At 46.2% G+C, this 144,179-nt stretch overlaps 1 protein-coding gene across 3 annotated transcripts; it reads left to right on the top strand.

Moving 5' to 3' along the window:
- Positions 1-39,016: 39,016 nt before the first annotated feature.
- On the top strand, positions 39,017-126,478 carry YPEL1 (yippee like 1). Of its 3 annotated transcripts, XR_003859192.1 has the most exons (6): positions 39,017-39,423; positions 69,337-69,619; positions 94,281-94,324; positions 110,151-110,259; positions 121,790-122,037; positions 124,454-126,478. XR_003859192.1 is itself a non-coding variant. In XM_029619724.1 (5 exons), exons 2-5 carry the CDS (start codon positions 69,503-69,505, stop codon positions 121,877-121,879), a joined length of 360 nt encoding a protein of 119 aa, XP_029475584.1. In that variant the 5' UTR covers positions 39,017-39,423; positions 69,337-69,502; the 3' UTR covers positions 121,880-126,478. The 3 variants fall into 3 exon arrangements, 2 of the variants coding, with proteins under 2 accessions (XP_029475584.1, XP_029475585.1); XM_029619724.1 differs by having other exon boundaries at positions 121,790-126,478; XM_029619725.1 differs by lacking the exon at positions 39,017-39,423 and adding an exon at positions 40,748-40,833 and having other exon boundaries at positions 121,790-126,478.
- Positions 126,479-144,179: the final 17,701 nt, after the last annotated feature.

The raw sequence follows: 144,179 nt of genomic DNA, 5'->3' as shown, positions 1-144,179 counted from the left end.
TCTTTGGAAAAATCCTGCCTTATCAATCCGCTCATTTAGTCAGGCTGCTAAACAATGGTGGGGGGGGGGCAGACTTATGTTGCCTGGGCCATCTTTATGAAGGGAATGGGCTGATGTCTTTCTCTGAACTTCGGGATGAATTTTAAATTTTGTTCCTTATTCAGCCTTACTATAACTTCTGAAGCAGGAGCTAGCCAGGAAGGGAACAAGAGTGTTGGCGTTGGGCCATTCCCATGTCCTTGGAGCTCGTTTTCACTAAGGGCTTTGCATGGAGGAAGACTAGTTCTCTTCTATATCAAGCTACCATTCGGACATGTATTGACAAGGAGCCCGCTCTGAGGGTGGAGAAGCAGTGGTGTACTGACCTGAGGATCCAAATTAGCTCGAAAGAGTGTAGAGGAATCTGGCGCAGAGCACATAAATCCTCTCTTTGTGCTAAGAGGGCAGAATTACTGGTCAGACTGATAATGTGTTCTTATGGATTTCTGATGTTCTTTTCCCGGCTTTCCGCTACTTCCTCTCCACTTTTCTGGTGCAGCTGTGGCTAGCCTGGGTCTTATTTGCATGTTTGGTGGGACTGCTCTATCATATCTGCTTTTTGGTTGCTGGTGGGGAGACTTATCGAGCAGGTAGTTTGCTGTTCCCTATCTCTGAGCCCGGGTCTCTGTCTTCTTATGTTGTGGAGTTCTCAAGATAGACAAATATAAAAGGTTACTGATCTAGCAGCTGTTGCATGCTGCCCATTTTGTTATTGCCTGGAAATGGAAGACTATCCCAACCTTGGAGGACTGGAGAACTCAGGTCCACTCTGCGGCTTTTCTCGAGAAATTAACTTTTATGCTGCGGGGCAATGTACCCTACTATGAGATACGAGAACTGTATTGGAAACTTTTCAATTTGCTCTAAGTTATCCTGTGTACTATGGGGTTGTTATTTGATACCCTGTTTTCTTTTCTTATCATGTATTGCTTGCCAGTGCTCTGTGTATGTTCTGACTCTGTGATTAAAAATAAAAAGTTATTTAAAAAAAAAAATGAAAACATTTCAGGGAAATGGGTGGAAACCCTGTAACTTGAGCAGCTCCTCATTGGATATTGATGTTTATATGGCTGGTTTCTTTTTTTTTTTTTTAATTAAATATTCTTTGCAAAGAGAATTCCACAGCTTGTGCATGCTTCACTGTAATGTTCAACCATATGTCTCCAAATGCTTAAGCAAGATGCACTTTGTGACTTTTATTTTTTGTGCTTTTCAGCTCATGTAAAAAAAAAAAAAAATTGCTTTGGGACTTGGTCCAATTAATCCATCTCTCTGCAGCCATGATAACTTCACCTGGACGGAAGGTGACACACAGGCCCAGTATCTACCCTACTGAAAATGGCCTTGATCGAGAAGGGTGGGGTCATTTTCAATTGAATCAAAGTTAAGAACTAAAAAAAAAAAAATTAAAATCCCTGCATAAAATCCCTTGTTTCCTTTTATAGAGAAGCTAAAAGGAGGCTCCATGGATGACTTTTCCCAAAGAAAAGTCTCTTTGATGTTATGAAACATTGGTATTACCTCAAATGATCAAATTGCCTGTTTCTTGATGGGGTTTTTTTCTCTTTGCTGTTATTCATAGGATTCCTTATTTGTTTTTATTTTCTCCAATGATTTACATTTTTCATTCTCTTAGAATAAGTGATGTATACCTTTTATTAGAACATATCCTTGCCTGACAAATTCCCTTCTCCTTTAATCTTCCCTGGTCAGGGGTACTTACAAGCCGATGCAATACAGTGCGCTCAACCTAGCGAACTGGTTAACCCATGGTTGGAAGCGCATTTTGGACGCACGTCAACAACTCCTTATGCTATAAGGGAATTAGCGTATCCAAAACGTGTCTTCCCCCCCCCCCCCCCCCCCAATGAAGCTAATAGCGTTCATCACATGCAAACGAATGTTGATGAGGCTATTAGCTATTCTCCCTCGATGGGGAAAAAAATGTGCGCCTGACGTGTACATTTTTACCCTCAGAAATGAATGCCTGCCCGGAGCAGGTGTTAATTTTTGAGCAGCCCAAAAAGTGTACAGAAAAGCAGAAAATACTGCTTTTCTATACTTCCTCTGATTTAATATCATGGTGATATTAAGTTGGAGGAACAAAAAGGAGGAGAATCTTTAAAAAAAAAAAAAGTGCCAGCGGTCAGGTTAAGAAAAGGGATGCTCAATTAACGAGCATCCATTTTCCTAGCCCGCTGACAGCCACCTCTCCTGGGCACCTGCTGTCGAGGTGCTAGAGGAGCACAATTTCCCCTAGCACCTTCTTTTTACCACAGCTGCTGATTTAAATATTAAATCGGGTGCCCTGAAGAGGTCGATCGGTACTGATTAGGAAAGCGGGCTCTCAATCATGAGTGCCCATTTTCCTTGCACCGATATTTCATCAGCCTGTTAGAGCACTTCTGTCCTGCCAGCTGATATCTGTGGGCAGGACTCCACTAAGAGCTGACCTTGGTCCTTAGGAATGCTACAGATTGTCAGTCGCCTCTTGTATGCAATTCAAGATCTTATTAGCTTTTAAAGAAATCCATGATTTTGGATCTTTGGTATCTTAAGGAGAGAGTGTTTATATCCTACTCACTCTTTCCATTTGGGGACGGAGGTTTTTCTTTAAACCCCACATTTGAAGGAGGCATATTACATGCTTATAAATAAATAAAATAAAACAGTAACATGCACATGGGCATTGTTAGCATTGCCCCACATTATAGAATAAGCTACCAAGATGATTCTCACATCTAAAAAAAAATATATATTTTTTATATATATATATATATATATATATATATATATATATATATATATATATAGTTGTATTGGAAAACGTGCAGAGAAGGGTGATCAAAATGATAAAGGGGATGGAACGATTCCCCTATGAGGAAAGGCTAAAGAGGTTAGAGCTGTTCAGCTTGGAGAAAAGATAGCTGAGGGGAAAAGAATGAGTAAATGTGAATCAGATGATGAGAGGACATTCCATGAAGTTGATAAGCAGCACATTCAAAACAAAATTATTTTTCACTCAATGCACAATTATGCTCAGGAATTCATTACTAGAGGATGTGGTTAATGCAGTTAGCATAACTTGGTTTAAAAAAAGGATTGGACAAGTTTCTGAAGGAGAAATGCATAAACTATTGTTAACCACTACTTATAACTGTGCAATAGCATCTATTTACTGTTTGGGATCTTACTAGGTACTTATGACCTGGAAACAGGATATTGAGTTTGGACCCATGGACTGACATGGTATGAAGTATGGCAATTTTTATGTTCTTAGAGCTTTGTTTAATCTTGATCTATTATCTTTTAAATGCCTTAAAACTTACTTAGTGCAGTAGGCTTTTTTTGTTCCCCAATTGTCCATTACAAGTTTTATTGTGATTTAATTGATTTTACTTGATGCTGTTTTAGATGAATTTATCTAAGATTTGTTGTTTATATTTTTATGGTTACCTGTATTTCTTTATATTTTTAGTTTGGGTATGTGATTGTTTATTTGAATGTTTAAGGCTATGAATTTTAATTGTATATTCTTTGTTGTCCCTTGCCTTAGAAAGATGGATGATAATTTAAACAAACTAAAAGAAGCAATGTCTTCTACAGCCTAAAAATATTTATCCTTATTTCTTTTCCATCTCCTTGTTTTATGCTAGAGCTTGTTTTGTGGTTGCCTGTGTCTGTTGTCATGCTTTCCAGTTTGCACAGCCAGAAATATCCTCTTCTGTCTCCTTTCTATACTGAGAAATGAAACAGAAGGCATCATGTGGAAACTGAGAAATGACCATGCAGGGTGTGAACCTAGCTGGACCAGTTTGTCTCGGGGACAGCTTGAGGCTGTGGAATTGTTTTGATTTGTTTTAAAGAAGGTTTCATCCTCCTGTTTTGGCATTGCTAGCATCAAGATATCCCCAAAGGCATCAGGCGCCAGGGCATTGAACCCCATATTGTACAAGTTTTCAGTTTGAATCACAGGGCCCTTAAAGAAGTGTTTTGTTCTGCAGGTTTGTCTACAAATGCTGAATACAGCTGGAAGCATTAGGAAAGTCTTCAGCCCACATCCCTGCTCCATGAAGCAGGTAATGCGTTTTTACCAGCAGCTGCCTGTTCCAAAAGTGAACTACAGTATTCTGCAATCAGCAGTAGCTACAGTGGTGCCAGATTGTTACTGTATTAGGATGGACATGGTGGGCATTCAGTCTTTGGGGCAGTTGTATTATTTTTCAAGTCAAATTTTATTACGCTTGGGGAAGTAGTAGACAAATTACTCAAAAGCACTTTGCAAGAAGTCCTTGAAAGGACAGATTTATCAGAGTCCTGCTCCCTAGGCATTGCCACTTTGAAATGCTTCCCAGCCAGGAAGATATGGGGATTTTATAACAGGTTTCTAGGCCACATTAAAGAACATTACTTATATGACATGTTGTTGGTATGGTAAGCCTGGGCATGAAAAGAGAAACATCTTTCAAATGGGTGAATGAAAAGAGGGGAACTAGAGTGAGGTCAAACAGATTTGGTGCTGGAACTTGGAAGCTGCTTGCTCCTGCCTCATACCCAGGTGAAGCAAGACAAAGGGCTCTGCTATCGAAGGAGAGTGGCAAAATAAAACATTTATTTATTTAAAACTTTTCTATACCGACATTCATATAGCATATCACATCAGTTTACATGGAACTGGAATAATGTAACTTGGAAAAAGGAAGGCAAAGTTACATGGAACAGGGAGTTAAGGAACTTGGATGTTGGAGACAGCAGAATTGAGAGGACAGTAGAGAAGTGGTAATAGATAAACTTAAGGCATAATTAAGTTAATTGGGTAGGCAAAAGGATGTTAACAGATAAACGTAAGGTTTATACAGAGTAGAAGGAAATGGGCTGGGGTGGGAGGAGATTATGGGAGGATAAAATTAATGTAAGTAAAATTGGTTCTTACTAGCTTGTGAGAGGATAATAGAGATACTGTGGTAATTACAATTGGGGGGAGGGACGGGGAACCAGCACTGGAAGTACGGGAATGAAGGATGTTATTATGAAAAGGCTTGTTTGAGCAGCCAGGTTTTTAGTTTTGTTATTTTTTAAAGGTTTGGGTGCAGTGTTCCTGGCGTAGGTCTGTGGGCATAGAGTTCCATAATGATGGTCCCGCTAGGGAGAATGCATGTTCTTTTGTGGAAACGTGGTGGATAGGTTTGGGGGAGGGTGTGGGGAGGGATCCTTTGTAAGCGGATCTGACGGGTCTGTTCGATGTATAGTAGTGCAAGGAATCATTTAGCCAATGGGTATGCTGGTTGTGAAGTGTCTTGGGGATGATAGTAAGGCTCTTACGGAGTAATCTAAAGCGCATTGGAAGCCAGTGGAGATCTTTGAGTATAGGTGTGATGTGCTCTTTTCTGCGGGCATTAGTGAGGATTCTGGCATAAAACAATTACTAAAAGCAAGCAAATATCCAAGCTGGGCTTTGCTGGGTCTTGGTGCTGATGGGAGCACTAATAAAACAGAAAAGGGCATAAGCAAGTGACAGAAGAAATATCCTTGACAATATTCCTCCAAGGTGCTGAAATATTTGCCCTCTACAAGTATAATAAGCAAAGTCTGATGGAAAGGAGCCCATCAGATAAACTTGTCTTTAATAAAGTGCAAACACATCTGCCACTGTCAGTCCTTTCTTTGGTGAGTTTTTAAACATTGCACCAGGGATCTTTTTCTACACATAATATTCCACTTCCTCCTCTTTGCCCAGCAAAATGAGTTGTGAAACTGTATTTTAATTTTGGAAATGATCTCCAACAGAGGAGGATAGGTGACACTATCTGCAAAGCTGTCAGGAGAGCAAAGATGCAAATGGAAGAAAAAGTAGTTAATATGCTAAAATGGGGGGGTGGGTGTGCAAGATTGATTTATTGGATTTCTAGTCCTCCTTTCAATCACTTATGTTCAGGTACTGGATGTATTTTCCTGTCCCCAGAGGGCTCTCAATCTTAAATTTGTACTTGATCAAGGCAAGAATTTTTTTTTTTTTAAAGATATGTAAGTGCTAGGAGGAAGCGCAAAAAGGGCATTGTGAAGGGGAAGAATAAGTAGAGGCTGACGAGGAAAAGGCAGAATTAACAAATATTTCTCTTCAGTGTTCACTGAGGAAGGAGAAGAAGTAGGACCACAGAAACTGGACACCTAGTAAGCCTACAACAGAGCCTGTGAAAGTAAAGCTGGCTGGGATGCACATGCCTGGTGCTTCTCTGGATTTGTAGAGCTGAGTAGGTGGTGTGAATGGGCAGATGAGACAGGTGCTAGAGTCTCTCTGCCTCTGTGTTTCTGTGATCAGGAAATGGTATCACTGCCACTGTTCCCTCAGCTATGAGCATTCAGTGGGTAATGTAAAAGTTTTGAATCTAAATGGATGAAAATGAACATGGAGAAATGATATCATCTAGGACTTATGCTTCATTCCTTATAATAATCAATTTTACCCATCTAGCTAACGCTTTAATGCCATCAGAGTAAAAGAAACACATATCGTTTGCTTACCGCTAACCAAGGCTTTGAATACTGCAGTGAAATTTTGAAGATTTTTTTTTTCGCTTCCAACACTTGAAAACCTTTGCAAAAAGGGTGAAATTAGTTGCTTTCGTCCAATATGGTGTGTGTGGGAGAGGAGTAATCTGAGATTTTTTGAAGGTTCTGATTTTGGAACTGTAAGGCAGATGGAAATCTTAGAGCCAGAAGAGGGGCCTAAGAAGCATCAGATGGGACTTGTGAAGCAGACAAGTTTCTGTGCCAGCCTGCCGCACATTGGCTTCTGCAGGACTCTGCACTGGATACAGCAGAAGATATTATGTTATGTGCACTGAGATCCTATAGGACTTCAATGTATCTACATTATACACTGTATTGTATTATTATTTTTGTGCTGTATTTAATTACTATCTTTTTTGCTAAGTGCTTTAGGTCAAACTTTTGCTTTTAAGGGTCAATATACAAGTGTAACATACTGTAATACATTGTTTCCTATAGGGTGAGATCCTTAGACCTAAAACTCTGCATCAAGTCCACTTTAATTTATTTTATTTAAAAAGCTTATCTGCTTAGGGTGGGTTACATAAAAAGCATCCATAAAATGCCAACAAACAAACACATCAGCAATGATCACATTCCCCTTATGTCTTGTTTGAGGTAAAAATTAAAATTTCTGTTTCACTGCTCTTGCTCTTCCCAATAAAATATGAATAGGACCTTCTCCCTATTATCTCTCCTAGTTTACTCCCTATACATCTACCTGAACAAATACACCTACAGCTGTTTTTTTTTTTTTTTTAAAGCATTTGTGCCACTACGTAATCTATAATGTCTTCTGCAGGAAGCCCTGGAAACCTGCACTAGATTCAAACACGGTCTCCTGTGCTGTGACAGCTAGCAGGACCTCTTAGAAACTGGTATTAGATACAACAAAGGTATTTCACTTTCACTGTTACCTCCTTCAGGTAAATTCATAAGTCGGGATCGGAGACAGGTTCAGCTTCTGAAAGTAGCAATAGTAATCCTGCAGTGAAATCTGTAATAGAGTGGAGGAGTATCAGTTTAATTGAAAACTTTAGCTGTAGAGCATTCTAGACTGGTCCATAAGGGTGAACATGTGTGAAAGTTAAAAATAATTTAATTTGCATATATTAGCATATATGCAGATCATACAACACAGACCTCTTGCACACAAAATATGTTTGCTTGCTTTCTTTTATACTGAAGAAAATTTTGTGAGTTTTCACCTGGCTGCAGAGAGTTTGCATGTTCTGAGAGAAGGCAGGGGAGGTTCACATGGGACCTTTGCTTGAAGAGTTGCTGGCCCAGTGCCTCAGTAATAGCACTGTCATGTGCATGGACCTGGGTTTGATTCTCAGCTCAGACAGTCTATTCCCCAGCTTAGCCAGGGCTGGGGATCAGTGTTCCCTCAAAGGAGTGACTAGGTGTGCACAAACCTTTTTTGGTGCGAGCAACAATTTTTTTTTAAACCAACAATTTTTGAGCGCCAGTATTAGCATTGTATTTCTGGATATAGCACAAAGAAAGTAAGCATGTGCACAACCATGTAAAACCTTTGAACAATGCTCCAAAATGTATAAGCGATCGCTCATGTGGTCAGCTCAGAGGGATCTATGCTAGGGCTGTCACAGAGGTAGCTTCCACAGTCTTGTGCAGGTAAGAAGTCAATCACTGCACAATCTGGTGGACAGCTGCTGACTAGACTTGGGACCCATCATAAAATGAGCGCTGGCCGAGGACTTGCAGAGCAGTTGGAAGAGATGGACAATTGCCTTTAGTAATATAGTTCATGATGCAGATACAAATCAAGAGTTCATCCAGCCTGCCCAGCAAGTTGTTTAGAGCAACAACTGCTCTTCCATGCACGTTACTCCTATGCTTTATGTTCATTCAGGCACTCTCATGCAGAAATGTTACCCATTTCTTCATTTCCATTCTCTAGCTAGCAGTGATCCTCTGTGTTTATCCTATGTCCATTTGAATTCTGTTACTTTTCTTGTCTTCCCCACCTCTTCTGTGAGGGTATTCCATGCATCCACCACCCTTCCCATGAAGACATATTTCCTGACATTGTTTCTGAATCTTCTCCTTTGGAGTTTCTTAGCATGACACCTAGTTTTACAACTTCCTTTCCATCTGAAAACTTTTGATTTTTCTACATCATTAATTCTTTTCAGATCTTCAGAGGGATAGCCGTGTTAATCTGGTGTAGCAGAAATGACAGGAGTGGGGTGGCACCTATAGATGAATCCATTTGTTGAGGCATGAGTTTTTGAGGACAGAGTCCAGTTTGTTAGATGCATGAGGTGGGTAAAATATATAGGGATGGGGGAAGGGAGGATGCAGAACATAGAGAAGGCACTGACGGGCCAATACAGTAAAAGTTGTGGGAGAGCGGGCGAGCGATTTAGTATCTGCCCACATGCAAATGAGGGCCCGCGGTAAAAAGAGGCACTAGGGACGCTAGCTCATCCCTAGCACCTCTTTTTTGACAGAAGCAGCTGCTGTCAGCGAGTTTGACAACAGACGCTCAATTTTGCTGGCGATGGTTCTCAAATCCGCTGACAGCCACGGGTTTGGAAACCGGACGCTGGCAAAATTGAGCATCTGGTTTTCAAGCCCTGGGCCGATTTTAAATTTTTTTTTTAATTATTTTTAATTTTTGGGACCTCTGACTTAATATCGCCATGTTATTAAGTTGGAGGGTGTACAGAAAAGCAGTTTTTACTGCTTTTCTGTGCACTCCCGGTGCTGGCTGAAATTAACGCCTACCTTTGCGTAGGCGCTAATTTCTGAAAGTAAAATGTGCGGCTTGGCAGCACATTTTACTTACTGAATCGCACAGGAATAACTAATAGGCCCATCAACATGCATTTGCATGTTGTGGGTGCTATTAGTTTTGGGAGGGTTGGATGTGCATTTTCGACGCGCTATTACCCCTTACTAAATAAGGAGTAAAGCTAGCGCGTCAAACATGCGACCAAACGCGGGTTAACAGTGCGCTCCGCCGGAGCACACTGTACTGTATCTGCCTGTGAATTAGGCAGGCAGGATGTGGAAACAAAGTGATAACAGCATGACAACTGAGGTAAGTGTGAAAAGACTCCAGCATTGGCAAATATCAAAATTAAACATACGAACGGGGATGCATGGAACTAGGGCAATACCATCTCTGAATTAGAGTATAGCTTTTAAAATAATTGTTAGCAGAAGACTACAGGGCGCTATAGCAGGATGGGACCCCTGTGGTCTCCTGTGCAAGTACCAGTGCTTGCCTCAATACTTGTGCCAGAGAGAGCATCTCCCCTTCCCCTACACCAGCTATGTCCTCCTGATAACATGCAAACACCATGAATGCCGGTCCCAATGTCTTCTGTAAGAAAAGAAGGACTGGCTCCAGGTCTGCGCTGTAGTGTTAGCTTGACTCATGTTATATGGACTGTGAGCCCAGTCTTTCTTTTCCTGAGGAATGCATTGGGAGGGGAGCAGTGGTGGCCTTTGGGGGTTTTGCGTGCCTGGGTAAGAAAGTCATTTGAAGCCCCTTAGAGACTTAAATCTGTTGACTTACAAGCAAGGCCAGCAATTTATATGTCAGTTGCGCTTTGCTATCCGAAAAACCGCAACAGTGGCAGTGCAGTAGGGTAATAATTAAAAACAATAGAAAACATCACAGAGCAAACATGGACCTGAGTATAATATCCTGTAAAGTCATCCATCGCTCCCTATTTCTAAGTAAGCACCGGAATTCTATTGGTGGGAATTTGTGTGGAAGATCTTCCAATAGTGGTTTTTCTTGCCATAACATTACCATAAATGGAAACAAATTAAAGATTTTTTAAAAATGTTTACATCATATTTTACAAGACATTAGCAAATAGCAGAGAAATTCACACAGTTATTAAAGAGTGCAGAATTGGAAGAAAGGTGCATATACTCAGCTAAATATTAACCTACTATAGTGTTATTGTAGCTCTTTTTGATATTTGTGTATGTGGGAGGGGGAGAAAGGGATTACATATATAACTGAGAGTTAAAATGAAATTAGAGCTATTTCCTTGCAAAAACATTCACACACCCACCCTACCCACAAAATCTGAAACAAAATTCTGGGGTCTGTATGTGATCCTAGGTAGTTAACTGAAGCCACCACTAGTGGGAGCTAAAAGGGCTGAATATTACCTGATGATGACATGGAGGCAGTTTACCAGTTCTAGATTTCTCATTTAAATGAATTCACACAAAAGGTGCTTCCTCTTTTTTTTTTTTTTGCTGTAGAATTATTTCTAAAAATGAGAGATACATTTATTTTTATTTATTTAAGCATTTTTGTATCCCACAAATCCAATTTAGAGATTGCCCAGTGTGGCTTACAACAAAGCAATCGTAAAACCCACAAACATTAAACATAACACATAACAGACATTTAAATATCTGAAAGGTAGTAGTAGTGCACAAGGAGCAAATTTCTTTCAACAGAAAGAAAGTTGTAGAACTAGGGCATCAGGATGTGTAGCTCTAAGGGGGAATAACCTTCAGGACATTTTTTTTTCACAGAAAGAGTGATGGATGCCTGAAATGCCCTTACAGAGAAGGCAAAAATGGAATTAAAAAATGCATGGGATAAGCACAGAAGATTCATAGTGGCCTGGATTTAGGCACTTGCAAATGCAGAGGGTGCCAAATATCCAGGCCATGCCCTGAGAGCTTCAAAGAGCTGCTGCTATGACACTCTGCCTATGGGCAGAGAATGGAAATGAAGCATATTGGCAAAATCTGCACAGAGTGGCAATTTCAACCCAAAACAGCAGTGGTACACTTGCAAGGGGGAAATCTGCATGGAACAGCATTGTGAATTCAAAAACAGCTGTGATGTGACTTCATTAGGGCTCAAAGAAAAAATGTGGATGCCAACAATGTGATCACTGTGATGGATGGGGCCATAACTGGGACAGGTCCAAGAGGAGAGTTAAGAGATCAGGTGGAAGACCCAAGGGGAGAACTGGTATTGGGTTGCACTTGGGAATTTTAAATGCACATTTCCTAAAAGAAGATGAATCTCAACCAGGCAGACTACATGGGCCGTTTTGGTCATTATCTATGGGAAACAAGATACTAGGCTAATCCAGTGCAGAACTTGTGTTCTCATATACAGGATGCTGGGCTTGATCCACCATTGGTCTGACTCGGGCATTGCACTTCTTGTTTTCTTATGTACAGGATGCTGGGCTCCATGTACCATCAGTCTGACCCAATGTGGCACTTCTTATGTTATGTGCAAGATGCTGGGCTCAATGCACCATTGGTCTGAACCAGCACGGCACTTCTTATGTTCTTATGTACAGGATGCTGGGCTCGATGCACCACTGGTCTGAACCAGCGTGGCACTTCTTATGTTCTTATCTACAGGATGCTGGGCTCGATGCACCATTGGTATGATCAAACATGGCACTTATGTTCTTATGTACAGGATTCTGCAGGGGTGGCTCAAGGCAATCTGCCACCTAAGATGAGGGATGAGATGACGCTCCACTTGCCCTGCCCCCAGTCCCTCCTCTTTTCAGCCGGCCTGGCCTTTGGCGGCAGTCTGCAGCTGCATCCCTCCTCGCTTTAGCTGCCACCAGCCTGGCCTCCAGCGATGGCCCATGGCAGCGTCCCTCCTCTATTCAGCTGCCATGGGCCACGGCAGCCTGCAGTATCACTCCTCTCTTCTGCTGCCGCCAGCCTGGGTTGGCAGATGTGGTAGGGACAGGCAGTATGAGGCGGATATCACAGCGGCGTTCCCCGAAGGGCATTTTTTTGCAACCTCAAAATTCTCTCAACTGAAGTGGCTGCCTCACCCTGCCTCATTATAGAACCGCCCCTGGCTCCATGCATAATTGGTCTGACCCAGCATGGCACTTCTTGTGTTCTTACGGCATATAAAGAGAATATCAGCTTGCAGGAGCAAGTGCTGGATGAGCATCTAGAATTGGCCACATGATGGCGCTATTATCCTGCAGACAGGTCATTACATTGAGAAGTTCTGCTATTATAAAGTTTGAACATAAACAGGTCGATACAGTTATGCCGCGTTTGAAAGAGCGCGGCATTGCCAGGCTCACCCTCGTTCCCTGCACGCACAGTTCTCTTCACCTAGCGCTCGATACTCTCTTCTAATTGCATGCAAATGCATGCCGCGTCTGTGAAGGGTTAGGCCCGCGCAACCCATTTTACTGTATAGGCGCTTAATACAGCGCCTATACAGTAACCTGGGTGCGCTGGTACCTGTCATTTCAACTGACAATTGAAATGACAGGCACCAGGAAGTGTAAAAAACCAAAAACATGTATAAATACCTGTCACTTTCCGAATCCCCCAGGCGTGCGGTCATCCAGGCGGCGGCGGGCGGGCGGGTGGGCGCGCGTTGGGTCCAGGCGGCGGCGGGAGCCGGGGGCGGGTGGGCGCACGTTGGTTTCAGGCGGGCGGGTGGGCGCGCGTTCGATCAAGGCGGTGGTGGGGGCCGGCGGGCGGGTGGGCACGTGTTCGATCCAGGCCGCGGGCGGGTGGGCGCGCATTCATCCAGGCGGAGGGAGCTGGCGGCGAAAGCGGCCTCCGGCAGCCCCCGCCGGCAGTGAATGAATGCGCGCCTGTGCGACCCGTGCGATTTCGGCGCTCAAGGCGTGACGTCACGACGCCCGACGTGTGACTGCCTTGAGCGCCGAATCGCACGGGTCGCACAGGCGCGCATTCATTCACTGCCGGCGGGGGCTGCCGGAGGCCGCTTTCGCCGCCGGCTCCCTCCGCCTGGATGAATGCGCGCCCACCCGCCCGCGGCCTGGATCGAACACCCGCCCGCCGGCCCACACCGCCAGCCCACCCGCCCGCCGGCTCCCGCCGCCACCGCCACCCGGATGAACGGGCGCCCACCCGCCCGCCGGCCGCCTGAACCAACGTGCGCCCACCCGCCCCCCACCGCCGCCTGGATGAACGGGCGCCCACCCGCCTGCGGTCTGGATCGAACACGCGCCCGCCCGCCAGCCCACACCGCCGCCTTGTTCGAACGCGCGCCCACCCGCCCGCTGGCTCCCACCGCCGCCTTGATCGAACGCACGCCCACCCGCCCCCCGGCTCCCGCCGCCGCCTGGATGAACGGGCGCCCGCCGGCCGCCTGGACCCAATGCGCACCCGCCCGCCGGCTCCCGCCACCGCCTGGATGAACGGGCGCCCACCAGCCCGCCGGCCGCCTGGACCCAACGCGCGCCCACCCGCCCGCCGGCTCCCGCCACCGCCTGGATGACCGCACGCCTGGGGGATTCGGAAAGTGACAGGAAAGTGACAGGTATTTATACATATTTTTGTTTTTTTACACTTTACGCTGCAAATATATATATATAGAGGTCGTCCATGGTACATTCCGCTATGTAGCTGTTCGAACACCACACTAACACCTAGTAGAGGGTAGGCGGTAAACTAACACGTTAAGGCCACGGCAAAATAGCGGGTTACTAAGGAGATAATCTGAGCGCGCGTCACAGTATCGGAGGGGAATAGCTAATTCCTTCATTAAACAGCTAATTTGTTCATTTACATATCATATACATGCTGCGTGCGGAAAGGGTTATGCGTCTGTTTTAAGAAGCACTAAAGACGAGTGAAACTGGAGATTGTATCGCAGGATCGCCTTACGCGTCCGAATTGTGCGCCCACAGCGTGTTACGGACGGGAAATCTTCAACCACACGTTACAGTATCGATCTGAAAGTTAGAAAAGCTGATGCAGTAAGATGGGTGCAGGAAACAGGTGCTCGTATTGAGCACCTGTTTATCTAGCAAGCATGCACTCACATCCCTTGGGCATTCGATGCAGTATTTAAATGAGAGGTTATGTAAAAGGTGTGCTAGGGGAGAGCTGTGCGTCCGTAGTACTCAAATTGCATAGGGCACCCACAATTGCAACGGGCGCTCCATACAAGCATCCGTTTTTATCTTGCTTTTTCTGGTGGATTTTTTTTATTTTGCTGAGGTTGCTGAAGTGTCTTATATTAAGCGTCCCTTGCTATGGGCATCTAAATTGTGTGGGCATAAGAAGTTTTTTGGTTTTTTTTTTTAAATCAAGCCCATATACCTTTGTTTTTAAACATCGCAAGCAGTAAATTTAAGTGTCACAATGATACTGAGGACACATAAAGGACCGTATTTTTAAATTTCTCACCAATCTTTCTTGTGAATTGACTTTACCTTCGGGGCTGGAGTTAAATTTGCTGTGTTAAAAAGTGTGCATTGGGCACCCGATTTTCTGCATGGGGGGGGGGGGTGTTTAATAGCTAATTGCTTCATCTACATAGAATTTATATGTGACGGGTGCTATTGGATACACATTTGTATCGGCGCCCTGTTTTGAATGCACTAATCTCCTTATTGCATTGGGTGCTAATGTAGTGCAAATTGGAAGCCTCCGGTAAAGATTTTTTGTTTTATGAACTTCTGCCTGTCTAGACTAGGGGTTTTCTATAGCCTTTCTGATCAGCTGGTAAGAATCACAGTGTGCTAGAAACAGCTGAGCACACAGTGAAAAAGGATCCTAAAGAGGGAAGGTTTTATTTGAATAAGAATTATGAAGTAGGCCAGCTACCTGTGAAGGAGCTTAGAAAGGCCAGAGCAGTACTGTATGTAAGGGCTGAGAAGCCAGTGGGCATTCAGGGTCTGACCCCAGAGGTCACTGAAAATGTAAAAGCAAAAGAAGTCTTGAAAGTTTCTCAGAAAATGGTTTTCAAACTGTCGTGATCGGTATTCTGCCTGCACCTGACTGTGAAATAATAAGAACAAAAGAAGCAGAAGCCCCATCTGGGCTGTGAGGGTGAGCAGAACGTCGAGCATGCATGGGACTGAGCTGTGGTTTCCAGTGCAATGCACAACTCACTGCTCACTCCCCTGCTGCTGTTCAGATTCTTCCTGGGTAAAAGAGGAGGCTAGAAAGCGGCAGGCTGCAGTTTGCTCTGTTTTGTGCCCATCCCTGGCCCCATGTCCCTGCTTCCATGAGCCAGTGTGGCATATAGCCAGACCTTGCATTAGATAGGTTTGATCTGAACAAACAATATGTGCTAAAAGGCAGTCTTGTCATATGATTCAGCGTGGGCCATCTCTCAAGTCTGACTTCTAGAAAAGCTTTGTGGGCAGTCGGCAATGAATGAGATTATCAGAAGTACAACATTAACCGTATGCCTATTGCCCCTGCATTGTAATCCTGGCTGGAGATCCTGGTATCTGCCTCTGACCTTTACAGTTTCAATGTATTTTCTGCCCTCCGCCAAGGAGGACCCAGGGAAGCTTTCAATATAGCAGTAAAAATACAGTAACAGAATGAAATACAAAGCACAGTTATCCCTTCCCCACCCTCCCCCAACTCACAAGAGCAAGAACAATAAAACCAACTACCATTCCTCCCCTATCAACCTCCAGCAACCTACATCAATCCTTCTAGGAAGGATACACCCCCCCAGCAGAACAGTAGCAGGAGAAGGGACCAGGACTAAAACAGGAGCAGGAACAGCCTGAAAAATAGCAGCGGCAATTGGCCAAAGCAGCAGATGTTTCCCAACATCAGGGAATCTCTGTTAGCAAAAATGTCATCTCCTGCTGCATCTACAAATCACATCAAAGCCTGGACCATCCTGATCACTCCCAAAGGGGAAGGATTAGTTTTACAAGTCCTTAATACTGGACTTCTCTAACTGTTCAGATGACATGCTTCTACCAAAACAAACTAGAAATTTCTGATTTAAAAGGGTAAAAAATCATAGAATCAGCAGAAGATAGGCCCTCTTCCGGAGCACAACTCAACTTTTCGCTGGTCAGTTTTCTGTACTTGCTCCAAAACTCTTGGACTACCTTCAGACATAAAGGTTTCCTAATAGGCAGTCTGCTTGTGCAATGCTAGAGCCTTGCATATGATCCAAACTGGAAAATCCCTTTCAGACATAGGAGTCTTGGGTTCAGAGATACAACAAAATATTAGATGTTGAATTCTGAAAGAAAAAGTCCATTTGGCCAAAAAAAAAAAAGGGCAGCTCACAGATAATGCAATGAAATTCATTCGCTCATCAAATCCTGAATTCAAAATACTATGATGAACTTTAATGACAGTTGAACGCCAAGTCTTAACATCTCTGTAACCTGCAGATGTATCTAAATACTTAATTTGTTTGAATATTCTTGTTTACTGATTATTATTGGGTTATGTCCCCCGAGGCAGCCCTTTGTAGGTTCTCTTCAGCATTGGAGTTTAGTGTTCATTGGAGCAGTTTTTTTTCAGCATTTGAGTTCATCATGATTTAAGATTTGACATTCAACGGTCAGTGTCTCATCAAAGTTTTATTATAGGTTTTTTTAAATTTAGGATTTGATAAACGGATTAATTTCATTGCATTATCTGTGAGCTATTTTGGCCAAATAGGCTTGTCTGATAATAGACTTTTTATTTGACATTGGATCTCTAATTGTGTCATATTGGAAGGTTTTCTCTTGAGGATTTTTTTTTTTTAATCATGTATTGTTTTATCAATGTTTGTATGTTCTTTGCATGAGAAGATTTTGTGTTTTGTTGAAAATGCTGCATTAATAAAAAGTGTTAAATAAAAATCATGTTAACTCAAGCTATATATGTAAAAATGTAAAACATTTAAAGTTATTTAGCCATTTATGTGTCTTTTCTATAGACATTTAATTCTACCATTCTGTCTGACCAGCTTCTACTGTCACCTGGCTCTGGAATCAAAATAGCCACAGCAGACCGAAGCTGATAAAGTGAAGAGACCCGAGAAACTCATTCGGATGTGCGGGATGGTCAGACTAGCCGTAGGCACATTGGTTCGGGAACAAGCTGGATCCTCTGTAGGCTGTGAGGACTTTTATGGGACCACTATTGGAATTGCTCAGATATCCTTGTATCCCTTCTTCAGCTGTTAATGACTGATTCTGTTCATGTCTGTGAATCCACAGAAACGTGGCTGCCACCCTCTAGCGAGGGGTAAGGTGGAAGGCAGGCAGCCCCATAGAAGACTTTTCTAGCTTTTCCTGGATACAACTGAATCTTTTGTTTCTGTTTTGAATCAGGTCGAAAGGAAGGTCAACAAACAGATCTGTAGGCGTTTCTGGACTGATGCAGGGAATGGCTGGGTGGCGCAAACGACTTTCATGAAAGGAAGGGCGGGAAAAGAGCAACAGAATTTTCCACTCCGGCCCCCCCCCCCCCTCTTTCTTTCCTTTGACTGAGTGCCTAGGAGTGTGAAGGAACCCCTCCCCCAAATAACGAGAGCGATAATTGCACAGTCACATCAAAAAGTGGGTTTTATGACTCCATCAGCTGGATGTGTACATTCCCAGGGTCTGGTACATGCTCTGTTGGGGGTGGAGGAATGGGGCTAGGTGTGTGTTGGGGGGGAGGGGAGGAGGAGGAGGAAGAGGGTGGTGTCTGTTCAGTGGGGAAAGATATAGGTCAGAAGGCTTGCAGAGGGTGTGTGAGGGTGGGGGGTATATGGTGATGGTTGTGCGTATGTGGTATGTGTTGTTGGGTTGCTGTGTGTATTTTTATTTCCCCTTTGCACTCTCTACATTCTCCCATACCCCTCTCCTCCCTAGGTGTATGGGAATAAGGTGTATGTGTTGTGAATATGAGTGGTGGATGTGAAAATGATTATCATAAGGAGAATGGAGTGTGTGTATGTTTGGGGGGTGGCCCACCCCCACTGCATTCCCCCTCCACCCCATGTGTAAGTGTGCAGCAGGGGATATGTGTGTGTGTGTGTGTGTATGTGGGGAGGTGAGAATGTGTGTGTTGGGGGATGGAGATTCCACAGAATCCCTCTCCCTCTATGGGAGGGGGGAGAAAGGTGAGCGCGTGTGTGTGTGTGTGTGTGTGTTTTATAGGGCTGCTGAGCCTGGAATTAGGGGTGAGTTGGGGGGGGGTGCATTCTCCCTCTACCCCTCTCCTTGCCCTGGGTGCGTGCGTGCTGGGTGGGGGGCATGGCCCCGGGAGTTGGTTGTGTGTATGTGTTATGGGATTGGTGTGACTGGTGTGTGTGTGTTAGGGAAGGACTGAGGATGGCTGGGGGGTGTCTAGTGCTGTGTGAGAGGGTTGGGGACTGACTGGTAGGATGTCAGTGGGTGACTGGGTGAGCGAGTTGTGGAAGAATGACTTAGGGTGGGAGCTTACCCCCTTACACTCTCCACTTTTTCCCTTCTCCTCCTGTGGTAGGCGCAGGGTGTGTATGTGTTGTGAGGCTGAAGTAAGGGGGTATGTGTTGGGGAAGGAGTGCTTTTTATTTGTTTGTTTGTTTTATGCTAGTGAGGCCTAGGGAAACACCTCCACCTTTCTGCTGTGCACTCGCTGCCCCTTGATGCAGATATCTGTGCTCCTCCCTCCCTGCCTTTAGTCCCCTCTCTTCCCCAGCTTCAGGTAAAGTCATTATGTCTCGCATGAGCAGACAGGATGCAGTGATTACCCAGATCCCCTAGAAGTTGTAGCTGAAACCATTTAATTTCCATGTTGTTGACAAGCTTTCCAGTGCTCGATTCCATTCATCAGGTCACTGTAGAATGAGCTAGATTGGGAAGTGAGAAGACCTGATGAGCCTTTGTGGATGCAGTAAAAGATCTTCACCCTCCATGAGTCTGGTCAAACCTTGTTTATATTCAGATAACAACCAACAAGGACTGAATTGTACAGGCTGGGTAAACAAATAAGCGTGGGAGTAGCTTGCTTATTATGCCGGTTACCACCCCTAACCAATTAACAGCCCGATACTGTAAAACCGCGGGAGAGCGGACGAACGCCCGCTCTCCCGGCGCACGCACCGGCCCTTCGCCGGTGCGAGCTATCCAGTATGCAAATTAGGCGACGCGGTGCAAACGAGGGAAAGGAGGCGCTAGGGACACTAGCGCGTCCCTAGCGCCTCCTTTTGGCCTGGAGCGGCAGCTGTCAGCAGGTTTGACAGCCGACGCTCAATTTTGCCGGCGTCTGTTCTCGAGCCCGCTGACAGCCACGGGCTCGGAAACCGGACGCCGGCAAAATTGAGCGTCCGGTTTTCGGCCCGACAGCCGCGGGCCGAATTCAAATTTTTTTTTTTTTAACTTTTTTTTACTTTTGGGGACCTCCGACTTAATATCGCTATGATATTAAGTCGGAGGGTGCACAGAAAAGCAGTTTTTACTGCTTTTCTGTGCATTTTCCTGGCGCCGGAAGAAATTAGCGCCGACCTTTGGGTCGGCGCTAATTTCTTAGAGTAAAATGTGCGGCTTGGCTGCACATTTTACTTACTGGATCCCGTGCGCATACCTAATAGGGCCATCAACATGCATTTGCATGTTGAGGGCGCTATTAGGTGCCGCGGGTGGGCCGCGTGTTTTCCTCCCCTTACTGAATAAGGGGTAAGGGAAAACACGCGTCCAGAGCAGGCTGACAGTGCGCTCCGACGGAGCACACTTTACTGTATCGACCTGTAAGCTAGATACTTCACTTAGATGCAGCTCCAGCACTGCTCTCTACGTTAATGGCGGCGGTGGAAGGGAAATAGAACCCAAAGATTACACTAATGGTGGGGGTGGAAGGGAAATAGAACCCAAAAGTTACACTAATGGCGGGGGTGGAAGGGAAATAGAACCCAAAGGTTACACTAATGGTGGGGGTGGAAGGGAAATAGAACCCAAAGATTACACTAATGGTGGGGGTGGAAGAGATATAGAACCAAAAACTTACATTAATAGCAGGGGTGGAAGGGAAATAGAACCAAAAAGTTAATAAAGACCAAGAGTAACAGATAAGTATGAGAAAAAAAAACAAGTGTGAAAGCTTGCTGGGCAGACTGGATGGGCCATTTGCTGTCATTTCTATGTTTCTATGTTTCTAAGGGAGAGAAGCCCCTAAACTTCCTTTGCTAGGGTTATGGTCCCACCTTTCCTGCTCCCCTATTCTTTTCTTTTCTTTTTTTTTTTTCAAAGCTTTGTCAAACTCTAGTTAAAGTTGGGTTTTTGTGGGGCCCCCTTAGGATGAAGGGGCAAGGAGAAATTACTACTTTTCTTTAGTAAAGACAGGTGAATCCAGAACAAGTGGGTTACGCACCTCTACCAGCAGATTGAGATGGAGCAATCTGACGTCATGGTATATATACTCCTGCAGTGATATCAGCCTGCCAGTATTCTCTGCAAAAGCCAACTGTGGACAGACTAGCAAAACTTAATTAACAGACAACCACTCCAGCACTCAGCTAACAGGAAACAATAACACTAGTCTAGGGACTGGATTGACACTTACTAGTACTCCTTAGAACACGCAGCCACGCAGGAGGACCAAAGCATAATCATTCGGCAGCCAAGGGCGGGAAGGTGGATTCACCTGTCTATACTAAAGAAAAAGAAATTATCAGGTAAGTAGTAATTTTTCCTTTCTTAGCGTTCAAACAGGTGAATCCAGAAGTAGTGGTATGAACCAAAGTTATTCCCGAACAGAGCAGGAGGCTGCCCACAGTTCAGTCAAAACTGCACATGCGAAAGCCGTTTCCTCCCAGGCCTGCACATCCAAGCCATAAAGCCTGGTAAAGGTATGTAAGGAGGACCACATCGCAACTTGGCAAATGTTGATGGGAGACAACAATCTAATCTTCACCCATGACACTGCCTGAGCCCTAGTGGAATGAGCCCTAACCTGACTAGGCAACGGCAACTCAGCAACCACATTCGCAGCTGTAACTACTTCCTTAATCCAGCTGGCTACTGTAGCCCGCGGCATCGGTTTGCCCTGTTTACTTCCACCATGGACATCAAACAGGCAATCCATCTTCCTGAGAGGTCTAGAGACCTAAATACCTTAAGTATGTCTCTTGACATCCAAGGGCTATAACGGGTGATATTCTTCCTCATTTCTTTCCCTGTCCAATGATGGCAGGGAAATGGACTGATTCAAGTGAAAATCCGAGACCGCTTTTGGCAAAAAGGAAGGAACAGTACGCAGACATATTGCCCCTGGAGTCACTCATAAAAATGGCCCCCGGCAAGATAAGGCCTGCAATTTGGACACTACGCACCGAACAAATTGCCACAAGAAAAGCTGTTTTCAGGTTCAGTAACTTCAAGGAAAGGTTATACATTGGTCAAAAAGTAGAGCCCGCTAAAAACTCCAAAACTAGACTGACTCCAAAAGGGTATCAGTAACCGAAAAGGAGGAAAAAGATGCTTCATTCCTTTCAAGTAACAGGTTACATCTGGATGAGCCAACAAGAGTCCACCATTCACTAGACCTTGGAAACAGGCAAGAGCCACCACCGCCACCTTTAAAGAATTAAGGGCCAACCCTAGGGATGTGAATCAGGCTTTGGACGATTGAAAATATCATACGATATTTTCAAAATCGTCAGAAATCGGGGGCTCCCCCAAAACGTTAGGAAAACCCCATGAAATTGTTCGTGGGGGTTCTCTTATCGTTTTGGGGGCGGGCGGGAAAAACGGCACACAAAAACCCCTAAACCCACCCGACCCTTTAAAACTAATCCCTTAGCTTCCCCCACCCTCCCGACTCCCCCAAAAACTTTTTACAGGTACCTGGTGGTCCAGTGGCAGTCCTGGGAGCGATCTCCCGCTCTCGGGCCGTCGGCTGCCACTAATAAAAATGGCGCATATGGCCTTTGCCCTTACCATGTGACAGGGTATCCGTGCCATTGGCCGGCCCCTGTCACATGGTAGAGCACTGGATGGCCCGCGCCATTTTTAAAGATTATATGTAATGACGGTTGGCCCCTTTGAGATCCAGGATGGGGCAAAAAGAGCCCTCCTTCCTAGGCACAACGAAATAAATTAAATATCGGTATTTTCTTGAGACGTGGGCATTGGAACCATAGCCTGCAGACTGAGGAGTCTTAACAAAGTACATTCCACTGCCTGTCTCTTCTGCGGAGAGTTGCAGGGAGACACCATGAATACGTCCCGAGGAACATTGTGAAACTCCAGCACATAGCCATCTTGTATCACCTCCAGAAGCTACTGGTCTGGCACAATGTCAACCCACCTCTGATAAAAAAAGAGTGGCGACCCCCCTATCACCCTATCACCTGTTCCTTAGGGTGGGTCGGCACACCTTCATTGGGAGGCTTGGGGGGCTCCACTAACCGAGCCTGCGCCCTGTCTGGGCTGTGTGGGATGAAAAGACTGAGACCTACCCTAAGGTCGAACTTTCTGAAAAGTCATTCCTCTATCGGATCGAAAAAATTTGGATCCCCTAGTACGACTTCTCAAGCCGAAGGAGTGCGATGTCTGTTTTTTATCATCTAGCAACCGAGGAACATGGGATTCACCCCACTTATTAGCCATTTTCTCTAGCTCGCTCCCAAACAAGAGTGAGTCTTTAAAGGGCATCTTCATAAGGTTAGACTTGGAGGTTGCTTTGCCCGACCAATTTCTCAGCTTTAACAGATGCCTGGCCACTATTACCAAAGCCACCCCTCTGGCTGAAGTGTAGACCAAATTGCAGCCCACATCTACCAAAAAGGCAGCTGCTGGTTCCATCACTGCCCTGGAATTCACACCAGATTCATCAACCTCCTGAGAGAGAAGCAACAAGAGCGAGCCACCAGGGAACACAAGAAGCTATCTGCAAATTCATTGCCATTGCTTCAAAGGATGGCCTCAATTCTCCTATCCTGTGCATCCTTCAAGGCCGCTCCCCCTTCTACGGAAATAATTGTCCGCTTGGTAAACGCACACATAAGCGCATCCACTTTCGGAAAGTGCAATTACACTCGCGCAGCTGGGTCCAGGGGGTACAGTCCTTCTAAGACTCTTCCCCCTTTGAAATTAGCTTCCAGGGTGCCCCATCCAAGATCAATTAATTCTTGAATGGCCTCCATAATAATGAAGAAACATGAGGCTTTTTGCAAATAAATCAAAATGGGATCTTTCTTTGGCTCAGATATGGATCCAGCCCCAGATACCCCCAGTATCTTCATGTCTGGGAACATAAGAACATAAGAAAATGCCATACTGGGTCAGACCAAGGGTCCATCAAGCCCAGCATCCTGTTTCCAACAGTGGCCAATCCAGGCCATAAGAACCTGGCAAGTACCCAAAAACTAAGTCTATTCCATGTAACCATTGCTAATGGCAGTGGCTATTCTCTAAGTGAACTTAATAGCAGGTAATGGACTTCTCCTCCAAGAACTTATCCAATCCTTTTTTAAACACAGCTATACTAACTGCACTAACCACATCCTCTGGCAACAAATTCCAGAGTTTAATTGTGCGATGAGTAAAAAAAAACTTTCTCCGATTAGTTTTAAATGTGCCCCATGCTAACTTCATGGAGTGCCCCCTAGTCTTTCTACTATCCGAAAGAGTAAATAATCGATTCACATCTACCCGTTCTAGACCTCTCATGATTTTAAACACCTCTATCATATCCCCCCTCAGTCGTCTCTTCTCCAAGCTGAAAAGTCCTAACCTCTTTAGTCTTTCCTCATAGAAATCAGAACCAGTAATTCATCTCTATGAAAGAACTACAACATAGTTCTATATGGCTCTAGTCCCGGAGGAATTTCCCCATCCTCCAGGGAGTAAGGATTTGCTTCATCATCCATGGCATCTGGATCCCTATCAGGAAAACCAGCAGCTGATCTAGGCATACTCCAATGCTTACCCGCAGCCCCTGGTGTGTGGGATTTCACTGCCTGCAACCCTGACCTGTTAAGATTGGCTGGGGTCGAGGTCTGCAACTGAAGAAAAGACTGCAGACCTTGAAAGAATTCTACCCAAAAAAAGGCAGTGGGATCCATGCCAAAACCAGGGGGCACCTGTCCTGTGCTCACTGAACTACCTTCCCCTGCTGACGAACCAGTTAGGGGAGCCCCAAAGTCAGGCGACTCTTCTGGCAGCTCTTTTCACAGCCCCATATTAGGCTGGGAAGAACCGAAGGCAATTTCCCCTTGAGTCTCCAAGCAACGCTGACACAAGTTAGAGGGAACACCAGGCTGAGATTCCCGAATATAACAAGCAGCACAGTGGGTAAGGTGCTTAGGTTTCTTTGCTTTAGGCGCCATCAGTCTCTCAGTATGCTGTAATAAATGTCTAAGGAGTATGCGTCCAGCTGTATTTATGCTGCAAAAAACTAGACGCCAAAATTTAGGCGCTCAACACCGTGCCTCAATGGGCATCCATGAGTCTGCTCAGATTGGGCACACAGATATGTGTGCGAATAAACACTCAGACAGATGCCCCTAACCAACTGGACGTCCAACCAGGCACCTAACTAAGCGTTCAACTAGGCACCCAACTAGCACACAAAATGGATGCATAGATGGAAGCACTCACACGAACCGACAGAACTGAAGAGGACAGCCTAGTGCGCATGAAAAACGTGCAGCGAACAGGAAAAGCCTGACAGCGAGGCTTAGTCAAAAAGCTGCTCAACTTGCCAAGCTGCCCATGTCCCCCAAGCTCCCCCTGAGGTGGGAATGAGTGTCAGATTGACACGTCAAGCACGGAAACCAGAGGAGAGAGGAATCTCTACAAAAACTCCCCATCTCCTCTATATATATGTATATTTTTTACTCTTTACCTGAGCTCAGCCTGTCCCGGCTGAGTATAGAATTGGTCTCTGGCTGCGGGGAAGAGGGCATATACCTTCACCCTCCCTGCTCGGCTTTCTGCACCTGCTGCTTTCAGCTGTCTTTTTTTTTTTTTTTTAACAGCTGTGTCCACATTGGCAGAAAACCAGCTACTGGACCAAGGCACTCATCCGAGGGAGGGACCATAGGGTATCACCACAGGAGAGTGGGGCAATGGAGAAATTACTTACCGGATAATTGTGTTTTCCTTAGTGTAGACAGATGGACTCAGGACCAGTGGGTTTATGCTCCCCTGCCAGCAGATGGAGACAGAGCAAGCTGATGTCAGAGTATATATTATCTCCTGCAATGACCCCAGCCTGCCAGTATTCTCTTCAAAAGCAACTGTGGACAAACTAGCAAAAAAACTTGTTTAAAATATGATTTAAAATGGGCAACCCTAACTGTACTCAACCAACAAGAAACACTGAACTCACATAAGATTCTAGGTACCCCAAGCTAGGGACTGGATGAACACTTACCAGTAAGCCCTTGGGATCTGGATCCACACAGGAGGACTATTGACAATACGGCAACTGAGGGCGGGAAGCTGAGTCCATGTGTCTAAGGAAAACAAAATTATCAGGTAAGTAATTTCTCCATTTCCTAGCGTGTAGACAGATGGATCCAGGACCAGTGGGATGTACCAAAGCTACTCCCCAACAGGGTGGGAGGCTGCCCAAAGTCCAGTCAACACCACATGTGCAAAGGCTGCATCCTCCCGGGCCTGCACATCCAGACGATAAAACCTGGAAAAAGTGATATCTGCAGCTTGGCAGATATTGACAGAAGACAACAAACTAGCCTCCGCCCATGACACTGCCTGAGCCTTAGTGGAATGAGCCCTAAGCTGAGTAGACAAATGCTTTTCAGCCTCCACATACGTGGCTTGTGACTACCTCCTTAATCCAGTGAGCTACGGCAGCTTGCAAAGCCAGGGTGCCTTGCTTACTTCTTCCATGGAAAACAAACAGGTGATCTGTCTTTTGAAAAGATTCAGAAACTTCCAGATACCACACAACAAATCTCTTGACATCCAAGAAGCGCAATAGGTGATACTCCTCCGCATCCCTGACCTTATCCAGGGACTGCAAGGAGATGGACTGATTCAAAAAGAAAGTCCGAGATTACCTTGGGCAAGAAGGATGGGACAATATGCAGCTTTAATGCCCCCGGAGTCACCTGAAGGAATGGCTCCTGGCAAGACAAGGCCTGGAGCTCAGATATTCGACATGCTGAACATTTAGCAACCAGGAACACAGTTTTTCAAGGTCAACAACTGCAAGGAAAGGCTATACAGCGGTCAGAACGTAGGGCCCCCCAAAAATCCAGCACCAAGAAGACTCCACAGTGGAACCGGTAACCTCAAGGGAGGCCTAAATCGCTTCACTCCCTTCAAAAAATGAATCACATCAGGGAGAGTCAACAATGAACCATCATTCACCTGGCCCCTTCAAAGAATTAAGGGCCAATCCTTTATTCAACCCATCCTGCAAAACGTCCAGAATGAGTTGGATCTTAACTGAACGAGGAAGAACACCATGCTCCTCACACCAGGCCTCAAGAACTCTCCAAACCCGTACATAAGCCAAGGAAGTGGAGAACTTGCGAGCGCGGAATACGGTGGCAATCACCGCAGAGGAATAACCATGCTTCAACAGACTAGCCCCCTCAAGGGCCAAACCGTAAGACAGAACCAAATCAGATCCTTGTGAGGAACTGGTCCCTGCTGTAACAGATCCATGTGCAGTGAAAGGCAAAGAGGGGGGGGGGCGGGGTGTCTCCACCAGAAGTCTTCACAAATCCGCATACCACGGATGCCTGGGCCAGTCCGGCACCACCAGAAGTACTAGTCCCTGTGGCCTTCAATCTTGCGAATTATCCTGCCCAGCAAGTGCCACGGAGGAAAGGCAAAAGCAATCTGTCTTCCGGCCAGACCTGTATGAGAAAGTCTATTCCCAGGGACCACGGATTTCTCCTGTGACTGTAGAATCGAGGAACCTTCACATTGCAAGAAATCACCAGCAGGTCTAGAAACGGAAGGCCCCAATGATCCACAATCAGCTGAAATGCCTCAGCTGACAACATCCACTCTCCTGGATCCAGACTCCCTGCTTAGAAAGTGTGCTCCCACGTTGTCTTTTCCTGCAGTGTGAGAGGCCGAGATCATCTGCAGATGACTTTCCACCCATACCATAAGATGGTCTATTTCCTGCGACACTGGCTGGCTCTTGGTTCCTCCCTGTCGATTGATGTAGGCCACCATCATCGTGCTGTCCAACATCACGCAAACCGCTGGATCCCACAGCCTGTGGCTGAACTGCAGCCATGCTAGCTGTACTGCCCGGGCTTCCAGGCGATTGATGTTCCAGCGGGACTCTTTGGCACTCCAACGCCCTTGGGCCATTAATTCCAGACAGTGAGCCTCCCAACCATGGAGACTCGCATCTGTCATGAGTACCAACCAGGTCAGAGAGGACAAGGGAACTCCCTTCCTCAGATGATCCTCCTGCAACCACCCCTGGAGGCAGGAGCAGATTTCCATCAGCAAGTGCAGCTGAACTGAGACTGTGGGTTCCAATGAGACAGCAGAGAGTGCTGAAGAGAACGCATTATGCACTTCCAGGTTTGCCACCATCAAGCTGAGTACCTGAAGGTAGGACCACACTGTTGGGCGCATGGTGTTCACCAACTGATGCACTTGAGACATCAATTTCTGAATTCGAACTTCCCGTAGGAAAACTTTGTCCTGCCCCATGTCGAATCGGACCCCCAGACAGTTGAACGACTAGCATGACTGAAGATTACTCTTGGTCAGGTTCACCACCCAACCGAGCTCCCGCAATAAGGAGATCACCTTGTGCATTACAAGGCAGCCCTCTTCCTGAGACTTGGCTCGAATTAGCCAATTGCCCAGATATGGGTGCACCAGGATCCCTTCTCTTTGCAAGGCCACCGCTACAACCACCATAACCTTGGAAAATGTTCTGGGAGCAGTGGCAAGACCAAAGGGCAGCACTTGAAACTGATAATGGCGCCCCAACACAGCAGAGCGTAGAAAGTGGAGAGGCCCGACGAGAAGTAGTAGCAGGACTGGGAACGCCGGGTACTGTGGCAGAGCCGAAGGCACCGGAGAAGGCCCGAGAATGGAGCTGACAGCCCACCGCCACCAGCGAGGAGGAATCAGAAGCTGGAGTCACTGTAGAAAGGGGAGGGGGCCTTACCACGGGTCTACCGCAGACGGCACGTGTAACACAGCCCTCAGCCTGAGGAGCCTTTGAAGCATGAACTCCACTGCCTGCTTCTTCTGTGGGGAGTGGCAAGGGGCACCATGAACATGTCCAGAGGAATACTGAAAAATTCCAATGCATATCCTTCTCGTACCACCTCCAGGAACCACCAGTCTAATGTGATCTCAACCCCTCCCCCCTCTCATTCCTGAAGGTGGGTTAGCAATCCTGCATTGGGAGGTATGGGAGGGTCCACAACCTGACCCTGCGCCTCATCTGTCACAAATGCCTGGATCCTGCAGCACGACCTCTCATGATAAGGAGGCGCTGTACCTGTCTCTTATCCTCCGGCAAACGAGGAACTGGAGATTCGCTCCACTTACTGGCCAGGTTCTCCAACTCATTGTCAAATAAGAGCGAGCCGTTAAAAGGCTATTTGGTGAGATTAGCCTTGGAGGTCGCATCGGCCAACCAATTTCTCAACCATAACTAGCACCTGGCCATCACAAGTGAAGTCACCCCTCTGGACAAGGTGCAGACCAAGCACAGCCCACATCAGCCAAAAAGGCAGCAGCTGGTACCATAACAGTGTTAGGATTTATGCCAGAGTCAGCAATCTTCTGGGACAGAAGCAAACAAGAGCATGTCCCCATGGAACAACATGAAGCAATGCAAGTCACTGCCACAGCTTCAAACGCCTGCTCAAGGAGAGTCTCAATTTGGCTAACATGAGCATCCTTCAAGGCCTTTCCCCCTTTCACGGGAATAGTGGTCCGCTTGGAGACTGCACACACAAGTACATCTACCTTCTGAAAATAGAAGCACTCTCTCACCACTGAATCCAGAGGGTACAGACCTTCCAAAATCCAAACCCTTTGGAAATAGCCTCTGGGGCACTGCACTCAAACTCAATCAGTTCTAGAATGGTTTTCATCATGGGTTAAGAAACCAAGAGGCTTTACCAGCCACAGCTTCAAATTCAAGGAAACCAAACTAGGATTTCTCCTTGGCTCAGAAACAGAATTTTCCCCAGGAACTCCAAGCATTGTCAAAGTCTTGGAAAAACAGAGCTGGCACTTCATCTCTTATGAAAGAACCGTCACATAGTTCTATATAGCTCCAATCCAGGGTGTGTGTGTGTGGGGGGGGTGGGGTGGGGGGTGGGAAGTGTTCCCCATCCTCAAGAGAGGCAGGTCCGGCGCCAACCTCTGAGCCAGCCTGAGCTCCATCCAGAGGACCCGCTGATGCTCGAGGGGCACTGCGGTGCTGAAACAAAAAGGGAGATCCGGTGCTTAGGCTTCTGAGGCACAGGCGCTATCATGGCTGACAATGCACTGAGCGGCGGCCGGAGGTATGCGTCTAGCCTTTTTTTTTTTTTTAATATAAGCTCCACTAGGCGCCCAAAGATTATGTGTCCAATACTTGTGCGTGCATACCTCGGCGCTCAACTATGCGCCTAAAAATTATTTGGCCAAGACTTATGCACGCACACCTAGGCGCTCAACCAGGTGACCAAAATGAGAGCGCATAAAACCACTTGAGCACAGACGGAAGCACATGGCCACTAGGCGGCACTTAACGTGGGCACTCAAAATTCAAGGCTTTACTATGCGCCCAAAAACTGGATGCACAACGAGACGCATATGCTGGACTGACAAGCCAGTAGGGTAGCCCACATGAAAAGCCATTGCGGCCTACTACACTGCATGCAGTGAAAAGCCTTGGAGCGAGGCTTAGCCTACAGAGGCTGCTCAACCTGCCAGGCTGCCCACATCCCTCAACCTCCCATGGAGCGGGACGAATGCCGGAACGGCACACCAAGCTCGGAGAAGGAAGCACTGTACAGTAAAACCTCCTGCTAAGACTCTGATTATATCTTTCTTTTTTTTTTTAAACTTACCAGTGCTCAGCCTTACGTGGCTGAGCACAGAGACTGTCTCCGGCTGCGGGGGAAGAAGGCAATTGCTGTCACTGCTGCACTTGGCTTCCTGCACCCGCTGCCTTTCAGCCGCTCAAACAGCTAAGTTCATGCCAGCAAAACCGGCTACCAGATTAAGGCACACTTCTGAGGGACCACTGAACTCACCTCAGGAATTTTCAACTGGGGGAGGTACCTTTAGGTATCACTGCAGGATAGTGGGGCTTTCTTTTTCTTAATTTAGATTTCAAATTTCTCCTTCCAAAAAACTCAAAGCAATTCCCATAGGGAGATGCATGTCCACCATCTGTTGGAGACAGAGAATACTGGCAGGCTGGGGTCACTGCAGGGGTATATATACTGTGATGTCAGTTTTGCTCCATCTCCATCTGCTAGCAGGGGTGCATAAACCCACTGGTCCTGAGTCCATCTGTCTACACACTAGGAAAATTAAATTTCCTTCTTTTCTCCTTCTAAAATTTAAAACAATCGCCAGTAGGGAGATGCATGTCCACCATCTGCTGGAGATGGAGAATACTGGCAGGGTGTCACTGCAGGGATATATATCTACTACTGTGAAGTCAGCTTTGCTCCGTCTCCATCTGCTGGTAGAGGTGCATAGCCCACTGGTTCTGGATTCACCTGTCTGAACGCTAACAAATAATGGTTTTCCTTTGCAGAAGCCCCCTCTAGCACAGCGAGCTAGGTTCGGTGAGGGGGAAGCTTACTAGGTGAAGTGAGACAATCCTGACCTCCACAAGTCTTGGGGGGGGGGGGGGGGGGTAACAGTTTGATAAGTGGGAACAAATCCTTATCAGGGTTACAGAACTCATCGCTCATTCAGTCCCACCCCCACTTTAATTTTGTCTGTGTACTCTCTTTTCTACTTTCACATTCCTTTTTTTCTAACTTTGTATTTATATCTGAAATTTCATTCTGCTACAAAAAAAAGAGCTTTTTAGGCAATGTTGCTTTCCTTTGCCTTTGCTTTTTTCCAAGGTTAGTGACTCCAGCCTGTCTCATTGTGCTGCAGGGATGCCAGCTTATAGGATCACATCACCCCCATAACAGAAAACTGTGGCGACGTGCCTTTCTAGGCATATAATGGAACCTTAACTCCTTGTCTGAGCAAGTTCCTGTGTTATTCCCCTCTTCGTGCACTCCGTTCATCAGACAAGTCACTTCTATCTATGCCCTTCTTCTCTACTGCCTGCTCTTGACTCTCAGCTTTCTATCTGCCTGCACCATGTACTTGGAATAGATTTCCTGAGTTGGTGCATCATGCTCCCTCTCTCAACTTGCTTCAATCCAATCTATAAGCCTATTCTCTTGAGGCTGCTTTTAAATTTTAAACCTGTTGGTTCACCTTCAGCTTCATTAATTTTAACAATTGTTTGTCTTGATTAGTATGTATGATCTGTTGAGTAAGGGAGTGTCTCATTTGTTGTTGGTTATACAGTGCTGTGCATATAGAGTAGTGTTATGGAAATGATAAATAGTAGTAATAGGAGAGAGACCATAGATAAGTTCATGTGGCAGGCAGGGCTGTCCTTAGGGTGGAGAGGTGAATAGGCTGCACTACCATGGTAGTCTCATCTCTAACACTATAATTTCAGCAGTAAAGGGCCCTGCTCTGGTTCATTCACCCTGAGTCCCTCCTAAGATCAGTCCTGTTAACAGGAGATGATTTGGCAGCCCCCACCATCCATCACTTGCTCCAAATAGACCAGCACTTGCTAGGTTGGGCAGAGTTGATGGGCATGATGTAAGATATGTCCTTCCTCTATGAGGGGGAAGGGGGGAAGCAGGGATCCTCACATTACATATCCCCTTCCAGGGTTATGGTGTCTCTTTCTCTTCCTCTTCCCCCTCCTTTGTTCTCATCTCCACTCATATCTTCTTGGCTATTCTTGTCCTAATTCATTGCATCATCTACCTCAGGAAAAAGAACTCCTGCAGTGGAATTTATGAATTCCATCTAAAGTGCCTCCCATCAACCTGGGACTTTATCATCTGGCGTCCACCACCATTTCGACCCTGTTTTCAGGTGCTAGAGACCCATTTTGCTGTGCGAAGCTCCGCCCCGATTGTGACATCATCAGGGGTGCCTGCCTTTAAAATCAAGGCAGAGATGCCGGAGGTGCTCACGCCGCAGGCGGGCATGCCATCGTCGCGAGCACGAAGGAGAATGCGCCCCTTCTTGTGCGTCTGCTTGTGTGTTTTCCCATTGGGTTTGGATGCTTTGTCTCATTTTTTGCATCTTCAAAATGCTTGAGTTTTAGTACAGAGTTTTGTTATTTTAAATTTTTCATTTATTTGTTATTTCTTATTGTCGTACCTTGTTGAATTCAAAATGTCCTTTCCTATTCCTGTTATATTAGGTAGATGGAGATATGCAGGAATTTCTTCCTTTCACCCATGTAGACCCAATAGAGCATTAATTGAACCAAAAAGAGAGCCTTTTTGCTATAGTATGCATTCCACCTATAATGATCTTAGTATTTTTCTTATTAATAATCAATCCATAGGCAAACAAATTCCTATTGTATTGGATTTACTTGAATCCAGACAGCCAGATATCATTTGTATTACTTAATCCTGGGGGAATTCTGCGCTACTGTGGTGCACAGAATTTGCGCAGAATTCCCCCCTGCGCAGAATTGCCATTTTCTGCGCAAAATTGCCAAATTCTGTGCAGAAAAAAGCAGAGGCGACCCCGGCATGCCGTGGAGCACGTCCTGCATGTGTTGCGGGATGCGCTCAATTTGCAGTGAAGATGAAGGCCCCGGCATGCCGTTCACGTTGAAGATAGAAGGCACCCATGTGCCACGAATGGAGTGTGCTCCGCTCGCGGCGAAGATGGAAGGCCCCCGTGTGCCGCGAATGGAGTGTGCTCCGCTTATGGCGAAGATGGAAGGCCCCGGTGAGAGAATATGTGTATGTGTGTGAGAGAGCAGAGGGGGAGAGGAGGGTGAGAGAGAGCAGGAGGGTGTGAGAGAGCATGGGCGGTAAGAGAGGGAGGATGCTTGAGTGTGGGTTTCAGAGAGGGAGCCTACACACAGGGAGTGTGTATGTGTGAGAGATTGGGAGCTCGTGTGTATGAAAAAGGGATCATGTGTATGTAAGGGTGCTAGCCTGTGTGAAGGGATTGTGTATATGTGAGACAGTGCCTGTGTGCGGGAGAGACATAGGTAGCCTGTGTGAGGATGTATGTGTGAGAGAGAAAGGGAGCTTGTGTGGGTGTGTATGCAAGAGGGCCCTGTATGAGGGGATGTGTGTGTGCGAGAGAGTGAGGGAGCCTGAATGAGGGTGTGTGTATGTGTATTAGAGAGAGGGAGCATGTGTGTGAGAGAGGGAGGAACAGAGGGAGCCTGTTAAGCTCTGGAATTTGTTGCCAGAGGATGTGGTTAATGCACACCCGGGCCGATACAGAAAAACCTGCGGGAGAGCCGGCGAGCGCCCAGGCCACTCTCCTGGGCGTGCAATTCAGTATCGGCCCATATGCAAATGAGGGCCCGTGGTATAAGGAGGCGCTAGGGACACTAGCGCGTCCCTAGCGCCTCCTTTTTGACAGAAGGGGCAGCTGTCAGCGGGTTTGACAGCCAACGCTCAATTTTACCGGCGTCAGTTCTCGAACCTGCTGACAGCCACGGGTTTGAAAAACAGACGCCGGCAAAATTGAGCGCCCGTCTTCCAACCTGCGAGCCGCGGGCAGATTTTTTATGATATTAAGTCGGAGGGTGTACAGAAAAGCAGTTTTTTCTGCTTTCTGTACACTTTCCTGGTGCTGGCCGAAATTAAAATGTACGGCTTTCCTGCACATTTTGTTTTCTGTATTGCGTGGGAATAACTAATAGGGCCATCTACATGCATGTGCATGTTGCGGGCGCTATTAGTTTTGGGGGGGTTGGCCGCACGTTTTCCACGCGCTATTACAGCTTACTGTATAAGGGGAAAAATAGCGTGTCGAAAACACACGGCCAAACATGGACTAACTGCGCTCAGCCTGAGCGCAGTTTACTGCATCGGCCCGTTAGTGTAGCTGGGTTCAAAAAAGGTTTGGATAAGTTCTTGGAAGAGAAGTCCATTAGGCTGCTATTAATCAAGTTTACTTAGGGAATAGCCACTGCTATTAATTGCATCAGTAGCATGGGATCTTCTTAGTGTTTGGGTAATTGCCAAATTCTTGTGGCCTGGTTTGGCCTCTGTTGGAAATAGGATGCTGGGCTTGATGGACCCTTAGTCTGACCAGCATGGCAATTTCTTATGCTCTTATGTGTGAGGGGCAATACTGCGAACAGAGTCAAACTCTGGGACTGGCAATAGAGTGGAAAGGGTTGAGCCTAGAGGTGGAGGGGTGAGATACTGGCAGGTGGAGGAGTTGGGGCCTGAGAGGGCAAAGTGGCCAGGGCAGTAGGGAGAGCGAGTGGAAAGGACACTCTTACAGTGAATTTCTAGGGAAATTCTGCTCAAAATATTTAAAATTCTGCATCTATAAGTAGTAACATTTTTCTGTATTAATTTAAAATGTAATTACTTAAGGACTGTCATGTAAATTGTGTTATTTTGACCAATATAAAGTTTGCAGAATTTTAAGTTTTTGTGCGCAGAATTTTAAATATTTTTGCGCAGAATTCTCCCAGGAATAATTATTGAATCTTGGCTTCTGGAGACAGATGCTGTGCTTCTGAAACAACATAAATTGAGTGATTACTGTATTTTTTCTCAGCTGGGATTCTATAAAAGAGGTGGTGGGTTACTAGTGATTGCTAAATCTAAACTTGCTTTAAAGGTCCTCGATTGTAGCTCAACTCTTGAGTTAGAGGTACTTGTCTTACACAACTCTTTATGAGGAGTCTGTCTTATCTACTCTCCTCCCAAATTTTTGGAACAGAATCCAGCAGTCTTAATTGACACCCTAAATTGTATTAGTGCTGATACTAAAGAATATATTATTCTAGGAGACTTTAATGTACACCCTAATATCAGTCCCATAACTGATAGTTGTGAATTTATTTTGGAAACTCTGAATTCTTTAGGATGGCAACAATTAATAACTGAGCCTACTTATTCACAAGGTAAACTCTAAATTTAGTTTTTTTTTAGATACGGTTCCTCTCATTTTAGTATGCCTACGATTACTTGTAAGGCTGTTCCTTGGTCAGATCACTTTCTAATTGAAATAATATCAAAGTCGGAAAAACCTGTTAAAAAACATAAAACTTTCCCCCAGGTTGTCACCAAAAGAAAAAAATTCGAAGTTGATTCTTTAAAGGAATCTTGGATTCCAAAATTAACAAAAAAAATCTCAAATGTACATGATGCAGTAACCCTTTGGGTTAACTCTTTAAGTTCTGTCTTAGATAAAATTGCTCCTATGACACATTTAACTAGTAAAAGAACCTACATTGCCCCAAGGTTCGGAAAAGAATTGACTTTAAATAAAAGACAATTAAGAATTGCTGAAAGGCGCTGGAGGAAATGTAAATCTCAATCTAATCTACAGAATTATCTGAACGAATTAGGAAATTACAAAACAAGTCCAATTGTCTAAAAAGACAATTCTTTACTCACCAAATTCAATCAGCCCCTAACAAGCCTCGTGAACTTTTCTTTATTGTAGAAAATGTAATCTCTAATCCACAATCAAACATGATTATGGATTAGAGCTCAAGATTTTGGGTTGTTTTTTTTGGAAAAAAAATGAGTGAGCTAACTTCATGTTTTGCTAATGACATGATTCTAGTGGAAGATCGAGAGAAGGTCATTTGGGAATCTTTCCATCAGTTGGATCTAAATGATATAACCAATATAATCAACTAAACCACTTTTCTAAAAATTTTTGCTTGTGTTTGATCCAATAACAGGTAGTTTGCAGGTGTTTCATTACACTTTGCAGCTTTTCTTTTTCAAAAAAAAATTTTCCTCCATTTAAATGGTGACTTGCTTGTGAGCAGAGTAATGTTATTAAATATTTGCAAAAATTAATTTTATTGGGGGATTAATAAATATACTTGATTTATCACATTGTCAATTCCCCAGAAGATATTGGTGCTGTTTTTGAGGTTTTGGTACCAATATAATCAATGCATTGAAATCTAATTTTTGTCCACTATCTAATATCTCAAACACATCTTTTAAATGCCTTAAAAATGAGCTTACTCCCTTTTTGACAGTTAATTAATTTTTCACTCCAACAAGGCTGCATTCCTGGAATTCTAAAAAAAAGCTACTGTCAAACCTGTATTAAAAAAAACCTACCTTAGATCCTAATACTCTTTCAGGATATAGGCCTATTAGCAATCTCTCATTTTGTGCGAAACTTTTAGAAAAAACAGTATTAAAACAACTTCAAGACTTTCTAGACACTCTTTGGATGATTTCCAATCTAGTTTTCGACCAAATTTTAACACAAACTTTATTAATGTCGTTATTTGACATCTTAGACAAAGTTTTGATATTGGCACAGGCTTCTTTCTGGTCCTTTTGGATTTAAGTGCAGCTTTCGACATAATTGATCATACCATATTACTTAACAGTTTGTTGAATATTGGAATTGGAAATACTGTTCTAAAATGGTTTTCTTCCTTTGTGTCTGAAAGAACACAATCTGTGTATTTTGCTGGTCAATATTCAGAAGATTTCAAACTTGTTAGGGGTGTTCCACAAGGGTCAGCTCTCTCCGCCATTCTTTTTAATATTTATATTGCCCCTATCTGCCAAGTTCTGTCGGATATAGACTTTATGCCGACGATATTCAGTATTTTATTCCAATCTCAGAATCAATAGAGTGTTCTTTAAACAAGATTTCTTCTTGTTTAATTGTTCTCAAGAAATGGTTATCTGAAAACAGGTTAATTTTGAATATGACTAAAACCAAAATATTGTATCTTGCAAGATTTCCAGATTCCAAAGTTCCAAAATCTCTTTTGATTGAAGGTGCTGAAATCCCTATAGTAAATGAAGATAGAAACCTTGGTTTCATAATGGATACCACTTTATCGTTAAAACCACAGATATCAAAAGTTACAAAAAGCGCTTTTTATAAACTTCCTTTAATGTGCAGACTTCGACCATTCCTATGTGATTCTGACTTGAGAACTACTATTCATTCTTTGGTGTTATCACCACTGGATTACTGAAATGCCCTTTATTTACGACTTCCCCAAAAAACAATACGTGCCTTACAACTAGTGCAGAACTCGGCAGCTAGGGTCATATCAGGTTTATCTCCACGTGAGCATATTTCTCCCACTTTGGTTAATTTACATCTTCTACCAAGCAAGAGTACTTCAAAATAATTGTTAGTATTCAAAGGTCTAAAAGGAATTACTCCACCTAGTGTGAATGCAGCCTTGAAGCTTTATTGCCTTTCACATTGTTTAAGATCCTCGAGTCAGGCTTTACTTACTCTACCTTCTCCAAAAATTTTTCATTTGGATGAATCACGTGAAAGATTATTTTACGTTCAGGGCACTCTCCTCTAGAATGCTCTTCTGCTCATATTAAAAAAGATTTGTGTTAAAATTCAGGAAATTGTTGAAAACTTTCTTGTTTTTACTCAAGCATTTGGAGGTGTATGATATTGAGTGAGCACTTGAATCCTTCAGGTTTTATAATTTTATTTTTGTCATTGCTATTTTGTTAATATTTATTTGATTTATGTCTGTTATATTAAATTTTATGAATGTTTCTTGTACACTGCTTAGAAATTCTTGATTTGCGATAGACATTTTTAAATAAAATAAACAAATAAATACAATTTAGTAGTTAAAACAGGGTTTTTTTGGCCCCCTCGGCAGGAGGGCTTTATTTTTTGGCACCTGCTTTAAAAAGAGCAGAGTTAAGTTAGGTATGGTTATTTTACATTACTGACCTCTCAACAGCTGATTAGAAATATATTAAATTAATCCAATAAAAAGGTATCACATCACAGTTGTTGGTTGACTTTATTTCTAATGCTTCAAAGTTAACTAACCACATAATTGTATTCATGCGTTGTTTTAGCACTGGGAACGAGTATTAACTGCGCTGAAAGTGGAGGGTATGAGCTCTTGGGGCGATGACTCATACTGCTGGAGGCCAGGGACCCCTCTTCCCTTTACATGTTGGAGGTATAGCGGTCATGCTGGGTGCCTGAAATCATCTCCTTCCTTGGAGCAAGGAGACAGTGATGCCTTCAGCCATGAGCTGGTCCCAGATCCGTCAGGCCCTACCTGTCTAGTACTAACCCAGCGCAGGCGTGGAGGAGAGGGGCCACTACAACCCAGAATGCAGAGGTGCAGGTGGAAGGATGAACACGAGGCGTACCCGAGCATTATGGGGCCAATCCTCACACGCACGCATTGCACACTGTCTGCACTCGAGCGCCTGGCACCTCTTTGTCACGCGCCTGTTGTTTATTCAATCCTCCCGCGCACGCGGCCAGGCGCGCGCCTCTTCTTGTGCCCACAAAGGAAACAAAAAGCTAAGGCAATACAAGGCCCCGCCTCTTTCCCCCTTTGCTCCCACCCAGCACAACGCCTGCAATTGGTAGTCTATCCAGTTTTCAGTAGTTGGCAGCAGGATTTACCAATCAGAACCGGAGTTGGTAAACGTCCTTTTTTTTTTTTTTTTTTGTTATGACACGTGCTCTCCCCCCTCCCCCTTAGCGTCTCGCGCGCTGTCTAGAGCCAGCGCTTCGCTTTCCCCGGCCGCTCTCTACCCGTTCTCCCCACCTCCTCAGCTAAACAACATCCTTTGTCTCGAGGCGCGGGAGGTCCAGGATTGGTTCCGGCTGTCTCGCGCTCACCGTCCATTGGCTGCGGCGGAGCTCTGACGGCAGCAGCGGCGCCCGGTCATTGGTCCGGCTGCCTCGGCCGTAAAAGTTGTCCAGTAACCGCCGTTGCCCCCCTACCCTCCTAGAGCCGCCGCAGCAGCAGCAGACGGAGAGCGGTGTAAGGGAAGCGGGAGAAAGCGAGCTGAGTGCGGGGAGAATGCAGCGCCCCGCACCGTCCCCTGAGGGAAGGGACGGCCTGCGGAACCCGGCGGCCCGTGTATGACGGCGGAGAAGCAGCGCAGTGCCGGGGACGTGACGGGCACAGGTTGGGGCTTTCTTTTCTCCTGAGCCGGAGGGTTTCGGCGAGGCCCTGCTCTGCTTTGTCTATTGCTTGTGGTTGCTCAGCTGAATTTGCTGCCGAGGAGGCCGGTGGGGGCCGTAGTGGGTGCCGAGCTTTACCACAGCCACGTCTAGGGGAAGGTTTGTTATACCGGGGAAAGAATAAGGATGGGGTTACTCTATACTGACAGGTGCTGAGATATGGGGGGTGGATGCTATACTCGGGACGAGGTAGGGGGGCGTGCTGTACTGGGGAAGGGGCAAGGTTATAGGGACTGCTGTCCTTGGGGCAGGGGCATAGGGGTGCTATATTTGGGGGCAGGCATAGGAATAGGAGTGCTTTACCCTGGAATGGGGGCAGAGGCTGACATGGGGGAGATGCCCTTTATCCGGAAGAGGGGAGGAGCTTCCCCTTGAGAAGGGGGCAGATGCTGGGGGGGAGGAGCTTCCCCTTGGGGAGGGGGAGGAGCATCCCCTTGGGAAGGGGCAGATGCTGGGGGGGAGAGCTTCCCCTTGAGAAGGGGCAGATGCTGGGGGGGGGGGGGAGAAGGGGCTTCCCCTTGAGAAGGGGCAGGGCAGATGCTGAGAGTGGGGTGAGAAGGGGCAGATGCTGAGAGTGGGGGGCTTCCCCTTGAGAAGGGGCAGATGCTGGGGGGGGGGAGGACGAAGGGGCTTCCCCTTGAGAAGGGGCAGATGCTGAGAGTGGGGGGGGGGAAGGGGCAGATGCTGAGAGAGTGGGGGGGGGGAGAAGGGGCTTCCCCCCGAGAAGGGGCAGATGCTGGGATTGCGAGCAGGTGCCTTATCGAGGGAAGGGGGCAGATGGTGGGATTTGGAGGCGGTGCTGTTTACCCCAGGGAAGGCGGGTAGAAGGTTGAGGGGACATGCTTTAGCTGGGGGAAGGGACAGGTGCCGAGTGCATCAGGTTCGTTATAGACTTTGTGCGCATTATTCTCAGGGAAGAGATGATTGTAATTAGTGCTGGTGTTTTGTTGTTGTTGTGTTTTTTTTTTTTAAGTGGGAAACCATACAGGGGCAAAAGAGAGCGAATAAATGTGTAAAAATATGTAAACCACGATTAAATGAAAAACAAAATAATCTCCTTGTCTACTGCAATACTAAGATGGGCAACGCGCCATTCCTGCTACGGTATGCAGCGCGTGACTGTACAGTGCTCTCCGGGCACTATGAGGCACGTACAGACCCACACCGAGCGGCCATTCCATGCTGCTGTGACAGCACAGTGCAGTGCGGTTGTTGGGTTCCACTCGGAGTCCTAATATCATTCAAACCAGAGTGTGTAGAGTCTCTTCATCCTTTACCGATTACGAGTAGTCTACAGAAGGTTTTAGTAAAATTTCCAGCGTTGGATGTTTATCTTCCTAGGAGATTTTTTCGGGTAGGATCTTCTGTCCTGATCATAGACTTTGCTATGAAGGGGATGTAGATCTTTGGTGAAGACTGCAGGGTTAACCTCATGCTGAATGATTCTGTCTGTACTGTGTGGGCTGATTATTGAATCAGTCTATTTTTAGACCAGAACAGTGTACATAATCTGAAAAAGTCTTGGTTTTTAAACTTTGCTATTTTTGGCAGGATTATTGGGTAAGAAGCAGAGTTTTGATTCGTTCTACTTTGATTGTTGCGATCACAGCCTTTGAAATAGTTTTCCCCCCTGTAATTCATAATAAATCTGTTTTGAATCGGATTTCCCTCGGAGAATAAACAGTATTCTGAAGAATGTTTGTCCTTGAAGTTTCTCAACAGTGTAACTGAGGTGGTTCTTTGCAGATAACAATATATTACAGTAAATCTCCCTTTTCAGTTAATTTTAATTTGTCATTACTGCCAAAAGATGGTCTGTTGAACACGAATGGTTGTTACCAATTTACTAAGTTGATGCTTGATGTTGTAGTTTGTTCTGTCCTGATATTATGCTTATTTTTGCAGGTATCAATGCAAATGAAATGGTGTTTTGAGGCAGCCAGTTGTAGTTGTTAAACATATCTCTGTATTAATAAAAATGCATTGAGCTTCTTGTCAAGAATTGTCTACTCGCATTGTCAAAAAAATAAACAAAGTTCAGACGCGTTAATTGGAGCCAGGTGTTTTTTGTTATCTTTTATGTGATGGAAAAGTTACAGGCGTTATCCTTACAAAAGCACCGCAAGAATAAAATTGCCTGAGTCCTTGTTTAGTGGGGTATACTTATTGTTTGTAATTTATCTTTGCATCTTGTGAATTTATCAGATATGATATCGAGGAAGATGGATAATATAAACAGTATGCATTGGTATGAATGTAACGTGTATTGTTAATGTTGAGAAGCATGCAGTTGCCTATAAAGATATCTTACTGTAGCAAAACCTAGAAAAACATTTACCTAGAAGACTGCCCATGAAAAGAATAGACCCTGGACTAAGTGCAGCAAGTGACAAAATTGGAAAGTAGAAGCATGATGCTAGATAATTGCAGATATTTTGGGGGCACTGTGCTAGATGTAGTGTGGCTCTCAGCACGATAATCGAATGGATAGCTTTTAAATATGCTGTTTCTGTTCTGCACATGCTCAACGTGCTTCAGAGCAGTGTTTGTTTACACATCCGGGAGCAATGTTAGATCCGCCCAGTCTGCTTTCTGATTGGCCAACAAGTTCAGCCCGCCCTTCAAGTAGCGTCAAGTAAACCTGGCAAGATGGTGAGTTCGTGGACCAATTTAGGAAAAAATTCTAAATCCAGTCTAGTGTTTGCGCATAAAAGATCAGGGTATGGTATTTCTTTGCTTCCGGTGAGGCATGCTTAATAAGCGTCTGATGTGCAAGTAAAGTTAATATTTTCTTTGCGCATAGAACGAAGATTAAACATTGATTTTAGGTAAATTACGAAAAGGTTATTAAGGCTCGGTTTTACCAGAGTAATATAATCTGTGTGATTGACGAAATTGATCTATTAAAGAACCATAATCACTCTCAAAATGCGGACAGCCTTTTTACATTTAATTTATATTTGAGAACCTGCTTTATCATAAACTTTGAAGCAGAGAACAGTCAACATAGTATCATAACCGAGGCAATATAGAAAGTAAGCATAAGAACAAAAAATACATTTGTATAAGAAAGCTCAGATCCAGTGCTTGTTTGACTGTTAAATGTGGTAAACCTTGGCATATTATAAGGCTTATAAACAGTATGTTCAAAGATCATTTAAATTACCATATGGCCCATCCAGTGTGCTCAGCTATCCCTGTCCACATTGTAGGGAGCTATTCCAGTTTTAGAAGCTTGACCGTTTGCTGAATATCATTGCTTTGCTAAGTCAGCTGTTTGCTTACTCATAAAGTTCTCCACTGTGGATAGATAACACACAAGATCCCAGCCTCTACCCACACCCCATGCCTTACTACCAAGCTTCATAATAATCTAGAGCAGTGATTCCCAACCTTTTTTGTTTGGTGTCACATCTAGAACATCAACTATTTCCTCTCTTCTTCCTTCGTCCCCATCCCATTGGCATCATCATCACCTTCTCCTTTCCTCCCCGTCCCTTGGTATTATCACCTTCTCCCTTCCCCCATCATAATCACTCTTCTCCCCTGGCATTATCATCATCTTCCTGTCTCTCTCCACCACCACCTGGAATCATCATCTTCCCTCTCCCACCATTTCTTTCCCTCCCCTCGCATTATCATCACCATCCTTCTCCTTCTACCCTCCCTCACCCCTGGAAGACCCTTTGCTCTCTACCTTCTCACCCTTGGCATCATACGATATGAAATTGCTGTGTTTTAGATATGATACTGTGAATCGTTGTGATGTAACTATGAACGACGGTATACAAAAACCTTTTAAATAAATAATTAAATCATCATCACCATCCTCCCTTTCCTTCTACCTCTCTCTCCTACCCCCCTGGTATTATCATCACATTCCTTCTCTCCCTCCATCACTTCTCCTAGCCCCTGGCATCATCATTACCACCTTCCTTATCCCTCTACCCCTCTCTCTCACTCCCTGGAATCATCACCACCTCTCCCTCCCCATCTTCTGCACTTCTCCCGCTATCAACATAATGCTTTTCCCTCTGCCCCTCTTCCCCAACTCTCTGCCATCAACTTACCTTTCTCTCCATCTCTCTCCCCCATCTCTCTCCCCCCATCCCCAGGCATCCTCATCACCTTTCCCCTCCACTCCTCTCCCTTACCTCCTGGCATCATTGCCTTCTCTCTCCACGTCCTCACCCCCGGAATCACCACCTTCCCTTCTATCCCTCCCCTTTTCTCTCACCCCTGGCATAATCGCTTTCCCTGTCCCTCCATCCCTCTCTCCCACCCTCAGGTGGCATCATCACCTTCTACCACCTCTTCCCCCTCTCATTTGCGTCATCATGACCTTCTCTATCTCTTTACCCCCTCACATCATCCTTACCTTCCATTTCCCTCCACCTGGCATCATCTCCTTCCCTGTGCCTCCACCCCTCTCCCTCACCTCTTGGCATCATGATCAACTTCCCTCTGTTTCCAGCTCCTGGCATCAACACCATCCTTCTCCCTCTTCTGTCCCTCACCCCTGGCGCATCATCATTAACTTCCCTCTCTCTCCACTCCCCATGCCAATCACCTTCTTTTCCCTTTCACTCCACCACTTGGAACTGCTTCTTATCTGCCCTCTCCTTCACCCCCTGGCATTATCACTTCTTTCTCCACTCCTCTCCCGCATCACCATCATCATCATCTTTCATCTCCCCCACCCCCTGTTGTCTCCTTCTCTTCCGTTTCCTCCCCCCCCCCCCCCCCCCCCCGGCATCACCATCCCTCAACCTCACTCAATGGCATCATCTTCTCTTTCCTCACCTCTTTTTGAAGTATCATCATCTTCCATGTCCCCCATTTCCTGGCATCATCAGCTTCCCTTCTCTCTCCCCCATACCCTGTGGCACATTCAGCTGACCCTTTCTCCACCCCCAATATTTGAGCAGCAAAGGAGCAGGCTTACCCCACTGCTGCTGCTTCCACCTTTGCCAGCTTTCCTCTGCAACCTGAACTGCACAGGGCCAGCAAGTCTCTCAAGCCTACAGAGCCCTGTGCAGTTTCCATTGCAGAGAGCCAGCAGAGGGAAAACAGGAGTAGCTGCTGGTGGGAGGACATCCTTTATGCCCAGAAGGAAAGGCAAAATAAAGACTCCATCCACGGCACAGTAGTGTGTCGCATTCACCATTTGAAAATGCTGATCTAGAAAGCAACAAACCTAAACAACTGACCTTCTAGTTCTGTGTGGCCTTGCTGGATAGTACCCAGCCACAGCAACTTGTTGGCACCAACATTGTTGTTTCCTAGGGAGTTGTAGTCTGCTTGTATGAACCTGGCTACTTCATGGCCTGCAGTAACTCTAGGCTTGGCTTCCTTTCTCCAACTTTTCTTTTGTCTTTACTTTGCTCATTGTCTCTGCAGTGAGAGAGTGAAAGGTGGTATGTTAGCATTACTGCAATCTCCCATCCCCATTCCTACTACTGTTTTAGACTATAATTGTAGAAAGGATCATTAGGTCTAATTAATTTGCTTACTCACGCTCCTGTTGATACACCACAGGGCCTGGTAAATCTCTAGCTCTCCCACCACTTCTTCATCACCAGTGATTCTCTGTGCATATGCCATGCTTTACTTTTTATTCTAACTGACACAGGCCAATACAGTACAGTGCACTCTTAACCCGCATTTGGCTGCACGTTTTCGACACGCTATTTTTACCCCTTATACAGTAAGGGGTAATAGCGCATCAAAAACGCGCGGCCAACCCCCTCGAAACTAATAGCGCCCGCAACATGCAAATGCATGTTGATGGCTCTATTAGTTATTCCCGTGCGATTCAGAAAGTAAAATGTGTAGCCAAGCCGCACTTCCTGTACGTATCCGGATCAGTCCAGACAGTGGGTTGAGCCTCCTTTCCAGCAGGTGGAGACAGACTAAAACTTGAAGGATGCCCTATATCAGGACAGAGCCTATCCTCTAACTCATCAGTATTCGTCTGTCTCCAGCAGGTGTAGCATCTCCCCTTCGGTTCTCTGCTGTAGGCTAGTCAGCCTTTTTCTTCTGTCTTTTTGTAGGCTCAAGCAAGTATTTCTTTCGGTTCTCGCTTGTTTTAAAAAAAAAAAAAAAAAGGGAAAGTTTGCCTTTTTTCTTAGTGATTTTTCCTTTTTCTCTGTGGGAGACGGCTCCGTCTCCCAGCTCTTGCCCTGCTCAGGGGGGTTTTGCCCCTTTTGCACCGCATAGCCTGAGTCCGTGGACGCTTCCAGGTGTGGGGACCGAGTCTCTCCGGGTCTCGTTCCCCCCCCATCTGGCTGCCGAGAGGGTTTTTGGAACCCGCTGCTGCGCTCAGTAACACAAAAAAAAAAAAGTTTTAAACTTTAAATAAGTTGCAGGTACTCACCTACCTCTAACTTATTAGCAGCAGTTGACCAGCATTTTTTCTTTTTCTGGTCAGAGCAGGCCTTGAACCGGCAGCCAGACAAGCAAGAGGCAGCAGGTTTCCCTCCTGCTCTCTCCTGCTATGCAGGCTGCCAATCAAAGCATTTTTTTTTTCTACTTTTTTTTCTTCACCCGCAGCTCGGCTATGTCCTGGCAGGCAGCCTGCCTCTCTTGTGGGCTGCCCTCCTCGCGTTTTTCGCAGCAGGGACTTTGTACTGCTTGCCTGCCGGGTGGGGAAGGTCCCTCCTCGGCAGGACAAGCAAATTTAGCCTGGGGCTCCACTCCTCCCGGTATGGCCAGGCCTTTCCCGGGAGGAGTGGAGCCGGGAACGGCCCGGGAACGGCGGCCATGTTGGATTTTTCATCGGGCCCAATTTCAGTGCTCCCTGGGGCTGGGGGGGCCAGAATTTTTTTTATTTAACCCCCGATTTGGCCCCCGCGGGTCCCCAGGAGGGGGGGGTCCTGACCCCTCTTCGCCCCGCCCCTCCCCCCCCCCCCCCCGGCAAATCCAGGGTCCCTTTTTCGGCGGATTTCGTCCTCCTCATGCATAAATCTTATTTAGCTAGCTTGCATGAGCAGGACAAAAGCCCCCCCTTGCCCCCCCCCCTGCCAAAAATCCCTCTCTCAGCGCCGTTGACCGCTGGACCGGCTGCGGAGCCCCAGGGGCCAGTTCGGGTGTGGGTGGTCCAGGGGGTTCCCCCCAACCCCCCCCCCGGTGTCTCCCGGGCCCTTGGACCCCGCCGCTTCCTCGGATTCGGCGGATGCCCCCACCTTAGAGGGGGCATCCACCCCCTCTAAGGAGGGGGCAATTGGAGCCCCTCCTCCCCTTTGTTCTGCAGGAGCTGGGTCTGGAAAGTCCTTCCGTGGATAATCTCATGGCCTTGCTGCCCAAGGATATGAATCTGGTCCTGGGGGGGCTCTGGACTCCGGCCTCGGCCTTTCCCTTCCACCCCATGCTCAAGCTCCTAATCCTGCGGGAATGGGAGGCCCCTGAGGGTGCGCTCTGGGTGGGGCGTGCGATGGATAAGCTCTATCCCCTCCCGGAGGAAGGTTTGGAGCTGCTGCGATATCCCGCTGTGGATTCGTATGTCTCTGCGGTGGCCAAACACACCAGATTCCGGTAGAAGGTTCCACGGCTCTGAAGGATCCACAGGATCGGAAGTTAGAGGCTCACTTGAAGCGCATCTTCGACGTTCTGGCCCTCGGGGTCCGGGCATCTTGTTGTAGCAGCCTCATGATGCGGGCAGGCCTTCAGTGGGTCCAACAGTTGCTCTCCGCCCGGGATCTTCCGCCAGGAGAGGCAGAGCAAGCCGAACGTCTGGAGGCCGTAACCGCCTACGTATCGGACGCCGTCTATGATCTGGTCAGTGTGCAGGCGAAGGCGATGGTTTCGGCGGTGGCTGCCCGGAGGCTCCTTTGGCTACGCCATTGGTCAGCTGATCAGTCGTCGAAGGCTCTGCTGGGCATGCTGCCCTTCAAAGGTAAGATGCTCTTTGGAGAGGATCTCGAGAAGATTATGGATTCCTTGGCTGATAACAAGGTCCATAAGCTTCGAGAGGACCGTCCTAAGTCTTCACGGTCCTTCGCGCCATCCCATTCTCGTTTCCGGGGCCAGCGTCTCTTCGCTTCTCGGGGGCGGGGCGGTTCAGCGAGAGGTTCTTCTCGTGCTCAGTCCTGGTCGCAGTCCTTTCGTGGCAGGCGGCCCTTTCGTGAGGGCCAGCCCGCGCGTGCCACCTCCAAACCTGCCACGCAATGAAGTTCAGCCGACTCATTCCTCGGTTCCTTACCTCGGCGGTCGCCTTTCCCTGTTCTTCGAGGAATGGGTCAAAATCACATCGGATCAGTGGGTCCTCGACATTATCAAAGACGGGTACGCTTTCGAGATTGTCAGGGAACTGCCGGATCTCTTTCTCTTCTTGCCTTGCGGATGGGCCAAGAGGGACGCGGTGGTCCAGACTCTCTCCAAACGTCTGGATTTGGGGGCGGTGGTCCCAGTTCCGGAAAGGGAGATTGGCGCCGGCCAGTATTCTATCTACTTCACCGTGCCCAAAAAGGATGGGTCCTTCCGCCCAATCCTGGACCTCAAGAGGGTCAATCGGGCCCTCAAGATTCCCCACTTCCACATGGAAACCCTGCGTGCGGTCATTGCGGCGGTCCGTCCAGGAGAGTTCCTTGCTTCCCTAGATCTCGCAGAAGCGTACTTCCATATTCCTATCCACCACGACTACCAGAAATATCTCCGATTCCACATCCTCAATCAGGACTTCCAATTTCGAGCTCTCCCCTTCGGCCTTGCGACCGCTCCCCGCACTTTCACAAAGGTCATGGTAGTGGTAGCGGCAGCTCTGCGCCGGGAGGGGATTCTCGTCCACCCCTATCTGGACGATTGGCTCAACAGGGCCAAGTCGGCGACTTCCTGTCAACGGGCGGTGGATCGCGTCCTGGAGCTCCTTGCCTCCCTCGGGTGGATAGTGAACTTTTCCAAGAGCAAGCTTCAGCCCTCCCAGGAGTTGGAATTCCTGGGAGCCCACTTCGACACCTGAGTAGGCAAGGTCTTCTTACCACGGGCGCGCGCCCTCAAGCTGATCGATCAGGTCCGGAATCTGATTGCACTACCTTCTCTGACAGCCTGGGATTATCTACAAGTCCTGGGATCCATGGCTTCCACCATCGACCTCGTCCCCTGGGCCTTTGCTCATATGTGTCCATTGCAGAAAGCTTTGCTATCCCGTTGGCAGCCAGTGTCGGAGCAGTTTCACATAGTTCTTCTGTTCTTGGACTCTACTGTCGACGAATTACAGTGATGGCTGTCTCTTCCTCATCTTCTGCAAGGGATGCCTCTGCGAGCTCCACAGTGGACAATAGTGACCACGGACGCCAGCCTGTTGGGCTGGGGTGCGGTCTGCCTTTCTCAAGCCACCCAGGGAACCTGGTCGCAGACTCAGTCTCGCTGGCACATCAATCGACTGGAAACCTTGGCGGTACACCTGGCTCTTCAGGAGTTCCTTCCCCTGATCCGCGGCAAGGCGGTGAGAGTCCTGTCCGACAACTCCACCACAGTGGCTAACATCAATCGCCAAGGGGGCACTCGCAGTCCCGTGGTAGCCTTAGAAGCCAGCCGTCTCCTCTCTTGGGCGGAGCGGCACTTACAGTGCCTTGCGGCCTCTCACATCGCGGGCAAGGAAAATGTTCAAGCCGACTTCCTCAGCCGTCAGTTGCTCGATCCGGGAGAGTGGGAGCTCTCGGACGCGGCCATGGCTCTGATAGTGGACAGGTGGGGTCCTCCTCACCTCGACCTCATGGCGACTCTGCACAACGCCAAGGCCAATCGGTTCTTCAGCCGCTGGAGGGAGCACGGCGCAGAGGGCGTGGATGCTCTGGCTCTACCTTGGCCAGCGGACGTCCTTCTGTACGTGTTTCCCCCGTGGCCACTGGTGGGGAAAGTTCTCAGGAGAATCGAACTCCACCGGGGACCGGTGATTCTTGTCGCTACCGAGTGGCCGCGAAGACCGTGGTTCGCGGATCTCATCAATCTAGCAGTGGATGGGCCCCTGCGCCTCGGTCATCTTCCTTGTCTCCTTCGACAGGGACCTGTATTTTTCGACCAGGCCGATCGCTTCTGTCTAGCGGCCTGGCTTTTGAACGGCGTCATCTGAGGCATAAGGGTTATAGGGAGGAGGTCATCTCCACCCTACTGTGAGCCCGAAAGCAGTCGACTTCTTTGGCATATGTGCGTATCTGGAAAGTTTTTGAGTCCGTGTGTGCGGAATCGGGTGTTCCGGCATGCTCCGCCTCGATCCCTCTGGTTCTTTCTTTTCTTCAGAAGGGTCTCTCCAAGGGCCTCTCCTTCAGTTCTCTACGCGTTCAAGTCTCTGCGCTCGGCTCTCTTCTGGGTCGGGTGGACGGTCATTCCTTAGCTGCTCACCTGGACGTGATTCGTTTCCTGAGATGTGATAGGCACCTTCCCCCCCCCCCCCCTCTCGTGCCACGTGTCCGTCGTGGAGTCTCAACCTGGTCCTTTGTGCTCTCTGTGCGGCTCCCTTTGAGCCTCTTCGCCACGCTACGCTAAAGGATCTAACTCTCAAGACTCTTTTTCTGGTTTCTATCTCCTCCGCTCACCGGATTTCCGAGCTCCAGGCACTGTCCTGTCGGGAGCCCTTTTTGCGCTTTTCTGATTCCGGGGTCTCTCTCAGGACGGTTCCTTCCTTCTTGCCTAAGGTTGTCTCCGCCTTCTATGTCAACCAGTCGGTAGAACTACCCGCGTTCTCTCCGGAGGAGGTTGCGGGTACGGCTGGTGGCGACCTTCGTCGGCTAGATGTCAAACGAGTCTTGCTCTGCCAATGACTTCCGCATATCGGACCATCTCTTCGTCCTCTGGAGTGGTCCCAACCGGGGTAAACAGGCTTCTAAGACCACGATTGCGTGCTGGTTGAAAGAAGCCATTTCCTCGGCATACCTTTGTCAAGGTCGTCTGCTGCTTGAGGGTCTGAAGGCCCATTCTCTACGTTCTCAGGCTACTTCGTGGGCGGAGAGTCAATTGATCTCTCCGCAGGAGATTTGCAGGGCCGCCACTTGGACGCCTCTGCATACTTTTGCTCGGCACTACCGTCTAGATGTGCACGCTCCGGTCTTCGGTTCCTTTGGGCGGCAAGTGCTTTGAGCGGGACTGTCTCGTTCCCACCCAGTTTAGGGAAGCTTTGGTACATCCCACTGTCTAGACTGATCCGGGTACGTACAGGAAAGGAAAATTAGTTCTTACCTGTTAATTTTCGTTCCTGTAGTACCACGGATCAGTCCAGACGCCCTTCCCTGTCTGTCCTTCTGTCCTCTTGAAGCTTGTTTTCTTGCAGGTTCGCAGATTTTCATATTTCACTCTGGGCAAGATTACTGAGCAATTACACCGGAAGCCTTGGTCGTTTTTTTATACCAAGTTTATGCAAGAGCGTATAGGTATACCATGTTTTCTACATTATTCTATATTTGCTCCGTTGAGCTTTATGGTTACTTGCTTGATCCTATTCTTGGGTTTGTTGTTTTCTGCTTTGACATACGTTATACTGAAGGGTTAGAGGATAGACTCTGTCCTGATATAGGGCATCCTTCAAGTTTTAGTCTGTCTACACCTGCTGGAAAGGAGGCTCAACCCACTGTCTGGACTGATCCGTGGTACTACAGGAACGAAAATTAACAGGTAAGAACTCATTTTCCTATTTTACTTTCAGAAATTAACGCCTGCCCAAAGGCTGGCGTTAATTTCTGCCGGCATCAGGAAAGTGTACAGAAAAGCAGAAAAAACTGCTTTTCTGTAGCGATATTAAGTCGGAGGCCCCAAAATAAAAAAAAATCAAAATTTAAAACAAAAAATTTAAATCGGCCGGCAGCCTGCGGGTTGAAAGATGGACACTCAATTATGCTGGCTTCCGTTTTACGAACCTGTGGCTGTCAGCGGGTTCGAGAACCGAAGCCAGTAAAATTTAGCGCCGGCTGTCAAACCCGCTGACAGTCGCCGCTCCTGTCAAAAAGGAGGCGCTAGGGACGCGCTAGTGTCCCTAGCACCTCTTTTTACCGTGGGCTCTCATTTGCATACTGGATTGCGCACCCAGGAGAGTGGGTGCTCGCCTTGGAGCACCGGCTCTCCCGTGAATTTTACTGTATCGGCCCGAGTGTTTGTTTCCACTACCTCTGGTGGAAGTCCACTCCATGCATCAACCACCCTTTCAGTACAGAAAGATTTTATGATGATGTTCCTGAGTCTATCATTGGAGTCTCATCCCTTGTCCTTTGATACTAGATTCTTTCTTCTGAAAAATATTTACAAGGGTTTATTTTTAATAATATTATGTGAGGCAGTATACTTTAAATTTACACTTATAAAAAGAGAAGAATAAGAGTGCCAATTTGGTAGATGCTAAAAGTCCTAATGAGGTTTCCCTTTTCACTGTTGATATGGAGCAAATAAATGCAGCGTAGCAGTGCTGTGGTATATCATTACAGATACAATTCAAACTGACTGGAATTTAGCTGATGTGAATATTCTAAAGGTTAATGACATGCAGAATATTTTTTGTATTCCAGCTTTGTGTCTCACATTTTAAATATTTTCAAATGTTTTCTGTAAACATCTTTGCAGTGTTCATCTATTTGTACATGTTGAAATGAGATCATATGACTAACAATTATAAGAGGCAGCATATTCGGTTATTTCTAGAAAATATGAATCTATTTTAGGGTTTGCTAAACCAAAATTATTATTATTTTTTTTTTATGTGGTATGGATAAAATTATGATATTTATAGGATAAGAAAAGTCTTGTTTGAGCTGTAAAGGAAACACATTGTTCTATTTTTCATAGGTTGTGATCCACATACTCATATTTATTATTGCAGGATATATTTTTTCTTTCTGAATATGAAGGTGTGTAAAAGGTTGGCCTTGTATTTTCAGTACAGTAGTATGAAACACATTTGGGATAAAGTACTGTAGGAATTTCCTGATTAAAAAATCTTTTGTTCCATATTTAGTCTTGCACCATTATAGGTATTGCAAGGATTTCAGTTACTGGTTCCTCTGTTGGCTAAGAGCAGGTCTTCTCCCATTCCTCCTATTGATTGTGTGAGAAGGTCTAAACTGGGTATTCCTGTTCATATTCTAGATCAGTCCAAACTCCTGGGTGGCTGCAGTCACCATCACCATGAATTTAGTGAATGTGCGTGGTGCTCCAAGAATTATGAACTTCTGGTGATCCTGCCTGATTGGGATATGCATATAAGCCTCTGTGAGGTCTAGGGACGCCAGGAACTCTGCCCTGCAAACTGCTGCAATGACAGAATGCAGCATTTCCATATGAAACCATGGCATCCTAAGGGCCGCATTCACCACCTTTAAATTCACAATGGGTCTGAATGGCCTCTCCTTTTTTGGGTCCATGAAATAAATAGAATACCGACCTTTCCCCCATTTCTCCCGGGGAACCAGCACTATCACCTCTAACTGCTGCAAGCGGTCCACCATGTCACAAAACGCCACTTAGCACGGGGAGCTCCAGGAGAGACTATGTAGGCTTCCCCCATCAAACAAGCAAATTCCAATGTGTAGCTGTCTCTTTTATCACTTCTAAGACTCCCTGGTCCATTGTGATTCTGGTCTATTCCTTATAAAAGTGGGCTAATCGCCCCCTGACAGCCGGAAGAGAAGAGCAGACTGGCCTCGCTTCATTGAGAAGACTTGGCCCTCCCTGGTTCCCTGACCAGAGGTATCTCAGATTGGTTTCCACCCACCTCGAAAGGACTGGGTCCTGTCTGCCGAAGGGCCTCTGTTTGGCCGATTTATCTTCTAAAGTCTCTCAAATGCAAATGGGCCATAAAGGATTTCTTTTCCCCCTTCGGCTTGTTCTCCGGCACCTTGTGCCCTTTGGACTCTCCCATATGCTTCACCAGCTGCTTTTAATCCTCCCCGAACAACAGTTTGCCATTGAACGGAAGGGCCCCTAAGTGGGACTTTTGAGCAAACATCTTAACCGTATCAGCCATCTGGCCAAAACCACTGACATAATTCTGAATGACATCCTAATCAAGCCATATAACACATCCTTCACATAGGCTACTGCTGCGTCTAAGTGCTCTGCCTGCTTTGTGGAGGATGATGAAGGCGTCTCCTTCTCCTGCAATTGCTGAACCCTGTGCAAATAAGCTCTTTGCATAAAACTGCTGCATACAGCAGCCTGTATACACAAGGCAAAAACCTAAAAAATCCTCTTGAGGTAAACTTCCAGCTTTTGTACTGGCAGATCCTACCACCGGAATGGTGGTTTTCTTGGGTACCACCGAGACTGAAGCATCAACCTTTGGAATCAACAGCTAGGGTGTCTCCTCTGGCAACAGGTACAACCTCGCCATTGCCCTTCCAACTTTCAGACCGGTCTCCTGGGTGTCCCACTCCCTGATGAACTTCTTTACCGACTTGTGTAAGGGAGAAGCCTTAGCTGGATCTCTCAAGCCATCCATGACTGGGTTCACTCCGTCCTGGTCATCCTTCCTGCAGAGGTTTTATACCTAACTGATTAAGCATGTGTGGAATCGAGGGCCACGACCCTTGCAAAATAAACTGACCACATTAGGGTCATCTTCTTCGGCCACTGGCACCTCCTCAGGATTCAGATCAAACAAGTCCTGTGTGGACTACGCCCCCTGGGGGACCCATCTTGAAGGACCAGTCTCGTCTTTGGAGCCCTCAGATTCCTTGATGGAGCCCTGTGCTGCCCAGCCAAACTGAGCACCTTCCGGATATTAGCCGATGCCTTCTTGCTGGTCACCTTCGGCCATTTTGCAGGCCATGAGCCACTTTGCAGTTGACCCTGGGTAAAAGAGCACTTCTCCTTGCTGTCTTTCTAGCCAGATAGGCTCTGTAGAGAAGTAACAAAAAATCAAAGGAAAAGGCCTGAGAATCCTCCCGCATCAAGGCTTCTGTTCTCAGAGGCTTCCTGCCTCTCCGGGGGACTCTGCAAGGCCAGTGCTAAGGAAGAACGGCAATCCCTTGCCTTCCTGGAACTTCATGTGCTGCAGCAAATGCACCCAAGATAGCTGCTGTTCCCATGCTCACAAGAAAAAAACCTGCGGCAGCTCCCAATGAGCATGATGGTCTCTTACACGCCAAATCAGAGTGTGCACTATTATATGCAGAAACTGTACGCGCCAAAATGGAGTATGCACCATCTGAGCTGCCTTCTTCCCCAGAGATACAGCACATGCACAAATCCACGCGGCTAGTTTCTAGTTTATTAGGTTTTATATACCGTTGTATTGAAAAGTCCATCACGACGGTTTACAATAATAAGAAATAAAATACAATAGATTGTCAATAAGAACACAATAGTAAAAGAAACATAGTTCTAAAATTAAAAAGTTAAAATAGCTAGCACAAGTAGAATATAAAATTTAAAAAACTTCAAGATAAAATTAAGTACATTAAGATAATTAAAAATATGTATCCCTGCACAAGCAGCAGGCCTTGCCTCGATCCTTGGCCAGTATCATGTGTGTCCCACAAGCCTGCCTCCTTGCTGTGGCAATTTTATCAATGATGGGACCCCCAGTTACTGCCAGCTCTCACCTTTTGTCTGGTGTGATCACCGATCACTCACAGGGCCCCTCCGGAGTCTAAAATCCCTCTTCAAGCCTCCTGACAGGCTTTTTTTTTTTTTTTTTAATTTTACAGATAAAAATAAATTAGAGTACTTTCCTGAGTGCTGTAGAGTGGCTGCTGGTTTCCAGGGAATTGAGGGAACTGAACCACCAGCTAATTTAAACCTCCTCAGTGTTCAGGGACAAGACAAACCAAGGGTCACCAACTCCCTGCTCGTCCACCTCAACCAGGAAGGATGGCTCCCATCAGGGACCTAACAAACCCCTAGGAGGAAGCTACTATTGATCTCTTTATTCATTTTTTTTTTTTTGTTCACGCTAGACTGCAAGTTCTACACCTCTACCATCTGCAGGAGACCGAGAAATACTGAGGAACTGCAGGTGGCATATAAGTTATGGCAGTGTCAGAGAAACTTTTCTGTCTCCATCTGCTTTGAGGGAGGCAAAACCCAGGAGTCTGGACTGATCTGTGGTATTCCAGGAACAAAAATTAGCAGGTAAGAACCAGTTTTCCTTTATTGTTGTATGAAGTAAATTTGAAACACAGGTCAAAACATGCCGAACAAAGAGCTGCCAAAAGAGCTGTGTAATAAGGTTATTCAAATCTACAGATTGGAGGAAGGATGTAAGAAAATTTCAATGTGTTTGAATATCCCTTGAGGGGCAGTTAGGTTCATCATTGTAAACTGGAAACAGTTTGCGGCAGTGTCTCTGTGGTGCCAATCAGGCCATCCCTCCAAAGCTGTGGGTTAAGGAAACTACTGCAGAAGGTTACCATGAAGTCTAAGATTACTTTAAGTGAACTACAGAAGTGTCTGGCTGAGACTGGGGAAAATGTTGAATGTTAAACAATTTCAAGATTTCTCCATAAACATGGCCTATATGGGAGGGTGGGAAGCCACTGATGAAGAAAAGCTATATGATGTGCCACATAGCATGTGCAAAGAATCAGTGAATGCATCTGGGAGGTGTTTGGCACTGTTGCTGGTTAAGAGGTAACCCCCTGAGCAGGAACAGGCTGGACCTTGGACAGAACTGATTAGATAACAGGATCTTCTGCCTGACTGGTCACCCCTCCCCTTCAGGTTCTGGTGGCCAGGAGAACTTTGCAGGTGGTACACACAGGGATAGAAAAGCACCCACAAAAGACAGCTAGCTGCGGGAACAGGCAGGCCGATGCAATACCGTGTGCTGCAGCCAGTGCTCAGCTAAACATGTGATTGGACGTAAGTTTTGGATGTGAGTCCATAACCCCTGATGCAAAATGGGGATTAGCGCTTCCAAAACGTGTTTCCAGTTGAGCACATGACTAATAGCATTCTTCATATGTAAAGTACATATAGATGAGGCTATTAGCTAATCCCTGCAATGCAAAAAATTTCTCACGCGGCCAATGTGCCCTTGCAACACGGCAAATGGTACACCACCCCAGGGCCGACATAAAGGTCTGCCGCACTCAAAGGCTCATTGTAAAAAAAACAAAATTCCTGTTTTCTGTGATCCCTCCTGCTAGTAGTACAGTATTGTGATACTAAGTAGGAGGGACCATAGAAAGTGGAATTGTGAAAATAATTTGCAAAAATAAAAATTTCTTGGTGCCCAGAATACACTCAAAATATACCTGGTCCAGGCCGTATATATAGTGGGTGTATATTGTGCCAGTGGCAGGAGAAAACAGAAGCTCGTATTGAGTATCCATTTCCTAACCTGCACCAACAGCCACCTTTCCTGGGCGCCCGATGCCGAGGAGGCGCTAGGGACGCACAATTTTCCCCGTGCCTCCTTTTTACATCAGTAGCTAACTTTAATATTAAATCGGGCACCCAGGAGAGGTGGATCGGCGCAAATTAGGAGAGCGGGCATTCGATCATGAGCATCTATTTTACATGCAACAATTATTGCATCGGCCTGAGAGACAGGTGCCCACAAACAAGCACAGAAAAGAAAGTGCACCTCAAAATAGGAACAGACAGACAAGACAAGAACAAGGCTAAAACAAAGGCCAACACAGGGCTAGAGCAAGTACCAAACTAGGGCCAAATAGACACAAAAAAACAAGCAAACAATACAGACAAGTCAAGAAAGCCACTAAACTGGGGCCTTACTATAGAGTAAGGATGACGTCAATGCTACAGGAACTACGAGGTCACAACAAGGAGCACGAATAGCACCAAGCTGAGGGAATGGGGAAAGCCTCTGTCCTGTGGCAGTGCTGGAGCATGGCTGCCAGCATGATCTCCAAGTCATAGGGCTTGGAGGTTTGAGCAGGTTGGAAAATGGCCCACTGAGGGCCTCTGCTGGCAGGAGGGCAGCACTGCACACAATAACATCACAGGAGGTGGTTTTGTGGTTTGATGGAGTTTAGTTTGTGCATTGCTACAGCTTGGAACTTTGTCCATTCCTGGCTGTGTGCAATGCACAAAACATTTCTCTTGCTAGCAGTCCCATTGGGAGTCTGTGTGACCTGTTGCCCATCTTCCCCATCCCTTGTAGTAACTACTCTGATGGTGCTAGTGGCCCTCCACGATAACCCCCTTGTGAGCCAAAAAGGTTAAGCTGTGGAGCTTAAGCCCTCCACACCCCACTCACCCTAAATGTTACTATCATACTTGGGGTCCCTCTGCTCCTCCTGTCTCTCCTTTAGCCCCTCCCCCCATAACATTCTGCATAGATGGGGGGGGGGGGGCCTTCTGGGGACAGGAGTGATGTCCACTCGCTTGTACCTCACTGGCATTTTCTGGGGTTGATTAGCTAACCCCAATCACTCCAGAAGACTTTGCCCCAGCTGTAGGATAAATTCGAGGGTGCTGTTGAGAAGGTCCCAAATATGACAGTAACTATTATGGGTGGGGGACCCGCAAAGAAGCAGGCTTAAGCCCATGGCATTTTTTTTTTTCAAAAGTTCTATTGATTGATATGACATATAATACGTTACAGTATCTATAACCAGTACTATATATAATAAACACCACATTTTGAATATAAACCCACAATTGGGCTTGGGGGTCAAGGTGGGGGCCACTAGCACCACCAGTGGGTACTGTGGGGGAGCAGTCTGGAAGAGGAATGATGGAACATGCAGTTCCTTTAAACTCGTGAGGTGGTCACGTGATATGGGACTCCCCTGGCCAGATTTAAGAGTGAGGCACCTATAGGCAGTACACAAAGGGTACTCTAAAATCAAAGAGCAGCAGGAGTCGTCACAATTTGTGGGCATCTTCAGAAATTGACACCCTAGGCATGTGCCTATGCCTAAATCTGGCTCTAGCTGGAGGCACAAAAAATAACTACACCTCCTCTTCTATTGCCAAAATGGGCCCTCCATGCCTTTTTCGCATGCCTGTTTTCACAAAATTGATCAGTAATGTGCTACTTTGCCTGTTTTTTCATTGCAGCATCTCATCCTTGGGCAATTTCAGACATGTAGCCAATTATGTAAAAATTTGCACAAAATGCTCATATTGGGGCGGATTTTAAAAGGGTTAAGTGTCTATATTACGCGCATAACCCTGAAAACCCACTCCTGTGCGCGCCGAGCCTATTTTGCATAGCCCTGGGTCATGCGTATGTCCCAGGGCTTGAAAAAAGGGGCGGGACCAAGGCCTCCAGCACAGCGGCTGTGCCGGGGGATCACACCCAGGCACTTGGCCAGCGCGCGCAACCTACACCTGCCCAGAGGCAGGCGCAACTTTTAAAATAAAGGTGGGTTGATTTAGGTAGGGCTGGAGGCGGGTTAGGGAGGGGAAGGTGGGGGGGGGAGGCGGAGGGAACGGGGAAAGCCATCGGGGCTCCCCTAGGGCTCGGCGCGCGCAAGGTGCACAAGTGTGCACCCCCTTGTGTGCACCGACCCCCGGATTTTATAACATGCATGCGGCTGCGCGCGCATGTTATAAAATCTGTGCCCGCGTGTAGCTACTAAAATTTGGCCCATTCTATCAACCATTTCAAATAATTGCTTTCTTATCCAATAAAAAGAAAAATGTTTTAAGCTCTTCTGTAATTGCGAGCCCAGTAACTCCATAATTTGTGTTTATGAACCTTTAAGTATAGAATGTATTTTCCCAGCTACTACCAATAACAATGGTAAATTTTTCTTTTGGGATTGATGAAATCTTGGATCATATTGAGGGCTAGGGCAATGATATATATATTTTGATTATATTCCAGTCATAAATATTTGTGGAAATTATTTGTGAGTTTTTGTTACAAGCTTTTGATATCTTATTTGGTTTGGAATTGTTAATTTTATGATTTTTGCTTTTTCAATTCAAGTATGTAACTTGAAAAATTTATGTAAAAATGAATAAATAAAGAATAAAAAAAAAAAAAATTGGCCCATTTGTTTTTGTGGATGTGTAAGATGTTTTGCAAAATATTTTGCGCAAACACAGACCGATGCAATACCGAGGGCTATGGCCAGCGCACAGCTCAGCAAGCGATTAGACCCATTCCATAGCCCCATATGCAAAACAGGGATTATCGCATCCAAAACGCACATCCAATCAAGCATGTAGCTAATAGCACTCATCACATGTAAATTAATGTTCATGAGGCTATTAGCTATTACCCCCCAATACAAAACAAAATGTGCGCTCAATGTGCACATTTTTTTTTTTTCCAAAGCAATTTTATTGGGGGACACAGAGAATACAACAAGAAACTCCAACAAAGCATAGGAACATGCCACCCAAGTTTTCAACTTATAACAGCCACTAGTCGTGTTCCCCCCCCCCCCCCCCCCCCCCCCCCCCAGTTTTGTAGAGAATCTCACACTTTAGTTGGTTTTTTTTTTTTTTTTAAAATGTGCACATTTTTAATCTAAAAGATTAACGCCTGCCCCGGAGCAGGCATTCTTGAGGAGCTCCAAAAGTTTACAAAAAAGCAGAAAAAAAAGTGTGCTGGTGGTCAGGTTAGGAAAATGGATGCTCAATTAATGAACGTCCCATTTTCATAACCTGTGGCTGTGCTCGGGTTAGGAAAATGGATGCTCATAAAATTGAGCATCTTTTTTCCTAACCCACTGACAGCCACCTCTCCTGGGCGCCTGTTGCTGAGGGGGTGCTAGGAATGCAAAATTTTCCCTAGCATCTCCTTTTTACTGTAGCAGCCCATTTTAATATTAAATTGGGTGCCCTGGAGAGGTGGATCGGCGCACGTTAAAGAGAACGGGCGCTTAATCATGAGCTTCCGTTTAACGTGTCAATATTGCAATGGCCTGCTGATTTGCAAAAACATTTTGTTCTTTCAGAGGATGATGGACTAATGGCATCAGGTTCAAAACATTAATTTGGAGTGCTTCACAATCTTCAATATTTTAATATATTGAATATTAATAGCACATAAGCTTTTGAAAGTAATACAGATTTATAGAAAAAAAAAATCCCCTAAAAGATACAGAAGTAGTTACGATAGAGAGGAATCTGCAGATGTCAAATTGTGTCCTTTTAATCTTAAAGATCAAAGTATTAGGCTTCAAGTTTATTAATATCACAGTCCCTTTTATCAGAGAAAAATTAAAGGGGGAGAGGACAAGGAAATATGATATACTGATAGAATTTTCCCTGTTCAGTTGTTTCTATACTATACCCAGAGGCAACAGCAAGCTTGATCTATGGTTTCTTATCGTAGCCTGTAACAAAAACAACCCAGAGGGATTGTGAGTTGCAGAGATTTAGCAATCAGTTTCTTTTGTTCCAGTCTGGATCATTATGCCCTTGCTGTGTACATATGGTCTGGAGATCTTGTTTGGAAGAGATTGGGCTGGCTCAGTGATGCTGACAAGTTGACATTTTTTAACTTACCACAAAGCAGAATAGGACATCACAGTATCAGCTTGTCCTCTGAAATTCTACTTTAGCAGGTGTTATAGTCGCAAAGATTATTCTGTAATTCTGGAAATGAAAAAATGCTTTAATATTGATCTGTGAATCAGACTGTAAATATATTTCTTTACTTCCAATTTTGCTTAGAACAGCTTAAATTCTAGCATCAGTGTGCATGTAGCAGATCGGATATTTTTGATGTCACACGCTACTCTGTGTCACGCCTACATTGAAACTTCTTGGGCATCATCAGTGCTTCGAGTACAATATTTGGAAATTTTGCTAAGTTTTCAATTTTTCCACCGCTGGACTTAAGGGAAAAAAGTTAGTCCCCCCTCCCCCCCCCCCCCCCCCCCCCCCCCCCCCCCCCCCCCCCACGGCCTTCACATCTCTAAACATGCAAAAGATTATCAAATCAAAACAGAAAACTCATATATTGGATCATAATATGTTGCCATAGCTCAGCTGTCATGCCCCCAGCCTATAAAACTGTTTTGTGTATAGAATATCATATGGTGCTTTTGACTATAATATGAAATTTATAATAAATTTTGCACAAGTGCATACAGGGAACGGCAAATTCACCACATTTAGGAATTGATTCTCCAGGTTGACCCTTTGTATTCTGACATACTTAGATTATTAATAAGGTAAGGCTTTGGAGGAAAAACAGAAAAATACAATTTTTCTGGGTTTTGTTTTTTTTTCCATAGAAAACTCCAAAACAGGCTACTCTCTCCACCTCTTTATCTCACAGTTAGTCAGATGCAAGCACAAAGGTGAGATGGCCTATAGTTGAGAACCAAAAGGATAATAGAGCAAACAGACTTTTCCCGTTGATAGAATGGCTGAATTAGCCATGCTGTCATGGGAACTGTCAATCAGGACCCGGGAGGCAGAGCTTTTCCAAGCAGAGGTTAGAGTTTTGTACCCTCTGCGGCTACGCGTGTGTTCCCGCGCAGGAAAGTAACAGATTCTGCTCGGTCTGTTTTTTCCATGCGCTGGATCGCACGCGGAGCTTTTCTTCCCTTAGAAAGAAATTTTTGGTATGAGAAGGAATATCTAAAAAACAGAGTAGGCCATCAGGATTCAAGCCCTGCTCATGCCCAAACACATTCAGGCCGAATGTCTCAGCGGGCCCAGTGGCAACGTGCCCGAAAAATCCAGGACTTTCGAAGTAGCAGGGGGAGGGTCCTACGCCTCCTCACTGGGGCCATCAAAAAATCAAACCCCAGCTGTGAGGAGAGCGTTATCCTTGGACCATAAAATCTCCAGGCCTGGAGAATTGGGGGTAACTGTGAGTACAAAACACTCCCACGACAAGTCAAAGGGGAGTCGAGATTCGCTGATGAAAGCGACTCTGAGTGGCAACCAGGTATCTGGCCCGCAGTCATTGTCAAAAGGGCAAAAATCAAGTGTTTCGATGCTGAGACTGACGCAGCAAATGCCAGTACTGGCGCACGATGCGCCAGCGTCACGATACCGAGAACAGTCGAAGCAGAAGCATGACAAGCCGATGCCGACGCATCACAGCCGGCACATCATGCATCGAAACTGATGCTCTCTGCGCCGAAGCAGCTGCAGTCGACGCCGAAGGCAGTGCTCTCTGCGCCTAAGCCAATGCACTGAGCGCCGGAAAGGGCACGACAGACGCCGGATCCAACAAAACAGCTATCCAAACCGGCGCAACCGGTGCCTAATCCGGAGCAACCATCCCATCAAGCACAAGAACAGACACACTTGGCGCGAAAATGTACACACTCATCGCCGCACTCCACCTCAAGGGAGACAACACAGACGCATGCTTAAGGATCCATGTCATTAACACAGGACTAGGATAGGGAAATGTCGATGCAAATCGTCAACTGAAGAGTCTAGCCATTATAGTAAACATTCTACGAATTCTGGAGGGAATCACCACTGACATACTAAGCGCAAGCATGACTGGGAAGGCAGAAGGACACATAGATTTGAATGAGATCTTTCTGATTCTACTTCTTCTCACCACGCACAAACTTCAAGGCCCACCTCCACCTCTGAAGCAGATGTAGTAAGAATCCCTTCTCCTGCCTCTTCCTATTTACTCTTGGTGGTATTGCTGCAGTCACATACACAACCATGGTATGAGGAAAATCCTCAACCATTACCTAAGAAGATGAAGGAAGGACAACAGATACCGCTTTCAAGATCGAGATCTTTGCTTCCAGACCCTGACTTACGAGGCTCATCAACACCTCCATCAAATACTCCACGTCCACGAAGGCCGCCCTTAGCGCAACAAGTTTTTTCTAATTTGTCTGAGGCATTGTCAGGGTTCTTTGACTCCCTTCAATCATCGTTTAGGTTGCCCCACGCATCCTCCTCCAGTTCTGAACTACAACAGGACTCTGAGGAAAGGCCTGGCGAACCCTCACAGTCACCAAGACAGTCTCTACATACATCACCAGTTCATGAACCACCGTCGCCCGGGGACTCGCCTTCCCTTCCCTCCTCACCATCTTCTTCCACAGAGTACCCATCAGACCCGCCAGAGCAATCACAGGAACCATATTCACCACCCAAAGACTTATCGTACCCAAAAGTTTGGATAAACTTGGGGCTATCTTACCCCTAGACGTCCAAAAACTTCCCGACCCAAGGTCAGAAACAATCAGACTTTTAAAAATTTTCGATGCTCCAGGGGAACCAACATCACTCCCCCCACAAGAAGTGTTGGATAATGTCCTCTGAAAATCTTGGGAAACTCCACACTCACTTTCGGTGGTATCACGGAAAACTGATCTGAAATTCCGCATGCCTAAGTATGTGGCAATTGTGGCATTACACCTTGCCACAATTGCCACATACATCTATAGTGGTTGAATCTGCTATGCAGTGGTCTAAAAAAATCGAAAACGCATGCTTCTTACCCACCGGGACAGGATAATCGTTCTCTAGACAAATTCGCGAGGAAGATATATCAAAACTCCATGTTAGCCACTTGTATTCAGTTTCACCAATTTTACATGATACAATACATGTATGAGTGCATCCAAGTGACAAAAGGACTGCTAACCTCCACCACGGAGCTGATTCCACCTCCACTCCAGGACATGGAGGAGTGCTCTCGACATCTCCTAAGACCTGTTTATGAAGGTTTCGAAACTTCCTCTAGAGCTTCCGCTACGGCCATTGCAGCTCGTAGGATAGTGTGGCTCCAAGCTAGTGCTATCCGAGAGGACCTGCACGACAAGCTCGCCAACTTACTGTGTACTGGAGACAATTTATTTGGAGAGTGATTCCATGACACAGTTACTAAGCTCAAGAAACAAGCTGTAGCTGTCCAGTCTTTAACGACCCCCATCTACGTTTTCGTCCTCCCGATGATACTTCGGGAATTCTCGACGTCAGCAATTTTCACGTTGCCCTTACCATTCCTTTCAACCATATAGGATCCCGTCATACCAACGACCTCAAACACAACAGCATCAACCACAAAATAGAAGAGGCAAACCAAGGAACCAAAGGCAGCAGGGCCAGCAACCTGCAGCCCCCATCAAATCGACGCAATCTTTTTAAACATATAGCCACCACTACTACCTCAAGCACCCCCGGAAAGAATTACACATCATCTCCCAGCTTGGGAAGCTATAACATCCGATCGCTGGTTTCTCGATATAGTAAAACAAGGCATCAGCTTCAATTTACAGCAAAACCACTTCTCCCTCACCTCTGGGTTCGGTCGCCACAAAAGTTTCATCCTCAACTCGGAGAGGAAGTAGCCTCACTCCTACAACAGCGGGCAATCCGAGTTGTTCCACTGACAGCTCGAAACACAGGCTTCTATTCCCCATATTTCCTCATTCCCAAGAAATCCGGTGGCCTCTGCCCAATTCTGGATCTCTGAGACTTGAACAAAACCTAGTCAGAGAAATTCAAAATGGTGTCCCTAAAATCCATTCTACTGCTCCTGCAACCCAACAATTGGATGTGCTCAATAGACTTGAAGGATGCCTACACCCATATTCCTATCCATCCATCCTCGTGGCACTACCTATGCTTTCGATACAAGCATCAGCATTACCAATACAAAGTTCTTCCCTTTGGTCTCTCGGCAGCACCCAGAGTTTTCACCAAATGTATGATAGTAGTGGTGGCTCACCTCGTCAAAAAGGAATGACAATCTTTCCATATCTGGAAGCTTGTCGAGCATCTTCGACAAGTAATCAACTGCTTGCAAAACTTGGGACTAATGATCAATTACGGGAAATTGAATTTGAAACCAACTCAAATCCTACACTTCATTGGCGCTCCTCTGGACACCACACACAACAGAGCGTACCTGCCGGAGGATAGGAAACAGGAGATGTAGACTCCTACACGCTCTCCTCCACACACACAAACCTACAGCAAGACAAGTCTTGACAGTCTGAGGTCATATGGCAGCAGCCATCTTCACAGAACCAACACCAGACTACATATGCGTCATCTGTAGTGGGGCTTGAAACGGCAATTGAAACAACACTCGCAACCGTTGATGGCACGCCTGACACTTACCTCAGAAATGAGGAGGGATATAAGTTGGTGGCTCAAGGGATCCACGATATCCAAGGGAGCATTGTTCAGCCCCCCCCCCCCCCCCCCCACACACACACAATGCAGTACTTACCACGGATACATTTCGCAAGGGTTGGGGAGCTCATTTAGACTTTCTCGAAACACAAGGTCTATGGTCCACTTGAGAACAAAACTTGTAGATAAACTTGATGGAACTCAGAGCAATTCGGAACGCTCTACAAGTATTTCAAAGTCACCTACAGGGACATAGAGTGATGATCTATACGGACAACCAAGTGGCAATGTTTTATATAAACAAACAAGGAGGGTCTGGTTCATGGTCCCTATGCCAGGAAGCCCTACGGATCTTCCAGCTAGCACATCAAAATTCCATTCATCTACAAGCCACTTACTTGCCGGGAATAGCCAATACCAGAGCGGACAGACTAAGTCGAGTGTTTTATCCTCACGAATGGTCACTCAATCACCAAGTAGCTCAAGGAATATTTCTGCAATGGGGAATCCCAACGATAGACCTCTTTGCAACAGAAATGAACGCGCAGGTTCCTCGTTTCTGCTCACGTTGGCCCAGCCCCAAGAGAGTGGCGCAAGATGCGTTCCTAATTCCATGGTCGGAAACCCTAATGTACACCTTTCCGCCCATACCTCTCATCACAAGGACAATTCAAAAATGCATGGCAGACGCAGCTCAATTGATACTCATAGCGCCCGCCTGGCCCAGACAACCGTGGTACAGCTACCTCCAACACAGACCTGATTCGACTACCGAGTCAACCAGATCTGTTAATTCAACAGCAGGGAATGCTTCTCCACCCACTGCACTCTTCCCTCCACTTGACAGCATGGAGATTGAGCGGTTCCTGCTAACGGAACAAGGCATATCCATGGCAGCCCAAAAAGTTCTACTGGAGTCTAGGAAGCAATCCACTAGACGCAATTATGGAAACATTATTCCGCCTGGTGCGCATCCAATGGAGTTCCACAGTTGGATTGTCCTCAAACTGCTCATAGATTACCTCTACACATTGTATGCATCTGGTCTGGCAACTTCCTCGATAAGAGTTCACCTTAGTGCTATAGCAGCTTACCATAGACCATATCAAAATCATCCAATCTCCCCTTGATATCTCGTATCAAAGGGTTGTCACATCTTCATCCACCAGTCTCTAAACCACCAGTTCCGTGGAACTTGAACATAGTATTGGAACAACTCATGCTACCTCCATTTGAACCCATGGATTCAGCACATATAAAATACTTAACGTGGAAAGTAGTATTTCTAGTAGCAATCACATCCGCACGACGAGTCAGTGAGTTATAAGCATTATGCACCATATCTTCGGTTTTACCACCTTAAAGCAGTTCTCCAGACTCAAGCAGCCTTTCTTCCAAAGGTAGTGTCGCAGTTCCACTTAAACCAAATGATAGAACTACCAACGTTTTTCCCAAACCTCATTCTAACGATAGAGAGCGTATGCTCCACACGCTGGACTGCAAGCAGGCGTTGGCATACTACAAGGACTGAACACATTCCGAATCCCGTACCTCTCAACTATTTGTCTCATTCAACCCAAATGCACCGGGACTTCCAGTAAGTAAATGCACTATCCAGCTGGATAGCACAGTGTATCCAATTTTGCTATGAGAAGAGAAAGTTACTTCTCGCATCCTTACCGAATGCTCACCAAGTCAGGACTATGGCAACCTCCATAGCGCATCTCCGCCATGTTCAACCCGTGGACATCTGCAAAGCAGCTACTTGGTCCTCTCTTCATACATTCATATCTCATTACTGCCTAGGTCAGCAGGCAATGGATGAGGCGAAGTCGACTCCCACTTTATATATGATCATGCAGGAATAAGAAACAGAAATCAGACTGCATGATCGGGAGCTTGGGACTCCCATGACCGCATGACTAATTCAGCCCTGCTATTAATGGGGAAAAAGCAAGTTTGCTTACCGTAAACTGTGTTTCCGTAGATAGGATGAATTAGCCATGCTGACCCTCCCTCCTCACTGGCAGTCGACTAGTCAATTCTGCTACACCTAAGCTTAATTACAGACTGAGGAGAATCTGTTACTTTCCTGTACGGGAACACGCATAGCCGCAAAGGGTACAAAACTTGCTTTTATTCAGAGTCCAATGAATTACAAAATTTATTCCATTCAGTGTATCATTCTGAAGAACAGTTCAAAGACAGTGTATTTACATACAAGTGTATCCCCCGACACGTACGAGTTTCGCATAAAATGCTGCTTCTGGAGGGTCAAAACACTAAAATACAAACGAGAGCACAGTATTAAATACAGAATTAAAATACTACCAAAAAGCAACCCTAGGGTAGCGACGGGAGCACATACCTTTTTAAGGACCAAATACTTATACATTGTCTCAGTATTCCAGAATGATACCACATTAAGTATGCTTCTATCACAGAAAGATATAAACATTCAAAAAGAGCGCCACAAGTGATCACATGATCTGAACCACCAGTCATCAGATGGCTAGTTTAGCTAATCACAAAAACCATCAACACAGCCAAAGGCAGATTGACAGGGATAAGACTTCAGAAGCAAGCGGTCCATTCAGTTTCCTGATTGAGTCCATCAGAAAACAGTTTGTGCAAAGTGAAAATCCATCGCTGCTCTCGTTGCAGCAACAGGCTCCCAAACTCGCCACCTCCTCAGGTGGGCAAGGCACCTTCTCAATTACAAAAAATCATAGGTCCTGTATTTTGTGCTTATATTCTTGCCAGTGGGACACCAATGGAGCCTCCACACAGGAACATTGAAGGCAACTACAGTGTTCTAATATATGGGTCTGTAGCTCCAGTGGTATGTGGTATGGTTTGTCATCATATGCCCTTGCCCTCTTTTATATGTTGGCAGACTGACACGGGTCATTAAACCCACTGATTCTTAATGAATTCAATCAGGGAATTGAATAGACCTCTTTCTTCTGATGTCTTATCCCTATTAGTCTGCCTTTGGCTGTGTTGGCAGTTTCTGTGATTGGCTAAACTAGCCAGCTGGCCATTGATAATTTGGATCATGAGATTGCCTTTGGCACTCTGAGTGTTTATATCTTTCTTTGATAGAAGTGTCCTTGATGTAGTATCATTCTAGAACACTGAGACAATGTATGAGTATTTTTTCCTTAAAAAGTTGTGTTTCCGTCTCCACCCTGAGGTTGCTTTTTGGTAGTATTTTCACTCTGTATCTAATACTGTGCTCTCTTTTTGTATTTTAGTGTGGGGTTTTTTCCCCCTTCCAAAGCAGCATTTTATGTGGAACACATACATGTCAGGGGATACACTTGTATGTAAATACACTGCCTTTGAACTGTTCTTCAGAATGATACATTGAATGGAATACATTTTGTAATTCATTGGCTGGCCTATGTGGATAAATTCTCTTTACTACTATTATCCTTTTGGCTCTCAACTATATACCATCTCCCTTTTTTTTTCTGGGCCTTCACATGTTTATGTATGCTTCTTTTGATTACTTTGATTCCCATAATTCATCAAGCTTGAAGAGAAATATGGATAAAGAATGAGTATGCATAATAAAAGTTATAGTCTAGTAGCACGGTTACGTTAAAAACTGTTGCAGTCTCTTCTAAGCAGGTCCAGAGTTGTGCTATAGAGGCAACACATTAGGTCAGTTATTCTTTCCTCAGTCTAAAATATTCAGCTTTGCATGTATGGTTGGGGGGGAGGGGGTGGAATGGAAAGGAATAGACACACATTCATGTACTTCCTTCCTCAGGCATATCATAATATTAGCAGTGGCATTAACAGGATCTTCTATACAACATATAATTACTGTTGTTTCTACCTTTGTTAGTATAGTCTATATTCTTACCTTTTTATGAATGACTGGGATTTGATTGGTTTTCTTTTTGTCTTTGTTCTTTGGCAGGTTTTGACGGTTTCTCTTGTGGCGTCTGTGTGGGAAGTGCCACACACTCTCCAAAACAACAACGGCTTTTGCTTGCATTTTCCAGTGTTTCTTTTGTCAGAGAGTTCAGCAGAGTTGTAATTCTTCCAGTGCCAGCCCTGAGCTGAGTGAGGAACCATCTGCAGAGATGGTAAAAATGACAAAATCAAAAACTTTCCAGGCTTACCTGCCAAACTGTCACAGAACGTACAGCTGCATCCACTGTAGAGCCCACCTAGCCAATCATGATGAGCTGATCTCCAAGGCAAGTGTTCTATATGTTTTATAAACTTTGAAAAACTTAATTTTGATCACATATAGTTAGTTAATAAGTCATTTTATCAGTGTGTCAAATTATTAAAAAAAAAAAAAAAAAAAAAGTATTACTGGTAGAAGATTGTGTTTTGAATATAAGTCATTCTGATATGTTGTGTTCTAAACATTGGGGATTGTATCTATATTCTCCTTGGCTCCTTATTCTCACGCTTGCATTTCCAAAGGCTTAATGTTATTGGCTAGTAATATAAGGACAGCAGTTCTCAGCTAGACTTCCAGTAGCACAAATAGGCCCAATTTTCAGAATTGTTACAATGAATATTCATTAGATATATTTGCATGATTTAATCCAAGAATAGGTTAATTTTCATATTTGGTTACGTTTGAAAACCAGACCTGTCTGTAGTTCTCAAGGACTGATGTTGAGAAACCAGATGTATGATATTAGTCAGCAGCCTGAGGCCTTGGTATTCATCTTAAAAAATTATGCAAGCAGTGGGCAGCAGGAGCTGTTCTAATAGATATTGTTTGTCTCAGCTGATCTATAAAACTAAAAAACAATCCAGAGCATTGTTACAGGTAGAGACTAGGTTTTTGTGTGTCCTTGTGTACGAGACCACATTGTATTTATTTATATTCTGCTTTTCAGCACTTCAGAGCGGATTTCATTCAGGTACAGCAGGGATTTCCCTATCCCAGAGGGCTCACAATCTAAGCTTGTACCCAAGGAAAAGTGACTTGCCCAAAGTCACAAGGAGCAGTAGTAAGATTTGAACCCTGGTTTCCCTGGTTCGTAGCCCGCTGCTCTAACCAGTTGGGTACTCCTCTATTTCCTTTTTATGATTTTGCTTTCATGAGGTGCAGAATTTGTTTTACAAAACAAAAAATATACAGTTTTCTTTTAATTTTGCTTTTTGTGCTATTTAGTATGCTTAGAAGTGCAAGCTGCGCACAAAGCCTCTGAATCTTAATGCAATAAATAGTTATTAATGCGCCATAAAAACAATCATGTAATTTCTCACAGGACAAGCAGGATGGTAGTCCTCACATATGGCTGACCATCATCAGGATGGAGCCCAGTCACTGAAAACTTCTGTCAAAGTTTCCAGAACTTTGACTGGCCCCTACTGGGCATGCCCAGCATGGCACTAACCCTGCAGCCAGCAGGGGTCCCCCTTCAGTCTTCTTTTTTCCGCACAGCAGTAGCCTCGCGGTTTAGGAGCTCTGAAGAGATTCCGGACAGGAATTTTCCTCATGGAGTTAATTAAAAATAAATTGCCCCACAGGGGATCCCTCCTCTAACTTTTCTCAGGCTGCGGTACTCCGGTAGGTTTTTCACTGTTTTTTGTCGATTACCGTCGAGTTTGGCCCTCGCGGCCTACTGGCCGACTGTATCGCGGCTCGATTTTTTTCTATGGCCATGGCGTCGGGGTTTCGTCTGTGCCCGGACTGTACTCGCACCATGTCTATCACAGACCCTCATAGAGTCTGTGTAATGTGTTTAGGCCGTGAGCATAATGTCCTGACTTGCACCAAATGTGTCCTCGTGACACCAAAAGGTCGCAAAGACAGAATGGAGAAGATGAGACTCCTTTTCCGTGCTCACACCCCGACGCCGTCCATCGCGCATCAGGAGCGAACAAAAGTACGCTGGATTTTATAAGATACGCGATCTTATAAAATCTGGGGTCGGTGCGCACAAGGGGGTGCACATTTGTGCAACTTGTGTGCGCCGAGCCCTGCGCACACTGCCCGTTCCCTCCGAGGCTGCTCCGAAATCCGAAATCGGAGCGGCCTCGGCAGGAACTTTCCTTCCACCCCCCCCGCACCTTCCCCTACCTAACCCACCCTTCCGGCCCTATCTAGACACACCCCCCCCCCCCCCACACACCTTTATCTGAAAAATTACTACTGCCTCTGGCAGTAGTAACTTATGCGCACCGGCGCAGCGTGCCCCGACACAGGCCGCTGTGTCGGGGCACTCAGCCACGCCACCGGACCGCCCACACGCCCCCGACCGCCCCTTTTTGCAAGTCCCGGGTCTTACGCGCGTCCCGAGGCTTGCGCGCGCCGCCGAGCCTATGCAAAATAGGCTCTGCGCGCGCAGCGGGGTTTTAAAAGGGTTACGCACATACCTTATGCACGTAACCCTTTTAAAATCCGGCCCAATTTTTTTCCTATAGTGATATTAGTTTTATAGCAAGGTTAAATTGTGGCATATAGGGCTTTACAGTTTTAGGATATGCCAGGGCAGTTGAGTCTGTTTGTTGTTACTAGTTAACAAAGTTAAAAGCCTCTGTCAGACCAAGTTAGAACTGTAATTGACTGCATGTTGCTAAGCAGAGAAAAAGGCTTCTTAGATATATTCACATCATCATTTCTGTTAGATTTTATAATTTTGAAAAGAAAGCAAAAGCAGAAATTGATAGTGGTATTGGTAACTGATACCTCCTCCAGTATTTTTTCGTTGGATATTTCGCAACAAAAAAATACTGGAGGATATTTCGCAATGAAAAAATACTGGAGGAGAAAGTATCAACCAAGAGCTAAGTATAGCATTGACATTTTTCAATTACGAAACAACAGAGGAGAATTTATTGATTAAGAGCAAAGAATAACATTGCGTGCAGTGTGAGAAATACAGAGGCTATTGTGCACATATTAAAAGTAAAAAATTTTCAAAAAAAATAGTCTGGGATGAAATTAACAAATTTTATTGCCACATGTTGCATCACAAGAATATATCAAGGATGAGTTTTTTTTATAATGAAATATAGGATGGAGATGATGAGTTAATGATTAAAGAACTGATTATCTGCGACTCCACGGGTGGGTCTGCTGAACATTTATATGAAACCATCACCTCTTCCTACAAAAAATGTATGGTTGGTTAAAAACCTCATTGTTGGTGGGAAATCATAATTGGCAATTACGGCAATAATATTTGAGACACAGTTAACATTCACTAGGTTGAATATTTTGAAATTGAAGGAGAAGCCAGAAGTCCAAATTTTTGGGGAGAGCTAAGGAAAAAGCTTAAATTAGCTAGCCAAATCTGGGGGAGGGTCTGTTCAAAATCAATAGCAGTTACTATCCAGTGAACAGCCCTGGCAAATGTTAAATGTTTAACTAACTCCCACCCTGCCCCTCTACCCACCCCTAGATTTGTTTTTCTGATATAGTCTGCCTAAATACATAATTGGCAACAAGATAAATTATTAAATTGGTATTTCCTTAGGTGTTATCCATCAAATAAATTTACCAAAATGAGGATTATCCAATGTAACTATTGTGAGCCTTTATGCTGAGGGAAATCATCTGGAAACTTAGGGCTTTCCCCATTTGTTCAGAACTCTCTTCCTTGAAAAAGGAGCTGGCTGAAGCTAAAGCTGAATTAGCTGCAATAAAGAAAGTTTCACCCACTTTACATTATTCAGGAATTAATTCCCCATTACCACAGAAAAAACAAAAGTCAAGGAAAAAGGGGTTTACAGTGGGCTCAGTTAGGATAAGACCTGTGACCCACAGATACCTGTTCTTCACAGCTGTGCAACCACAAGTCTACCCCCCCACTCACACAGGGCATTAAGGAACTCAAAAACAGGATTACAATGGGCTCCGGTAGAATTAGACCTGTGATGTGGGGAGGCACGCTGTATCAAGTGACACAAGTACAATACGCCTTCTCTGTATTAGATATTGAAGAAGCTCTTGCGAAAGAGTTTGAAGTGTTATCTGAAAAGAAAGAAGAAACCCAATGATACAGAAATTCCATAATACAATCCGTAATCAAAGGAAACAAAATCATTGTGCTGGGTGACTCTGTCATCAGAGGCACTCATCTGGGAACTCTAAGCGAGCTGTATTAAGCGCCTATACAGTAAAATGGGTTGCGCGGGGCCTAACGCTTCGCAGATGCGGCTTGCATTTGCAAGCAATTTGAATAGAGTATCAAGCGATATGTGAAGAGAACTGTGCGTGCGGGGAACGAGGGTGCGCCCTGCACTGCCACACTCTTTCTAACGCGGCATAACTGTATCGACCTGTTTGTTGGCTCAGACCCTGAACATGCGTAGTGTGGTCAGAGATCAATTTTAGGTTAAACGTCCTGTTTCTTTTCGCTCCGTATCCAATTCAAGAAATATTGGATTTAAAGAAGGTAAACACTGAGGTCCAACTCTGAGGTCCGTCATAGCGGCAGTACGCAAGGAGACTTCTTGGCATCTATCGTCTTGATAGGGGCATATCTGCACATAGCCGTCAGGCTGGAGCACCATATATTCTGGAGGTTCATTGTCCTACAGGAACATTTTCGATTTCGAGCCCTTCTCTTCGACTGGTGATGGCTCCATGTACCTTCATCAAGATGATGGTGGTGAGGCCGGCCGTATTGCTAAAGGAGGGTGTGTTGGTGTATCTGTATCTGGATGACTGGCTCATTCGTGCAAAATCAGATAACCTCTGTCAACAATCAGTATAAAAGGTACTGATGCGCTTGAAGTCTCTAGGATGGTTGGTGAACCTAGAAATGAGCCATTTAGTTCTCTTACAAACTCTGAAGTATCTGGGATCCCAGTTCGACACACTAGCAGAGAGATTGTTGAAATTGCAGTTAGATTAGGTTTCTGCTAGAGCTTTCGGTGCCCAGGATCTGGGACTATTTGCAGGTCCTGGGTTCCATGGCATCAACATTGGAATTAATGCATTGGGCGCACATATTTGGCTTCTGCAGAGGGCTCTTCTGCTGGAATCCATTATGGAAGAGTTTCATCTTCCTCTTCCGTTAGAGAGGGAAACCAAAGACAGTCTTTCGTAGTGGCTTACTCGCACCAATCTTGAGCGTGGTGTGGAATTGGAGATTCCAAATTAGATAATAGTCACCACCGATGCAAGTCTCTCTGGATGGAGGGCAGCAATGCAAGATCAGTTGGCGCAAGGCCAGTGGTTGAAACAGGAGGCCTCATGGCCTTTCAATTGGTTTGAGACAAGAGCAGTGCATTTTATTTATTTATTTATTTAGAATTTTTTTTTATATACCGACATCCGTTTGCACATCGTATCTGTTTACGATGGAACTATTTAGGCAAGGGCCTTTACATAGAACAAAAACTATATGATAAATAGGAACAGTAACAATCTGAGTGGCGTATAAGAGAGCAAATTAACTAGGCACAGTTTAACTAAGCGCAAGGTTTAAACATGGTAAGAACAGTACAATAGGAGAAAATTATTAGAGTTAGGGATAAGGAGGATAAAGAGAGAATAAGGAGGAGGCATTGGTAAAAAAATTAAAAATATTGAGGAAGGGACATTGGTAAAAAATTAAGATTGAGGAAAGGGCATGGTTGGAGGGTTAGGAGGGGTTGGGGGTAGAGATAAAGGAAATTAAAAAATACTGGAGAAAATTTACACAAGTTTAAAGCACATGGGTTAAGGAGAGAGAGTGGTGAAATATTTACAGAAGAGTTCGGAGGCATGGAGTAAAAAATTTACACAAGTTTAAAGCATACGGCTTAATACAGTAATTAAAATACTGAGCAATAGGGGAAACATTTACAGGAGAGTTCAGAGGCATGGAGTAAATACACAAATTAAGGAGTGTTAGATCAAATGAGGAAGTTTCTGCATATTATTTGCAGTTATGCACAAATTAAGGAGAATCAGACAAAATGAGGGAAAAACAGTATGTTTACAGTTATTCGGTGATTATACTACACAGTTATCAGAAATTAATCACGAAAGGTGGGTAGAATCTGACGGATAGGCCTTTAGGAATAGCCAGGTTTTTCGTTTTTTTTTTTTTTAATTTAGCTCTAGAAGTTTCAGTGCGAAAGTCTGGAGGCATGGAGTTCCAAAGGGAGGGGCCAGCCAGAGAGAAAGCTCTGTTCATTGTGGAGATGAGTTTAGTGGATTTGATCGAGGGAGTGCGGAGTGTTCCTTGAAGGGAGGGACGAGTTGGTTTTGTGGAAGTGAGCGGAAGGAGTGGAGGGCTGATCCAGTGGGAGGTATCATTTATGATACTTTTGTGAATGAGGGATAAGGTTTTGTATAGGATTCGCGATTGTATCGGTAGCCAGAGTAGCTCAATAAGCGTTGGGGTAATGTGGTCTCTTGTTTTGGAGTTTGTAAGGATACGTGCTGAGGCATTCTGTAGGAGTTGTAAGGGTTTGGTATAAGTAGCAGGGAGGCCAAGAAGGAGGGCATTACAGTAGTCTAGTCTATCTTGGAAAAAATAATAGAATGTAATACTGTGCGAAAGTCGGAGAAATATAGCAAAGGTCGGAGTTTTTTAATTGTTTGTAACTTGAAGTAGCAGTCTTAGGATAGATTTGATGACGGGTTTAAAGGAGAATTGGTTGTCAATCAGAACACCCAAGTTACGGGTGTGGGAGTGGAAGGTAGTGGATGAGTAGGAAAGGGGAATAGAGGGTGATGGATGTCTGTTGGAGATAATGAGGAGTTCAGTTTTTTGAGGGTTGAGAGCAAGATGCATGTCTGTGAGTAGTTGGTTGATAGAGGTGAGGCATGATTCCCAGTTCTGGAGGGCAGTTTGAAGGGAGTCTGTAAAGGGGAAAAGAATTTGAATGTGATCTGCGTAGATTTATTTATTTATTTTCTTTTATATACCGACATTCGATAGAGATATCACATCGGTTTACAGGTAACTGAGGGAATAGGGCGAGGTCCGCCCTATTTTACATTATAACATGATAACAATTATAATGTGGTAACAATTATAACAAATATACATGGAAAAAATAAAATTAGATGAAGTGTTTGATACCAAGGTTGGATAGGAGATTGGTGAGTGGAAGCATGTAAATGTTAAATAGTGTGGAGGAGAGAGAGGAACCTTGGGGGACAACCTCAGTCAAGGCTAATGGGGTCAGATTCGTTGTTATCAGTGATGACTGTATAGTGACGGTTTTGTAGGTAGGATTTTATCCAGGAGAGAGAGCAGTTCCAGAAATTCTGATACTGATGAGAATGTTGATAAGAATGTTGTGATTAACAGTATCGAAAGCAGCAGAAATGTCTAACATGGCAAGAAGATAGGAATTACCAGTGTCCATTCCTTTGAGTAAGGTATCTGTAAGGGATAGAAGTAAGATTTCAGTACTTAGGTGTTTCTGGAAACCATATTGGGTGGAAGGAAGGATATTGTGGTGTTCGAGATAGTCAGATAGGCGAGAATTGACTAGTTTTTCTAGGATTTTAGATATGAATGGGAGATTAGAGATGGGTCTGAAATTAGATAAGGTAGAGGGATCAAGATTGGGTTTTTTAAGGATGGGTTTAACCACAGCTTGTTTTAGTGGATTGGGGACAGTGCCTTGTTCCAGGGATTGATTGAGAATGTTAGAAAGGGGTTTAGCAATAGCTTTGGGAATAGATAGTAGCAGTTTGGAGGGAATAGTTTCAGAGGGGTGGGAGGAGGGTCTCATCTTTTTTAAGATGTTTTCGATCTCCAGGGAGGAGGATGGGTCAAAAGATGAGAGAGTAGCTGAGAGGTTGAGGGTGGGAAGTGTCACGTTGTTGGCATTAAGAGAGAATTGTGCAGAGAGTGAGGAGACTTTGTTTTGAAAGAAGTATGCTAATTCGTTGCAACGATTTTTCGATGTGGGTATTTGAGGTTGTGTCGGGGTTGATCTGGTGAGGTTAGAGATTATAGTGAAGAGGGCCTTGGCATTGTATTGGAAATTAATTATCTTATGAGCATAATATTCTTGTTTGGTTTGGAGAATGGCTTTCCTGTAATCGTGCATGAGTTGTTAGTAGGCGGTTTTAGTTGCTGGGGAGGGGTGTTTGCGCTAGCGCCTTTCTGAGGTCCTGAGGGTGGTTTTGAGATTCTTAATTCTAGGGAAAACCATTTTTGTATTGCTTGCCTGTCTGCCATCCAGTATGGATCCTATCGGACAATGCGGCAAAGGTAGACTACATCAACCATCAAGGTGGAATCAAGAATCTGGCAATTGCTTGAGAAGCCCCAGAGTTGATACTCTGGGAAGAGCAGCACTTGGAGCAGCTGGCCATATCTCACATCGCCGGAGTGAACAACATTCAGGCAGATTTTTTTTCAGTCAGATAAAGTTAGACCCCAGGGAATGGGAGCCGTCAGAGGCAGCGATGTCTCATTCACAGAAGATGGGGGGGTATCCCGACCAAAGAACAAGAAGATGTCATGATTTTACAACCACAGAACAGAACACAGTTCAAAGGAATCAGAGCTCTGGTGTTGCCATGGACTTGAGAGATTCTTCTTTGTCCTCCCTCCCATGGCCTCTGGTGGACAAGGGATTACGGCAGATAGAGAAACATCCAGGCAACGTGATCTTGGTAGCTCCAGAAATGCCACATCTACCATGCCTCCTAGATCTGATCAACTTGGCCATAGACTGGCCCCTGAGGTTTGGACATTGGTCGACTGTTTTCCAACAGGGCCCAATATTTTTGGGTCAGGCGGCTCACTTCTGTCTCAGCTTTGCTTCTGAGAGGAAATGTCTGAGATGGAAGGGATATTCCAAAGTGATTATTTCCAACTTATTGCAGGCTAGGCGATCTTCTACATCCTTAACGTATGTGCGAATTTTGGAATTCATTGCCAGAGGATATGGTTATACCAGTTAGTGTAACTGGGTTTAAAAAAGGTTTGGATAAGTTCTTAGAGGAAAAACCAACTCGTAAGGGGGCGATACTGGACTTGTTGCTTAAAAATAGGGAGTATGTTTCTGATGTCATATTAGGGGATCATCTACAGTAGAATCAATAGTTCACCAAATGGTGCATTAGAACATAGGAATTTCATTCAAAGGTAAGGGTCCTGGACGTCAGGAAAACTAAGTTTAAGATGGGGAGCACCTCGAGGTTCATTAGATGTATGGGATAAGCTAGGGGAAGCAGAAGAGCCATGAGTACACTACACTAAGGATATATTTTAAAAAGGCCACTGTAGTTTTCTAAAGAAATAGCTGAAAAGGTAAGGAAACAAAAAGGTTACAAGACCCAGAGATGACAGAAAAAGATGATGGACAACAGTATCTAGAAAAGCTGGGAAGGTAGGAGATCAAAGTCAACAATAGAAGAAAAAATAGCTAATAAGAGTAAAACAGGAAGATAAAACTTTTTTGTTTTAAAGCTATATTAGTGACAGTAGGAAGTGCAAAAGTGGGATTATAAAACTTCAAAGGTGAAGGGGGATAACATGTATTGTAGAATTGCTGTACATACATTTCTGTTCAGTGTTTACTGAGGAAAGACTTGGCAGTTTTCTGTGGAAGTGAGGTAGACCTCACAGTTTTCAGAAGACTGTGAAGAACTAGCAAAGCTAAAAGATAAAGCACTGGTTCCTGACAAGATACATTGAGAGTATTAAGGGAACATGTAGAGGTTCTGGCAGTTCCATTTCCAGAATGGAAGGATGGCGAGAAGTCTCTTGTGATGTGTGCAGCTCCTGAGAAAGTTTTAACCAGTAAATCATGTTGGGTACCTATGTTATTTGTTGGCGGTCCATTCAGGGAGGCAGGTGGTGGAGTGCCCCAGGGATATGCATTGGTAATATAGAAAGAGTGCTATTTTAACTTCCTTACTGATTTGGAAAGGGGTGTAATGAATGGAGTGATCAAGTTTGCAAATTACAATTGCAAAGCACGATCAATATAACATCCACACACACTGCTGTATTCACCAAGTGTGTAGTCTTTAAAGGACAAGTCACAATTTTAAAGTTAATTCTGTAATAAAAACTGAGATAGAGACATGGACATGATTAATTACATCTAACATTATTGATCACTATGTTACCGAACCTTATGGCACTCTTGTAAATGTGCAAATTACAGTATCATTAATTTTATGTGCCTCGATGTAAACCGTTGTGACTGTCTCCTCCAAACGACGGTATAGAAAAGATTTAAAATAAATAAATTACAAAATACTATTTAGAGTAATTAAAACATTTTGTCTTTAGGGCTTTAAATAGTGGATTGCTATATATAACTTGGATACAATGTCTGGATTTGCAGAAGGAAAGTGCATATTGTGGGCAATGTTTTTGGCAGCATGTGTTATGTAAAATTTGATATGTTCTGTTAGATTTAATTGAATTTTATTGATTTATGTGTTTTAATTGTTTATGTACCGTTGAAATTCACCAAGATCTGTGGATTGGTAAAATATAAATGCTTTAAAGAAATAAATGTCTAATCTACTTTTTAACAGAGATGTGACTGTGAACATTTCCTGGAGATTTTCACTATTACAAATGGCTTTGGTGTTACCAAACCCTTCATTTATTAAAGTGCTGTGCGATTTTTGCCTCATTTTGAGTGACAACTTCTGTACTTTTATTAATTGGATGACAACTAGTCTATTGAATAACTTGAACATAGAGACTTTGATAATCTTATCTTGCTACATTTTGTACATTGAGTCCAGCAAAGAGAAGATTTCATCAGGCAGTGTTTTGCTCTAGAATCCAATGTAATTCTTTTTTAGCTATTGAACAATACGCCAGTGGGTTTGTTTTGTTATTTTGGAAGGGAGGGATTGTGTTCTTTTAGTGTGTGTGGATGTTTGTATGGCTGTGGTTGTCGTTTTTAATGGTGATGATTTGTGTCAAGGGGCCCCATATAGTATACAGAAATATGTAAGATAGTTCAATAGTGATTATTGTATGTGTTTTTTGTATAAGATAGTCAAAAGTATTTTATATAAATACCGCTTTTCAATCCTATATAGTTTATGAATTATTGAAATAAGGGAATACAATGTTAGTGAAAAATATGTACAGTATGAGATTTTTATATAATACATTTTGATAATTTGTTTCTAGGAAATTTTTTTTTCTTTTGATGATATACATCATTTTTTGGAATGTCACACAAGTTCCACTGTATGACATTTTCAGTGCATCTTTAAGAGTTAGAAATGGTTCCAAAGGAGGCAAGCAGATGTGCTTCCTCTTCTCAAAAATGGAAGCAAGGAGGAGTCTGGGAACTACAAGTCGACATTAGTAATACCGGTTCTGTTGGCATTTTGCTAGACAGTTTTAAGCTGATGATGATTTTTTTTTTTTATTATTTTGTTGCTCTTGATGCCGATTCTTTATTATATCTCTCTGAAATTTTATTGTGAGCATAGTTACATTTTGATGACAGGTCTTCTCCAAGGAGAAGCAGGATGGTAATCCTCACACATGGGTGATATCATCAAATGGAGCCCCAATGCAGAAAATTTATGTCAAAGTTTTTAGAACTTTGACTAAGCACACATGAGCATGCCCAACATGCCTTATACCATGCATCCACACGGGGGTCCCTTTTCACTCTCTTCTTTACCCTGGAGCTGAAAGCCTTGTGGTCTGATCGAGCTCATTTTGGCTGTTTCTGACCTAGTGGAAATTTCTTTTTCATTATAGTTTTTCTCACTTTTTGGTATCGTTCCATCATTGGGACCCTCTTGGTGTCTGCCCATAGTATCCTAGTTAGGGTTTTTGGCATTTCTAGTAAGTTTTCTTTCGCCGTCATTTCTACCCGCAGCGACGGTGCCCACTGGCCATTGATGGTCACTGCCTTCATTTCTCTCTGCAGCCCCTTTTTCTTTCATTCCATTATGGCCACATCTGGTTTTTGTCGATGCCTCCGGTGCCCGAGGACCATGTCCATTATGAATCCTCATGAGATATGTATCCTCTGCCTGGGGGCATCGCATGACATCCAAGGTTGTTGCTTGTGTGCCCAAATGATCCCAAAGGGATGTCTCCTTTGACTCGACAAGATGGATCAGTTCTTCGGGTCGAGGAAGTCAGAGTCATCGGCATCAGTGGCATTGGCATCGATGGACCTTGGAGCCGCACCGATGGACACCGTGCTATTGACATTGGCAGGACCATCTTTGCTGACTGTGAATAGGGGTGCCGGAGACAGACTGTTGTCTCTCCTCTGGGCCGAGGATGCCGGGTTCGTCGTCTTCAGCCTCTGCACTGGGGAAAGACTGGGCCAAGTATCAAGGGAAGCTTAAGAAGCATTGGCACCGGTCCCTGTCGATGCATGGTGCCAGTTGCGGGGATGCACCGGCTTTTGCCGAGATGCCCTCGAAGCAACCCAAAGGTGAGGAGAGCCCATACTTTATCGAAGACTGAGGTCCCCAACAGTTTCCACTGGTCCTGGTGCCAGTCGTTGATCCACCTCCTTCCTCCCAGTTGGTGTTGGTGTTGACATTGGCAATGTTTGAGGAGTTGCTGGAGCATCGAGTCAGCTAGCAGTGGATTGGGCACTGCAAGGCATTGGGCCTTTGGCACCGAAGGCACCGGAGCTGGTGCTGCCTGTCATCCTACAGCTACTGGAGAAGTTCAGCATGCTCATCGGTGTTTACCAACTCAGCTGGTGCCGGTTCCCAGTAGGGCCAGAGGCCTCCCCCTACTGATACGGTGGTCGTTGCCGATTCCTCAGAGGAGGAAGCTCCACGGAGACCGGCAGAGACAGTCCTGAAGTCCCCCATCCATTTCTACCAATGCATGCACCTCTGAATGAAGGCCGAGCACCTAGGGCCCCATCCCCTGTAGCATACAATGAGGATGAGAGTCCCTATGACCCCTGGGGGGTGATCCGACTTCCGAGGGCTCTGATGGTATCCTATCAGACCTTTCTCCTCCAGATGAGCAGAGGAAGTTCCCACCTGAGGACTTGACCTCTGCAGGGTTTGTGAGGGTGATGGCGGAGGCCATCCCATTTCAACTTTTAACAGAGGAAGATGCCAGGCATAAAATGCTTGAGATCCTCCAGTTCTTGGAACCTCTAAGGAGATTGTGGTGGTCCCGGTACATGAGATCCTTAAGGAGCTTCTGCTGAAGATATGGGAACACTCTCTCTCTCCTTGTGCCTCCCGTTAACAAAAAGGCAGCCAGGGTCTACTTCATCCAGAAGGCTGCTGGATTCGATAAGCGTCAGCTGCCTCACCAGTCAGTGGTGGTCGAATCTGCTCTCAAGAGGGCCAAGTGCTGTCGGATCCATTCCTCAGTGCCCCTGGGGAAGGATCACAGAGAGATGGACGCTCCTTGAGAGTAAGGTGTTCCAAGGCGCCATGCGTATTGCTTGCATCATTGCCTACCAGCTTTATATGAGCCAATATTCGTGGAATATCTGGAAGCAGGTGCAGGAGGTGGCTGAGCAGCTGCCTCAACAGCAGCAAGACACCCTCATGTGCTGGTATACAAGTGCGTACAGTGTGGAAAACATGAGGGCCATGCGACCTTCGATGTTTTTGAAACGGCATCGAGAGTCTCTGCAATGGGAATCGGCATCCGCAGAATGGAATGGTTGTGGGTCTCTGATCTCCAACCAAAGGTACAGAAACGACTTGCTGATGTGTTGTGTACTGGAAAGAATCTCTTTGGAGATAGGGTGAGGAATCCTGTGGCCCAACTTCGGAACCAACATGAGACCCTCTAACAACTCTCTGCGAGGACAAAGAGATTGTTTCTCATAGCCCCTCATTGGCTAAGACAGGTCTGGTTTCCATTCCTTCAGGCGTTGTCCATCCGGAGACCGATCAGTATGGTGAATTCTCCAGATCTCATCATGCAAGACCAAGGCAGGCTATAGCATCCCAACCTCCAGACCCTGTCGCTCACCGCCTGGATATTGAGAGGTTAATTCTGCAGCCGCTTGATCTTTCAGAGGATGTCTTGGGTCCTGGTGGCTTCTAGAAAGCCTTCCACTAGAAAGTCCTATGGACTGAAGTGAAGGTTTTCTGTGTGGTGTGAGCAGAAGGCCCTGGATCTATTCTCCTGCCCCAAACCAAAGCTGCTTGATTACCTTTTACACCTATCTGAGGCTGGCTTAAAAACCAACTCCATTAGAGCCCACTTTAGTGAAACTGGCGCATACCACCATAGTGTAGATGGCATGTCCATCTCTGTACAGCCTATAGTTGTATGTTTCCCCTAAGGCCTTCTGCTGTGTCTTAGGACTTCAATGTAGTGCTAGCTCAGCTGATGAAAGCTCCTTTTGAGCTGCTGCACACCTGTGACCTGGAAGGTCATAATTTTGGTAGCAGTCACTTCAGCATGCAGGGTCAGCGAGCTCCAGGCCTTAGTGACTTATCCACCTTATACTAAATTTTATCACGTCAGGGTGGCCTTGTGTACACACCCTAAGTTCCTGCTTAAGGTGGTGATGGATTTCCATCTTAACCAGTCAATCGTCCTGCCAATATTCTTTACCAGGCCTCATTCACACCAAGGTGAACAAGCACTGCACAGTTTGGATTGCAGGCAAGCCTTAGCCTTCTATCTGGAACGAACAGAAGCCCATAGACAGTCCACCCAACTTTTTGTTTCTTTTGATAAGAATAGGTTGGAAGTTGCCATTACCAAACAGACAATATCCAGTTGGATAGCAGATTGCATCTCCTTCTGTTATGCCCAGGCAGGACTGCATCTTGGGGGCCATATCAAGGCTCATTCTGTGAGAGTCATGGTAGTGTCTGTGACCTATTTGTGAGCAGTTCCTGCGGAAGAGATCTGCAAGGCTGCACCATGGAGTTCTCTCCACACATTCACATCCCATTACTGTCTGGATAGGGATGGCCGACAGGACAGTAGGTTCAGCCAGTCTGTCCTTCAGAACCTGTTTGAGGTATAGAACCCAACTCTCCCAACCTAGGGCTCATTGGGTTCAGGCTGTCTCCCTTTCTGTTGCCAATAGCACCAGTGGTATTGTGCCTGTTAGCACTTGGTTAAGTGTCTGTTGGTCCCCTTTCGTGTTGGAGAGCAGCCTGTAGCTAGGGATTCACCCATATGTGAGGACTACCGTCCTGCTTGTCCTCTGAGAAAATAGTTGCTTACCTGTAACAAGTGTTCTCAGAGGACAGCAGGGTGTTAATCCTCACGAAACCCACCCACCACGCTGCAGAGTTGGGTTTGACCTATTTATTTTAATCATAATTCTATGTTAAGAGACTGAAGAGGGACTCCGCATGGATGCATTTATTCTATTTATTTAACACTTTTATATACCAGGTTTATTTAACACTTTTATATACCAGGTTAGCCAGTTATAGTCATACAGAGTTAAGTTTGATTCTAAGTTAATTTCGATATGTTTCTTTTCTTATTTTATAAGGTAACGGTAAAGTTGTCTATTTTTAGTATTTTGTTTTATTGATCAAGATGTTAATGTATATTTTCAGCTTTTATTATGTCATTTTTATATTTTTATTTTATATTCTTTTTTTTTCCTTTTATTTAAAACAGTTCTTTTAAGAGTTTATTTTTTGGAAAAATTTTGTGAACCGCTTCGGTCATTCATGTAATGGTGAAACGGTATAGAAATGTATTAAATAAATAAATAAATATACCGAAATTCATGTAGAAAATTACATATCACTTCAGTTTACAGTATAACATAAACTAGCATGTAAGAATGCTTTTACATTTAACAGGTATAAGATAACTTGGTGCCAAGTAACAGGGTCAAAGAACAATTGAATGATAGGCTTTATCGTCTGCATGGTATAGGGCATGCTGGGCATGCTCAGTGTGCCTAGTCAAAGTTCTAGAAACTTTGACACAAGTTTTCTTCATTGGGGTCCATCTGATGTTGTTATCCATGTGTGAGGACTAACATCCTGCTGTCCTTGGAGAACACAGGTAAGCAACTCTGCTTTTTCACAGTGGTGTACCATTTCTGTTTTAATTATATTTGTTTTTGTTTGATTTTTTTTTTTTTATTTGCTACTTTTACAAATAAGTGTTTTATGTTTCCCACCTAGAAGTTGTGATGGAGTGGGTTATAAGTTTGTTTAAATCTTGGAGTTCTGTCTTTCCATATTATAAATATATTAAGGACTCTGAGTATCATCTCAGTGCATCTGTGTCCACCGCAGATTTCAAGGAGAAAGGCAGGAGCAGTGGAGCTGCACCACAGGGCCTGAGGAGGTGATGGGGGGAAGAGCAGTGTCGTAGGGATAGTGGCGTTTCCCTAGCTGTACACACCCCAACCCCCTCTCACAATCTCATCATCTTCATTTTCCCCACCTCACGCACATGAGGAGGAGGAAAGGATTATATACAACCCATCCCACACCATTACTCACTACCCCTCTGCATCATCAGCACCGCCTGCCCACTTTCTAAAAGAAGAGTGCAGTTTCTGAATCCATTGGATTATAGGAACTGAGGCAGCATAGTTGTACCAAAATAGGTGGTCTCAGATTAATCTAATAAACATTTTTGATTGGTTGATCAGTTAGGTAAGGCAAGAGCACCAGATCTAGTATACTCAGATTTCAGGAAGGCCTTTGACACGGTTCTTCATAGCTGACTTACTGTATAAACAAAACTGAGCATTCTAGGTATGGGCCCTAAAGTGACTAACTGGGTTAGAAACTGGTTGCATGGGAGGCAACAAAGGGTAATGGTTAATGGAGTTCACTCTGAGGAAAGTGGGGTTACCAGTAGTGTGCCGCAAGGATTAGTCCTTGGTCTACCTTTGTTCAATATCTCTGTAAACGTTACTGCAGTAACGCTATTGGGGAAAGGTTTGCCTTTCTGCAGATGATACCAAAATCTGCAATCCTGGAATGTATGGAAAACATGCAGAGGGATGTAATTAAGCTTGAGGAATAGTCTAGACTAGATTGGCAGCTAAGATTTAATTCTAAAAAATGCAGGATCATGCATTTGGAATGCAAAAATGCATAGTGGATGAATTTCTTTGTACTATTACCATTCTTTGTACTATTACCATTCACAACTGTGTCATATTTATTCATTTGATTACCTATGTACCGTTTCATATTCTTATTTTTTCACTTGCTATTCTAATATATCAATAGGCTGAAATGTAAATATTGTGCTGTTCAATTTCTCCCCTTCCATCCCAAGTTTATTTTCCTTGTTTTTTGTAACTTTCCCTCTCCCTTTTTCTGATTCACTGTATTTAAAGTTCAAGGTTCTTATTGAAAATATTGTTTTTTACGTTACGTTATGCTTTACACTCCTTGTTATTTGTAAACCGGGTTGATGTGATGCCTATCATGAAACTCGGTATAACAAAAACAATAAATAAATAAATAAATAAATAAATAAAAGAATGGGATTGTATCTGATCTTAAGGTGGCCAACTGGCAGATGAGATGATGGCAAATGCCAGAAGGCATCCTTCTGGCATTTGCCATCTTTGGTGCAAAGGGAAAAGGAATAGCCAGCAGGAAGGATGTTACAATGCGAGGTTTGTGGGAAGGCCCCACGAGTCATCTCTTTTACCCTCAACACCACTTCAGTCCGCATGAGGCAGGGATGCTGTGGCAGGAATGCTGCTCCAGCTTACCAGGGCTGTGTTGCATGGCTCGCATGCCGACACAGCATCCAGTTCTGCCATGCTCCTGCTCCTCTCAGACTTTTCTCTAGGTGCGCATGCATGGTGCGTGCCGGTGTTTAAAGGGCCCAGGACAAGAGTCCCGAACCTGGCGCCTGCAATGCCATCACATACTCATACTATTTAAGGCAGTCTCAGATTATCGGCAGCGCCTCAGCAATGGGTCTTCGGCCTTGCAGTGTGTGTTGCCTAGTATTCTTGGTTCCTGTGTTCCTGTTTCCTTGCCCAACCTTGTCTTTCAGCCTTGCCTTGTCCTGCTTGTCTCACTCACTGTCCTCTGTGTGTCTTCGTCCACCCTTGGCCTGATTCTCTGGACCTTGATCTCTCGCTTGGACCTGACTATGATTGCTTGCCTACTGGATGTTGACCTTTTTCCTGGACCTGACCATTTTTGTTAGCCACCTGCCCCGACCTTGGCCGGTCTCCGGCTCCATTCTTTTACAGCTGCCCTGACCCTGGTGTACTTTTGGACTCCAGTTCTCTTCACCACTCTAGGGACCACCTAGACCTGCCAGCCACCAGAACCCAAGGGCTCAACCTACAAGGGAGAAGTTAGGTGTAGATGAAGCCCCGGTCTGTTCCGATACAGGGAACGTCTGCTAGCCACTGGCATAGGCTTCGTAGGTTACGAGGCTGCGTAAACTATGCCACATCACAAAAGGCTCACACCCATGCCACCCTTCACAAAGGGGGGAGCAAGTCCAGGGGAGAGCCATCAAACTTGTCAGTGGTTTTCATCATAAAACGTATGGGAAAGAGGAACTAGGACAGAGACATTTTAAATATCAAGGAATAAATACACAGGAGGTGGACTGCTTTCAGTGGAAAGGAGAGCCTAGAATGTGAGGGCAAAAGAAGGTAAACTCGGGAGTAATACAAGAAAATATTTATTTACTGAAGGGGTGGTGGATACATTGAACAACTTCCCTGTGATGGGAGAGACAAGGACAGTATCAGAATTCAGGAAAACATGATATAAGCACAGAGGATCTCTGAGGCAGTGAAAGGGACTGTAAAACGGAGCAGGAGATGAGGATGAGTAGTTTGGTTTTTATCTGCTGCCTTGTTCTCTGTTTTAAAATAAATTACAGTATATTGGCATGTTTTTAAAAACCTTTCTGAAACCAAATCACATGATATGTTTTAGGCTAATCCTGGTATCTCAGTACTCCCTGACAGGCCTCGCACTGTTTTGCCTATAGCTAAGTAACGGAATTCAGAGAGAGAGGAATGTGTGGGCTGCAGAAGGTTGCAGTAGCAGTTGCTAGTTTTGGCAGTGACAGTCTGCCAGCTGCATAGGAGGTGGAGTATAGCTGCATAGTTAGCTTCCAGACACCTTTTTTCTTTCTAGAATACAATTGTTTCTTGGAAGAAGTTCTCACAAGAATGCTTCAAAGCTTCTCTTGCAAGGCCCTGCTTGCTTTCTTTGGGTAAAGCAATTAGTAGGGAAACTCCCCCCCCCCCCCTTTGTTTTCCTTGGTATCCAGGGCCATCAAATTCAAATAGCCTAGTTGTATTTTTATTACTTGTTTCTAACTTATAATTTACATGAGGTCTTTTTTGGTTCCTCAAACTCAAGATTTAATTCTTGCCAATTATTGGTGCAGATTGTAAAAATGTTGATCAGGGAATGATTTACGATTCCTATTGTGTAGCACTTTGAGACATTTCAGCTTTTACTACAAGCTTAATTAGCCAAAGCTGAACAAGAGAGAACATAGTAACATAGTAAATGATGGCAGTTACAGTCTGGGTAAAACAAATAAGCATGGGTGTAGCTTGCTTATTGCGGCGGTTACTTCCCCTACTACCCATAACTAATCAAGCTTGATATTTCACTTGGTTGCAGCTCCATCACTGCTCTCTACATTAATGGTGGGGGTGGAAGGGAAATAGAACCAAAGAGCTAAGAGAAACAGATAAGTATGAGAAAAAAATGTGAAGCTTGCTGGGCAGACTGGATGGGCCGTTTGGTCTTCTTCTGCCGTCATTTCTATGTTTCTATATAAAGACCAAAATGGACCATCCAGTCTGCCCAGCAAGTTTTTTGGGGTAGTAGAAACTACTGCTCTTATATTTATTTTTAATTTTAACTTGCCTTTTTATTTAAAAAAAAAGCTTGGGGTCTTTTTTTGTTTTTTGTTTTTAATCTCTAATGTTTTCCTGCAGATAAGCAGGCTGAATTAGCCATGCTGCTTGGGAGCGCCCCCTGGCAGCTCAAGGCAGGAACTTCTCCTAGCACAAGCAGCTTTGCTCCTGCACACCTGCGCGATGCCTTCCCGCACGACTGCCAATATCATCTGTTTTCGCCTTTCCCACACAGCAGTGGACACAAGTTCTTCTCTTCTCTACCTTTTTGTTTCGTTTCCTTAGCTGCTTCGCTTTGATGAACCCCCAGCAGCACTTTTATGTGCTACTATGGCTCCTAAAACCCCAGGATATCTGCTGCTGGTTTTGACAGAAGTAGCATTTCCATTTAATGCTGTGTTTACAATCTGCATGGTAATCTGCCTTGCAAGATTGACTTTCATGACAATAACGGCTTACCCCCTTCGAAATACTAGATTTTATTGTCAGTTATAGGTTGTCCAGTAGAAGCCAATAAAACGGTTAGGTTCCATGTTAGGGGATACCACCCAGGAAAAAGATCTAGGCATCATAGCGGATAATACACTGAAATCGTCAGCTCAGTGTGCTGCGGCAGTCAAAAAGCAAACAAAATGTTAGGAATTATTAGGAAGGGAATGGTGAATAAAACGGAAAATGTCATCATGCCTCTGTATCGCTCCATGGTGAAGACCACACCTTGAGTACTGTGTACAGTTCTGGTCACAGCATCTCAAAAAAGATATAGTTGCACTGAAGAAGATACAGAGAAGGGCGACCAAAATGAGAGAGGGGATGGAACAGCTCCCCTATGAGGAAAGGCTAAAGAGGTTAGGGCTGTTCAGTTTTGAGAAGAGACGCCTGAGGGGGGGATATGATAGAGGTCTTTAAAATCATGAGAGGTCTAGAACGGGTAGATGTGAATCAGTTATTTACTCTTTCGGATAATAGAAGGATTAGGGGGCACTCCATGAAGTTAGCAAGTAGCACATTTAAAACTAATCGGAGAAAATCCTTTTTCACTCAATGCACAATTAAGCTCTGGAATTTGTTGCCAGAGGATGTGCAGTTAGTGAGCTGAGTTTAAAAAAGGTTTGGATAAGTTTTTGGAGAAGAAGTCCATTAACTGTTATTAATCAAGTTGTCTTAGGGAATAGCCACTGCTATTACTGGCATCAGTAGCATGGGATCTACTTAGTGTTTGGGTACTTGCCAGGTACTTGTAGCCTAGTTTGACCACTATTGGAAACAGGATGCTTGGCTTGATGGACCCTTAGTCTGACCCAGTATGGCAATTTCTTATCTTAATGTTTTTAGCTTTCATTCACCATGTGAGGTCTTTTTTTTTCTGTTTCTTCCACACACAAAACAAATACTTTATTTACCTCTATATCCAACAGCCAGATGCAGCTCCCCATAGATTTCCTTGCATTGCTTTCTGTTAATAAAGTTTTGTGGCTAGTTCCTGCTTAGTGTATCTTTTAGTCTTTGAAATCTAGGTCAATGTTCTAGTTCAGACTTTTGAGTGGGCAGTGCAGGGGCAACGGGACTCCATTCTGGTTTGGGGGGGGGGGCGCAACTAAGCTCTACCTTAGTTCCACCCTTAACTCCACCCAAGTTTCCACTGCCAGTATTTTACTTTCTCCTAGGACAGCAGGATGTGTTAATCCTTACAGATGAGTGACTTCATCAGATGGAGCCCGGCATGGGAAAACATTTGTTAAAATTTTCTAGAAACTTTGACTAGCACACTGAATATGCCACCTTGCAGGGTCCGCCTTCAGTCTTTTTTTCCGCGGTGTTAGTTGCCTCGTGGTTTTGGAGCTCTGCTCTTGAACGTTTTTCTCATTCAGAATTTCTTGTTTTTCACAACTGGTCCCCCTTCTATGACCGATGGCGTGATAGGTTTTCTCTTTTTGCCTACTTACAGTCGATTCCCGACATATTGCTTCTTGGTGGCCGCCAGCCATCAACTGCTTGCTGGTTGTTTTTCATGGCATCGTCCAGTTATTGGTGGTGCCCACTGACCATGCCGATTACTGATCCACACGAGGTCTGCATCCTCTGCCTGGGGGCATTGCACAATGTCAGAGGGTGTCAGTTGTTCGATCAGATGCCCCCCCCAAAGGCTGTCGTGCTCAGCTGGATAAATGGAGAAGCTTTTTGGTTCTAAAAATTCTACTCCATCCATGCCGGCATTGGGGATGTCGACTCCTGGGGGCCAATGGGAGCCCATAGATACCTTGTCCCTCTCTCAGGAAGATCCTGCCGGAGTGTAGAAAGAGGAGCTGGTGAAAGGCCCTCTCCGACGTCAGTGCTCTCAAAGGCATCGGGATCTTCAACATCCTCGAGTCTGGGAAAGGACCGGGCCAAGCATCGTGGGAAATTCCGAAAGCACTGTCACTGGTCACCATCGGTGTGTGGCTATGGATGCAGTGCTGCATTGGCGGGTGCCATGCCGCAGCCGTAGCAACCCTGTGGAACGGAGGCTCCATCTGCGATAAACCTGGGAGTCCCAGGTGTTCCCCACCAATATCGGTGCCAGGCACCGAGCCTCTGCCTGCTCGGGGATCCCCACCACCCAGATATTGCAGTAGAGAGATCTGTCTTCAAGGTCAGTTACCTTGTCTTCCTTGCTATGTGTGCTCTTCTACTAGCTGGACAGATTATTCCTCTGGGTGACGAAACATGAGATGCAGCGGAATGTCCAGTTTCCCTTCTATGGTTCCCCGAGTGGGGTTTTCTCAGTGTTGTAGGACTGAGACCTGACATCTGGAGCACCTCAGTAGTTGATTCAGGGACATGGAAGGCAATAAGGGTCTATGATCCTGGGACTCATTCCAACTTTTTATGAACACTTGTGCACTGGGTGCTGATGACGATTCTGTCAGTGACTGGGGTTGGAACTTGGGACAAGATTTCTTGGTGGGTTTGGGGGTTCGGGAGGGTGGAGAAAGTGTTTGTGTACTGCAGTTCGGCATGTGAAGGTGATTAACTTGGGGTTTATGGTTTTGGAGGAGTTGGGGATCGGAGTATAGCTGGACTAGGAAGCAGAGGGTGGTATGGAGATTGGGTGGTAAGCACTTCTTGTTATGATGTCACACTGTTCTTATGCACTCCACTGGGTGTTACTGTAACAGTGGAGCACAGCATGCGCATTCGGGTACGGCAGGGCATTTACTCCAAGTGCCTCGGGCAATGGCAGGCATCATTCTCACTGTCTGTACAGTTCTCAGCCATGCCAGGGTTCTGCCATCGATGTGTCAAGGTCTCAGCCTCCTTGTCAGTCCTACTCCACAAAGTGCTGGGGAGCATTGGCGAGGAAGGCGTCATCACACATTCTGATTTGCCTTTTGGCAGTGCGCAGCCACCCACTCTAGCAAGTGGTGCTCGGTCCTTGGTGTACCGTGAAATTCTACCCACAAGCATAGGTGTGCTGAAAATTCATAGGATGGGATACCACTGTATGAGTACTAGTTAGTGTGCTTTTACAGCAGAGGGCTCTATTCTCCAGTTGCCCTCTACTGTAGGGGTGTGTGTTTCCCTTCTGGCAATCACAACAAGTTGTGCGCCGCTGCTACAGGACTGACCTAGGATTGCGTTCCTGGTCAAACCCTAAGTGGAAGTAGACACCAGAAAGGTAGTGTCGGGAATCTTCTCCTCCCTCAGAAGAGGAATGTTTTTTGACCCCCTTCTGTGTCACAAATTCCCTTTGTGGGTAAGCCCCTGGGGCTCCATCCCTGGCAGGTTTATCGCTGAATGGGAGCCTCGATTCTTTGAATCAGTGCTTCTCCTTGTAGGCCTGGGCTGGGGGATGGCAGCGGCGGTCATCTGACTGTTTTTGCAGGGGCCCCTTCATTGATTACTGTGGTGGTCTTCCCTATCCGATGGTGGCTGCCAGTGTCAGATTGGTCGCTTCTGAACCTCAGTTATCAGTGATTGTGTTTCAACTGGAGAGTTGACAGGTTTTTTAGGATCGGGAGGCCCTGATTCCCATTGCTTTCCTGTCCCTTCCGGAAGGGTGATTCAACTGGGTTCCAAGAGTCCTTCTCTTGTTTTCATCTCTAGACTTTTTCCTGTATACAGGAGGTTCTAGACCTACTGTCGTCAGAGTTTACTGATCCGAAACCCTGCTTGTAATGTTTTCTGTGATGTGGAGTATGTTTCTTGCTGGCACTCGCGTCACTCCCCTGCCTTATGCATCTCTGCTATGCATTGGGGTTTTGTGTCTCAGTCTTTTCTATGGTTTTCTCTTTGTAGAAACCAACTCTTTTCCTGCCTAGACCCCTTTGTGGGGTTTGTCCTTGAAAAAAGCAGAGTTGCTTACCTATATAACAGATATTCTCTGAGGACAGCAGGATGTTAATCCTCATGAAACCCACCTGCCTCCCCTGGGAGTTGGTTTCTCCATGTATTAGCTATATTAGGGACTGAGGGGACTCTGCCTAAGGGGCAGGGTGATGACTACAGCTGTACATGCTCAGTAGGGCATGTTTGAATGTTTTAGATTCTTTGAGATAAAACTTTTGTGCCAGGCTCCATCCGTTGATGTCACCCATGTGTGAAGACTAATATCCTGTTGTCCTTTGAGAACACGTTACAGGTAAGCAACTCTGCTTTCTAGTCTTTTTATTATTATTCATTTTAATTACTTTAAAAAATCTTCCTCTTTATACCTCTCTATAGATAACCTAGACATGATATGATTTGTCCTTTGACCAGGACTCCATTTGCTGCCCTTTACATGATCCTGGCCAGAAGCTGCTATGGTTGTGCAACAGCTGGGATTCCCATAGGCTGGGATTGCTCTTTCTTTCAGCCCAAGCAGCAGCAACAACCAGCAACCAGGTCTGGGAATCAAACCTGAGTTTCTTCTTAGCCACACTTGGCACTTCTGCTGGATCTCAGACTGATCCTCCAACTTCGTCTTGATTGTTTTCTGGGATGAGGTGCTTAATCCGGTGGAATCATAGCCTCTAGCCCTGCAGCTATCAATTTAAAAAAATAAATCTCTAAGCACTATATAATTCAGCAGTACATTACAATTTATTTTCAGTGAATATGGTAAGTGTTGATTATCAATTTACATTTTATTTCCATTAGTGCAACAAAGACTGAGTTTTGGAATTTTTTTTTTAAGGATTCTATTGATTTGTTTCTTTACAGTCTTTTCAGGGAAGCCAGGGACGAGCCTACCTCTTTAATTCTGTGTAAGTATAATTGTACATTCATTTTTATGTGGAATTTTTGTCTTCTCTTTTTTTTTTTCTCTCATTTTTAAACTGTTTAATTTCTCTGTAACATACTTATGGGAGTGATTTGTATAATTCTCTAAACACTACCAATTTATTTATGTTTCAGTTTGAAATACTTTTCTCAATTTAATACAAGTAATTCAAAACTAATTGTATTAGTGTCTCCATCAAGTCATTAACACTATATACATCCTTTTTTTGAGGATGCTGTCTTTTTAGGTATAAAGATGAGTACATGCTTAGTTACTTGTTCTTGGTGTGGTCATCAGAATGCCAGGTGCATTACATTGTTAGTGTTTGTTTACACTATCACTAGAATCCTCTTTGGCTACTTTTGGGGCATACATTCTTTCCAGACATGTCTGGCCCTTGCATGATGAAAGCAGAGGCTTTATGCTCCTTGGGGAGGCAAGATATTGGGTGATAGTTCCTTTCTCACAGGACAAGCAGGATAGTAGTCCTCACATATGGGTGACATCATCAGGATGGAGCCCAATCACGGAAAACTTCTGTCAAAGTTTCCAGAACTTTGACTGGCCCCTACTGGGCATGCCCAGCATGGCACTAATCCTGCAGCCAGCAGGGGTCCCCCTTCAGTCTTCTTTTTTCTGTGCATCAGTAGCCTTGCGGTTTAGGAGCTCTGAAGAGATTCCTGACAGGAATTTTCCTCACGGAGTTAATTAAACTTAAATTGCCCCACAGGGGTCCCTCCTCTAACTTTTCTCAGGCCGTGGTACTCCGGTAAGTTTTTGACCGTCTTTTGTCGATTACCATCTAGTTTGGCCCTCGCGGCCTACTGGCCGTCGACCATACCGAGGCTCGATTTTTTTCGATGGCCATGGCGTTGGGGTTTCGTTGGTGCCCAGACTGTACTCGTACCATGTCTATCACAGACCCTCATGGTGTCTGTGTAATGTATTTAGGCCATGAGCATGATGTCCTGACTTGCACCAAATGTGCCCTCATGACACCAAAAGGTCGCAAAGCCAGAATGGAGAAGATGGGACTCCTCTTCCATGCTCACACCCCAACGCCGTCCATCGCATCGACGTCATCTGAACCGGCACCGTCTAAGTCGCACCAGCATCGACAACCGTCCGGTGACCGTCCGCCATAGACGTCTTCACGACCATCGACTCCCGTTACTCCCCCTCAAGATCGAGGGGATCGTAGGGAGAAACATCGACATCGTAAGTCCCGGACCGTCGAGGGAGCAAAATCATCGACCTCGCCACCGTCCGAGCCACCATCGAAGAAGTCCCGTCCAGGAATGGCACTGACCATTCCTGCGACTGGGACATCGAGGCCACCCTCACCCGATCGGGGTTTGGGAGTCGCGATTCCACCTGTAAAGGTGGTCCCTCCGACTGTGCCTCCGCCTCCCTCTTCCGTCATGGAGCCGGGGCTGCTTGCTCCAGGTCTCCGGGAAGAACTGAACCAGCTGGTCCAGGAGGCCATCGACAAGTTGATGCAACGACTCCAAGTTCCTCCGACACTGGCACCGAGAGTGGAACCAGTCACCGACCCGATGACAGCAGCACTGGCACCGCTGCTATCCCAGATGGAGGTGCTCATGACCGCCCTTCCACCGGTGATTCCCGGGTCTCCGATGGCTCCGGTGCGCTCCCCGTTGACAGCTTCATCGGGAGGAGAAACACCATTCCGCATTCCTCCTTCGGGAGTACTGCCTCAGCCATCGATGCCAATTTGTCCCTCGCCACCGATTCATGCATCGGGGGCGATACGCTCATCGGCGCCATCGATGCCTTCGATACCGGCACCGATGCCTTCCAGGCCGTCCACGGTGCCCCCAGCGATTCCTTAGATTTTCTCGGAGCCTCAGCTGGGGCCTTCAGGTATCCAACCCCTTTCTCATCCTACAGGTCAGTCTGCTGATCCTTATGACACCTGGGGTGATGATACTTCCACAGACACCGATGACTTACCTTCACCTTCCTCTCTTGCTGAAAGTAGAAAGCGTTCTCCTCCAGAGGACCTTTCTTTCATTAATTTTGTGAAGGAAATGTCTGAGTTGGTCCCTTTTCAGCTTCAGAAGGAGCAGGATGATAGGCACCAGATGATGGAGCTCCTCCAATTCCTGGATGCCCCTAAAGTGATCACTTCTATTCCCATTCATCAAGTTCTTCTTGACCTCCTCAAAAAGAACTGGGAAAACCCTGGATCCGTTGCCCCAGTCCATAGAAAAGCTGACACTACTTATTTAGTACAATCAGCCCTCGGCTTTCAAAAATCTCAGCTTGACCACCACTCAGTGGTGGTGGAATCGGCTCAGAAGAAAGCAAAAAGGATGAAGCCTCACTCATCTACCCCTCCTGTTAAGGGACACAAGTTCTTAGACAATATTGGTGACGAGTGTTCCAAGGGGCCATGCTCATCTCCAGAATTGCTGCTTACCAGCTGTATATGACCCAATACAATTGGGTCATTTTCAAGCAGATACAGGACTTCTCTGAAACCCTGCCTGACCAATTCCAACAACAGCTTCAAATCCTTGTCAACAAGGGGTTTGAGGCAGGAAAGCATGAGATAAGAACAGCTTACGATATCTTCAACACCTCTACTAGAGTGTCTGCAGCTGCCATTTCGGCAAGACGATGGGCCTGGCTCAAATCTTCTGACCTTCGCCCAAAAGTACAAGACAGGCTGTCTGACCTGCCATGTGTAGGAGACAATCTGTTCGGTGAACAGATCCATCAAATAGTGGCTGAATTAAAGGACCATCATGAGACCCTTAAACAGCTCTCATCTATACCTTCCGACTTCCCCTCAAGACAGACTTTTAGGAAGGACTCTAAGAAGTCATTCTTCCGTCCAAGGAAGTACTATCCTCCACCAGCAAGGTCTCGAACTACGAGGCCTTCTCAAAAACCTCAGCCTCGCCAGGCCCAAAAGCAAAAGCCGCAAGCAGCTCCCCAGCCGGGGCCTGCTTCAGGGTTTTGACTTTCACTTGGAGAGCAGCAGCCTGATTCCTCTGCCAAGCATACAGTGGGAGGTCGATTGTGCCACTTTCATGGCATGTGGCAATCAATCACAACCGACCAATGGGTGCTAGCAATCATTGCTCAGGGTTACCACCTAAACTTTCTTGCTCTTCCACCGGACTCACCACTTCTGTAAGCATGGAGAGTATCCAACCATTCTGTCCTTCTGGAGCAGGAGGTTTCCCTTCTTCTCCAGTTAAGAGCAATAGAACCCGTCCCACTCTCGCAGCAAGGCCTAGGGTTCTATTCCCGGTACTTTTTTATCCCCAAAAAATCCGGGGGAGTTCGTCCAATTCTGGACCTACGTGCTCTCAACAAGTACCTACAGTGAGAAAAGTTCAAGATGGTAACCTTGGGCTCGCTTCTACCTCTTCTGCAAAGAGGAGACTGGCTCTGCTCTCTGGACCTTCAGGACGCATACACACACATTGCGATAACTCCAGCTCATCGCAAGTACCTCAGGTTTTTAGTAGGCCCAAAGCACTATCAATACCGCGTGCTTCCGTAAGGCCTAGCATCGGCACCATGCGTCTTTACCAAATGTCTCGTGGTTGTCGCAGCTTTTCTCAGGAAAGAAGGTGTTCACGTCTACCCCTATCTGGACGACTGGTTAATCAGGGCTCCAACCCAGCAAGCCGCTTGGTCATCCCTCGATTTGACCCTACACGCTCTAATTTCTCTAGGTTTTCTTGTCAATTACGAAAAATCTATTTAGTCCCATCTCAAACCTTGTCGTTCATTGGGGCAGACTTGGAAACCTTGCAGGCAAAAGCCTTTCTACCTCAACGAGCGCTAACCCTCGTGTCTCTCGCTTACCAGTTGCAGTCTCAGCATACAGCAACAGCTCTCCATTTCCTCGTCCTTTTAGGACACATGGCGTCCTCAGTCCATGTCACACCAATGGCCCGCCTGGCCATGAGGCTCATGCATTGGACTCTGAGGTCACAATGGATTCAAGCTGTTCAGCCTCAGTCGACCATTGTCCACATCACCGACTCACTCCATCTGTTTCTCGCTTGGTGGAAAGATCACAACAATCTCCTCCAGGGACTTCCCTTTCAAGTGCCAGATCCTCAACTCATTCTCACCTCCGACGCTTCCAACCTCGGGTGGGGAGCGCACATGGACAATCTACAGACACAAGGGTCTTGGTCTCCATGGGAAGCCAAACATCAAATAAACTTCCTAGAACTTCGAGCAATGCGATATGCTCTCAGGGCGTTTCAGGAACGCCTGTCAAATCGCGTCATCGTGATTCAGACGGACAACCAGATGGCCATGTGGTACATCAACAAGCAGGGAGGCACAGGCTCCTTCCTTCTGTGTCAGGAAGCTGCGCAGATTTGGTCAGAAGCGCTCTCCCACTCGATGTACCTCAGGGCCACCTACTTGCTGGGAGTGGACAATGTCTTGGCAGACAAACTGAGTCGTGTCTTCCAACTGCACGAGTGGTCTCTCAACCCCTCGGTAGCGAACTTCATCTTCCAACAATGGGGTTATCCCCAGACAGACCTCTTTGCGTCCCCTCAGAACCACAAAGTTGACAATTTCTGCTCCCTCATTCAGAGCGAGCGCTCTCCGCCCAGAGATGCATTCTCCCTCTTGCGGGCAACCGGTCTGCTCTATGCATTCCCTCCACTTCCTCTTCTCTCGAAGACTCTCGTGAAGTTACATCAGGACAAGGGAACCATGATCCTGATAGCATCTCACTGGCCACGCCAAGTGTGGTTTCCAGTACTTCAGGATCTCTCCATCCGCAGGCACATTCCCTTGGGAACAGACCCGCATCTGATCACTCAAAACAACGGATGCCTACGCCATCCCAATCTTCAGGCCTTGTCTCTGACGGCATGGATGTTGAAAGGTTAATCCTTCAACCACTTAACCTTTCAGATTCGGTTTCTCGTGTCCTGATTGCTTCACGGAAGCCTTCCACAAGAAAATTTTATTCCTATAAATGGAAAAGGTACACATGGTGCACCTCGCAGTCCCTTGATCCCTTTTCCTGTCCAATCCCAAGGTTTTTGGACTATCTCTGGCATTTGTCGGAGTCAGGTTTAAAGAACTCTTCAATCAGAATGCATGTCAGTGCGGTAGCCGCCTTCCATAAAGGTGTCGGGGATGTTCCTATATCAATACAACCCCTCGTAACACGCTTTTTAAAGGGCTTGCGCCATATCAAGCCACCTTTACGTCCTCCAGCCCCTTTTTGGGACCTTAATCTGATTCTTGGTCGGCTCATGAAACCACCATTCGAGCCTCTTCACTCCTGTGACCTAAAATATCTCACATGGAAAGTGATTTTCCTTTTGGCTATCAATTCAGCTCGCAGGGTTAGTGAGTTACAGGCCCTAGTTACCTATCCGCCTTACACTAAACTCCTGCAGGACTGGGTGGTACTCCGCACTCACCCTAAATTTTTACCTAAGGTAGTTTCGGAGTTTCACATTAATCAATCCATCATACTACCTACCTTCTTTCCCAGGCCCCATTCCAATCCAGGGGAACAGGCTCTGCATACCCTTGACTGTAAGCGGACTCTAGTGTTCTACCTAGACCGTACAGTTGCCCACAGGAAGAGCACTCAGTTATTCGTCTCTTTCCATCCCAACAAATTAGGGCAACCTGTGGGTAAGCAGACCCTCTCCTCCTGGTTGGCGGACTGCATATCTTTTTGCTATCAGCAAGCAGGCATTCCTTTTCAAGACCGTGTTAAAGCACACTCTGTGAGGGCCATGGCGACTTCAGTAGCACACCTACGATCGGTGCCGCTTCCTGACATTTGCAGGGCTGCCACCTGGAGTTCTCTCCACACTTTCGCAGCCCACTATTGCTTGGACAAAGCCGGAAGACAAGATTCCATCTTTGGTCAGTCTGTCCTGCGTAACTTATTTCCAATGTGACGTACCTACACCCTTCTGCCTGCCCGGTGGGGTTCAGGATGCCCTCTACCAAATTCCACCCCAGTTGTTGTGCCTGTTGCACGCCGTTGGGTACATTTGGTGCATGTTAGGACATCCTCAGCTCGGTACTCACCCATATGTGAGGTCTACCATCCTGCTTGTCCTGTGAGAAAGCAAATGTTGCTTACCTGTAACAGGTGTTCTCACAGGACAGCAGGATGTTAGTCCTCACGAAACCTGCCCGCCGCCCCGCGGTGTTGGGTTCGTAACGTTTTGTTTTATTTTTCGGCACTGCCTGTAGCTTTCAAATAAGACTGAAGGGGGGACCCCTGCTGGCTGCAGGGTTAATGCCATGCTGGGCATGCCCAGTAGGGGCCAGTCAAAGTTCTGGAAAGTTTGACAGAAGTTTTCTGTGATTGGGCTCCATCCTGATGATGTCACCCATATGTGAGGACTAACATCCTGCTGTCCTGTGAGAACACCTGTTACAGGTAAGCAACATTTTCTTTCTTTTCTCTTGTATTTAACACCTACATCAGCTTGAATACAATTTAAAATAATCTGCCTACAGTGGTTGGCATCATTAATAGAATGATGTTGGGCTGGGTGCGTCAGCCAGCATTTGCAGAGCAGAGACTCAAGAGAGGAGCACAATGTGCTTCTTTGCAGAGACAACCACATCTTGGTCAGCAAATGAAGTGGACATGGCTTCCACAGCAGTGAAAGGTTTTATAATATTAAGGGTACCGCAGAACTGACCAATACTGGCTTCTGCCTTGATCATATGTGCATGAGCAGCATAAGCTACTTGGAAATAGAACAAGCAGAGTGCAGTAGTACACACTGGAAGATGAGGCACACACCTAAACCTTTGGAAGCTACTTGGTTTTCTAGGCCACCATTTCAAATAATGTGGCACTGAAAAGCAAAAGTATTAGATCATGCTCAAATTTCAGTTTGCATACTCTCTGGTTCTGTTTTTCCTTCTCTTATTCTGATACAAGCCGTTAAGCCCGTCACAACGGGCTACATTACATTTTTGTTTTCGGTCCATTTTCGAAAACAGCACCCTCCTACACTTTTTCTCCCTCATTCCCCCTTCCCCTCAGTCACTCACCCCCTTCCCACCCCTCAGTCTTACTCACTCTCTGTCTCCCACTGGCTCCTTCCCCTCACTCTCACCTCCCTCCCCTTCCCTCAGTCACTCCCACCTCTCTCCCCTTCCCTCAGTCACTCCCCACCCTGTCTCAATCCCATCCCCTCTCCCTCAGCCCTCCTCCACTCCCTTTTTCTCTGCTCCACAACTTCTTACCCTTCCACTTACTCACATCCCTGTCTCTCACCTCTCCCTCATCCTCCCTCTCCCCTCACTCTTCCCCACCCCCTCCCTCCCTCAGTCCCTCCCTCCCACTCAGTCCCTCCCCCTCACTCAGTCCCTCCCTCCCTCCCACTCAGTCCCTCTCCCTCACTCAGTCCCTCCCTCCCTCCCACTCAGTCCCTCTCCCTCCCACTCAGTCCCTCCCACTCACTCAATCCCTCCCTCCCCCCCACTCAGTCCCTCCCCCTCCCTCAGTCCCTCTCTCTCTCTCTCCTCCCTCTCTCTCTCTCCTCCCTCTCTCTCTCTCCTCCCTCCCCTCGCTACTGGCCGCCGCTGCACCTCGTCGTTCGCTGCTGCCGCCATCGCCGCGGCCGCCCGACGCCGCCATCGCCGCTGCCGCCCAACGCCGCCATGTTTTTTTTTTTTTTTACGCTGGCTAAGACCGACGTCCTTGCCCACTCTACTGCGCATTTGCGGGCCGTCGGTCATGGCCCATTTATAAGGTAGATTTTTCTTTTTTTCTTATTGTAACTTATTTTTGTTTTTATAAGTTTAGGAATGCTTATAATTTAACTATAGTTTTATTATTGTGTTAATGTTTGTACATCCTGTGATGTCGTCATTACTCCCAATTTGAGGCAGGGCTAGCTTTTATAGCTGATGCATTGTTTGATTTGCTGCGGATGTTAGCCAGGAATATGATATCTGCAGTTTCAGCTAGAAAGTTGCTCTGGTTACATAACTGGGCTACTAATGTTTGATCCAAGTCTCAGCTTGGTAATCTCCCTTTTTGAGGCAAGCTGCATTTTTGGGAATGATTAAACAAATTGGTCAAGCACCTTGGGGAGTTGAAATCCCATAAGTTACCAGAGGATAAACCCAAGAGGATCTGAAGGACATTCCCAGACAAGCAGAAGTTTAGGGAGGCCAGACATTACCAGCATGGAAAGAGTTTTTTGCAGCACCAGTTTGTATCCAAGTTGCAGTCCTTTCAAGGGAACTGCAGAGGTGCTTGAGACACCTCAAGTTTTTCTTCTAATGGACTTAAGAGTACTCAATGAAGCTTTCTTGGTCCACTCCCCAGGAATGCGCATAGGATGGTGATGGGTTCGCTTTTATGAGAAATGGTCCAAGATAACAGACCAGCGGGTCCTTTCCGTTGTAAAAGACAGTTCCCTGTGCGTACCCGGATCAGTCCAGACTGTGGTTGAGCCTCCTTTCCAGCAGGTGGAGACAGACTAAAACTGAAAGGATATCCTATATGAGGACAGAGCCTATCCTGTAACCCTTCAGTATTCATCTGTCTCCAGCAGGTGTAGCAGCTCACCCTTCGGTTCCCTGCTCTAGGCTAAGCAGCCTTTTCTTTTCTTCGTGGATCAAGCAAGTACTTATTCCTTAGGGATCTAGTGTGATCTCCCTGTAAAAATAAATAAATAATGTTCTATGTAAACCGGGGTGATATGTATATTATACAGGAACCTCCGGTATATAAATTATTTAAATAAATAAATAAATAAATAAATAAAAAGGGGAGTTTTTGTTTTGTGCAGGAGACGGTTCCGTCTCCTGGCTCTTGCCGGACTCAGGGGGCTTTGCCCCTTGTGCAGAGCATAGCCAGAGTCTGTAGCTGCTTCCACATGTGGGGACCGAGTCTGGTGGTCCAGTTCTCGTCTCCCCCTCCTCTGGCTGCCGAGGGGGCTGCTTAGCCCACTGCTGTGCTCAGTCTGTTAAAAAAAAAAAAAAAAAAAATTTCAAAGATACAGTTTAAAGTTAAAAGTATTCAAAGTGCTTTTTTAACTTACCTTACAGGAGTAGACCCATTTTTCTCATTTTGGTCTTCGGAGGGCTTGATCCGGCAGCCAGAAAGGCAGGAGTCTGCAGGTTTCCCCCCTGCTTCACTCCGGGCCTGCAGGCTGCCAATCAAAACTTTTTTTTTTTTTCTGCAGTTTTTTTCTTCAGTGCGGCTCTGTCTATGCCGCAGCAGGCAGCCTGCCTCTCTTGTGGTCAGCCCTCGTCGCGATTTTTGCGAGAGGGCCTCTGTTCTGCTTGCCTGCTGGGTGGGGAAGGTCCCTCCTCGGCAGCAGGCAAATTTAGGCCGGGGATAGAGTTCCCTCAGCATGGCCAAGGCCGTTCCCGGCTCGGCAAAGCCCGGGAACGGCGGCCATTTTGGATTTTTCAGCGGCTCCGTTTTCGGAGCTGCCTGGGGTTGGGGGGGGGCCGATTTGTTTTGTTTTTTTCCTCTTCAGATTCTCTCCCCCCCCCCCCCCCCCCCCCGGGAATTCTAGGACCCGTTTTTTCCACAGAATTGTCCTCCTCCTGCATAAGTCCTATTTAGCTAGCCTGCAGGAGGAGGAGGAAGGTTCCCACCCAGGTTTCCCCGCTCCGCGCCGTTGACTACTGGTCCGGTTGCGGAGCCCCCAGGGTCGATTCACATGCGGGTGGTCCCGGGAGGGTACCCTGCCTCCCCTGGAGGGAGACGATCCCAGAGATCTACGGATGTTCCGCCGGGAGGAGCTGGAGCCCCTCATCCCCTTTGTCCTCCAGGAATTGGGCTTGGTGGGGCCCCCCGCGGACACCCTTATGGCTCAAGGATATGGATCCGGTCCTGGCGGGAATCAGGGCTCCGACAAGCGCCTTCCCTTTTCACCCCATGCACAAGCTGGGACTCCGGGTGGGGCGGGCTATGGATAAGCTTTACCCCCTCCCGGAGGAATGTTTGGAAATTTTGAAAACATACCACCATCCCGGTGGAGAGTTCCATGGCTCTGAAAGACGCCCAGGACCACAAGCTCGAGGCACTTATGAAGCGTATTTTTGATGCCCTGGCGCTGGGGGTTCGTGCGACTTTCTGCAGCAGTCTCATGCTACGGGCAGGCCTCAGGTGGGTTTAACAGTTACTCTACACCCAAGACCTCCCGTCGGCAGAGGCGGAGCAGGCTGAGCATCTCGAGGCAGTTGTCGCTTATGGGGCTGATGCGCTTTACGACCTCCTCCACGTCCAAGCAAAGGCGATGGCCTCGGCGGTGTCCGCCAGACGACTCCTCTGCCTGCGCAATTGGTCGGCTGATCCGTCCTCCAAAGCCCGGCTGGGCACGTTGCCTTTCAAAGGTAAGTAGCTTTTCGGTGAGGACCTTGAGAAGCTTATGGATTCCTTGGCGGAAAATGAGGTCCATGAGCTCCCAGAGGACCGTCCGAAACCGTCCCGTTCCTTTACACCCTCTCGTCCTCGCTTTCGGGGCCAGAGACTGTATACCCTGCGCGGATGGGGTGGTTCCTCAAGGGGTTATTCTTCTCGGTCTCAGTCTTGGTCGCAGCCCTTTTGTGGGCGTCGGCCCTTTCACAAGGGCCAGCCCGCGTGCTCCGCCCCTAAGCCTGCCACGCAACGAAGTTCAGTTGACTCATTCCTCAGCCCCCTCCCTAGGCGGCCGCTTTTCCCTGTTTTTCGAGGAATGGGGCAAAATCACGTCTGACCAGTGGGTCCTTGACATTATCAGGGACGGGTACGCCTTCGAGATTATTCGCAACCTACCGGATCTGTTTTTTCTTTTCCCCATGCGGGCGGTCCAAGAGGGACGCGGTGGAACAAACCCTCGCCAGGCTCCTGAGGCTGGGCGCGGTGGTCCCGGTCCCGGAGAGGGAGCTTGGCGCCAGCCGGTATTCTACTTGCTTCGTTGTTCCCAAGAAGGACGGGTCTTTTCGCCTGATCTTAGACCTCAAGAGGGTCAACCGGGCCCTCAAGATTCCACATTTCCGCACGGACACCCTGCAAGCGGTCATCGCAGCGGTTTGCCCCAGAGAGTTCCTCGCTTCACTCGCTCTTGCAGAGGCGTACTTCCATATTCCGATTCACCGCAACTACCAGAAGTATCTTCGCATCCACGTCCTCAACCAGACTTCCAGTTTTGGGCGCTTTCCTTCGGCCTTGCACCTTCACCAAGGTCATGGGGGTGGTTGTGGCGGCTCTTCACCGGGAGGGAATCCTTGTTCCCCCCTACCTGGATGACTGGCTCGTCAGGGCCAAGTTGGCGGCTCTTTGCCAACAGGCGGTGGATCGCGTGTTAGCTCTCCTCGCGTCTCTCGGGTGGATAGTGTTTTCCTCCAAGAGCAACCTTCAGCCCTCCCAGAAGTTCGAGCTCCTGGGAGCCCACTTCGTCACCCGAGTGGGCAAGATCTTCTTACCTCGTGCGCGAGCTCTCTAGCTGATTGGGCAGATTCAGAATCTGTTTTGCTACCTTCCCCAACGGCCTGGGACTACCTGCAGGTCTTGGGATCCATGGCTTCAACCATCAACCTAGTCCCCTGGGCCTTTGCTCATATGCGTCCGTTACAGAAAGCTTTGCTATCCCGTTGGCAGCCGGTGTCGGTACAGTTTCACATAGTCCTTCTGTTTTTAGACTCTACAGTCGCCGACTTTCAGTGGTGGCTGTCACTCCCTCGTCTCCTTCAGGGAATGCCTCTCCAAGCTCCACAGTGGACGATAGTAACCACAGACGCCAGTCTGTCGGGCTGGGGTGAGGTCTCTCTCCCAGTCCCCTCAGGGGACCCGGTCGCCAACTCAGTCTCGCTGGCACACGCATGGGCGGAACGGCATCTGCAGTGTCTGGCGGCCTCCCACATCACGGGCAAGGAGAATGTTCAGGCCGATTTCCTCAGTCATCAATCGCTAGATCCGGAGGAGTGGGAGCTCTCGAACGCGGCCATGGCTCTGATAGTGGACAGGTGGGGTCCCCACCACCTGGACTCATGGCGACCTTGCGCAACACCAAGGCAAGTCTGTTCTTCAGCCGCTGGAGGGAGCACAGCTCGGAGGGCGAGGCTGCTGTGGCTCTCCCTTGGCCGGCGGAAGTCCTTCTGTTGTACGTGTTCCCCCCCCCCCCCAGTGGCCCCTGGTGGGAAAAGTTCTCAGAAGAATAGAGCTCCACCAGAGACCCGTGGTTATGGTAGCACCCGAGTGGCCACGAAGGCAGTGGTTCGCAGATCTCCTCAACCTGGCGACGGACGGACCCCTCCGGCTTGGTCATCTCCCTCGTCTACTTTGGCAGGGGCCTGTATTTTCCGACCAGGCCAATCGCTTCTGTCTAGTGGCCTGGCTTTTGAACAGCGATGCCTGAGGCATAAGGGCTATAAGGAGGAGGTCATCTCCACCTTACTGCGGGCCCGAAAACAGTCGACTTCTTGGCTTACGGGCGTATCTGGAAGGTCTTTGATTCTGTTTGTGCGGAGTCGGGGGTCTCGGCGCGCTCCGCCCAGTCTCGTTGGCCCTTTCTTTCCTTCAGAAGGGTCTTTCCAAGGACCTTTCCTTCAGTTCTCTGCACGTGCAAGTCTCCGCTCCCTCGGTTGGGTACAAGGTAATCCCTTAGCGGGCCACTCAGACGTGATCCGGTTCTTGAAGGGCGTCAAACTCCTATGTCCGCCTTCTCGTACTATTTGCCCGTCGTGGAGTCTTAACCTGGTCCTTTGGGCCCTCTGTACTGCTCCGTTCAAATCTCTCCGTCTCGCTACGTTAAAAGATCTTACACTCAAGACTGTTTTCCTGGTCTCTAGCTCCTCCGCCCGACGGATCTTCAAGACTCAAGTGTTGTCCTGTCGGGAACCTTTCTTGCGCTTTTCCGATTCAGGGGTATCCCTCAAGACGGTCCCTTCCTTCTTGCCAAAGGTTGTTTCCAACTTCCATGTCCTCCCAGTCAGTAGAACTCCCTGCGTTTTCCCCAGAGGAGATCGCGGGTACGACTGGGAGGTGATCTTCGTAAGCTGGATGCCAAACGGGTTCTACTTCATATCTCCAGGTTGCCAATGACTTTCGGGCCTCGGACCATCTTTTTGTCCTCTGGAGTGGTCCCAGTCTAAGACCACTATTGTGCGGTGGTTGAAAGAAGCGTTCTCCTCGGCCTATCTTTGCCAAGGCCGGGCGGTTCCCGAGGGCCTAAAGGCTCATTTGCTACGTTCTCAAGCTACTTCCTGGGCGGAAAGCCAATCACTCTCCCTGCAGGAGATTTGCAGAGCTGCCACATGGACGTCTTTGCATACTTTTGCTCGGCACTATCGTCTGGATGTGCAAGCTCCGGTCTTTGGTTCCTTTGGCCGGCAAGTGCTTTGAGCGGGACTGTCTCGGGCCCACCCGGTTTAGGGAAGCTTTGGTACATCCCACAGTCTGGACTGATCTGGGTACGTACAGGGAAAGGAAAATTAGTTCTTACCTGTTAATTTTCATTCCTGTAGTACCACGGATCAGTCCAGACGCCCTTCCCTGTCTTTCTTTCTGTCCTCTCGAAGCTTGTTTATTGCAGATTTGCAGATTCAATACTTCATTTTTGTGGAAGAATACTGAGCAATTACACCGGAAGCCTTGGTTGTTCAAGTACCAAGTATATGCAAGAGCGTATAGTCATACCATATTTCTTACATTGTTCTACAGTTGCTCGATTGAGCTTTATGGTTACTTGCTTGATCCTATTCGGGTTTTGTTATTTTCTGCTTTGACAATAGTTATACTGAAGGGTTACAGGATAGGCTCTGTCCTCATGTAGGATATCCTTTCAGTTTTAGTCTGTCTCCACCTGCTGGAAAGGAGGCTCAACCACAGTCTGGACTGATCCGTGGTACTACAGGAACGAAAATTAACAGGTAAGAACTAATTTTCCTTTGCCTTAGAATTTGTTCGTCCATTTGTCAAGGCCTTCATGGAGTCCCCGTGTGCATCAAGGGTGAAAGAGTGGCAGAACAGTTTGCTCCTTCAGACACGGTGGATCCAGTACAGAAGCGAGAGAGGTCTAAGAAGGTACTCCGTTTATTGTGTGGTTCTCAAAATGATAGGCACATGCCGGCCCATCCTAGATATCAAGAAAGTGAATGCATCCTTGCAGGTGCCTCACTTTCGCATGGAAACTTTGCTCGGCGATCATGATAGGAAAGGAAAGTTTCTGGCATCTGTCAATATTTTGGAGGTCTTCCTTTATATTCCTGTACGAAGGAGGGCATTGCTTCGGCATACGTTTGCAAGGGTCTACTGGTTCCTGTAGGTCTTTGAGCACATTCCGTTTTTGTATGCAGGTGACATCTTGGGCAGATTGTCAGTTGGTGTCATTGCAGGAGATTTGCAGGGCAGTGACTTGGTCTTCTTTATGCACTTTTTTCAAATATTATAGGTTAAACATCTGGGGCCCAGAGGTCACTCTGTTTGGAGAGAATATATTGCAAATGGGTTTTTCAGGTTCCTGCCCAGTTTAGGGAAGCTGGATACATCCCACTCATCTGGACTTGTCTGGGGAACAGTAAGGAAGAGAAAATTAGTTCTTTCCTGCTAATTTTCTTTTCTTGAGTCCCACATATCAGTCCAGAATCCTGTCCTTTGCTGCCTGAAGACGACTCTTCTTTTGTCTGTAAATATGTTCAAAATGTTCTTAGCGCTCAGATCCTTGCATGTGAGGGTTTTTTTCAATTTATCTTTGGTGTTTACCAATAATTTGTTCTTTCCCCTGCTCAAAAATAGGGAGTTCAGTCTTTTAGCTTGGTTACAGGGTATATTGAGTGAGTGCAAGTGGCACAGTAATTTATGTACCAACAGTACAGTAAAGATTTTCTTCTCCATCTCAGTCTTCTGATAGGGGAGAAAAGCCCACTTGTCTCGACTGGTCTGTGGGACTCAAGGGAAGAAAATTAGCAGTAAGAACCAGCTTTCCATGTCAGATCTAGAGATGATACAAGAATGTAGAAAATCAAAACTAAATAGAACTACTAAAACAGTGCTGCTCTGCTAGAGGAAGAAACAATATAACATCCACCTTCCACATTTGGCTGTCTTCAATATGGTTAGTAATTCAGATTGCCTGCTACCAACTTTTGCTCATCCAGTCTTCCCTGGGAATGGCAATAGATGATACTGCACAACCAATGTTCTGTAGCTAGTGGAAATGTGTATGAGAATCTTCTAACATCTAGACAGTGTGTAGAGTAGGGAAAACTATAACTGTTTCTGTTAGACATCAAAATTAATCTGATTGGATCAGCTGTCAGTCAGCATTGTAATTATAGTTATATTAGGTCATATATTACTGACCACAGGAAGACAGGTAGGTGATATCAGCCCTGATGTACTGTGTGAATTTGGCTCTGTGGACTGCAAGGGATGATACAACTGTACATAATTTTCATTTTGCACCATTGGTTTGACTGGTCACTTTAGTGTGCATTCACTAAGCTGGCAGTGATCTCTGATACAGTACTGTGCAACATTATTTCATTTGTCATTAGAGACATGCTGGAATTACTCAATATGTCTCACAATAAGCTTTGCTTTAATGTCCTTTTATGACTATGTAGCTTCTTTCATTATTCTTTACTTACCAGTAAGTGTGTCTTGAATATGAAATCCAACCTTTTATAAATGGGGGCTGAAGCAGATCTTTATAGGTAAGGGAGATCTTCCCTGACCAAGGAAGCACTGATAACACTTGTGTAGAAGACCTTCTTCACCTGTTTGACCATTAGATTGACTAGACACAGCTGCACATGCCGTAAGTAGAGTGCTCTTTCTATCATTGTTCTTTTGACCCCTGCAGTGTAAATGTGGGTTGTGGTCCTGCAGAGGAGAGAGTACTTCTGACAGGCTTACATGCGGTCGCTGACATCTACTGTGAGAACTGTAAAACCACTCTGGGATGGAAATATGTAAGTACCAAATGTACTCTGAGTCTTTGTATCATTTCAACTACTATTCTGGGTATTTGCTTGAGCAGGTTGTGTATGTAAAGAAAATGTTGTCCAGACCTCAACATACTGACTGTTCTGCCACAGTAGAAAAACAAAGCTGCAACTGGGTAGCAGTTCTGAATTCTGCTTAGGTATGCCTGTCCACTCAGTTCAATGACGATTTGATTCTGCCCTGAAGCAATGCAGAATTCTAATAATTGTGTTGGTCATAGGACAATTTATAATTGTCCGTATAGGGCTAAAGTCTATGGATACTTTGTGTATAAGTCCATTTTGAATTTGTTGGTTGCCCTGGATCATGCCTTCATATACACAAAGAAAATTGCACTCATTTTATGCAATAAGTTGCTTTGAAAATTGAGCCCAAAGAAAATGACAGTCTGCAGGCTGCAATACCTTGCATTGGTCAACATAAGAATTAGGTGAGTTTTGAAACCACACAGCTCCCTTTTTGAGATGCTCTTTGACAGCAATGAATGATGATAAAGTAAATATGATGCGTGGTTCAAACACACAGACCTACACGGCCAATACAAAGCAGCCTTAAAAAGTTAAAGAATAATGCCCATTGATTTTCTGATTTAGTCCCCGTCTTCAAATATATTCACTTCTTAAAAGCTTGTAAAGAAAACAAGGCATGTATTTGTCTCTCTATGAGCTATAATTCTCTGTAATGGTTCTATAACAGTTAATCTCATTGCTGCAGTGTTAATCTTTTATACAGTCCGATGCAGTACTTTGCGCTCAGCAAACTGTGTGCGATTTGGACGCGCAACAATAACTCCCCATGCAATAATGGAATTAGCGTGTCCAAAACACGCATCCAAACCAGTGTATAACTAATAGTGCTCATCACATGTAAATGCCATGTATATGAGGCTATTAGTTATTATCCCCGAAGCAAAAAATCACCATACACCCGATGCGCATGTTTTAACATGGAAAACAACACTAGCCAGGAGCTGGTGTTAAGTGTTCATGTGCTCCAAGTTGCCACAAAAAAGCTGCTTTTCTGTGGTTCCTTCTGCTTAGTATCAGGGCGATACTAAGCAGGAGGAACCACAGGAAGCAGCTTAAAATCTCATTGCTGCAGTGTTAACCTTTTATGCAGTCCGATGCAGTACTTTGCGCTCAGCAAGCTGTGTGCGATCAGGGCGATACTAAGCAGAAGGAACCACAGGAAGCAGCTTAAAAAAAAAACAACAAAATTTTGATGGCAGTTAGGATAGGAAAACGGACTCTCAATTTACGAGCATCCGTTTTCCTAATCTGTGGCTGTGAAAGGGTTAGGAAAATGGACGCTCGTTAATCGTAATTTCTCCTAGGACAAGCAGGATGGTAGTCCTCACATGTAGGTGACATCATCCAATGGAGCCCGGCACAGAAAACTTTTGTCAAAGTTTCTAGGAGCTTTGACCAGCACCCTGCTATCCGCACATACACGCGAGGTCCCCCCTTCAGTCTCTTCTTTTCCGCGGTGCAGTTGCCTTGTGTTTGTGGAGCTCTCAGTATATTCGTATTTTTCTCGAATAAGTTTTGGGTTCTGTCGTTTTCCTCATCGGGTCCCCCTTCACAGTCAGTGCCTCCTTGGTCTGGTAGGTTTTTATTGCCTTTTTTCCCAAATTTGCTGTCAATTCCTAACTTTCGCCTCGTGGTGACCGCCGGTCATCGACCGCACGCCGGGTGTTTTTATGGCATCGACCGATTTTTCATTGGTGCCCTCAGTGCCCACGGATCTTGTCCATCACGGATCTGCATGAGGTTTGCATCCTCTGCCTGGGGGCCTCGCACGAAGTCCGTTGGTGCCGTCTGTGCAATCAGTTGACCCCAAAGGATGTTGGGCATACCTCAATAAGATGGAGAAACCTTTTGGGGGCCTCAAAGTCTGCCCCTTCTACTCCTGCATCTGTCCCATCGACACTGAGAGGTCACAGGGAGCCTTCAGATACGCTTCCCCTGGCTGTTCCTCTCGCTAGTACCTCCAAGAATCAAGGGGAAGGTGATAGATCCTCGATGGTCTCGCCATTCTCCTGGACATCGGGATCGTTTGCTTCCTCGGCGCCAGGGAAAGACCGGGCCGAGTACCAAAGAAATCCTGCGAACATTGCCACCTGTCACCATTGCCACATGGCACTGGTTGCAGGGCTCCGCCACGCCGCTTTCGCAGTGACACCAGCCATCGGAGGCTCCATCCTCTGATGCCCCTGGTAGTCCTTGGTGTTCCCCCACCGACACCAGTGCTGGGCACCGTGCCACCTCTGAGATCCAAGGAAGAGTCCATGACGCCTTGTCCCCGTCCATCAGTCCTGACCACTCCGGAATTTCAAGAGGAGTTGGACTGCAGAGTGCAGTCCGCAGTGCTCAAAGCGCTCCAGAGTGTTGAGCTGCTGGTGCCACTGGCCCCCATACTGGTTCCCAAGCCTCCGCCATCAATGTTTGCACCCCTGCTAGATCATCTGGTTGTCCTCCTGGGCGCCCTTCCAACGCAGCAGGTGCCCAAGAGACCTTTGGTTCCCCAGCGGCCACCTATTGCCCCCCCCCCCCCCCCCCAAAGCAATCCCGATTCTTGGGTCTGAGGAGAAGGAAGATACAGCCAGTACCGTGTTTCCCAGATCATGGTTCCCCAAGCCTTTGCTGGGTCCTTCCGGCCTACTGCGCCTTTCGGTCCCCTGGATGCTAGGGGAATCGTCAATGCCTGTGGTACCCTCGAGGCCTCCGAAGCAGTCAGAGCCCATAGTTGAATGCCCTTCATGGACCTCGCCCACAGCGCTTTGGTCCCAGTGAGGAGGGAAGGGCCTTATGACCCTTGGGATAATGACTCCACAGGCTTGTCCTCTGATTTCTCGGACGACCCCCTCTCAGAGCCTTCTCCACCAGAGGAACGGTGCTGGTCGCCCCTCGAAGACTTGTCCTTTGCAGGGTTTATTAGGGCTATGGCTGAAGCCATTCCCTTTCAGATGCTTATGGAGGAGGATGCTGGAAATGCTCCAGTTTATCGACTCTCCTAAGGAGATCGTGGCAGTTCCTATCCATGATAATTTTTAAGGACCACCTCCTCAGTATGTGGGAGCACCCCATTTCTATCTCCCCCCGTTAATTGAAAGGCTGATGCCACCTACTTGGTGCAGCAGGCTGTGGGGTTTGAAAAGCAGCATCTCCTCCACAAGTTGGTGGTCGTGGAGTCTGCTTTGAAAAAGGCCCGGCGCTCCCGCACCCATGCCTCTGCCCCTCCGGGCCATGAGAACAGGGAACTTGATGCCCTGGTCAGGAAAGTCTTCCAAGGCGACATGCTGGTGGCCCGCATCTCTGCCTACCAGCTCTGCATGACCCAATATAACCACAGTCTCTGGAAACAGGTCCAGGACTTTGCAGAGGGCCTGCCACAACAGCAGCAGGAGACCTTCCCGGCCATTACCCTGCTGCGTCTCGAAGCAGGAAAGCATGAGGTGTAATTCACCTACGATGTCTTCAAGACTGTTGCCCGCATAGCAGCTGTGGGCATCAGTGCCAGGACAATGGCATGGCTTCGGGCCTCTGACCTCCAGCCGGAGGTGCAGGATAGACTAGATGACCACAAGCAAAAACTTCCTTGGGGATAAGGTCCGGGATGTGCAATTGAAGAACCACCATGATACCCTTCAACAGCTATCTGCTGGTGCCTCGGAAGGCCCATCCTCGGCCAGGAAATCCTCCAGGGCAGGTTCCCAGAAGCCTTTTTACCGGCAGAGGAAATATTATCCTCCAGCCTCCCTGGCTTGTACGCCATGTATCGGCTCCTGGGGCCGTCCTCGCCAACAGTGAGCACCCAGACCTCATCCGGCATCCCAGCAAGCTCTGGCCATGGGCTTTTGACTGGCGGCGAGGGAGCAAAGGTCAGTTTACTGTACCCTTGACAGCAGATCCCCCGGTCAGCGGCAGGCTCTTGAGCTTCGCCCACTGCAGGGAAAAGATCACGTCAGACCACTGGGTCCTCACTGTCATCTGCCAGGGGTACGGTCTAAACTTCAGTCGGCTCCCGGAGATCTCTCCCCCATGTCCATCGTGGGGTTCATCCGCCCACCAGGTCATTCTTCAGACAGAACTCGTCGCCCTCCTTGTGGTGGGTACGGTGGAACTGGTCCCTCACCATCAACAGGGCCGATGGTTCTATTCGAAGTACTTCCTCATTCTGAAAAGGAATGGTGGCTTGCGCCCCATCCTTGACCTCAGGGTGTTGAACAAGTTTCTTGTAAGAGAAAAGTTCAAAATGGTCTCTCTGGGCACGCTGATCTCGCTCCTAGGAGGAGGAGACTGGCTTTGCTCCCTCGATCTCAAGGAGGCTTACGCACACATTGCAGCTGTCCCCAGCCATGGAAGTTCCTTCGCTTCATGGTGGAGAAAGCACAATAACAGTACAAAGTGCTGCCCTTCGGGCTGGCATCGGCACCCCGATTTTTTACCAGATGCCTAGCGGTGGTGGCTGCCTACCTCAGGCGTCGCTCAGTGCACGTGTTCCCCCTACCTGGATGACTGGTTGGTCAAGAGCAACTTCTGCTCAGGAGCCTTGCACGCTGCAGATGGTGGGGTTCATCATAAACTTCCCCAAGTCTCATGAGAGCCCAGTGGATCCTACGGTCCCAGTGGCAGCAGGCTTCCCAGGATCTAGAGGTGCCCGTCTCAGTCACGGACCCACTAGGAGTGTTTCTATCCTGGTGGGAGGATCTTTCTAATATGGAAAAGGGGCTTCCCTTCCAGCCCTCTTCACCTTAGGTGATTCTCACCACTGATGCTTCCCCTCAAGGCTGAGGAACCCATGTGAACGGTATTCACACGCAAGGTCTCTGGACTGCCTCCGAAGCCCGCTCTCAGACAAACTTCCTGGAGTTTTGAGCAGTTCAATACGCTCTGTGGACGTTCAGAGACCAATTGTCATCCAAGAACGTCCTAATTCGGATGGACAACCAAGTTGCAATGTGGTATATCAACAAGCAGGGCAGCACAGGTTCATTCCTCCTTTGCCATGAGGCAGTCCAGGTATGGACCTGGGCACTTTCACAGGGAATGTCTTTGCGAGCAACCTACCTGCCGGGCCATTTCAACATGCTAGCAGACCGTTTGAGCCTCTCTCCTTCCAGCCACACGAGTGGTCCCTCAACCCAAAGGTGGCGGCCGAGCTGTTTCGCCAGTGGGGTATGCTGGATGTGGATCTCTTCGCCTCCCGCACAACCACAAGGTGAGCAGGTATTGCTCCCTGGTATCAGGGGGCAGCCATCCAGTCTGCGATGCCTTCTCCCTCCACTGGAGGATGGGCCTGCTGTATGCCGCTGTATGTATGCTGTATGCCGCTGTATGCTGCTGTATGTATGCTGTATGCCGCTTCTCTTGAGGACTCTGCTGAACCTTCAGCAGGACAGAGGAACCAAGATACTTGTGGCACCTTCTTGGCCCCAGAAAGCAACAAGGAAGATAATCTATTGTAGCTGTAAGGTAAACAAAGAAGGAGATAGATCACTAGGGATGTGAATCGTTTTCCATATCGTCTTAACGATAGAAATCGTGTGGCAGGGCAAGAAAATCGTCTTAGGCACGATTTTTTAGTTAAAAAATCGTTAAAAATCGTTTTTTCCGATTAGTGCGCACTAACGGGAGTTAGTGCGCACTAACTGAAAATGATACAATTTGACACTTTTCAGGTCAGTTAAGGTCAGTTTAGGAATGAATATGTATTCCTATTGGCTGCCCTCTTATTTATTCATGTTACCAAGTTTCCTACTGACAGTATATGGGGGATGGGAAATGGAAACAGTTGGTAGCTTGACAAAACAAGTAATGTGATCAGTCAATGTGACTAGAACTTGTGCCCTAACCCTGATACCAGGGGTATTGTGATCTTCCTGCACACAGTGCCCTATCCCTATTAATACCAGGAGTGTTGTGATCTTCCTGCACACAGTGCCCTATCCCTAATACCAGGGGTGTTGTGATCTTCCTGCACACAGTGCCCTATTCCTGATACTGGGGGTGTTGTGATCTTCCTGCACACAGTGCCCTATTCCTGATACCGGGGGTGTTGTGATCTTCTTGCACACATCCCGATATCAGGGATAGGGCACTGCATGCAGGAAGATCACAACACTCCTGGTATTAATAGGGATAGGGCACTGCATGCAGGAAGATCACAACACTCCTGGTATTAATAGGGATAGGGCACTGCATGCAGGAAGATCACAACACCCCTGGTATCAGGGATAGGGCACTGTGTGCAGGAAGATCACAATACCCCGGAGGAGTGAGGGTCAGGCAGCTCCCCCCTGTCTGTGAAGCCAGCCTCTCACTAGTAATGCAGGGAGGGAGCTGTCTCAGACTTCACCATCCTCCCCCCCCCCTTACCCACACACCATTCACTAGCTGGGACATGGGGGAAGTCAGGAGTGAGGGTCAGGCAGCTCCCCCCTGTCTGTGAAGCCAGCCTCTCACTAGTAATGCAGGGAGGGAGCTGTCTCAGACTTCACCATCCTCCCCCCCCCCCCCCCCCTCACCCACACACCATTCACTAGCTGGGACATGGGGGAAGTCAGGAGTGAGGGACAGGCAGCTCCCCCCTGTCTGTGAAGCCAGCCTCTCACTAGTAATGCAGGGAGGGAGCTGTCTCAGACTTCACCATCCTCCCCCCCCCCCCCCCCTCACCCACACACCATTCACTAGCTGGGACATGGGGGAAGTCAGGAGTGAGGGTCAGGCAGCTCCCCCCTGTCTGTGAAGCCAGCCTCTCACTAGTAATGCAGGGAGGGAGCTGTCTCAGACTTCACCATCCTCCCCCCCCCCCCCCCCCTCACCCACACACCATTCACTAGCTGGGACATGGGGGAAGTCAGGAGTGAGGGTCAGGCAGCTCCCCCCTGTCTGCGAAGCCAGCCTCTCACTAGTAATGCAGGGCGGGAGCTGTCTCAGACTTCACCATCCTCCCCCCCCCCTCACCCACACACCATTCACTAGCTGGGACATGGGGGAAGTCAGGAGTGAGGGTCAGGCAGCTCCCCCCTGTCTGTGAAGCCAGCCTCTCACTAGTAATGCAGGGAGGGAGCTGTCTCAGACTTCACCACCCTCCCCCCCCCCCTCACCCACACACCATTCACTAGCTGGGACATGGGGGAAGTCAGGAGTGAGGGTCAGGCAGCTCCCCCCTGTCTGTGAAGCCAGCCTCTCACTAGTAATGCAGGGAGGGAGCTGTCTCAGACTTCACCATCCTCCCCCCCCCCTCACCCACACACCATTCACTAGCTGGGACATGGGGGAAGTCAGGAGTGAGGGTCAGGCAGCTCCCCCCTGTCTGTGAAGCCAGCCTCTCACTAGTAATGCAGGGAGGGAGCTGTCTCAGACTGGTATCAGGGTTAGGGCACTGTGTGCAGGAAGATCACAACACTCCTGGTATTAATAGGGATAGGGCACTGTAAGAGATGACTGTAGTAGATTGAATAAAGATCTGATGTTTCTGCTCTCCTCACACCAAACAAAAACAACACACAAGCAGAGAAGCCCTTCTTACAAAGCTGAGCTAGTGAGTTAAGTAGGAGGAAAAGTAAACATACTGGTGCCAGTGTGGCTACTTAAAAAATACACTTACCAACAATCAATTACATATATTTGAACTGTGTACAGTTCCAGCCAGGACCACCTTTCTAAAATGCACAGTGATTGGCAAATTCAACATGCACTAGCATTTCAGGTGCCTGCTAACAAAAATAATAAACAAACAAGTTCTAGTCACGTGAGTGCTGATCATTACATTACTTTTTTTATCAAGCTTCCAACTGTTTCCATTTCACATCCCCCCAACCATATTGGTAACATCAATAGATAAGAGCACAGCCAGCCAATAGGAATACATACATACATATTCATTCCTAAGTGACCTTTACTGACCTGGGAAGTGTGAACACTTTGTTTCATTTTCTGTTGGTGTTCGTTAGTTTCCAGTTCCATTTCCCATCCCCCCAACCATCACCTCAGTGGTAACCTTGGTAACATCAATAGATAAGAGGGCAGCCAGCCAATAGGAACACATATTCATTCCTAACTGACCTTCAGTGACCTGGAAAGTGTTTATTTGTATCATTTTCAGTTAGTGCGCACTAAATCGAGTTAGTGCGCACTAACGGGGAGTTAGTGCGCACTAACGGGGAGTTAGTGCGCACTAACACGATTTAACGATTTTTAACGATAAATCGTTAGAATTTCTATTGTATCGTGTTCTATAACGATTTAAGACGATATAAACATTATCGGACGATAATTTTAATCGTTGAAAAACGATTCACATCCCTATAGATCACAAGTCCTTAAAAAATCCTTTATTACAATTTTGAAAGTTGCCTGACTCTTGCCTAGTTTTGCCCACATACAAGGAGCTCTTCAGGGGCTGATAAAGTTCAGATATGCTTATATCCACCAAATTGAGACATTCAAAGTTTAAAAAAAAAAAAAAAATTGAAAAAAAAATTCTTCAAAACTGAATTTGTATATATCTCTCTTTAAATGTCTGTGTTCAGGAACCAGCAGAGTCCGGTGGCCATTTTGGCTTGAGCTTACACTCTGGCGGGTGACCAGAGTGAGTGTAAGCTCAAGCCAAAATGCCTCAATTTGCTGGTTATAAGCACTGCTGCACTTTATCAGCCCCTGAAGCAGCCCCTTGTATGTGGGTGAAATTTGGCCAGATTCGGGCAATTGCTGGGCAACTTTCAAAATTGTAATAAAGGATTTTTAAGGACTTGTGATCTATCTCCTTCTTTGTTCACCTTCTTGGCTCCAATAGGTCTGGTTCCCGCTTCTGCAGGACCTGTCTGTGCGGGCACCTATCCAGCTGAGGAATTGCGCCCAATCTCATCTCGCAGAACCAGGGCACTTTGCGCCATCTGAACCACTGGGCGCTGGCCTTCCCAGCCTGGATGTTGAGCACGTAGTCCTCCCAGCCTTTGAATCTCTCGGACTGTGTCTCCCAGGTCCTGGTGGCATCTAGAAAGCCTTCCACCAGGAAGTCCTACAGCTTGAAGTGGAAAAGGTTTTCCATCTGGTGTATGGGTCATGATTTAGATCCTTTCTCATGCCCCCTTCCCCGGCTGTTGGACTACCTATGGCATCTGTCCGAGCCTGGGCTTCAGGCCAGCTCTGTGAGAGTGCACCTCAGCGCTGTTAGTGCGTACCATCGAGGTGTTGCTGACACCCCTGTTTCAGTCCAACCCTTAGTGGGCTGTTTCATGTGGTGCCTCCTCCAGCTAAAGCCCCCTCTTTGGCCTCTGGTTGCGTCCTGGGACCTCAGCGTTGTCTTGGCAAGGCTCATGCAACCTCCTTTTGAGCCGTTACAGTCCTGCGACCTGAAGTTCCTCACCTGGAAAGTCATATTCCTGGTGGCGATTACTTCGGTTCGTAGGGTCAGTGAGCTTCAGGCTCTGGTTACATATGTACATACATGAAGTTCTTTCACGATCGTGTGGCCTTGCATATGCATCTGAAGCTTTCTGCCCAAGGTTGTAACTGATTTTCATATTAATCAGTCCATCATTTTACTCACCTTCTTTCCGCAGTCTCATTCCCACCTGGGGGAACGGGCTCTTCACACCTTGGACTGTAAAAGGGCCCTGGCTTTCCATCTGCATCGCACTGCCAGCTACAGATAGTCTACCCAGCTCTTCATGTCCTTTGACTCAAACAGGCTGGGAGTGGCAGTGGGTAAACAGACCTTGTCGAACTGGCTGGCGGATTGCATTGCCTTCTGCTATGCGCAGGCAGGCCTTCCGCTAGCCAGCAGAGTAAAGGCTCATTCTTTGCGGGCTATGGCAACGTTGGTGGCACATTAATGTGCAGTCCCCGTCGAGATCTGCCGAGCTGCAACCTGGAGTTCTCTTCACATGTTGGCGGCTCATTATTGCTTGGATAAAGACGGGCATCAGGACAGTATCTTTGGTCAATCTGTCCTGTGCAACCTGTTCCAGGTTTGAACCCAACTCTTTGTGGAAACCAGACTGTCCCTTGCTGTTCCACAGCGCTGCAGTTGTGGTGTGCCTGTTGGTACCTTGTTTGGTCGCTGTTGGTCTCTCCTGTTAGCAGGGACCGTCTGGAGCTTGGTATTCACCCACATGTGAGGACTACCATCCTGCTTATCTTAGGAGAAAGCACAGTTGCTTACCTGTAACAGGTGTTCTCCTAGGACAGCAGGGTGTTTAGTCTTCAGGAATCCCGCCCGCCTCTCCATGTTGTTGGGTTCACCTTCGATTTGTTGGGTTATTTTTCTTGTTCATATTTTTCTGTTACGAGACTGAAGGGGGACCTCGCGTGGATGTGCGGTTAGCAGCAGGCGGGGCATGCTCAGGGTGCTGGTCAATGCTTCTAGAAACTTTGACATAAGTTTTCCATGCCAGGCTCCATCGTATGATGTCACCCACATGTCAGGACTAACATCCTACTGTCTAGGAGAACACCTGTTACAGGTAAGCAACTGCACTTTATCTTTAGTGCGTCCCCTTTAGCTTGGCAGCTCATTTGTGTACTGCATCAGATGCCCAGGAAAGGGGTGTGTGCGCGCGTTGGAAAAAATGTGCGCCCAGTTTGGACGCATGTTTTTTTCACGCTTGATATTGCATCGGCCTGACGGTGAGCTCTATACATCTAGAAAGTTTGTGGTTTTTCAGTCCCTGTTAAGGTTTGTTTTTATAAAGTTTAGAAATTTTAGCAGGTCTGGCCTCAGCAGGATCCTCTTCTGTAGTTTGGGATACTGTGCTATCCTAAGGTGTTCTGCTGCTCGCACAGGCCGCAAAGCTAAATATCCATTAGCAGAGCAATTTTTAAACCCTGGGGAGCAAGCAAGCACAAACTTTGGGGCCGACCAGCCAGTCTGTGGACTTGGCAACTGCTTTGCAGCAGATACAAAGTTTTTGTGCTGTAAATGACTAGTGGGTACTTCAAAATGAAATCCTGGTGCCTTGTTGGCTAGCTTTGCTCTCACTCAATGTTCTCTGCCTCTTTTTGGCACAAATAAAAGTACTTGTGCTGTAAAATCCATAGAAGGGGGGAGGAGGGCAATCTTCAGCCCTTGATTTTATTTGAGTAACTGCTTTGAAAATTGTCCTGACTATCTTTTAAGATTTTTTTTTGTTTGTTTTTTTTGTTTAATATGGTCTAGCTATTAGAACTAAACATACCCTTCAAGCTGTTACTGTACACTAACTCAAGTGATTCTCAAATATCAGAAACACAAGATTGAAAGGCTAAGAATTTGTATACTTAAGCCAGAGTAGCCATGGCTGAGGGAGACAGAATGAAAAGGTTAAGGATAGCGGTGAAGCAGAGTACTTGGATGCCACCAGATAGCTGTATTCAAATATTGACAGTCCATTCCTGCAGACTCTGCAGCCAGGACCATTCTCTCTCACTGGAGCATAGCATGTTTGAAGTTTGACTTTAAGGAGGCATATTTGAGGCTGTAGCTGATAAATGTTGTATTTTTCTACCCCAGGAACATGCGTTTGAAAGCAGTCAGAAATACAAGGAAGGAAAGTTTATCATCGAACTTGCCCATATGATCAAAGACAATGGATGGGAATGAATTAAAAACATTTTCTCTCTCCGAATGACTGGTGTTTTATGGAACATACTTTAAAGACTAATGCAAGGGAAAAAAGGACTGTGGTTCTGAAAACCTCAGACGCTTTACAGTAGCTGATGCTGTCACTACCAGACCACATTTGCTCTTTTTCCCCTAGTGTAAGTTTGATTTCCTCCTTTTTTACATGTGTATTCTTGCGTGTGAACCATTATTTAAAAAGAAACATATTGGCTGAACGTTTCCTAAAACATACAAGTTCTAGAGCAGTGGTATACAATTATTGGGCTCCAGCAGAGAGCCCCATGTACATGTGTCCTTTACACTTGAAGGCAGCAGCATGGCTCAATTTTTTTTCCTGTGCTATAAAAGAAGCAGCCACGTCATTCTCAAGGCTTGGAGTCAGCTGCACTGCTGTGGACAATTTATGCCTTTAAAAGTACCTTTTTCCTGTGCATGCTTCATACCTACACACCTCCCAGTAAACTTCCTAAAGGAGCAGCTTTGAAGAGGAATGTATTGGAGGGAGTGGATTATATGTAGCAGTTTTCTGATATTTTTGGTAGTAAAGGAGGTACAGGATCTTGATGATCAGTTGGACCTTTTAAGAAAATATTCAGGATTGTCCTTTTTCCTCAAGGATGTGTGTTGTGGTCAGATTGGCTAATCCAGCTAAAAATCTTTTTCAGTTTCACTGACTCATTTAAGCGAATGGTGCTGAAACAGTATATCTATTGCCCCTAATTTTCTGCACTTAGTGTACAAGGAACCTATGATTAGAAAATTCTTTACTAATCAAAATCATTACATTCCTCTTTTCAGCAAACTAATCATTAAAAAGGACAAAAAAAAAGTTTGACACATCTAAGCCTATGAGATCCAAGGATGCAAGCTTTTATAATAGTGAGATCTTTGAGTCAGTATAAAAAAACAAAAGGTTTTTAAAGTGGTATTATACCTTTACCAATAGCAGACTTGGAGCATCCGTGAGGCATATTATGGCTGGTTCCATGTAGCAATGCTGTTTCATGCACTGGACAAAGAGGACATAAAACCCAGAAGCCTCTCTCCTGCAATGCTGTGAGGCTGCTTCCACTTGAACCCAGAAGGTGATTTGTTGTGTGAGAAGTGAACAGAGCCTTAGAATGAGAGGTAACCTGGCAAGATTCTCAGCAAGTCATGTCATTTTAAAAAATAAATTGTAACTGCAGTGTAGTGTAAAATAAGCAGTGTGTTGGTTTACTGGCTAAATCATCTCCCAATCATATTTTTAATATTTATAAAATAGTTGAAAAAGGGTGTCATTTCCAGAAGGGCATTAGCATTCTAACTGGCTAATTAGCAGTATGGACACTGCACCAGGTATCTGAGGGTTTATGCCTGTGCTGTATGTACTATTGCTAATTGCTTCTGCAGATTTACCAGGGCCCTCAAGTATAGAGATAACCTTGTTCTGAAATGAAGGATTTTTTCTCAGAAAGGGCCATCAAAAAATAGTTAATATTTGAGAATCTTAATTTCATTAGCAAAATATTTTGAGAGCTTTTCTCCTAAGCACTTTGACAATATAAAGCTTTGCAGAGAGAGAAATTTCCCCTTAAAATCTTGTTTTAATGTGGCATCTCAAATTCTCTAAAGCTTTGTTAAGCTATGCCATTGCTGCTGCCTTGACATTCTGAGGAAATCATTAAGAAAGGCTTTCAAACTACTGCACTTTATTATCAGAAGAAAAGTACACCAATGAGCTAACCGCTTCTCATCTGCAAACTAAAAACCTCTTTTTTCAGTGCATTGCTTATTTGTATTTTACAAGATACTAAATGATATAGAATTCCTAACCTGAGCCTCTCTTCACCAAAACCTTAAGTACATGGCTTTATCTTGGTTGTCTGGAGTCTGCAGATTACTAGCTTTTAATGGCAAGCATCGCAAACCTCTTGTCCCAAGGGGTTCATCATGCAAGTTAGATGTTAAGGTTAGCAATTGTAAAATAGCACTGTGTTCATGTTTCTTAATGGTGGAAAGAGGAGTTTATACTCAAAAACACTAAAGTGAAATGAAGGCTGGTCTTCTTCCTCCCAATGCATTTGATAGCTTGGCATACCAGAGTGGTTTTCTGAAACCCGTTAACCATTCATCATGGACTGTGAGTATGGCAAGTGTTAATGCGTAGACTACTCAGTCTATGGTTTTGGTGAAAGTTGGACTCTGATAACAGGGCTCTGCTGAGTGATGCGACGAGGGCAGTCTGGTCACTGAACCTTGCTTATTTCAGCAGCTTGCCTAGAGTTTACTTGAAGAGAAAAAAATTTTACAAAGCATTTCCCGCTAATCATTTTTTGTACATATTATTAAGATTCTATTTAAACTTTTGTATGTGTATTTCTGCTGGGCGAGTTTACTCCTCATGTAACTTGAGCACTTTCATTACTTGTACCCTGTGATTGTCCTCTCCTTATTTCTCTTTTTGAAGTGTTGCTGTTTGACAGTTATTTTGTACATTTCTTTTATAAGCTGTAACAACAACCTTTTGTGAGCTGTTATGGTCCCTTTTGAGGGTGTTTTCATTTTTTACAGGTTACATTTTGTTGCTTTTTCCCTGAATAGCATGATGTGACCTGGAGTGGCATCTCCTGGACATTGAAATACATTGGAAAGTGCTAGAGAAAAAACAGGTCTACATGCTGAAAGTATTTTATCCTGAAACCGATAAAACCATCATTCTGACTATATCATTTGACATGAGTTTTCTAATCTGGTAATATTTTTTCTAGTTGACTGTTTTCTGCGCAGTGATCTAGACACAGAAAAATGTTCTCATATCGAAAGAGAATTGCATTGAAGGCCTGTTTTATTTCCTTGGCCACCAGAGACATAATTTTGACCAATGATTTTATAAATGCTAAAATTTATGGAATGTGAAGGAAAATCACTTAATGTAAATAGTTGTCCGATTTTTAAAAGATTTTGTTGAGGACACAGTTCAAATAGGTTTTTGTTGTTGCTATCTGACTCAAGCAACACTGGCAGGGTTGATACAATTTGAATGGTTGACTTTTGTTTACCAGTGTGATGCAGCATCAGAGACATGCAAATTGAACCTACAAGTATTAACACATCCTGTGAAGTCCGTTCCAAGTGGAAGCTGCCGATGGGTGTCTGGTGCTGCAGTTTGTGTATCTTTGCTGCTTATTCTTGATTCTAAGTAAAGGTTGGCTACTGTGGCTAAAGCTCATTGGGAAAAGCCTGTTTTAATTTGCATATCTTCATTGCTGTGCCACAAAGGACAATGACAAACTAGCTATCCTTGCAAAGACATAACATAGTACCTTTTGTTTGCAGTCTGAATGCATACATAAATGTAATTTGTAATTTAAAGCTGTTACAGTGTTTAGATCTTTCACAAGCTTTTATATTTTCATCTTCCTTTGTGGTACAGCAGTAAAAGATATACAAGGATTGACTAATCTGGAGAGACTACATTAACATACTAAAACTGTATGAAAACATACACCATTCCAGTATGGCATACCCAAGCTCTTCCTCCTCAAAATTCATCTCCAGATCAATTTATATCACCAATAACCAAGGCACTACCAAATGTGACAAAAATAAGAGCAGGATACCAAGATCATTCTCTTCAACCCCTTTCTAGTTACCCATCCTGATAGGGGCCCTTTACCTGCCCCACTGTGTCCACTCATCTACATACAGTATTTTATCTACCATATAATTTCTGCCTGTAGTTGAATGAAGATTTGAAGATTAATTTCAATTTTTCTACACTGATTTTATATCCTTAGTAAAGAGCCATGTGCTACTGTTGTCAATGTGACCTGTACCTGTCAATATGTGGTAAGTTTAAGTGCCCTCGCAGAAGACATTTGCATGCAGTGCATTTAGACACACATTCTGGGAGCCCTGTGCAGAAAATGTGAAAAAATTTGTTCATCAGGGCCTCTGAGTGTACACAAGACAAATGCAAATCTTGGAAAACCATTTGGATGAGATCCCAAAGGTAAATACTATGGCAATAAACCGTTTTGTTTTTGGGGACGATGATCTGATGTTAAACACTAATGCAGGAAATATTAGTGCTGTATGGGGGAGGGGGAGGGAGTGGGGTGCATGATGGGGAAAGAAAGATTGGTTTTCTGAAGGGGGCTGGTCCTCCTGGGTTAACATGCAACATCAGCACTGCTTTTTTAACTTAGAAGATATATTTAATTGTTCAGACTCTATGGAGGAATCTCTATTCAGCAACACAGTGTCCCCAAAGAGACATGGTTTTTAGCTGTGTGACATTGAAGAAAGGGAATGGGAACCTTTAGACCTGGTAGGGCATTGTACTTCATCTAACAGTTGTGTGAGCCGAACCCACAGTATAAATATCCACTGTCAAGTGAAGAAAGTAGGGCTGCAGCAGTTACAACTAACTTGAGGTCTAAAGCACTAGATCTGATGTGTGCTTGAACTTTTTTTACAGGCTGCAGTGCTTTTCTGTTGTGTTAGTAATCTTGTACATCATTTCTGTGATGTTTCACTATATTGTATCTGAGGTATCACAATAAAGGCTTTCCATGCTAATGTGAGTTTTATATTTAATTTTAATCTCTTCTCTTTTTTTTATAAGCTGCATTTAAAGTTGTGATCTAAATGAGGGTTGCCATAGAGCCCACATTCTCTTGTTAGTGCATTCACCATTAAAGTATGAGTCAGCAAGTGAGATAATAGTTTGGAGGGTTTTCTGACATAAAACCTGATTTAAGGTTAAATATGATAATAGTACATGTGCCCAAAACCAGACTTTCTAGGTTTTGCTATCATCTCTGGCTCAGTGCAGTGCAATGGCCAAATCCCTCTCCTTATCTCATTTTACCCATGTGCAAGTGAGTAGCATTGATGCCAGGGCAATTTGTCATGTAGCGTGTGCAGCCATCCACCCTAGTTAGGGCTGTATGTGTAAACAGCTTTTGGACCTTATTTGGGTGATTGTCAAGCTAGATCAGGAACTGTTACCTATACTGGGATTGAATTAACTAAATGCATCTTAAAACCCTATTTACAGAGTAATGAATGTACATAATAGTTGAGAATATGTTCTTACCACTTGGGAAAAGTGATGAAAAGAGCACAGCTGCAATTGATTGCAGATGAAACAAAATGACAGCATGACAAGAGTCCATGGAATCTCTCTGGTGTACAACATTTCTTCTGCCACTTGTCTTTTAGTGAAGTTTAGCAGGTAGTTCCGGGTCTTTCATTATAAAAGCCACAGATTGCAGTAGAATAGGTGTCATAAGGAAAATAAGAGTGCCTGACTCTGCTGTTCCGAGGACTTTAGTGCTAGTTGGTAAGTTTGCTGTAATCAAACACATGTAAGATCCCAGCATATTAAATTAGTCTTGTCTTTTTCAGTCATATTCCCAAAACTCAAACATAGGACAATATAGCAGCCCATCCACAAAACTGCTCAGCTTTCTAGTCTTATCTCCAGAGATCATCTGTGCTTGTTCCATGATTTCTTGAATTCTGGTATTTTTCATAAATTTCATTCTCTAGGGAATTCTTCCATCTGATTCTGCATGAGTGATTTGCCTCATTTCAGTAATTAATGAATCTAATAATCAGATCCAATACCCTCAGTTGCTGTTGAAATAACTCAGTTCCTCCTTGCTAATAGTGGGCTCGATGTATGAAGATGCGGTGGGCTGTGCACAGTCTTTATTCCCAGTGCAGTAGGGAGCTCTGTGTGCATAGATTGGTATGCCTTCATTTAAGAACATAAGAAATTGCCATGCTCGGTCAGACCAAGGGTTGATCAAGCCCAGCGTCCTGTTTCCAACAGAGGCCAAACCAGGCCACAAGACACCAAGAAGATCCCATGCTACTGATGCAATTAGTAGCAGTGGCTATTCCCTAAGTAAACTTGATTAATAGCTATTACTCCTCGATGCAGAGTCTTATCACATTTTCTTGATAATGGAAATTTTTCTGGTCAGAGTAAAGTTAGTCTCTGGGGCTGAATCCGGAGTTCATGGTGTAGAGATCTTGCACAAATCAAGTTTTCTGTTCATAGAAAATAGTTTTATGCACACATTTTTATTTTATGTGCAGAAGTCACTTATTTGTGCACACAATATTTTGTGTATTTGAAAAAACCTCTTAAAGTGAGAAAAACCAATTATAAACACATGTATTTCTCACTAAGTGTGGGACATATGGAACAGATTTACTGTGTTAATCCAGCAACCATCATAATGCACTGGGTTCCAGGTAATGTACTGGGTAACCCTTAAGAGCTGAAAGCTTCTACGTGCAGAAAGACATAATCATTGGTTGCTTTGAAATGTGTTGTCTGTTATTGAGCTGGAATTTTAATTAGCTTGTAAGTTAGAATAGTACTTAACTTTAAATCTCAATATTGAGTGCCGCTGGATGCCACGTTCTCAATATGAAATGCCGCGTGGTGAAATGCCCAGTGTTCATCTTTACTTGCTGGTCTCCGAGGAAGCGAGGATTAGCGGGGTCTGCCTACATGGCAGCCCGCAAAGGAGGTCGCCATTTTGCCTGCCTGCTCGCCGTCGCCATCTGCCCTGGTTCGTCGCCTCGCTCTAGCGCTCAGGCCAGACTGAGTGCATAGGCGACGGGCGTATATGTTGGGCGCCCGAAAATACTTGGGCGCATATTCGATAGAGGCGTACATTGAAGTCACCTTGATTTATGTTGATAGGCGCACGTTGCTAACTCTGATGGGCGCACGTTGCTAAGCGCACGCTGTTAGGCGCACGTTGATAAGCGCCTGTCGATAGGCGCACGTTCATAGGCGCCCGCTGATAAGTGCACGTTCATAGGCGCAGGTTGATAGGCGCACGTTGATTGGCGCATATTACAAGGCGCATACTCCAGCTGGGAGGAGATAACAGACGAGATAGAGCGTAAGAGAGCCCATGCGTCCGCAGAGCCGGCACCTCCAGAATCAGGCATAAGAGCTCTAAGCCTCTGCTCAGCATGCAACCTCAGAGCCACACTGAGCGAGGATGCAGACTCCCTATGTGCCCAATGTGAGGATGCCCTGGGAGTTCCAGGCCAGGACCGGTCCCAGCCCAGCGTACTTGCCAGTTCCTCAGGGAACACCCCGGACTTAGCAGGCCTCGGTGAGCAGCCAGGGAACCCGAGGGACCTGGTGCCCCTAAGGCCAGACTGCTTCGCTCTCCTGGGTGGAATTATTCAAGGGGATTCACGCCTTTGTCAAAATGCAGTCTGATCCCCGAATGGGTCCATACGTACCGGATGACCTGGCCCCTGGACCCTCAAGGCCTAGGCACGGCCACTCGCCACCCGGAAGCCCCACTTATGGGGATTCAGATTGCTCTGAGGAAGATGACGAGCCCCCCGAGGAGGGAGAACTTCCCTTGGGGATAGAACCATATCGGACCATGAGACTCTTCTTTCTGAAAGAGGATCTCCCAGGCCTGGTCTCTCAATGCCTGTCGGAGCTGGCTATCCCGGGCCAGGACACCCCAAGGGAACCTAGAATGAACCCCCTGCTAGAGGTCCTGCGCCAAACGGCTCACCATTTTTGCGCCGGAGGCCTCATTCAAAGGGGGTCGGGCCTTGTCTGGCATGTACCCCCTGGACCCGGCGACCAAGGAGCTGCTGGCGTGCCCCAGGGTAGACGCCATAGTTAGCGCAATTGTGAAGCGCACCACCATTCCGGTGGAGGGGGGAGCGGCCCTCAAGGATGCACATGACCGGCGCATGGACGCCATTCTGAAACAAGCCTTTGAGGTGGCAGCCATGTCCCTACAAATTGCGACCTGCTGCACCATGGTGACGCGTTCCTGTTTATCACAAGCTAGGAACAACACCCCGGGAGAAGAAATGGAATCAGCTCTCTCGTTCCTCACTGACGCAGCCTCCGATCTAGTCCGTACAGCAGCCAAGGGAGTGTCATCCTCAGTGGCAGCCAGGAGACAGCTCTGGCTACGTAATTGGTCGGCCGACTCTTCCTCCAAGACACGCCTCACAAGAATGCCCTTTAAGGGATCCCTCCTGTTCGGCAGCGATCTCGAGAAACTGGCTAATAGATGGGGCGCCTCTCCATTACCCCGTCTCCCAGAAGACAGGTCAAGGAGGAGCCAGCGTCCTTTTCCTAGGCCATCCAGAGGTAGAAACTCTCAGCGCTTCAACCCTTACAGGGCTCGCTACCAAGCACCTCGTTCTCAGGCCAGGAACCAGTCCTTTCGGACCAAGCACAACAAGAGGAGAACCGGCTCGGGTTCAGGTCCCGGCCGCACCCCACAATGAGAATCAGCCAACCCATCTGGGGGAAGAAGCCATAGGGGGCAGGCTAACCCTATTCTACCGCAGGTGGGTCGAGATTACCTCAGACCAGTGGGTCCTCGCCATCATCCGAGAAGGGTATTACCTGGACTTTCTTTGGCTTCCTCTGGACAAGTTTGTGGAATCTCCTTGTCCACCCCTCAAGAGGGCGGCACTGGAAGCTACCTTGCGGAGGCTCCTGTCCCTAAACGCCATAATCCCAGGGCCTGCATGGGAGATAAATTCTGGGCATTATTCCATTTATTTCATAGTACCCAAGAAAGAGGGCACTTTCAGGCCTGTCCTGGACCTCAAGTCAGTCAACAGACACCTACGGGTTCCCAGCTTTCGCATGGAAACTCTGCGGTCAGTCAAAAGTGCAATACAACCAGGGGAGTTTCTCATATCCCTGGACCTGTCAGAAGCCTACTTGCATATCCCAATCCATCGGGATCACCAGCGCTACTTACGCTTCAAAGTCCTGAGCCAACACTTCCAGTTCCGAGCTTTACCCTTAGGGTTAGCCACCGCGCCGCGGACCTTTACCAAGGTCATAGTAGTAGTGGCGGCGTCAGGAAGGAAGGAATTCTCGTCCATCCCTACCTGGACGATTGGCTGATCAGGGCAAAAACACCGGAAGAGAGCCACCAGGCAACCAACAGAGTTATATTTCTTCTGGAAAGCCTAGGATGGGTAGTCAACACAAACAAGAGTTCCCTACAGCCTTCCCAGTCGCTGGAATACCTAGGAGTCCGATTCGACACCCAGGAAGACAAGGTCAGCCTGACCTCCAAGAGGAGATCAAAACTCCGGAATCGTCTGCAGGCCCTGTGAGCGCCACCCGGCCCACAGCTTGGGATTACCTACAGGTCCTCTGCCTCATGGCATCCACTCTGGAGGTGGTACCATGGGCGCGGGCTCATATGAGACCATTACAATGCGCCCTCCTATCTCGGTGGAGCCCACGATCACAGAACTACACCATGCACCTACCTCTACCAGCCAGAGCGCGGAATCAGCTACGGTGGTGGTTGCAGCCTGGCCACACGAGCCGTGGGTCAAAAATGTCCTCCCCCAACCTGGACCCTGCTCACTACAGATGCCAGCCTGAACGGATGGGGAGCACACTGCGAAGAACTAACAGCCCAAGGGCGGTGGAACAAAGAGTCTGGGTGGAACATCAACCGACTAGAGGCACGGACAGTCAGGCTAGCCTGCCTGCGATTTGCCCACAGACTTCGAAACAGGGCGATCAGAGTGATGTCGGACAATGCCACCACGGTGGCATACATCAACTGACAGGGCGGAACCAGAAGCCGACAGGTATCCTTAGAAATAACCCCCCTGATGGCTTGGGCGGAGGCGAATCTCCAGGACATCTCCGCAGTCCACATCGCCGGGAAGGACAACACCACGGCAGACTTCCTCAGCAGAAAAAGCCTAAACCCGGGGGAATGGCAGCTGTCGCCCACAGCTTTTCAGATGATTGTGGATCAGTGGGGGACTCCGGGCATGGACCTACTAGCGGACAGATCCAACGCTCAAGTACCCAGATACTTCAGTCGCAGATGAGATCCTCTCTCCCACGGGATCAACGCTTTAGTACAGCCATGGCCTTAGGGGATCCTGCTATATGCTTTTCCTCCATGGCCCCTGCTGGGCGCCATTATACACAAGATTCAGCGGCACAGAGGCCTAGTTCTTCTAGTGGCCCCGGATTGGCCAAGAAGACCCTGGTACGCAGACATGAGAAGACTGCTGGCAGGGAATCCACTTCCCCTGCCTCCACACAGGGACCTGCTCCTCCACGAGGATCCAGCTCAATTCTCTCTTACGGTCTGGCCATTGAGAGGGCTAGACTGAAGAAAAGGGGATACTCGGGGCCGGTGAGCGATACACTCCTCCAAGCACGCAAGTTCTCCACATCACTAACATATATAAGGATCTGGAGAGTATTTGGAGCCTGGTGCGACACTCACAGCACCAATCCACATGCCGCTAAAATCCCTATCATTTTGGATTTCCTGCAAGATGGACTTCAGAAGGGTTTGTCCCTCAATTCCATCAAGGTTCAGGTGGCAGTGCTATCCTGCTACGGTCCCAGGACTGAAGGCAGCAGCATTGCCACACACCCAGACATTTCACGTTTCCTGAAAGGAGTCAAACACATTCGCCCGCCACTGAAGTGGCCAGTGCCCCTTTGGAACCTCAACCTAGTTTTGGAATTTCTAGCGGGACTCGCCTTCAGACCCCTTCGAGGCCTGTCCCTCCGTTTGTTAACCTTGAAGATGGTGTTCCTGCTGGCCGTATGCTCAGCACGCCGCATCTCAGAGCTACAAGCACTGCCCTGCCGTGATCCATTTCTCAGAATCACTCCAGAGGCTATCCATCTTCGCACGGTTCCTTCCTTCTTACCCAAAGTGGTCTCACGCTTCCACCTCAACCAAACCATATCCTTGCCAACCACGGAAGGTTTGAAGAAGTCGGAAGAAGGTCGAATACTGCGCCATCTGGACATCGGCAGGCTACTGTCCACATACCTGGAAATGTCAGAAGCAGTACGAAAGACGGACCACCTGTTCGACCTTCACAGCGGGAAGAAGCAAGGGGAAGCGGCCTCACGGGCAACCATCGCCCGCTGGATCAAAGAAGTTATCAAGGCGGCCTACGTAGAAGCGGGAAAAGCACCACCTCTACGGGTCAAGGCTCACTCTACCAGAGCGCAGGCGGCCTCCTGGGCAGAAACTGGGATGCTGTCGCCAGCAGAGATATGTAAAGCGTCAACGTGGTCCTCCCTGCATACCTTCTCCAGATTCTACCGTCTGGACGTCCAGGCCAGGGAGGACACAGCATTTGCGAGGGCAATCCTAAACGGACCTCGGGCAGCCTCCCACCCAGTCCGGGAGTAGCTTTTGTACATCCCACTTGTTTTGAGTCCATCTGCTACACGCTAGGAAATGTAGAGATTACTTACCTGATAATCTCGTTTTCCTTAGTGTATGCAGATGGACTCAGCATCCCGCCCGGCTGCCAGTATACATGGGGATTCACCGACTCATGGTAAGCCATGCTTTCTTATATAGGGCATCCACCCTGCCGGGTGTCGACACCTTCCGGTTGAGAACACTGGCGGTCTCCAGCTACTATCAATTGGTCAGGGTAATCCTGTTCATTAAATTGATCGGTCAGTCACACATATATCCATAAAGCTTTTGCAAGGAAGATTACTGAGTTGCTGCACTTCCTCTGGGGGTATATGTACCCCGTGCTGACGTCAGATCCGTCTCCAACTGCTAGCACGAGCACACTATACCCACTTGTTTTGAGTCCATCTGCATACACTAAGGAAAACGAGATTATCAGGTAAGTAATCTCTACATTTTTGCAGCACTACTATAGTTGGTACTTCATGGAAAGATCCCAATACAGGCTACATAGTCAAACAAAAATTCAGCACTAATTGCAACACAGACTATGTAGTCTATGCATTGCAGTGCCCCTGCTCTAAAATCTATGTGGGACGGATGTCCAGGAAAATCAGAATTAGACTCATAGAACATCGTAGTCGTCTGAATACCAAAGATCTTAAGGCACCCATTGTACCACATAGTATGTCCAAAAGACACAACTTTGCGGATTTTAGGTGGACAGTTCTTGAATACATTCCAGCATTCAGAAGAGGGGGAGACCGTAAAGCTAAACTTAATCTCTGGGAAAAGGTTTGGATATTCAAGTTAAACAGTAGAACCGGCAGGGCTTAATGGCAAGATTGAATGGCATACTATGTCAATATAGTAACCTTCCACGCATAGTCAACTTTGGCTCATAATTAATTCTATAGGATTCACTGCAAGACACACTCTGGTTTTTTCACATCAGCCAATCAGTAGCGTTTCTGGCATCCCGCTGTTTCGTGGGCTTTTTTTCAAGTTAAAAAGACAGCGCATGCACCGCGCTGCGTCAGACGCTATCACAGCCCCTGCTTTGACAGGAAGGATCTTTAAAACAAATGCTGATCGTATATAATTCATCGGGTAAGCTCTTGAATTTGTTTTGTCTTTACTCATATCAGGATCCAAATGTGTGCGCTGTTGAGCAATGGGACTATGGCACTTTCACTTTATTGTATATGTCTCTTATTTTAAACAGAAGAAACCGCACACCTTTTACATACACGATTACAGTATATTTATAAAATCTGTCGCATCCACAAGCTTGCTGTAACCCCGAAAAAGGAAGATACTCAAACTCTGCAGCGTCGGGTGTTTTGATAGCGAGATTACCAGAAAGGAAACTATTGACAGGACTTCTACTCTAACAGCCCTATACGGGAGATATAACTACGGACCTGCAAGGAATCCTTTTCTGATCACAGCACGATGCGGCATTTCATATTGAGAATGCGGTATCCAGCGGCACTCAATATTGAGATTTAAGTTAAATACTATTCTAACTTACAAGCTAATTAAAATTCTAGCTCAATAAGAGAACACATTCCATAGCAACCGATAATTGTTTTTTCTGCACGTAGAAGCTTTCAGCTCTTAAGGGTTACCCGGTACATTACCTGGAACCCAGTGCATTATGATGGTTGCTGGATTAACACAGTAAATCTGTTCCATATGTCCCACATTTAGTGAGAAATTAGTACATATGTGTTCACAATATTTTCTGTGAAGGAAATGTTTTTTGCACACACATCATATTTTATGCATGCTAAGCATTTTCAGGTAAATGTGCTTTTTTTAAATTTTAAACTCCCATTGCATTAGCATGCCATTAACTTACTACATTGGGAATTAATGTGTTTTTTATTGCCTGTGTTAAACTGTGTGCTGAATTTCAGCACAGCTTATTACATCAGCCCCAGTATTATCTGATTTCTGAGCCCGTGGATGCTGTGATTTTCCAAGGACAAGTAGGATGGTAGTCCTCAAACATGGGTGACGTCATCAGATGGAGCCCAGCATGCCACAATCCACGCGGGGTCCCTCTTCAGTGTCTTTTTCCTCAAAGCTGAAGCCTCGTGGCTGTGGAGCTTGCGCTCTTTTTCTGTGGAAAGCTGTCTTTTTCATCTTGAGTCCCATCGGGTCCCTCTGCGTTTTTCAGGGGGTTTTCTCAGGCACTTCGGTAAGTTTTCTTGTAGTTTGTGGTCAATTACTGATGGTGCCACCTCCCGGTGGCCGCTGGGCATTGACCACACGCTGTGTTCTTTTTACCATGGCATCATCCGGCTTCTGCCGTTGCCCCCCAGTACCCCCAGACTATGTCAATCACGGACCCTCACGAGGTCTGTGCTTGTGCCTGGGGACATTGCATGATGTCCATGGCTGTGATCTTTGTGCCCAGATGACCCACAAAGGCTGTTGGGCATGCCTTGATAAAATGGAGAAATTGTTTGGCACCAAAAAATTGGAACCTTGATGCCGAAGGAGATCTCTGTCATGACCCCCTCGGTGTCTCTTCTGCTACCTGTCCCCAGCTTGGAAATAGGTGTGGGGAACCATCTGAGATCGGTGTCCTCGCGTTCCAGATCAGGTTCCTCACCATCTCCCTTGGCTTCGGGGAAGGAACAGACTGAGCACCAGGAAACATCGCCACAGGTTCTCGTCGATACAGACTTCAGACCATGGGAAGGCGTCAGCATTATCTATGCCACCCTCGAAGCGGTCCTGGGCTAAGGATGTCTTGCTTACTGAGCAGCCTGAAGGACCATGCCAATCCCCCACCAATACTGGTGAAAGGTATGGATCTCCTCCATGATTGAGTTCGATCTGATTTTGCTGCCGCCTCCTCCACCAGCTCTCCTATCCTTGGCGGCCTTTGAAGAGGAGTTTGAGAGAATTGTGTGGCTGGCAGTTGGCCGGGCCCTGCAGGGCATCAAGCCATCGGTTCTACAGGGACCACCACAGGAACAGACTCCATCGGTGCTTGCGCCTTTGGAGCAGCTGGACTTGCTGCTTGGTGTCTCACCGACGCAGCCTGCCCCGAGCCCCATCATTACCTAGGATGAGGAGGTCCCTTACTGACCTCATCCTAGGTCTCGACAAAGGTCAATCTTTTCTATTGGTCCTTCTGGACCTTTCGGCAGCATTTGATACCGTCACTCGCTCCATCCTCATCAACCAGTTAGCTGCAATAGGAATTTCCGGCTCTGCTCTCTCCTGGTTCAAATCGTTTCTCACCAACAGAGGTTATAAGGTCAAAATCCAGAACAAAGAATCATCACGCCACGACTCATCCATTGGAGTCCCACAAGGCTCCTCTTTATCCCCTACTCTCTTCAATATTTACCTTCTACCACTTTGCCAACTCCTCACTAACCTCAACTTAAAACACTTTCTCTATGCAGACGATATCCAGATCCTGATCCCCATCAAAGAATCATACTCAAAAACCCTCGACTACTGGGAGTTCTGTCACCTAGAAATCAAACGCCTCCTCAATAGCCTAAATCTAGTACTAAACTCATCCAAAACCGAAATATTACTCATAACTCCTGAGAACAGCAATCTCACCGCCTCTCTTCCAACCAACCCACAAACCACTCAAGTGAGAGATCTAGGTGTGATAATCGACAATAAGCTGAACTTCAAAGCCTCCATCAATAGATCAACCAAAGACTGCTTCTACAAACTTCAAGTTTTAAAAAGGATAAGACCCCTCTTCCATGCCAAAGACTTCAGAACCATCCTCCAAGCTATTATTTTCTCTAAGTTAGACTACTGCAACTCTACCTTACTTGGTCTCCCTTCCTCATACACCAAACCGCTCCAAATGGTACAAAACGCAGCAGCCCGTCTACTAAGAAACACCAGGAAAAGAGAACATATCTCCCCAGTTCTAAAAGACCTTCACTGGTTACCTATTCAATTCAGAGTTATCTACAAATCCATCACCTTGATATACAAAATTATTCACCAACATACCACAATCGACCTACAAATTCCCCTCCACTTACACAAATCCACAAGACCTACCAGCGAAGCATACAGAGGATCCCTCCATGTTCCCCCTACTAAAACCACCATTCACAGCACCTTAAGAGATCGAGCCTTTTCCACAGCAGGCCCACCTTTATGGAACTCCATCCCCCCAGATCTCAGCAATGAGCCATGCCTCCTAACCTATGGGAAAAGACTCAAGACATGGCTGTTTAAGCAAGCTTTCCCGAACTCCAATTAAACGCCTCGCCAGCAAAATATCCTACACAGCAGCTGTATATATTGTATAATGTATATATTGTATACTTGTATATAATTAACTTCTTCTATCTCTCTTTATTTCCTCCACCCCAGTTCAATAGTCCTTGTTAATTGTAACTGCATCTCTTCATCACGTTTATCTATGTTCTTTGTTGTATTCATTGCACCCCTGTTTTTTATGTAAACCGACATGATGTGAGCGCTTCATGAATGCCGGTATAAAAAAACCTTAAATAAATAAAATAAAATAAATAAATTATCGAAGGGAGCATCGATGCGGCCTTCACCAGTGGTTATCCTGGTGAGTGACTCCTCTGGTGAGGAAGGACCATCAGGGTCGATGGCACCATTGCTGTGCAAGGCACCCTGGCCGGTGCTAGCCCTCCTGGGACCTTCGAGGTCGATGCCTTCAGAGCCATCGATTTCCCCTGGTGCTCCCAATACCTATGGGACCTTCAGTGCCAGTGCACCCCCTGGTCCTACTGGTGCCTTTGGTACCTACGCCAGTGCCACAGAGGCCATCGGGCTCTCGGCACAAAATTCCATGTCTCCAGGTGCATGATGCCCCCTACAATCCTTGGGAGGGCTAGGGGGTCCTTTTCCTCGAAGGAGGACTCTGAGGACTTGCCTTCTGAACACTCTCCCCTGGAGGAGAGGCATAAGTCCCTACCAGAGGATTTGACCTTTTCAAGGTTTGTAAAGGCCATGGCAGAGTCAGTGCCTTTCCAGCTCTTAACAGAGTAGGATTCCAGGCATAAAATGTTGGAGGCCTTACAGATTGACACCCCTAAAGAAGTAGTGGCTGTGCCAGTGCACAACATATTTAGAGTTGGTCGTCCGGCTCTGGGAACACCCCATCTCCATCCCTCCAGTGAACCGGAAGACTGACGCTGTCTATCTAGTCCAACTCACCACAGGCTTTGAATGCCATCAACCTCCACACCAGTCGGTAGTGGTGGAATCAGCCTTAAAAAAAAAAAGCAGCAGCAAAGAGGTTGCATACTCATGCTTTCTCTAGGAAGCCAGAATTGCCTGCTATCAGCTTATGAGCCAGTACTCCAAAACTCTCTAGAAGCAAGTCCAGAATATGGTGGAACACCTCCCACAGCAGTTTCTGGACAATTTCCAGAAGGTAATTCAGCAGGGCCTTGAATGTGACAAACACAAATTCTACTCTTCGTACGATGTGTTTGAAACAGCAACAAGAGTTGCGGCACCTGGCATTGGGGCCCCGGGATATGGCCTGGCTTTGCACTTCCGACCTCTGACCTGAAGTACAGGATCGTCTGGCAGACCTACCCTGTACCAGGAAGAATCTGTTTGGAGACAAAATCAAGGAAGCAGTAGCACAGCTGAAGGACTATCATGAAACCCTTCAGCAGATGCCAGTTTTACCGGCCATGGAAGTATTATTCGCCAGCATCTAGAACGAGACCACAATAGGCACCAGCTAGAGCAAGACAGTCACGTGCCCCTTGACTGGCCCCCACCCCACAACAGAGCCCTGCCCAGGGTTTTGACTGGAGATGGGGGAGTTTAAGCCAGCAATCCCTATGCCAGGGCACCAACCGGTTGGGGGGGGGGGGGGCAACTGCAGCTTTTTGCTGAGCAATGAGTTTGTCACCTTGGACCAATGGGCCCTGTCCATCGTTTGACAGGGATTCAGATTGTGTTTCCAACGGACATCTCTACAATCTCCTCTCCGCCCCCAGTGGAGATCTACAGAGAATAAGCAAATACTTCGGTTAGAGCGCTCTGCCCTCTTAATGGCTTGAGTGGTTGAACCAGTGCCTCCAAGTCAGAAAGGCGATGGGTTCTACTCCAGGTATTTTCTGATTCCCAAGAAAACCGGTGGCCTTCGCCTGATACTAGATCTAAAGGCATTGAACCGCTTTCTGGTCAGAGAAAAATTCAAAATGGCCTCCTTGGGAACTCTGATCCCTCTCCTCAAGACTGGCTCTGCTCCCTTGATCTCAAAGACTTGTATGCCCATATTCCCATTTCTCCTGGGGATCGGAAGTACCTCCGTTTCCTGGTACAAGGGGAATACTACCAGTATTGGGTGCTGCCTTTCAGCCTTGTATCGGCACCCTTCATCTTCACAAAATGCTTGACAGTGGTGGGGGCTTATCTCAGGAGTCAACGAGTACAGGTCTTCCTCTACCTCAACGATTGACTTATCAAGACTGACTCCAGACAGAGGGCGTTGCAGTCCCTGCACTCCACCATATGTGCTCTGGAGGACCTGGGATTTCTAATCAACTACCCAAAATCCCAACTTCTTCAGTCACTGCAGTTGGACTTCATCGGGGCCAGGTTCAATATGGTCCAAACAAAGACCTTGCCCTGGGACCAAGCATTGAACCTAGTTTCCCTAGCTGGGCTGATCTCTCACTGCCATCATGTCTCGGCACACCAGATCTTATGTCTTTTAGGGCAAATGGCAGCAATGTTCCAAGACACGCCTTTTGCTCAGCTACACATGCATAAGGCACAGTGGACATTGAGCTTGCAGTGATGCCAGGCCACCCAGGACCTTCAGGCTTGCATTTTGGTCACAAAGTCACTTTGGCAATCCCTTGTGTGATGGGAGACCCTGTCCAGCCTGGAGAGGGGGGATGCCTTTCCAGGTTGCTCAGCCTCAAATTGTTCTTGCCAAAGATGCTTCTCACACGGGTTGGGGGGTCCATGTTGTAGACCTCGGTACCCAAGGTCACTGATCCTTGCAGAAGCAACATCTTCGGGCATTCTGGGACCACTTGGCCAACAAGGGAGTTTTGCGTACGAATCCAAAGTTCCGAAGGTGGTCATGAAGTTCCATCTCAATTGATCCATTATCCTACCCACCTTTTTTCCAAGACCTCACTCCCACCAGGGTGAGCTTGTCCTGCATACTCTAGACTGTAAAAGAGCCCTGGCCTTTTACCTGGACCGGTCGACGTCTCATTGCCAGTCCACCAAACTTTTTGTCTCCTTTGACAAGAACAGGTTGGGAGCCACAGTATCCAAATAGACCTTATCCAGCTGGCTAGTAGACTGTATTGCTTTCTGCTACACTCAAGTGTGACTGCAACGTGAGGGCCATGTCAAAGCTCATTTGGTTCGAGCCATGTCTGCTTTGGTAGTTCACTTAAGTGTGGTTCCCTTGCACAAGATCTGCAGGGCGAAGACTTGGAGTTCTCTCCACACCTTCGCCTCCCATTACTGCTTGAATAAAGATGGGCAAGACAGTCACTTCAGTCAGTCAGTACTCCGTAATCTTTTCCAGCCATAAAACCCAACTCTTTCTTCCTTGGGCCCTGGTTAGGGTGCAGCCTTTCTCCCAGTGTTATAGCAACACTAGTTGTGTACGTTTGCACCTGTTAATTGCTGTACGCCTCATGTTTGGGAGCAGCCTGCAGCTACACATTTACCCATGTGTGAGGACTACCATCCTGTTAGTCCTTGGAGAAAGAGTTGCTTACCTGTAACATGTGTTCTCCAAGGTCAGCAAGATGTTAGTTCTCATGAAACCCACCCGCCACCCCGTGGAGTTGGGTTTGTTTTACTTTCGCAAATTCTATGATATTATTAGAAAAGGAATGATGAATAAAACGGAAAATGTCATAATGCCTCTGTATCGCTCCATGGTGAGACCGCACCTTGAATACTGTGTACAATTCTGGTCGCCGCATCTCAAAAAAGATATAATTGCGATGGAGAAGGTACAGAGAAGGGCTACCAAAATGATAAGGGGAATGGAACAACTCCCCTATGAGGAAAGACTAAAGAGGTTAGGACTTTCAGCTTGGAGAAGAGACGACTGAGGGGGGATATGATAGAGGTGTTTAAAATCATGAGAGGTCTAGAATGGGTAGATGTGAATCGGTTATTTACTGTTTCGGATAGTAGAAAGACTAGGGGGCACTCCATGAAGTTAGCATGGGGCACATTTAAGACTACTCGGAGAAAATTATTTTTCACTCAACGCACAATTAAACTCTGGAATTTGTTGCCAGAGGATGTGGTTAGTGCAGTTAGTGTAGCTGGGTTAAAAAAAAAGGTTGGATAAATTATTGGCGGAGAAGTCCATTAACTGCTATTAAGTTGACTTAGGGAATGGACTCTGCTATTACTAGCATCAGTAGCATGGGATCTTCTTGGTGTTTGGGTAATTGCCAGATTCTTGTGGCCTGGTTTGGCCTCTGTTGGAAACAGGGTGCAGGGCTTGATGGTCTGACCCAGCATGGCAATTTCTTATGTTCTTATGTACTAGACTAAGGCAAGGGTACTAAACTTCAGGAAAACTAACTTTCTCAAAATGGGGAAGTACCTCAAGGAGGAGTTAACTGGATGGGAAAATTGAGGGGAAGTAGGGCAGTGGGCAAAACTAAAAGGTGATGATATAAGGGCAACTAATTTTTTTTTATTAGGAATGTAAATGAAAGGAAGAGAAAAAGAGACTTATGGTTTTCTAAAGTAGCTGAAAAGGTAAGGGACAAAAGGTTAGTATTCATAAACTAAAAGAGATCGTAGAAAGAGGTAGACAGGCGATATCTGGAAAAAGTATGAGAAGCTGGGACATTAGTCAGGAATGCGAAAATTCAAATAGAAGAAAAAATAGCAAACATGGTAAAACATGGTGGTGATTTTTTTTAAAGATATGTTAGTGATAGAAAGAAGTGCAAAAGTGGCATTGTGAGACTCGAAGGGGAGGAATTAGGTAGAGGCTGATGAGAAAAAAGCAAAATTGCTTAGCAAATATTTCTGATTGGGGTCCAATGTAGAAGGTCCTGGAGCCAGGACCACATAAAACAAACAAATAAGATTGGAAGTGAGGTAAACTTCAATTGATTTTCAGAACAGTATGGGCCAGATTTTAAAAGGGTTACACACGTAACCCTTTTAAAACCCCCCTGCGCGCGCCGAGCCTATTTTGCATAGGCTCGGCGGCGCGCTCAAGCCCCGGGACGCGCATAAGTCCCGGGGCTTGCAAAAAGGGGTGGTCGGGGGCGTGGCCAGGGGGGCACGGTTATGGATTGGGGGCATGTTCGGGGGCGTGTGGGCAGTCCAGGGGCATGGCCGAGTGCCCCGACACAGCGGCCTGTGTCAGGGCCTGCCACGCCGGCGCGCGTAAACTATTACTGCCAGGAGGCAGTACCCTATGTTTGTAAGCTGCTAACTAAACTTAAAGTAGATAAGATGATAGGGCCAGATGGGATACATTCAAGGGTTCTAAGGGAACTTAAATGTCTTAACAGCTCCACTGGCTGACCTTTACAATGCTTCCTTAGAGTCTGGAGTAGTTCCAGAGGACTTGAAAAGGGCGGATGTGGTTCCTATTCATAATAGTGGAAGTAAGGAGGAGGCTGGGAACTATGGGCCAGTTAGTCTGATCTCTGTGGTGAACAGACTAATGGAATTATTGCTAAAACAGAGGATAGTGCAATTTTTGTAATCTAATGGATTACAAGATCCGAGGCAGCATGGTTTTACCAGAGCTAAATCTGGTTAATTTCTTTGATTGGGTGACCAGAGAGTTGGATCAAGGGAGAACCCTAAAAGTAGTGAACTTGGATTTCAGTAAGGCCTTTGACACGGATCCACCCAGAAGACTTGTAAATAAATTGTGTGCCCTATGTATGGATACTAGAGTGACTCACTGGGTTAGAAACTGGCTGAGTGGGAGGTGACAAAGGATAGTGGTAAATGGAGTTTTCTCTGGGGAGGGGATTGTTATTAGGGATGTGCCTCAAGGAGCGGTCCTTGGACCCGTTCTTTCAACATTTTTGTGAGCAACATAATGGAAGGGTTGTCGGGGAAAGGTTTGTCTTTTTGCTGATGATACCAAATCTGTCACAAGATGGACAGCTAGGAAGGGATGGGAAATATGAGGAGGGATCTAGAAAAGCTCAAGGACATTTAAAAAAGGCTCCAGGGGCGATCCGGGTAACTATAGACCAGTGAGCCTGACTTCAGTGCCGGGAAAAATAGTGGAAACTGTTCTCAAGATCAAAATCGTAGAGCATATAGAAAGACATGATTTAATGGAACACAGCATGGATTTACCCAAGGGAAGTCTTGCCTAACAAATCTGCTTCATTTTTTTGAAGGGGTTAATAAACATGTGGCTAAAGGTGAACTGGTAGATGTAGTATATTTGGATTTTCAGAAGGCGTTTGACAAAGTCCTTCATGTGAGGCTTCTAAAAAAAACTAAAAAGTCATGGGATAGGAGGCAATGTCCTTTCGTGGGTTACAAACTGGTTAAAAGACAGGAAACAGAGAGTAGGATTAAATGGTCAATTTTCTCAGTGGAAAAGAGTAAACAATGGAGTGCCACAGGGATCTGTACTTGGACCAGTACTTTTCAATATATATATAAATGATCTGGAAAGGAATACGAGTGAGGTTATCAAATTTGCAGATGATACAAAATTATTCAGAGTAGTTAAATCACAAGCAAATTGTGATACATTACAGGAGGACCTTGCAAGACTGGAAGATTGGGCATCCAAATGGCAGATGAAATTTAATGTGGACAAGTGCAAGGTGTTGCATATAGGGAAAAATAACCCTTGTTGTAGTTACAAGATGTTAGGTTCCATATTAGGAGCTACCACCCAGGAAAAAGATCTAGGCATCATGTTTTATTTATTTATTTTTCTATACCGATATTCGATTCAAAATATCATACCGGTTTACATACGAGTTGTCCGAAGGCAAGCCTTTTGGAGATATGGTACATTGTAACATGGTAAATTTTAACAGATTAAAACAGATACTTTAACAGAT

Source organism: Rhinatrema bivittatum, chromosome 11 (assembly GCF_901001135.1).
Source record: "Rhinatrema bivittatum chromosome 11, aRhiBiv1.1, whole genome shotgun sequence".
Classification (NCBI taxonomy): Eukaryota; Metazoa; Chordata; class Amphibia; order Gymnophiona; family Rhinatrematidae; genus Rhinatrema; species Rhinatrema bivittatum.
This window is presented reverse-complemented; position numbering and strand designations above follow the sequence as displayed.

Bases quoted from the DNA above. Each gene is read 5' to 3' on its own strand.
- YPEL1 (XM_029619724.1), top strand. From the start codon at position 69,503: ATGGTAAAAATGACAAAATCAAAAACTTTCCAGGCTTACCTGCCAAAC. The intron at 69,620-94,280 runs GCAAGTGTTCTA...GTTTCTTTACAG, and splicing joins ATGATGAGCTGATCTCCAAG to TCTTTTCAGGGAAGCCAGGG. The intron at 94,325-110,150 runs GTAAGTATAATT...TGACCCCTGCAG, and splicing joins GCCTACCTCTTTAATTCTGT to TGTAAATGTGGGTTGTGGTC.